Source organism: Lithobates pipiens, unplaced genomic scaffold (assembly GCF_037356315.1).
Source record: "Lithobates pipiens isolate NorthernLeopardFrog02 unplaced genomic scaffold, aLitPip1_a1.2 Scaffold_28, whole genome shotgun sequence".
Taxonomy (NCBI): domain Eukaryota; kingdom Metazoa; phylum Chordata; class Amphibia; order Anura; family Ranidae; genus Lithobates; species Lithobates pipiens.
In genome coordinates, this window is record NW_027507789.1 from 204,033,892 (window position 1) to 204,149,520 (window position 115,629).

General features: G+C 44.3%; 2 protein-coding genes across 2 annotated transcripts; both read left to right on the forward strand.

The window, feature by feature from the left end:
* Positions 1-15,069: 15,069 nt before the first annotated feature.
* On the forward strand, positions 15,070-36,267 carry LOC143936036 (uncharacterized). Its single transcript, XM_077460322.1, has 7 exons — positions 15,070-15,329; positions 23,542-23,631; positions 27,476-27,545; positions 28,136-28,214; positions 30,200-30,266; positions 31,867-32,015; positions 32,108-36,267. The coding sequence occupies exons 1-7, from the start codon at positions 15,222-15,224 to the stop codon at positions 33,312-33,314; spliced, it is 1,770 nt and encodes a 589-aa protein (XP_077316448.1). The 5' UTR covers positions 15,070-15,221; the 3' UTR covers positions 33,315-36,267.
* Positions 36,268-54,379: 18,112 nt separating this feature from the next.
* On the forward strand, positions 54,380-115,356 carry COL9A3 (collagen type IX alpha 3 chain). Its single transcript, XM_077460323.1, has 32 exons — positions 54,380-54,634; positions 61,570-61,638; positions 75,592-75,627; positions 76,849-76,920; positions 78,337-78,390; positions 78,771-78,806; positions 78,907-78,930; positions 80,194-80,247; positions 82,401-82,454; positions 82,669-82,710; positions 82,820-82,876; positions 86,018-86,071; positions 87,414-87,467; positions 89,015-89,068; positions 89,400-89,453; positions 91,884-91,937; positions 92,173-92,226; positions 96,454-96,507; positions 97,462-97,515; positions 98,693-98,737; positions 98,824-98,877; positions 101,092-101,145; positions 101,703-101,756; positions 101,922-101,993; positions 103,058-103,093; positions 104,889-104,933; positions 105,834-105,866; positions 106,595-106,741; positions 107,273-107,327; positions 108,904-109,086; positions 109,338-109,415; positions 114,406-115,356. The coding sequence occupies exons 1-32, from the start codon at positions 54,572-54,574 to the stop codon at positions 114,585-114,587; spliced, it is 2,031 nt and encodes a 676-aa protein (XP_077316449.1). The 5' UTR covers positions 54,380-54,571; the 3' UTR covers positions 114,588-115,356.
* The last annotated feature ends 273 nt before the right edge of the window (positions 115,357-115,629 follow it).

The following is a 115,629-nucleotide window of genomic DNA, read 5'->3' on the forward strand; positions in this document are numbered from 1 at the left end:
GCCAGACATTACATAGTTGTGCGGCGATCTCCCCCCCCCCCCAAGTGGGAGCAGATACCTGGATTTGACAGGTATCGGCTTCCTCCTCCCCCCTGAAAGGTGCCAAATTTTTTGCATTGATACATGTCCCCTGGAGCAGGAGCCGGGTCCCCAAACCCTTTTTATGATAACTTGCATATTAACCTTTAAAATTAGCACTTTTGATTTTTCATGTTTGTGTCCCATAGACTTTAACGGTGTTTCCCGTGTTCGAACAAATTTTTTGCATGTTCTGGATGCAAACTGAACAGGGGGGTGTTCGGCTGATCCCTAATCCAGAGGTTGTCTTTGGGAAATAGACGTATGAGTGCTGTCAGCATTGCTGCAGAAGTTAAAGGGGTAGGGGGTCAGCCTGCCAGTACTCAGACCATACGCCGCACACTGCATCAAATTGGTCTGCATGGCTGTCGTCCCAGAAGGAAGCCTCTTCTAAAGATGATGCACAAGAAAGCCAACAAACAGTTTGCTGAAGACAAGCAAGACTAAGGACATGGATTACTGGAACCATGTCCTGTGGTCTGATGAGACCAAGATAAACTTATTTGGTTCAGATGGTGTGAAGCGTGTGTGGCGGCAACCAGGTGAGGCGCACAAAGACAAGTGTGTCTTGCCTACAGTCAAGCATGGGGGTGGGAGTGTCATGGTCTGGGGCTGCATGAGTGCTGCCGGCACTGGGGAGCTACAGTTCATTGAGGGAACCATGAATGGCAACATGTACTGTGACATACCAAAAAGCAGGGTGTGATCCCCTGCCTTCGGAGACTGGGCCGCAGGGCAGTATTCCAACATGATAACGACCTCAAACACAGCTCCAAGACAGCCACTACCTTGCTAAAGAAACTGAGGGTAAAGGTGATGGACTGGCCAAGCATGTCTCCAGACTTAAACCCTATTGCGGCATCCTCAAACGGAAGGTGGAGGAGCGCAAGGTCTCTAAAATCCACCAGCTCTGTGATGTCATCATGGAGGAGGGGAAGAGGACTCCAGTGGCAACCTGTGAAGCTCTGGTGACCTCCATGCCCAAGAGGGTTAAGGCAGTGCTGGAAAATAATGGTGGCCACACAAAATAATGACACTTTGGGCCCAATTTGGACATTTTCACTCAGGGGTGTACTCAGTTTTGTTGCCAGCGGTTTAGACATTAATGGCTGTGTGTTGAGTTATTTTGAGGGAACAGCAAATTTACACCATTATACAAGCTGTACACTCACTACTTTACATTGTAGACAAGTGTCATTTCTTCAGTGTTGCCACATGAAAAGAAAATATTTACAACAATGTGAGGGGTGTACTCACTTTTGTGAGATACTGTATATAAAATGGATGTAATCATAAAAAAGATTAAGATAATAATTATTATAACAATAATGAATTTAATGCAAACAAACAATCAATGGACATGATTAATACAATTATTACAAATGGATATATACAGTGCCTTGCGAAAGTATTCGGCCCCCTTGAACTTTTCAACCTTTTGCCACATTTCAGGCTTCAAACATAAAGATATAAAATTTTTATTTTTTGTGAAGAATCACCAACAAGTGGGACACAATTGTGAAGTGGAACGAAATCTATTGGATAATTTAAACTTTTTTAGCAAATAAAAAACTGAAAAGTGGTGAGTGCAAAATTATTCGGCCCCTTTACTTTCAGTGCAGCAAACTCACTCCAGAAGTTCAGCGAGGATCTCTGAATGATCCAATGTTGTCCTAAATGACTGATGGTGATAAATAGAATCCACCTGTGTGTAATCAAGTCTCTGTATAAATGCACCTGCTCTGTGATAGTCTCAGGGTTCTGTTGAAAGCGCAGAGAGCATCATGAAGACCAAGGAACACACCAGGCAGGTCCGTAATACTGTTGTGGAGAAGTTTAAAGCCGGATTTGGATACAAAAAGATTTCCCAAGCTTTAAACATCCCAAGGAGCACTGTGCAAGCGATCATTTTGAAATGGAAGGAGTATCAGACCACTGCAAATCTACCAAGACCTGGCTGCCCCTCTAAACTTTCAGCTCAGACAAGGAGAAGACTGATCAGAGATGCAGCCAAGAGGCCCATGATCACTCTGGATGAACTGCAGAGAACTACAGCTGAGGTGGGAGAGCCTGGCCATAGGACAACAATCAGTCATACACTGCACAAATCTGGCCTTTATGGAAGAGTGGCAAGAAGAAAGCCATTTCTCAAAGATATCCATAAAAAGTCTCGTCTAAAGTTTGCCACAAGCCACCTGGGAGACACACCAAACATGTGGAAGAAGGTGCTCTGGTCAGATGAAACCAAAATCCAACTTTTTGCCCACAATGCAATGTTTGGCGTAAAAGCAACACAGCTCATCACCCTCAACACACCATCCCCACTGTCAAACATGGTGGTGGCAGCATCATGGTTTGGGCCTGCTTTTCTTCAGCAGGGACAGGGAAGATGGTTAAAATTGAGGGGAAGATGGATGCAGCCAAATACAGGACCATTCTGGATGAAAACCTGTTGGAGTCTGCAAAAGACCTGAAACTGGGACAGAGATTTATCTTCCAACAAGACAATGATCCCAAACATACAGCAAAATCTACAAAGGAATGGTTCACAAATAAACGTATCCAGGTGTTAGAATGGCCAAGTCAAAGTCCAGACCTGAATCCAATCGAGAATCTGTGGAAAGAGCTGAAAACTGCTGTTCACAAACGCTCTCCATCCAACCTCACTGAGCTCGAGCTGTTTTGCAAGGAAGAATGGGCAAGAATTTCAGTCTCTCGATATGCAAAACTGATAGAGACATACCCCAAGCGACTTGCAGCTGTAATCGCAGAAAAAGGTGGCTCTACAAAGTATTAACGCAAGGGGGCCGAATAATTTTGCACGCCCCACTTTTCATTTTTTTATTAGTTAAAAAAGTTTCAAAAATCCAATAGATTTCGTTCCACTTCACAATTGTGTCCCACTTGTTGGTGATTCTTCACAAAAAATAAAAATTTTATATCTTTATGTTTGAAGCCTGAAATGTGGCAAAAGGTTGAAAAGTTCAAGGGGGCCGAATACTTTCGCAAGGCACTATAAATCAATGAAATTACAAATCATAAATCGCATAATAATCATACAGACAGTATTATTATTATTATTATTATTATTATACAGGATTTATATAGTGCCAACAGTTTGCGCAGTGCTTTACAATATGAGCGCAAACAGTACACTTACAATACAAATCAATACAGGAGGGATCAGAGGGCCCTGCTCATTAGAGCTTACAATTTAGAACACTGTTATTGAAATACATGATTAGGACAGGCTTAACTGGGCACCCATGGTTGTAAAGTCAACGCGTTTCATGGCTTAACGCCAATCATCATGGGTATGATGCACGTGAATAAATGAAGTCACTATTAATGTACAGAATTTTGTGATGGAAAGAAAATATCAGAAACAACCACTTTCTGAGAATACTTACAGAAAAGCCCGTAAGTTAAACCCGGCTCCTGGAATGGGGCTGCATGGTGGCCGGGAACAATCTATATATTTATGCATTATGCTACTTTTTTGTAACTGCTTTATATCTCTACTACAATTGGACATTCTGACAACCAAATCCGTTGGATTTTGTCCAAAACTGTTGCATACACACGGTCAGACAAAGTTGTCAGAAAATGACGACGTTATTTGGTTACGATGGGACTACGTTCAGGCTAGTAGCCAAGAGCTTTGGTCTAGGAATTTGATCTGAGCATGCGTGGCACTTTGTCCGTCGGAGTAGGCTACACACGATCGGAGTATGTCCAATCGGAGCATTTTGTCAGAAAATTTTACGGACAAGTTGGAAAATTTGGTCCATCGGATACTCCGACGGAAACAGTCCGATGGAGACCACACACAGTCGGATTATCCGACAAAACGGTCCGATAGGAGACATTCCGCCGGAATCTCCGACCGTGTGTACAAGGGCTAAGAATTGGTAAGCTGCAATATATTAAACATTTGCTGTTGGGTTTAACCACTTCAATACCGGGCACTTTCACCCCCTTCCTGCCCAGGCCAATTTTCAGCTTTCAGCGCTGTCGCACTTTGACAATTGCACGGTCATGCAACACCGATCTTATTTTTTTTTTGTGTTTGAACTGGATGGACTTGGGCATTTTTATTTTTATATATATATATATACACACACCGTATTTATCAGCGTATAACACGCACTTTTTTCCCCCTAAAATCAGGGGGAAATCAGGGGCGCATGTCATACGCCGATCCCCCGTTATTTTTAACCCTTTCTGCCGCTCTCGGCGGCTTTCGGGTATTTTCGGCTGTAAAACTCGCCCGTTCTCGGCGGCTCTCGCAAAGCCGCCGAGAACGGCCGAGTGTGGCCGAAAATAACCAAAAATAGCCGAGAACGGCCGATAATTACCGAGAGCTGCCGAGATACACAGGACATCCGCTCTGTATCTCGGCTGTGCCATTTTTAAAATGGCTAAGCTACAGACAAGACTACAAATGACTGACAAGGCTGCATTGATGAGCATTTAAATGTAAAAATTTTTCCTTAAACTTCCCTCCTAAAAGTTTTTTTCGTTTAAATTCCCTCCTAAACTTGGGGTGCGTGATTTATATTTTTTTTTAACTAATAATGGAGGCAATTAGGCTGCTTTCACACTGCAGCGGGAGCGGCGTCGGCGGTAAAGTGCCGCTATTTTTAGCTGCGCTTTACCGTCGTTTTAGCGGCGGTGTGCGGGCGCTAGCGGGGTGGTTTTAACCCCCGCTAGCGGCCGAAAAGGGGTTAAACCCGCCCGCAAAGCGCTGCTGCAGCGGCACTTTGCCGGCGGTATTGCCGCGGTGTCCCATTGATTTAAATGGGTAGAAGCGGTTTAGGAGCGGTGAATACACCGCTCCTTCACCGCTGCAAAGATGCGGCTAGCAGGACTTTTTTCACCGTCCTGCCAGCGCATCGCTCCAGTGTGAAAGCCCTCCGGCTTTCACACTGGAGTTAAAGGGGCCGTTTTTTTTCAGGCGTAACACAGGCGCTATTTTTAGCGCTGTAACGCCTGAATACCGCCCCAGTGTGAAAGCAGCCTTAGTGATTTTTAGCGGGATTGTGGCAGACAGATCGGACACCTAATTGACATTTGACACTTTTTGGGGAACCAGTGACATTATTACAGTCATCAGTGCTAAAAATATGCACTGTTACTGTACTAGAGACACGGGCAGGGAAGGGGTTAACAGCGGCAATCAAGGGGTTAAATGTGTTCCCTGCAGGTGTGTTCTAACTGTACGAGGGACTGTGTGATTGGGAAAACACACAGATCCATCTTCCTGCATAGCAGACAGGCAGGATCTGTGTGATCTCCCCTGTCAGAACGGAAATCTTCCATGTTTACACAGGCAGATCCCTGTTCTGTCACTGCAGGGGAAACGATCACTAATTGGCTCCCCCCGCTGGCCCATGGTAGCTTGCGCATGCCCACAAAATTGAATTCACGAGCCGACATACACCTATGGTGATTCGCTGGAATGAGCCAACCTGCCGCAGTATGGTGGCGGCTGGCGGGCAAGCGGTTAATTGATGAACTGCAATGTGTTCTAGTATTGATTGTGGGTTTGGCTACACTTCAATTCATTAGCCAGGCGTATATAGAGTGTAGCTGGGCCCAGCCCCCTCCCTCCACACCTCACTGGCTGGGATTGACAACAGCGGGATCCAATGGCTCTCACTGCTGTGTCTGAGCCAATAAGGAGGGAGAGAGCCAAGACAACAGTTGCTCTTGTGCAGATTGGGATGGGGCTCAGGGAAGTATTGGGGGGGGGAGGGGAGCTTCACACTGAAGGTTTATTACCTCGCTGCATAAAATGCAAAAAGATAAAAAACGGAGTTACGTACCGGTAACATCCTTTTCCGGGAGTCTTTCAGGACAGCCACCTTAGAGACCCTGGCTCCTCCCCTCTCAGGAAACACCGCCTTCAATTTCAAGATTTAAGCTTCGTCCTCCCTCTGCTCCTCAGTTCTTCCAGAGTACCTCCGGCCAACTGGGGAGACACAAGAACACGTCAAACAAACAAACTTTCAATCTTACCTGACGGTCTCGTGTGACGAGTTCCCGACGATCTCCAAAAACCTGGGTGGGAACCGGGGCTGTCCTGAAAGACTCCCGGAAAAGGATGTTACCGGTACGTAACTCCGTTTTTCCCAAGTTCGTCTTTCAGGACAGCCACCTTAGAGAGGATAAGCGAGCACATTACCTTAGGGTGGGACCACTGCTTGCAGCACTTTACGACCAAAGGCCTGGTCTTTGGCTGACAGAAGATCCAGTCTATAGTGTTTCACGAACGTAGCAAAACTGGACCACGTTGCAGCTCTACAGATCTGTTCAGGAGATGCACCAGCCCACTCAGCCTGAGAAGTTGCCACTGCCCTGGTTGAGTGTGCTCTAATCCCAACTGGGGGTTCTAACCCCCCTGCCACATAAGCCTGCCCAATGGCTAACCTTAACCATCTGGCTATCGTACGTCTAGAGGCTCTGGAACCCTTCCTAGCCCCTGAAAATAACACAAAAAGTGAATCAGACTTCCTGAACTGACTTGTGCAATCTAAATAATGAAGGACACATCTTCTAACATCCAATCTATGAAAGATGTGTTCCTGTTCTCTTACTGGATTTGAACAGAAAGTAGGTAGCACAATCTCCTGGGCTCTATGAAAACTAGAGGCTAACTTAGGCAAAAAGGCCGGATCCGTCTTAAAAACCAAACGGTCCGGAAAAGCCTGAAAAAAAGGTGCCCTAACAGAAAGGGCTTCGAGTTCACTCACTCTCCTTGCTGTAGTGATCGCCACCAAAAACACAGTTTTGAGAGTGATCAGTTTTAATGAGCAACATTCCAATGGCTCAAAAGGTTCTCCTGTGAGAAATTGTAAAACTAAAGAAAGATCCCAAACTGGGAAGGGGGAATTTGAAACAGGTCTCTGCCTACTTAGGGCTTTGAAGAATCTCATTATCCAAGGGTCTGAAGCTAGCTGCCTTTCTAAAAACACGCTTAAAGCGGATACCTGACCCTTCAGAGTTCCAAGGGCTAAACCTTTATCTGCCCCAGCCTGTAGGAACTCTAGAACGGCTACAGAGCTGTGCACATTGAAGGAGCTCTCTGAGCACCAGCTATTGAACCGCCTCCATACCTTTAAGTAAATGGTCCTGGTTTCCTTTTTCCTGCAGTTTAGGAGCGTGGCTACTAAGCGATCTGAGAAGCCCTTGCCCTTCAACAGTTCTTCCTAAGAAGCCAAGCTGCAAGGTTCCACCGCTCTACCTGAGGACAGCAGATTGGACCCTGAGAAAGGAGATCCTCCTGGACTGGGAGAATCCAGGGGGGTTCTACAGACAGGCCTTTCAGAATGGAGAACCACGGCCTCCTGGGCCAGTGAGGTGCGATTAGAATAAGGGTAGTGTTCTCCACCTGAAACTTCCTTAACACTGCCGGAATCAGTACGGGAGGGGGGAAAGAATAGCAGCTGGAGAAACCCCAATTCTGTGCTAGTGCGTCCACCGCCAACGCCCCGTCCCCCTTGTTTATAGAAAAGAAGCTGGCTACCTTCGCGTTTTCCCTCGAGGCAAAGAGGTCTATCGAAGGAATCCCCCACCTCTGGGTGATCATTTCGAAAACCTCCTGTTTGAGAACCCAGTTGCCTTCTCTCAATGTTCTCCTGCTGAGGAAATCTGCCACCTGATTTTGCTCCCCCTTCAAGTGGACTGCTGACAGGGACAGGACATTTGCTTCGGCCCACCCGAGGATGGCTTTTGTTAGGGTCCATAAGGATTCGCTCCTGGTGCCCCCCTGTCTGTTGATGTAGGCTACCACTGAGGAATTGTCCGACCTGACTTTTACGTGATGCCCCCTGAGTTCTCTCTGAAAGGTCCTGAGAGCCAGATCTACTGCCCTCAGCTCCCTCCAATTCGAGGATCTCTTCGACTCCCTCCTCTCCCAGGTACCCTGTATCAGGCGGGAGTCTAGGTGTGCACCCCAACCTGAGCTGCTTGCATCGGTTGTGACCACCCTGGATATTGGTAAAACCCACTCTAGGCCCTGGGACAAATTTGCTCCCTTTCTCCACCACCAGAGGGACCTCTTTACCTGGTCCGGAACCGACACCAAAGAATCCAGGGACCCCTGGCTGTGATCCCAAACCTTCAGTATAAATGTAATCCCGCCCACTGGACCGCCGGGAGCGTGGACGTCAGCAAACTCAATGCCGACATGACCCTCCTTACTGAGATCTGGTGGCTGCCCTGGAGAAACAACAGTGCCTTGTCTACCTTTTGAATTTTTTCTGAAGGGAGGAAGACTTTCTGTACTGTTGAGTCCAACACATATCCCAGGAAGGTGACCCTCTGGGAAGGATCTAAGTTGGACTTTTCCAGGTTCAGAAGCCAACCCAAGTTTACTAACAGGTCTCTTGTTGGCTGTAAATCTCGAGTCAACTGTGTCGGAGAAGGGGCAAACAGGAGAAGATCGTCGAGATACGCGATCACCGAGATTCCCCTGAGACGCAGATAAGCCAGAACTTCTGCCATTACTTTGGTGAAGATCCGGGGGGAAGAGGATAGCCCGAAGGGAAGAGCCTTGAACTGTAGGTGTAGCACCCCTACCGAGGTTCTTACTGCCAGTCTGAGGAAACGCTGGTGGGTCTCTGCGATGGGAATATGCAGGTATGCATCTTTTAAATCTATCGATGCCATGAAACAGTTTGGTGGAAGAAGTGCTTTCACCGAGTAAACTGAATCCATCCGAAACCTTTTGTAGGTGACTGAGACATTCAGAGGCTTCAGGTTCAGGATAAGCCTGAACTTTCCCGAAGGCTTGCGAACCGCAAACACGTGGGAATAGAAGCCCCTGCCTGTCTCTCCTGCTGGGACCCGTACTACCACATCTTGCTCCTCTAACTCCTGCAGAGAGGAAAGAAGGGCAGACGATTTTTCTGCACATTGTGGCAGCTCGGTGACAAGGAGTCTCAGAGGGGGGAGTTCTGAAAACTCCAAACGGTAACCTCTTCTGATGACCCCCAACACGAACTGATTGGAGGTGATCATCTCCCACTGTGGGAGGAAGGCCCCCAACCTTCCTCCCACTGTGACCCTGTCACTGAGACTTTTTGGGCTGTTCAGGAGGGCGAAAAATTGCTCCCCCGCGCCCTTTGCCCTTGAGCCCCCAACTTTTCCTCTGCCGACTAGTTCTAGGGGCTTCAAACTTCTTCTGAGGAAGAGTCTTTTTCTTTGACTGCTCCCCAATTTTCCTCTTAACGGGAAAGGCCTTTTTCTTATCCGCCGTGCGATCAAGCACTGCTTCAAGACCTGGCCCAAACAGCAAGTCTCCTGTAAAGGGGATCCCACAAAGCTTTGCTTTTGACACATTGTCCCCCTGCCAGGTCTTCAGCCATAAAGCCCTCCTAGCTGAGTTGGTCAGAGCCGAGGACCTTGCAGACATTCGCACGGATTCAGCTGAAGCATCCGCAATGTATGCTATCCCCTTAAGCAGCATGGGAAAGGAGGATAGAATGGTCTCCTTTGCCGTCCCTGCTTCAATGTGCGCGTTAATTTGGGTAAGCCAATACTCCATATTACGAGCCACCACTGTGGCTACCATGGCCGGTTTAAGATTCCCCTGTGATGAGTCCCAGGCTTTCTTTAGGAGTGAATCCATCCTTTGATCCATAGGGTTTGAAAGTACCCCCATGTCCTCGAAGGCCAGATCAGTGTGTCTGGACACCTGGGAAAAAGCAGCATCTAATCTGGGAGATTTATTCCAGACGAGAGCCTCCTCTTCCGAAAAAAGGAAACCTTCGTTTTAATGCCCCAGAAAAGAAAGGTTTCCTCTCAGGATCCTGCCATTCCTTCTTGATGGCATCGATCAAGATGTCATGCACCGGGAACACCCGTTTTTTCTGTTCCCCCATGCCCTTGTACATCTGATCATGGAGTGACAATGCCTTCTTTTCCTCTTGTATGCCTAAAGTGGTATGAATAGCTCCTAAGAGCTCATCCACTTCCTCCAGGGAAAGCTTATACCGTGAGGTTCTACTGGATTCCCCATCCAACCCCTCATCAGATTCCCCTTGGGAGTCTGAGCCGACACTGTCAACCTCTTCCTCAGCTTCCTCTCTGGGACCCCCTGGATTCTCTCCACCTGCAGGAGGAACATCCACAGGGCTAGATGGTACACTCTGCTGCGCTGGTGTAGGAGTGCTCCGGGGCTGAGGCCACTGTAAACTAGAAAAAAGTGTCTGGAAGGACTGGAAAGTATTAGAGAGTTCCTTCACAGAAGCCGCCAGATCTGCCCCCTGTTCTGCTGCCTGCTCTCTAACCAATCCCTCAATACACTCTCTGCAAAGTGCCTTGGACCAGGAATCCCCCATAGAGGCTCTACATGAAGGACACTTCTTCCTAGAACCATGGGGGGACTTGCTTGTGGCTTTCTGAAAGACAGAAATAAAAGAGAGAGCAGCATAAAATTAAAAAAGAAAAAGAAACACCAGCGCTACATAGAGGACCACCGGGAGTGCCCCCCCCAGGATCAACCACCACCAGGATCCCAGACGCACTGCCCTTCCCCCCGACCACCAAGGGGGAAAAAACACCAGTGGAGCTACTGGTTATAATGTAAGGGAACACCTCCCCAGGGTTCCCCTTACCTTTGAGTGGCTGGTGCTGTTATCTCCAGGAGCTCTTGGAGCCTCTGCTTCAGACATTCTCCTGTTGAGGAAGAGTGGTTCGAACGTGCCTCCTACAGCTGCCTGTACAACTTTAGAAAGAGAGGCTGCACCAGCCGAACGCTTGGTCCCCTTTCACGTGCCGCGTCCGGAACCGGAAGATGCGGATACAACGAAGAAGTCCGCCCCCACCGGAACTGACGTCGCCCGTCATCCGGTCCGGCCTCCAGCTCCAAGCCGACTGCTAACACAGGGGGACCTTGGACGTCTCGTTGCAGCGCCCCCCTGGGCGAACGAAGGGATGGACCGCCCCAAACTTCCTGCTTTCCCCAAGCGAAGTTTAGAGTGCGTGTAAAAAAGGTCAGTACGAGGGTCCAGCTCCCCAGCCGACCGGACTGCCTACCCTGTTGCAGCACCCTCCTGGGCGAACGAACAGGAGAACCTCTAAAACTTCCTGCTTTCCCCAAGCGAAGATTAGGGTACATGTAAAAGACGGTCAGTCAAAAACCAGCTCTCTGGCCGCCCAGACTGCCGAACCCGTCGTAACACCCGCCTGGGTGAACGAACGGATGAACCTCTAAAACTTCCTGCTTTCACCAAGCGAAGATAGAGTACATGTAAGACGGTCAGTACGACAGAGTCGGACTGCCGAACGGAGTCAGAGCTCCGTTTCTGATACGTAGCCTCAGTTTCGCCAACTGATTTAGCTAAGGTTCCTTAGCGGTGTCTCCCCGCCGGAGGAAACACCATAACTGAGGAGCAGAGGGAGGACGAAGCTTAAATCTTGAAATTGAAGGCGGTGTTTCCTGAGAGGGGAGGAGCCAGGGTCTCTAAGGTGGCTGTCCTGAAAGACGAACTTGGGAAAAAAAACTTTCAGCTTTTAGAACCACTTTAGAGTGAACCTGTACATACCCCCGCCATGAACAGGGGTATAAGGATGAGGGTGGAATGATTACTACACATTGCATTGGCGCTCATCGTCCACCCTCATAAATTGACCAGCACACTGGCAAATTATCAGGAAAACCTTAAAGTGGAGGTCCGGCCTGTAAAACAAAATTTTAAGTCAACAGCTACTGTATTTCGGCTGCCGAAATTTCGGTGCATCTCTATTTGTGAAGCAACTAGACAACTCTAAGGCCTCAGGCACACTGGACGCTTTTGGACGTTTTTACAGCTGCTGTTTTTGGCTGTAGACGTTTTTTTTTCTACAGTCATTAAACTCTCCATCATGTTATCCTATGTGTCCATGCACACACAGGCTGTTATCAGCAGTTTTGGGCAGTAACATTTTTGAGCAGTAAAAAAAAAAAATAGGGGTCTGAGAGATGTTTTTCAACTGTAAAAACGTTCTAACGCTGATAAACGCTCAAAAACGTCACTCGCCAGAAGTTTAACGTTTGTTAAAAAATAAAATAAAAAATAAAAACATTGAAAAAAAGTTGAAAAACTCACTGCAAAACTACTGGCGTTTTCATAACGTTATTTAAACCTCTTAACCCCCGGACAATTTTGCAGCTAAAGGTCCAGGCCCCTTTTTGCGATTCGGCACTGCGTCGCTTTAACTGACAATTGTGCGGTCGTGCGACGTGGCTCCCAAACAAAATTTACGTCCTTTTTTTCCCACAAATAGAGCTTCCTTTTGGTGGTATTTGATCACCTCTGCAGTTTTTATTTTTTGCGCTATAAACAAAATTAGAGCGACAATTTTGAAAGAAAATGCTATATTTTTTTACTTTTTGCTATAATAAATATTCCCAAAAATATATTTAAAAAAAACATTTTTTTCCTCAGGGTTAGGCCAATACGTATTCTTCTAGATATTTTTGGTTAAAAAAAATAAAAAAAAAATAAAAATCGCAATAAGCGTATATTGATTGGTTTGCGCAAAAGTTATAGCGTTTACAAAATAGGGGATAGTTTTATAGCATTTTTATAAATAATTTTTTTTTTTTTTACTAGTAATGGCGGCGATCAGCGATTTTTTATTGTGACTGCGACATTATGGCGGACACATCGGACAATTTTGACACATTTTTGGGACCACTGGCATGTATACAGCGATCAGTGGGATTAGAAATGCACTGATTACTGTAAAAATGTCACTGGCAGTGAAGGGGGTTAACCACTAGGGGGCAGTGTAGGGGGTTAAGTGTGTGTGTTTTTTTTACTGTAGGGGGCGTGGCTTGTAGTGTGACATCACTGATTGTCTTTCCCTATGACAGGGAACAGACGATCAGTGATAGACTCATTAGGAAGCACGGGGAGAGGTTTGTTTACACAGACCTCTCCTCGTTCTTCAGCTCTAGGACCCGATCGCGGGACGCCGGCGGTGATCGGGTCAGCGGGTCCCGTGGCTGGGCACTTAAAGGGCAACGTACCTGTACGTGCCATTCTGCCGACATATATCGGCGTGAGGCGGTCCTTAAGTGGATAACGTCCGGTGTACATGAGGCCTTATAAGGAAATATGCAATTTCCCCATCAACACAATGAACCAATCTCTCGAGGTATATGATGTACACAGAAGACACCTGGCTCGCAGTCTCCACTCGACTTCGTCCCAAAGGTGATCTATCAGGTTGAGGTCAGGACTCTGTGCAGGCCGGTCAAGTTCCTCTACCCCAAACTCGCTCATCCATGTCTTTATGGACCTTGCTTTGTGCACTGGTCCAAATCATTTGGTGGAGAGGGGATTATGGTGTGGGGTTGTTTTTCAGGGGTTGGGCTTGGCCCCTTATTTCCAGTGAGGGGAACTGTGAAGGCGTCAGCATACCAAGACATTTTGGGCAATTTCATGCTCCCAAATTTGTGGGAACAGTTTGGGGGTGGTCCCTTCCTGTTCCAACATGACTGCACACCAGTGCACAAAGCAAGGTCCATAAAAACATGGATGAGTGAGTTTGGGGGTGGAGGAACTTGACTTGCCTGCACAGAGTCCTGACCACTGTGGTTCAATATAGAGCTAGTCACCTGTGTGAATGCAGCCTTGTGGGGCCGTACTCAGATAAACACACAGTGTATTCTGCACAGCCCCACCTAAAGGGCGATGCACGTATTACCAAAGCTCATGACCCTTCTTTATAACTCAACTCCACCAAGGGTTGCCCCTTTACCTTCAAGTAAAACCTGAACTCTTTAGCGGCACACAGACATTTTTTTTATAGCATAAACTACACGTATATGTTGCTAGTAAATAATATTTCTAATCATGTGAAGTTAATAACAAGAGTCCCCCTTTACATCAGAGTCCACAGAGTTCCCCTTTACATCAGAGTCCACAGAGTCCCCCTTTTACATCTGAACTCACAGAGTTCTCTTGCACTGTAAGGGGGGACTCAGCAGACTCTGATATAAGGGAGAACTCCGGGGACACCGACATAAGGGATGATCTGGCAGCCCTGATTAAGGGGGAACACTGAGAACGCTGATGTATGGAGAGGACTCTGATTGAAGGGGAAACACTGTGGCATAAAGGGGAACTCTGATGTAAGGTGTGCTCTGAGAACCCTGATTTACCTTAGTGTACTCACTCAGAGGCAGGAGAGAGAAGGGGGAGACTTCAGTCACACACAGGGATGGATGGTGAGCTCACTCACCCCTTGGCAGTCAGGTCCTCTCATCCAGATGTATCTGAGGCTGCTGAACATTACATTAACGGACCTTATTTTCCTTTTCTGAGGCACAGCTCTGGGGATTGGAGTGTGGGCAGACACAGAGGGGTAGGGGTGGGAGAGGAGCAGATCACGCCCGCTCTCCTCTCCCATCTGTGTGGGTTGTTAGTGCTGGCTTTGGTCATTGTGAGAGAGAATGTAACAGACAACTGCAGCCAGCAACCCTGCTGGGAAGCCGTAGTCAGATCTGAATAATGTGTCCGGGTTATCTGAAACCCGGACACATGATTCCAAACCTGAACTGTCCGGGTAAATCCCAGACAGGGGACAACCCTAACTCCACCTTAAACTTCTTATATCCCTTTAATTACAGAGCAGAGAAGGGTTTATCAGATTTTATGGAAATCACTACTAGGGACACATTTTGTATCAGAATGAGGAAAGTTGAGCCGGAGTCAACCACAAAGGTGCCACCTGAACAGGTAATTAAGATAAATATCTCCAATGGGGTCACAGGCAGAAACAAAAACATGACAAGCCGATAACTGTGTTCCTCATTGTATCTAAAGCTAAATAATGGCTGTAGTTGGGTTCTCTTTGAAGACAGCGGCTGTTTACAGCGCTCTCCTCCTCCCGAACAAGCTGTCAGCCATGTTGTTGTAGCCCGGCCTGACCCTCACCATGGCGGAGATAGACCGGTTTCACATTCGGTGACGTCCTTCCTGCGCGCCCTGAGCAGGGCCGTCACTGTCCGGCGCCGGGTTTCAGTTTCGTTCCCTTAGCTGTCAGAGAGCGGAGGCTCCATCTCCGGCCTCCAGACCGACTAACCCGGCACCGTGCTCCCCTGCCTGGTGCTGCCCGGGCCCTGGCTCCGCGGCCCCGCTTCCAGCATGTCCCGGGACCCCGAGGAGGTGTGGAGTCCCGAATATGACTCCACCTGGGAGGAGGAGGGGGAGGAGAAGACTCGGGGCCAAAGAGAGCCAGGGAACCGGCGACAGGTGAGGGGGATGGGGAGAGGCGGAAGGGGATAACAATGGGAGGGGCAGAAATTGTGTAGAGGTGGGAAAATGGGATGCAGGAGAAGAGAGAAGCGGAATGGAGAGGAGAGAGATGCAGAAGAGGAGACAATTGGAAAGAGAAGAGAGATGGAGAAGAGGAGAAAATTGGAAAGAGAGGAGAGATAAAGAGGAGAGAGATGGAGAGGAGGGGTGCAAAAGAGGAGAGAGATGGAGAGGAGGGGTGCAGACGATGAGAGAGATGGAGAGGAGGGGTGCAGAAGAGGAGAGAGATGAAGAGGAGGGGTGCAGAAGAGGAGAGATGGAGAGGAGGGGTGCAGAAGAGGAGAGATGGAGAGGAGGGGTGCAGAGGAGGAGAGAGATGGAGAGGAGGGGTGCAGAAGAGGCGAGAGATGGAGAGGAGGGGTGCAGACGATGAGAGAGATGGAGAGAAGGGGTGCAGAAGAGGAGAGAGATGAAGAGGAGGGGTGCAAACGATGAGAGAGATGGAGAGGAGGGGTGCAGAAGAGGCGAGAGATGGAGAGGAGGGGTGCAGAGGAGGCGAGAGATGGAGAGGAGGGGTGCAGAGGAGGCGAGAGATGGAGAGGAGGGGTGCAGAGGAGGAGAGAGGTGGAGAGGAGGGGTGCAGAAGAAGCGAGAGATGGAGAGGAGGGGTGCAGAGGAGGAGAGAGATGGAGAGGAGGGGTGCAGAAGAGGCGAGAGATGGAGAGGAGGGGTGCAGAAGAGGCGAGAGATGGAGAGGAGGGGTGCAGAGGAGGAGAGAGATGGAGAGGAGGGGTGCAGAAGAGGCGAGAGATGGAGAGGAGGGGTGCAGAAGAGGCGAGAGATGGAGAGGAGGGGCGCAGAAGAGGAGAGATGCAGAAGAGGAGTGAGATGGAGAGGAGAGATGCAGAAGAGGAGTGAGATGGAGAGGAGAGATGCAGAAGAGGAGTGAGATGGAGAGGAGAGATGCAGAAGAGGAGTGAGATGGAGAGGAGAGGTGCAGAAGAGGAGTGAGATGGAGAGGAGAGGTGCAGAAGAGGAGAGAGATGGAGAGGAGGGGTGCAGAAGAGGCGAGAGATGGAGAGGAGGGGTGCAGAAGAGGCGAGAGATGGAGAGGAGGGGTGCAGAAGAGGCGAGAGATGGAGAGGAGGGGTGCAGAAGAGGCGAGAGATGGAGAGGAGGGGTGCATAAGAGGCGAGAGATGGAGAGGAGGGGTGCAGAAGAGGCGAGAGATGGAGAGGAGGGGGTGCAGAAGAGGAGGGAGATGGAGAGGAGAGGTGCAGAAGAGGCGAGAGATGGAGAGGTGCAGAAGAGGCGAGAGATGGAGAGGAGGGGTGCAGAAGAGGCGAGAGATGGAGAGGAGGGGTGCAGAAGAGGCGAGAGATGGAGAGGAGGGGTGCAGGAGGGGTGCAGAAGAGGCGAGAGATGGAGAGGAGGGGTGCAGAGGAGGCGAGAGATGGAGAGGAGGGGTGCAGAGGAGGCGAGAGATGGAGAGGAGGGGCGCAGAAGAGGAGAGAGATGGAGAGGAGGGGTGCAGAAGAGGCGAGAGATGGAGAGGAGGGGCGCAGAAGAGGAGAGATGCAGAAGAGGAGTGAGATGGAGAGGAGAGATGCAGAAGAGGAGTGAGATGGAGAGGAGAGGTGCAGAAGAGGAGTGAGATGGAGAGGAGAGGTGCAGAAGAGGAGTGAGATGGAGAGGAGAGGTGCAGAAGAGGAGAGAGATGGAGAGGAGGGGTGCAGAAGAGGCAAGAGATGGAGAGGAGGGGTGCAGAAGAGGCGAGAGATGGAGAGGAGGGGTGCAGAAGAGGCGAGAGATGGAGAGGAGGGGTGCAGAAGAGGCGAGAGATGGAGAGGAGGGGTGCAGAAAAGGCGAGAGATGGAGAGGAGGGGTGCAGAAGAGGCGAGAGATGGAGAGGAGGGGTGCAGAGGAGGCGAGAGATGGAGAGGAGGGGGTGCAGAAGAGGAGGGAGATGGAGAGGAGAGGTGCAGAAGAGGCGAGAGATGGAGAGGTGCAGAAGAGGCGAGAGATGGAGAGGAGGGGTGCAGAAGAGGCGAGAGATGGAGAGGAGGGGTGCAGAAGAGGCGAGAGATGGAGAGGAGGGGTGCAGAGGAGGCGAGAGATGGAGAGGAGGGGTGCAGAGGAGGCGAGAGATGGAGAGGAGGGGTGCAGAGGAGGCGAGAGATGGAGAGGAGGGGTGCAGAGGAGGCGAGAGATGGAGAGGAGGGGTGCAGAGGAGGCGAGAGATGGAGAGGAGGGGTGCAGAGGAGGCGAGAGATGGAGAGGAGGGGTGCAGAGGAGGCGAGAGATGGAGAGGAGGGGTGCAGAGGAGGCGAGAGATGGAGAGGAGGGGTGCAGAAGAGGAGAGAGATGGAGAGGAGGGGTGCAGAAGAGGAGAGAGATGGAGAGGAGGGGTGCAGAAGAGGAGAGAGGAGGGGTGCAGAAGAGGAGAGAGAAGGAGAGGAGGGGTGCAGAAGAGGAGAGAGAAGGAGAGGAGGGGTGCAGAAGAGGAGAGAGATGGAGAGGAGGGGTGCAGAAGAGGAGAGAGATGGAGAGGAGGGGTGCAGAAGAGGCGAGAGATGGAGAGGAGGGGTGCAGAAGAGGCGAGAGATGGAGAAGAGGGGTGCAGAAGAGGCGAGAGATGGAGAGGAGGGGTGCAGAAGAGGCGAGAGATGGAGAGGAGGGGTGCAGAAGAGGCGAGAGATGGAGAGGAGGGGTGCAGAAGAGGCGAGAGAAGGAGAGGAGGGGTGCAGAAGAGGCGAGAGAAGGAGAGGAGGGGTGCAGAAGAGGCGAGAGATGGAGAGGAGGGGTGCAGAAGAGGCGAGAGATGGAGAGGAGGGGTGCAGAAGAGGCGAGAGATGGAGAGGAGGGGTGCAGAAGAGGCGAGAGATGGAGAGGAGGGGTGCAGAAGAGGCGAGAGATGGAGAGGAGGGGTGCAGAGGAGGCGAGAGATGGAGAGGAGGGGTGCAGAGGAGGCGAGAGATGGAGAGGAGGGGTGCAGAGGAGGCGAGAGATGGAGAGGAGGGGTGCAGAGGAGGCGAGAGAAGGAGAGGAGGGGTGCAGAGGAGGCGAGAGATGGAGAGGAGGGGTGCAGAGGAGGCGAGAGATGGAGAGGAGGGGTGCAGAGGAGGCGAGAGATGGAGAGGAGGGGTGCAGAGGAGGCGAGAGAAGGAGAGGAGGGGTGCAGAGGAGGCGAGAGATGGAGAGGAGGGGTGCAGAAGAGGCGAGAGAAGGAGAGGAAGAGTGCAGGGTTTGAGGAGAGATGGTGAGGGTGGTATGCAGGAGTGAGCTAAGGAGAAGAGCCGGGAATACAGATATCTGGGAGAAGAATAGATAAGATGTAGAGGAGAGACCCACAGGAGAGATAATGCAAATTAACTTGGAAGATGAGGAGAGATGGAGGAAATGGGGAGAAGAGGATGGATGGAGGAATTGGGGAAGGATGAAGAAGAGGAGGGATGGAGGAATTGGGGAAGGATGAAGAAGAGGAGGGATGGAGGAATTGGGTAAGGATGAAGAAAAGGAGGGATGCAGGAATTGGGGAGTGATGAAGAAGAGGAGGGATGGAGGAATTGGGGAGTGATGAAGAAGAGGAGGGATAAAGGAATTGGGGAAGGATGAAGAAGAGGAGGGATGGAGGAAATGGGGAAGGATGAAGAAGAGGAGGGATGGAGGAATCGGGGAAGGATGAGGAAGAGGAGGGATGGAGGAATTGGAAAGGATGAAGAAGAGGAGGGATGGAGGAATTGGGGAGTGATGAAGAAGAGGAGGGATGGAGGAATTGGGGAAGGATGAAGAAAAGGAGGGATGGAGGAATTGGGGAGTGATGAAGAAGAGGAGGGATGGAGGAATTGGGGAAGGATGAAGAAAAGGAGGGATGGAGGAATTGGGGAGAGATGAAGAAGAGGAGGGATGGAGGAATTGGGGAGTGATGAAGAAGAGGAGGGATGGAGGAATTGGGGAGTGATGATGAAGAGGAGGGATAAAGGAATTGGGGAAGGATGAAGAAGAGGAGGGATGGAGGAATCGGGGAAGGATGAAGAAGAGGAGGGATGGAGGAATTGGGGAGTGATGAAGAAGAGGAGGGATGGAGGAATTGGGGAAGGATGAAGAAAAGGAGGGATGGAGGAATTGGGGAGTGATGAAGAAGAGGAGGGATGGAGGAATTGGGGAAGGATGAAGAAAAGGAGGGATGGAGGAATTGGGGAGAGATGAAGAAGAGGAGGGATGGAGGAATTGGGGAGTGATGAAGAAGAGGAGGGATGGAGGAATTGGGGAGTGATGATGAAGAGGAGGGATAAAGGAATTGGGGAGTGATGAAGAAGAGGAGGGATGGAGGAATTGGGGAGTGATGATGAAGAGGAGGGATAAAGGAATTGGGGAAGGATGAAGAAGAGGAGGGATGGAGGAATCGGGGAAGGATGAAGAAGAGGAGGGATGGAGGAATTGGGGAGAGATGAAGAAGAGGGGGGATGGAGGAATTGGGGAGTGATGAAGAAGAGGAGGGATGGAGGAATTGGCGAGAGATGAAGAAGAGGAGGGATGGAGGAATTGGGGAAGGATGAAGAAGAGAAGGAATTGGGGAAGGATGAAGAAGAGGAGGGATGGAGGAATTGGGGAAGGATGAAGAAGAGGAGGGATGGAGGAATTGGAGAAGGATGAAGAAGAGGAGGGATGGAGGAATTGGGGAGAGATGAAGAAGAGGAGGGATGGAGGAATTGGGGAGTGATGAAGAAGAGGAGGGATGGAGGAATTGGGGAAGGATGAAGAAGAGGAGGGATGGAGGAATTGGGGAAGGATGAAGGAGGGATGGAGCAGTTGGGAGGGAAGAGGGATGCAGGTATTGGGGTGAGGATGGTTGAACTGGGAGATGGATGAACAGAAAAGTGAAGAGATGGAGGATATAGGGAATGGAGAGGAGTGTCGCAGGAGATGGAAATGAGAACTAGGGAAGGAGGGGGGGGGGGGGGGGTGATGAGATGGAGGAGGGGTCAAGAGGGGGGGTGCAGGAGATGGAAGAGAGACATAGAACAGTGAAGTTTATAGAAGGCAAGAGATACAGGGAATGGAGAGGAGGGTTGCTGGAGGTAGAACTGAGAAATGAAGGGGTGTGTGTGGGGGGGGGGGTGCAATAATCGGGGCGAGGAAGGATGCAGGCATTGGGGAAGTGCTAAAGAAGGAAGAGAGGAGCACAGGATAGATGGGAAGAAGGATGGACAGGAGACGTGCCGGAGAGGATACAATGGAGAGGAGGGATGAAATAAAAGGGAGAGAATTTGGAAGAAGAGATTGAAGGAAGGGGAGATTTGTGAGAGAAGGAGTATTGGAGAGAGAATGTAGGCTGGGAATGTTATTGATGGGAAGGATTCAGTATAGAAAGTCGGGGTGAAGGCTTCCAGGTACACAGAAGGGAGGGGGAGGGGAATGTGGGTGTTTCTATTATTGGGTGACGCTAGTTTCTTCTTCCTTTGTGGAAATCAAAACTGTAACCCCCCTTACACACGGTCGGACATTCCGACAACAAAATCCGTCTGTGCATACACACGGTCGGTCAAAGTTGACGGAAAATCCGATCGTTCAGAACGTGATGATGTTTGTATGTTAGGACAGGACTATGTTCAGGCTAGTAGCCAATAGCTTTGGTCTCGGAATTTGATCTGAGCATGCGTGGCACTTTGTCCGATCGGAATTCTCTACAAATGATCGGACAAAGTCAGATCGGATCATGTTGTCGGAAAATTTTTGGTCGGACATTCCGACGGAAAAAGTCAGATGGAGCCCACACACAGTTAGATTATCCGACAGCGCGGTCCGATCGGACATTTTCCGTCGGAATTTCTGACTATGTGTACAAGGGCTAAGATCTACATTTCTTTTCTGAAATGCTTTAAAGAAACCTTGTAGTTGGGAAGTATGGAGGCCGCCATTGCTGACCCCTCCTGTAAATGCTGATTGTCAGGCTGACCTTCTTTCTTTAATACTTTGACTGAAAACAAATCTGCAGATAAAGGACCTCTGAGCACATCTACAGTCTTGTTCTGGGTCAGTGACGTTATTGAAACCAAAGGGCTGGTGGGATGGCAACTAACATTTTCAGAGCTCGGCAGTGATATGTCTTATATACAGAATCTCACAATAGTCAGTACACCCCTCACATTTCTGTAAATATTTTCTTCTATCTTTTCATGTGACAACACTGAAGAAATGACACTTTGCTACAATGTAAAGTAGTGAGTGTGCAGCTTGTATAACAGTGTAAATTTGCTGTCCCCTCAAAATAACTCAACACACAGCCATTAATGTCTAAACCGCTGGGAACAAAAGTGAGTACACCCCTAAGTGAAAATGTCCAAATTGGGCCCAAAGTGTCAATATTTTGTGTGGCCACCATTATTTTCCAGCACTGCCTTAACCCTCTTGGGCATGGAGGTCACCAGAGCTTCACAGGTCACCACTGGAGTCCTCTTCCCCTCCTCCATGATGACATCACGGAGCTGGGGGATGTTGGAGACCTTGCGCTCCTCCACCTTCCATTTGAAGATGCCCCACAGATGCCCAATAGGGTTTAGGTCTGGAGACATGCTTGGCCAGTCCATCACCTTTACCCTCAGCTTCTTTAGCAAGGCAATGGTCGTCTTGGAGGTGTGTTTGGAGTTGTTATCATGTTGGAATACTGCCCTGCAGCCCAGTCTCTGAAGGGAGGGGATCATGCTCTGCTTCAGTATGTCACAGTACATGTTGGCATTCATGGTTCCCTCAATGAACTGTAGCTCCCCAGTGCCGGAAGCAATCATGCAGCCCCAGACCATGACACTCCCACCACCATGCTTGACTGTAGGCAAGATACACTTGTCTTTGTACTCCTCACCTGGTTGCTGCCACACACGCTTCACACCATCTGAACCAAATAAGTTTATCTTGGTCTCATCAGATCACAGGACATGAATCCAGTAATCCATGTCCTTAGTCTGCTTGTCTTCAGCAAACTGTTTGTGGGCTTTCTTGTGCATCTCTAGAAGAGGCTTCCTTCTGGGATGACAGCCATGCGGACCAGTTTGATGCAGTGTGTGGCGTATGGTCTGAGCACTGACAGGCTGACCCCCCACCCCTTCAACCTCTGCAGCAATGCTGGCAGCCCTCATACGTCTATTTCCCAAAGACAACCTCTGGATATAACGCTGAGCATGTTCACGCAACTTCTTTGGTCGACCATGGTGAGGCCTGTTCTGAGTGGAACCTGTCCTGTTATACCTCTGTATGGTCTTGGCCACTGTGCTGCAGCTCAGTTTCAGGGTCTTGGCATTCTTTTTATATCCTAGGACAGTGATGGTGAACCTTGGCACCCCAGATGTTTTAGAACTACATTTCCCATGATGCTCATGCACTCTGCAGTGTAGTTGGGCATCATGGGAAATGTAGTTCCAAAACATCTGGGGGTGCCAAGGTTCGCCATCACTGGCCTAGGCTATCTTTATGTAGAACCACAATTCTTTTTTTCAGACCCTCAGAGAGTTCTTTGCCATGAGGTGCCATGTTGAACTTCCAATGGCCAGATGAGAGAGTGAGAGCGATAACACCAAATTTAACACACCTGCTCCCCATTCAGACCTGAGACCTTGTAACACTAACGAGTCACATGACACAGGGGAGGAAAAATGGCTAATTGAGCCCAATTTGGACATTTACACTTAGGGGTGTACTCACTTTTGTTGTCAGCGGTTTAGACATTAATGGCTGTGTGTTGAGTTATTTTGAGGGGACAGCAAATGTACACTGTTATACAAGCTGCACACTCACTACTATACATTGTAGACAAGTGTCATTTCTTCAGTGTTGTCACATGAAAAGGTAGAAGAAAATATTTACAAAAATGTGAGGGGTGTACTGACTTTTGTGAGATACTGTGTGTGTATGTATATGTGTGTGTGTGTGTGTGTGTGTGTGTGTATATATATATAATTATTACAAGTGTTTTGCACAGTGATTGTGCTCTCCTGCTCCTCTTTATCTCAATGCTCCTCTACCCATAACGTCTGACTGATTGAGAACAATGCACTCCCAATGCGGCTGAGTTTGTCAGGAAAGCAAAATTCAGAGCTTCTCCAAATCTTTATTGAGTCATGAAGACATGGTACTTCTTTTTTGCTAAACTTATTCAAATTATTGCAACGTATTTTTTTTTTACTAATATGATTGCTGTTTATTTCCATTTTAGTTTAATTGTCGGAATAGGATGAGAGCTGCCAGGGACCTGCAGAACTACAGACATGGTTACGTAAATGACCGGCGTTATCAGTGTTACGCGGTGAGTCTCTGGCTGCAGCTTTGTTGCTGATCTTTGTTCTAATAGCAGACAGAATAATTGGTTCTGATTTCCCCTGTGATGGGCCGTTGTTCCCTCGGGATCACTCTGGATGCAGAATCATTCAGTCCACTTCCTGTGAGCCCAGGTTGATATGAACAAACCCCCACGGGGTGTAGAATTTTTTATTTGTATTTTTTTTTTTTTAAACTACTTGTCCAAGGAAATAAATCGGAGTCCCAATCTACTTGTTCCTCATGACAATCTACTTGCCCTGATAAAAAATAAATTCCCAGGATGGAGAATATGAAGGGTTGGATTTTTTTTTTTTTATTAGGCAGAGGTGCTTTTAGGAATGTCTGGGGTTTTTAAAAATTAAAAGGAGCTTTATGGCGACTTAAACTTTTTTTTTTTTTTTGCTTGAAAACTTCTTCGAACCCCAAAACAATATATTTTTTTTAAAGCAGAGGCCCTAGAGAATAAATTGGTGAGTGGTGCAATTTTTTTATGTCACACGGTATTTGCACTTTTTAGAATTTTAACCAGTTTAGCTCTTTGGACATACTATGTACATCCAAAGACTGCCCCTTAAATCACAAGCTGATTGGCTCCACACGTGTGACATATTGCACCAATGTCAGAATGCGAACAATAATTCTAGCACTACTAACGTTAAACTGATGCGCTGTAAAGGCTTTTAAAGCGTCACCTTCTGGGATTTTTTCAGCACCATCGTTTTTGGCGATATCGCATGCGCACGCAATTTTAAGACATGGAATGTTTGGTATCTATTTTCTCGATGCAACCGCATCTTTTATATTCTATTAATGGGTGGGGTTTTGCACTAAAATTCATTTTATTATATTGTTTTCCTGAAAATGTGTGTTTTAATAAACAATTGCACAAATATCATGTGAAAGGAAAATTTGCAACTATCACTTTTTTTTTTATTTTTTATTTTTTTTATTCTACAAGGCCTCTGCTTTCAGAAAATATATAATGTTCTGGGGATTTAATTTATTTTATTGGAAAAAAAAATTAAGATTTTTTACATGTATGTAAAAAATAAAACACATTACTCTGAAGCCGAACTGGTTAATGCAAAAAAATAAATAAATAAACAATATATATAAAACCTGATTTTTGTTCAAATATAAAAGATGATGTTGTGCTGAGTAATAAGATACCAAACATGTCACACCTTAAATTGCGTACTCCCGTGCGGTACAGGACCTCCTCGCAATCTTGGTTGAATGAAAAAAAAAAATGATCAGTGTATACTAGGCTTAAGGGCTTGTTCATACGTGTGGCAGCACTTGTTCCCCCTCTGAAATACAAACTGGGGTGGATGGCTTTTCAGAGGCATTTGAAAGTTGGCAATATTGATTCATCTGAAAATGCCAGTTCACTTGAATGGGTCACATTCGGGGGGTGTTAGCTCCCATCCAAATCAGCATGCCGTTTTATTTGTGGTCATAGCAGGTGTACAGCCCTGAGCATTTGCATGCCCTGGTTCAGGTGGCTGTGGAGCAGTAAAACTGCATCTCTACCCTCTGCCCACCTGTGTGAAGGAGCATGGAAAGGGAGATGGAAAAACAGAACCTGGAGTTCCTCTTTAATGCCCGGTTCACACTAGATGTGGTGCGAATCTGCCTCAAAATCACAACCCGTTCATGCAAATCGAGTGTATTGTAAACATTCAATTTAAAAAATGTAAAATAACTTGTCTATACTTGCCTTCTCTGTGTAATGGTTTTACACAGAGCAGCCCTGATCATCTTCTTCTGGAGACCCCCCTGCTGGTGCTCCAGGCCCCTCCCTCTTCATCAGGTGCCCCCGCAGAAAGTCACTTTCCATGGGGGCACTTGTGGGCTCGCTCCTGAGTCCCTCTGCTGCGTCCATTGGATGCCCCCCTCCTTTTCCCTTCTCCCTCCTTTTCCCTTCTCCCTCCTTTTCCCTTCTCCCTCCTTTTCCCTTCTCCCTCCTTTTCCCTTCTCCCTCCTTTTCCCTTCTCCCTCCTTTTCCCTTCTCCCTCCTCTTCCCGTGCCTTCCCCCCCCTTTTTTTTCCCTCTTTCCAACATTTTGAAGGTAACATTCACCCTTCGATGGATCAGGTTATTGGGATTAAGGCACTAAAGTAATAAGGGAAGATAGTTACGTAAATGTGACTTTTTATAGTTATCAAACACCTTTTGGGATATTTATTAAAGGTAGGTTAATTGAAGATTTAGAACACTTGGGTAAGATAGTAAAACGAGAACAGGGTGGAATGGGAGGGTAGGCGTAACATTAAATCCTCCATTGACAGACAGACAGAGGGTCTTGGCACCGCCCCCAGCTCCTTTGTCACAGCTTTTTATTGACAGCAGTGGGAGCCAATGGCTCCTGATGCTATAAACCTATCCAGTGGAGAGAGCCACTGTAGCTGCGCTCATGCACATCGATGGATCGGATCTGGCTCGGGTAAGAAAAAGGGGGGGGGGGGGGTCTGGGGAGGTGCAGCACAGAAGGTTTTTCATCTTAATGCATAGGATGCATTTAAGGGGTTGTAAAGTCTCCAGGTTTTTCACTTTAATGCATTCTATTCATTAAGGGGAAAACCTTCTATGCTGCAGCAGCCCCTCAGAGCCCCTATTTTTCTTACCTGAACCCAATTGTTCCAGCGATGTGCATGAGCCCAGTGACTCTAGCCGCTGTCTGTCCTCATTAGATAGATAACAGCAAGAGCCATTGGCTTCCGCTGCTGTCAATCACATCCAGTGAAGTGGGGGGGGGGGGGGAGCGCGGAACCGAGTCCTGTTGTCTGTGTCAATGGATGCAGCAGCGGGACTCATGAGCGTGCCCGCACGGGTGCCCCCATGGAATGCGGCTCTCCGTGGGGGCACCCCAGAAGAGGAGGGTCGGGGCTGCTCTGTGCAAAACCCTTGCATAGAGCAGGTAAGTGTGACATGTTTGTTATTTAAAAAAAAAAATGAAACTTTACAATCACTTTAAAGCAGAGGTTCACACAAAAATGGAACCTCCGCTTTTCAGAACCCTCCCCCCCTCCGGTGTCACATTTGGCACCTTTCAGGGGGGAGGGGGGTGCAGATACCTGTATAAGACAGGTATTTGCACCCACTTCTGGGCATAGACTCCTGCGGGAGTCACACCCCTTCCCGTACACCCCCGCTGTCTGCTGGGAAACAGACTGAATCCAGAGACAGCAGGGGCCATCCGGATTGCGCAACTCACGCATGCGCAGTAGGGAACCGGGAAGTGAAGCCGCAAGGCTTCATTTCCTGATTATCTTACCGAAGATGGCGGCGGCAGCACCCGAGAGCCCAGCGACAGATCGGCTTTAGGTGCCGACATCGCGGGCGCCCTGGACAGGTAATTGTCCATATTTTAAAAGTCAGCAGCAATTTTGCCGGCCCTCCGCTTTAAGGTTAAAAAAAAAAAAAAAAAACTTAAGGCTTTACAACCACTTTAAGTTAACGACACCGCAAAATCGGTTTGCAAAACGCAGTAGCATTTGCAGAATCGGATCACATTGTGGGAACACCCTTGTGATCCGATTCTGGTACGGACACAAAAAAAAAGGGTCCTACACGAGTTTGTTGCGAATGCGATGTGATTTGAGCTCCAGACAAAATGAATGGCTCAAATCGCACTGCTGCAGAAACACATGTGATTTGAACAGGAATGCGGTACGATTTCTGTTCAAAACACATGTGGTTCCCGCACCGCACCGCACCAGTGTGAACCGAGCCTTCATTTTGGACTTTAGCTTCGTTTTCAGCAGAATCCTCTTCCTCTTTTTTTTTTTTTTTTTTTTTTTTTACGTTTTGAATCTTTTCTCTTCCAGAATCAGCCTCCACAAGCATCCAAACCCAACCTGGAGTTTTATCAGGGCAACAGGCGTTTTGAGCCTGACGGTAAGTATATGTTGGTCTCCTGTGTGAAAATCTAGTGTGTTTGTTACTTGAAAATCCCACATCTGCCTGTCTCTGGGTCTGCGTGGAGCAGGGAACGATTAAATGACATCAGATTGTTATTTTTGCCAATACTTCCCATCCTTGTAGACAATGTAGATCCACCTTCTGCTCTCAAGCTTACATTACCAGCTGTCTCCCAGGGAACGGGTACCGGGCCAAAAAAAGATCCGCCTGCGCTCCGTGCCTACCACGCAAGAAACAAGCAGCTGCGCGCTCTACGACTGCTTGTTTCTTCTTTTCTATTCCTTGCCATGCTGATCTTCTGCAATATTATTATATAGGGGGGGGGGGGGGGGGAGAAGTATCCATCCATCTGCTGTGAGCGTCATGTGACCACATGCCTTGGCATAGGTCACAAGACCCCAGCGTGTCACCTTGTGCTGTGGCTTTGTGGGAGAGATTAGAGAATTTATCTACCAAGGAGACCTCATAATTTTTTGTTTCTTGGAACTGTATGAAGCCAGACTTGTGTTTGGGATGGAATTGATTTGGCCGAGGCAGAGTTCACCTGTTTTTTGTGTTTGTTTCAGGGCTGTACATAATGGACCTGCTGGAGAAATGGAAGGAAAAGTATGAGATTCTAGAGAGGAACCATTCCTATATCCAATGGTATGTGCACCAGACATGTACAGATCCTATAAATGGCCTGAAGGTGGCTGTTGGAAGCCCTAACCTCTTCTGTATTGCCTTTAGCAGCCAGTCAGGTTCTCCTTTTGCGTTCAGCATGTGGAAATATGCAAGGGAGCATCAGCACTGGGAAGTTCTGAGAGCCTTAGTGGGTGTAACCAAACAGAGGTCCACCTAGCCCAGATTTTCATTGTGGAAAACATATGTACAGTAGTACCTTGGATTACGAGCATAATCCGTTCCAGAAGCATGCAAATGCACTCGTATATCAAAGCGAGTTTCCCCATAGGAATCAATGGAAACTCAGATAATTAGTTCTACAGTGACTGCTGGTGTGTGCAGTACTCTATGTGGCCAGAGGCATGGGGGCGCCAGTGTGTGCAGTACCACATGTGGCCAGAAGTGCGTGGGGCACTGGAGACACTCGGGAACTGAGTGTCTCCAGCGCCACCGCACCTTTCTCCAAATGCGGTACTGCACACCCCAGCGGCTTGAATCCTGCAAATCGAGTCAGGATTTATTTATTTTTAAATAGCTCGTATTGCGGAAGACTTGTAAACCGTGTTACTTACAATGCAAGGTTTCACTGTATATTCTTAAATCTGAGGTGGTGCTGTGCCCAAACTGCATGAGTTAAGTGCTCGTTTTGGGCAGTGGTATCCAAACTGTGGCTCTTTGCTTGCCTTTATCTGGCCTTGAGGCACCATTCCATCCATGACGGTGTACTATTCCTCCCCTAAATACTAGCAATACATCACCATTTCTCCCGCTGATAGCAACAATGGGGCACTAATCCTCCTACTGACACCAATGGTAGAGCCTTATGCCGCGTACACGCGATCGGAATTTTGGTCGGAAAAAACTGATGGTTTTTCCCGACAGAATTCCGACGGGATTTCGCTCAAGCTGTCTTGCCTACACACGGTCGCGCCAAATTCCGACTGCCAAGAACACGGTGGCGTACAACACATACGACGGGACTAGATAAAGGAAGTTCAATACCCAGTAGCCAATAGCTTCCATCTTGTAGTTGAATCGATGTGCCTTTTACACATTGAGTGCTGACTGCAGTCCCTATTATGCAGCCTTTGTTTACAAGTGGGGTCAATGTGATTGGTCATAATGATCACATGGTTTGGGGACTGAAGAGAAAACGGGGTGGGCCACTGCACACTTTTGAAGCCACACATGAGCAGCGGCCGATGCAGGCGGGTATATATATACACACATACACATTGAAGAAGCTCCTGTCCAGCCATTTACATACACCTGTCAGGTTTTCCCTTTGAGGGAGAATTGCCTTCACTTCCTGTCCCAACCACAAGAGGAGGAGGAAATTTCTTGGGACATCCCTTTATAAGTCAAAAACACAATGGTAGTAACTGTAAGCGCAAGTACGTAAGTGCACACACTGGCTGAAATGTTTCACTAAATAACAAAAACAATAAGTCTATAAATAGTTCAATGGTTAATCGTGGCAGATCAATGGCGGCTGCTGTGCTCGTAGAGCTGGCTCTGTGTTTAGGCAAGTAGAAGGTAGAGAAGGAAGCGCCACCTGAGTGTAGTATTAGAGACAGCTTTTAATGGCACAGATAAAATCACACTTACAGGAAAAACAAAGGCTCATCTGTGTGTCAGTGGTCTGGATACGTTCTTCCATGCAGAGATGAGAAGCTGCAGTCGTTTTCGCTGCTCAGCCTGGAGCAGATACTGTGGCCGTTGGGAAGAAGCTGGGGCTGAGGTCACGGGATCACTCCGGGGGGAAGACTCCACAGAGTGAGAAGGGTTCCAACCCTTCTCACTCTGTGGAGTCCTCTCCTGGGAGTGATCCCGTGACCTCAGCCCCAGCTTCCTTCTCTACCTTCTTCTTGCCTTTATAAGTCAGTTCTGTCTGGACCAAGTGTCCACATTGAATGATTTGCCCTCTTGCACTTTTTCCCATTACTATGTATATGTTTTATTTGCAGGCTATTTCCTCTGCGGGAACATGGTATGAACTCTTGTGCCAAACCACTGACAGAGGCTGAAATTGAGGTAGAGAACTTCCTTAAATGTTAAACTTGGCATGATTGCAACCATTGAAAAATTATCTACAGTGTCTAGTTACATAGCAAAAGAGAAATACTGCACAAATGTTTGTTTAAATAACTCCCGTGGTAATTATCTCAGAATTGGTATATTCAGTAAAAGAAAAAGAGAACATATATATATATATACCGTATTTATCGGTGTATAACACACACCCCAATTTTAGAAGGGAAGTTTAAGGAAAAAACCTTACATTTTAAATAAAAAACTTCGAAGCAAAATTAGGGTCACAGCTCATCAATGCACCCGGCTCAGTGCCCATCTGCAGCCTCTAAATTTCCAATCAATGCACCCTGCTCAGTACCCATCTGAAGCCTCTAAATTGCCCATCAATACACCCTGTTCAGTGCCCATCTGCAGCCTCTAAATTGCCCATCAATGCACCCTGCTCGGTGCCCATCTGCAGCCTCTAAATTGCCCATCAATGCACCCTGCTCAGTGCCCATCTGCAGCCTCTAAATTGCCCATCAATGCACCCTGCACAATGCCCATCTGCAGCCTCTAAATTGCCCATCAATGCACCCTGCACAATGCCCACCTGCAGCCTCTAAATTGCCCACCAATGCACCCTGCTCAGTGCCCATCTGCAGCCTCACTTTTTCCCCATCATTGCAGCCTCCACAGTGTTGGATTATCCCTGCTGTCTCCGAGGGAAGAGGAGGAGTGAGCACCACTGAATTACACAGAGCCGCGATCTCCTGTGTACCCGGCGCTCCATCACTCACAGACACGTCTCCTGGCCCTGCTCTTATGATAGACAGAACAGTGACCCAATGCGTGGCTGTGAGTGATGGAGCCCCTTCCCTCAGAGACAGCAGGGATCGATGTATAACACACACCCACGATTCACCCCTGATTTTAAGGCTGAAAAAGTGTGTTTATACGCCAATAAATACGGTATATGTTTTGTTTCTTTGTCAGGTGTCATTTTGATGAGAACAAAGGCCTCTTGCCCACAACTCTGGCCAATGGTTGTGGAGGTCTGTGGGTGGGGGCTTTAATCTGAAAGCCTCCTTGTAACAATAAGGGGGCCCCCCCATCCAATGTGAATGCATAAGGGGTACAAGAGAATGTACACATTAAAAAAAAAACATTGTTTTTAACATATCCTGCCGATGAACAAAAACTTGTTGACCATCGACACACCCACTCCCGTCACTTCCCTTTCGTAACATTTCTGGGTCCCCACCACTAAAGAAAACAATAGAACGAGGTCTCCCATGTGCCATCATTGTCCACATATTAATAGGTATCCATGTCCATGAAGGCCAGGGTTCACAGAAAGTGGATTGTATGACTCTGGACGTCATTCAAACCGGATGAGAATTGGACCTGGCTTGGAGACCAGTGAGTCTGCATGGGACAAAGCTGAAAAGTAGGTTAGCAAAGCTGCTTTAAGATTTGGACATTAGGATTCCAGAGTCTTAAGAAGCTGCCAGTGATTTCATCTCACTACAGTCAATCCAGTTTCTTCTGGTGCTACTTTTATTTCTCTTTTGAACTGTTCTGCCACATATACAGCTTACTGCATCTTCTGCTTTTCTAGGAGATGAAAGGAGATAAGCGTTTCCCAGGGAGGTTCCTTGAAGCCTACAAACTCATGTTGGATTTTTATGGCATCCAACTGAAAGACGAGAAGACCGGAGAAGTGACCTTAGCAGATAATTGTGAAAGCAGATTTAGGAATCTGAACGAGTAAGTGGCGAGGCAATGGAGCCATCTTTGATGTACATACAGGTAACATTTATCTCATTCCTAACCATCATCCTCTCGATTCTTGTTCACAGTCACAGTCACAACAACCTGCGGATCACGCGCATACTGAAGTGTTTGGGGGAGCTTGGGTTTGAACACTACCAGGCTCCTCTGGTGAAGTTCTTCCTGGAGGAAACTTTGTGCAATGGCAGACTACAGAATGTAAAAAGAAGTGCTCTGGACTACTTCATGTTCACTGTCAAGAACAAAAATCAGCGCCGAAAATTAGTGCACTTTGCCTGGAAGAATTACAACCAAGATAAGTTCATCTGGGGTCCTGTGGAGAAGCTCAGAACCTACCAACCACCAGCGGAAAATGAGCAAGGAGCTAATAACAAGCAGAAAGAAAAGAACAATGAAAGGGATGAAGAAAGCCAAATAAATGGACAGTTGGACAGCTGTGATGTCATCTCTGTAGAAAAAATGTTAAATTGTTCTGACTCGGATAGTGAAAATGTTGAAAGCCATCGAGACTCTATTAAGCCTGATAAAAAACCCAGTAAAGAGTGCATACCTCTGCAAGAGTCGTATAGGAAAATTCCAGGCGAGGGTTCCAGTAAGAGTTCGGATGCAGTGTATAACAACAAAAGTCTGATCCCCAGTTCTTCAATTCCTAGTATGAATGGAGCGCAGCATCTTACAGAAGATATGGACAAAAAGTCCAATGAAGAGGAACAAAATCAGGTTTCTTATGAAGTCTCACCAAAGCATGACCATAACGTGCCTTCAGCAGTAGGACAAAAAGAAGAAGGCAAGGAAGAGGGGCACGTTCTGGAAGAAGCAGTCTCTACTAATCAAAATGATAATCTCCAGCAAGAAAACACACATAAAGATAATACACCAGTAGGAACCCCAAGGAAACGGAAGAGACAAAACGGGGAAGCGGTATCTGATGGAAGTCCACCAAAGTCTAATGACATCTCTGGGCTGCCCAAGGAAGATGGAGAAGATGATCGAGTGGATGGAGTTAACGACGAAGTGAAAAAACTTAAATTGAGTGAGCAACCAGGTTCAGAGAGAAATGAAAGGATGGCAGACGACTTACCAGGCAGCACTGCTGGCAGAGATCCTCAACAGCCCAATAAGGGTTCTGATATTAACCAAGAAGGAGGGGAATGTAGCCAAATGGAGGACGAGGAAGCCAAAGAGGAAACGGCAAAACCGAATGAGCATTCTAGTTCAGAGGACAATGAAAAAGATGACCCATCAACAAGCAGCGCTAGTGAAGATCCTAAATAGTCTGAAGCTGAATCTGGTCAAAAGCTGAAGTGGATTTGGTAGATTGGAAGCCAACGTGAAAACAACTTAAAAAGCAGGGGTAGCCAAATCCCGAGAATAGTTTAAAGGAGGCAAACATCCAACAGCTTGAGGAGGCGGGTTAGTCAAAGCTTCTCAAATGTTGACTCGCAGAACCTTATCGAAGGTCATTCTATGACAGAGCAGGGAGAATGTAAACCCTCATCTCCACTGAAGTTCTAGGTCAAAATGGGCTTCTTTAATAGCGGCACCGGAAAAAAAAAAGACAACCTGTAAAGATCTTTCATATATGATCCAAAGCTGCGGAAGATACCAATGCTCCGGGTCTTAGATCTTTCACGATCTTCTGTTGGTGTGTAAGTTGGACAACACAGACCGTCCATGCATCAAGCCTGACATCTGTTCCTGCGGCCTTACCCCCACCATAAGCCAGAAAACCCCAGATGCATTTGAATGTATCCAAGAGAAGAGGGAACGACTTCTTTAAAGCTCAGCTGTCACTGGCATGAAGTGACTTTTCCTCTACACTGGTGCTAGTGGACCTTTTTCAGAACCTCTTGTCTTTTCTTTCTTTCCCCCCATGCCATAAAAGTTTCTCCTTAGCCAAATTGTTTCTCTTTATTATTTGAAAACGTTATTTCCAATAGGATAGTTTTGTGACGTGTTACATCGTCCTTGGCTAAGAATATGGTTTGTGATGGCTCCTTTATCTTTTTTTTTTTTCTTTCTTTTTTTCTGAAAAACTTTACAGCTTGTTTGTGAAATTGATGCCTCAATACAACAAGCTTTGGTGTAAAGTAGACGGGCTTCTCGGATGTACTTGAACTAATGTGGGTTGATGCAGGAGGGTTAACCACATATCTCTTGGGACTTCAGGAGCAGGATCTCTTCATTGGAGTTCCCAGGTCTTCCCCTATAGCATGAAGTCTCACTGATCTTGCTGCATTCCGCAACATGCATAACAAAAATAGAAAGGGGAGAGCGGTGAAACCCCCCACTGTCCATGGTAGTGCTGATGTACAGTTGTGCTCAAAAGTTTGCACGCCCTGAGAGAAATCATGAAACGTTGGCATTGATATTGAAAATATGACCGATCATGCCAAAAAACTGTCTTTTATTTAAAGATGGTGATGAGATGAAGCGATATATTATCACATAGTTGTCTGGCTTCTTTTTAAAAATCATAATAAAAGAAATCGCCCAAATGGCCCCAATCAAAAGGTTCCATCCCCTGGAATGTTTGGCCTTGGTACAGTCACACAGGTTAACATGGCAATTAACGATTAAGTTCCCACATCTGTGGCTTTTTAAATTGTAATGAGTGTGTATAAATAGCCAATGAATTTGTTAGCTCTCGCATGGATGTACTAAGCAAGTTAGATACTGAACCACGGGGAGCGGAAAAGAACTCTCAAAAGACCTGCATAACTAGGTAAGGGAATTTTATAAATATGGAAAAGGATATAAAAAAAAATCCAAAGCCTTAAATAGGCCAGTCAGTACTGTTCAATCACTTATCAAGAAGTGGAAATTTCTTGGTGCAATCTTTCTTGGTCCTACCTGACCTTGGCTTAGAATCGAGAGATCCCCGAACTTCCCAATTCTTAATAATTGATTGAACTGTACTGACTGGCATATTCAAGACTTGGGGATCTCTTGATGCCAAGGTCAGGTAGACCAAGAAAATTTGCAGCCACAACTGCCAGTAGAATTGTTTGGGATACAAAGAAAAACCCACAGGTAACCACAGGAGATATACAGGCTACTCTGGAAAAGATGGCGTGGTTGTTTCAAGGAGCACAATACTACGATACTTGAACAATTGTGAGCTGCATGGTCAAGTTGCCAGAAAGAAGCCTTTAGTGCGCCAGTGCCCACCTTGGCTTTTATTGTGATATTGGCGCAGTAAAGGCTTCTTCCTGGCAACTCGACCATGCAGCTCATTTTTGTTCAAGTATCACTGTAGTGTGCTCCTTAAAAACAACCAAAGCAGCCTGTATTTCTCCTGAGGTTACCTGTGGGGTTTTCCTTTGTATCCCGAACAATTCTTCTGCCAGCTATGGCTGTGACCTTTCTTAATCTGCCTGACTTTGGCTTGAAATCGAGAGATCCCCAAACTTTCCATTTCTTAATAATTGATCGAACGGTACTGACTGGCATATTCAAGACCTTGGATATCTTTTTATATCCTTTTCCATCTCTATAAAGTTCCATTTACCTTATTACACAGGTCTTTTGCCAGTTCTTTTCTGCTCCCCGTGGCCCAGTATCTAGCCTGCATAGTGCATCCACAGTAGAGCTACCAAACTCATTGATTATTTATACTTAGAGACTAATTGCAATTCAAAAAGCTACAGATGTGGGAAATTAACCTTTTTATTGCCATTTTAACCTGTGTGAGTCGCCTTGTGTTAGTGGTGGCTTTTTCTTTTGTATCCCAAAGAATTCCTCTAGCAGTTGTTGCTTCAATCAATCTTGAGCTACCTGACTTTGGTTTGAAATCAAGAGATCCCAAGAATTTTCCACTTCTTAATCAGTGATTGAGCGGTACTGACTGGCATATTCAAGGCTTTAGATATCTTTTAATATCCTTTTTCCATCTGTATAAAGTTCTGTTACCTTGTTACGCAGGTTCTTAGTTCTTTTCTGCTCCCCATGGCTCAGTATCTAGCGTGCTCAAGTGCATCTACGTGAGAGCTAACAAACTCATTGACTGTTTATACACAGACACTAATTGCAGTTTAAAAAGCTACAGATGTGGGAAATTAACCTTTTTATTGCGATTTAACCTGCGTGTGTGTCGCCTTGAGTTGTACCAAAGCCAAACATTCCTGGGGATGGAAACTTTTGGTCAGGGCCATTTTAGGTGATTTCTGTTATGATTTAAAAAGGAGCCAACAAACTTTTTCATAATAAATGGCTATCCTTTAAAAAATGATGGCATGATCGGTCATATTTTTAATATCAACGAACGACCGCAACATACAGGGATATACAATGTAATACTGACATATAATCACACACATAGGTTGGACTTGTGTCTTTTTTCATCCTCACCTACTATGTGACTATGTAATGCCAAAATGTCATGGTTTCTGCCTGGGGATGCAAACTTTTGAGCACAGCTGTACAGATATGGGCACTTGGGTGCGGAGACGTCTCCTCTGGGCATCCAGGAGAAGTAAAATGGGTGATAAGTCCTGTTAGCATTTGTGGAAAAGTGAAGTAATAATTTCAGGCAGACTGACCCTTTTAAAGCCTCCGTCCTCTCATAACCTTCCTTGTAAGGGTGGACTGTGGCAACCAGGGCTACTATCTTAAATTACACTGTTAGCAAAAGTATTGGGACGCCTGCCTTTACGCACATGAAGTTTAACGGTATCCCAGTCTTAGTCTGTAGGATTCAATATTGGGTTGGCCCAACTTTTGGAGCTATAACAGCTTCAACTCTTCTGGGAAGGCCGTCCACAAGGTTTCGGACTAGAGTTTGTCTGTGGGAATGTTTGACCATTCTTCCAGAAGCGACTTTGTGAGGTCAAGCACTGATGTTGGATGAGAAGGCCTGGCTTGCAGTCTCCGCTCTAATTCACCCCAAAGGTGCTCTATGGGGTTGAGGTCAGGACTAGGTGGAGTTGAGTTATAAAGAAGGGCCATGAGCTTTGGTAATAAGTGCATCGCCCTCTAGGTGGGGCTGTGCAGAATACACTGTGTGTGTTTATCTGAGTACGGCCCCACAAGGCTACATTCACACAGGTGACTAGCTCCATATTAAATGACAGGCCAGTCATGTTCCTTCACCCCAAACTTGCTCATCCATGTCTTTATGGACCTTGCTTTGTGTACTGGTGTGCAGTCATGTTGGAACAGGAAGGGGCCGTCTCCAGAGTTCTCTTCACTGGAACTAAGAGGCCAAGCCCTAAAAAACAACCCCACACCATAATCCCCCCTCCACCAAATGATTTGCACCAGTGCACAAAGCAGGGTCCATAAAGACATGAGTATATGCGTTTCAGAGTCCACCCCAAACTCGCTCATCCATGTCTTTATGGACCTTGCTTTTTGCACTGATCCAAATCATTTGGTGGAGGGGGGATTATGGTTTGGGGTTGTGTTTCAGGGGTTGGGTTTGGCCCCTTAGTTCCAGTGAAGGGAACTCTTAAGGCGTCAGCATACCAAGACATTTTGGACAATTTCATGCTCCCAACTTTGTGGGAACAGTTTGGGGATGGCCCCTTCCTGTTCCAACATGACTGCACACCAGTGCACAAAGCAAGGTCCACAAAGACATGGGTGAGCGAGTTTGGGGTGGAGGAACTTGCCAGTCCTGACCTCAGCCAGTAGAACACCTTTGGGATGAATTAAAGCAGAGAGTGCGAGCCAGGCCTTCTCGTCCAACATCAGTGCCTGACCTCACAAATGCGCTTTTGGAAGAATGGTCAAACATTCCCATAGACGCACTCCTAAACCTTGTGGACGGCCTTCCCAGAAGAGTTGAAGCTGTAAGGCCTCATGCCCATGGACGTTTTTTAAAAGCGAGCTGTAAAGCTAGTACGGACGCCTGGAAAAAGGCATTAATGCGATTTTTACAGCGTTTTGCATTAGCGTTTATGTGCGTTTTTGCTCGTTATCGCTAAGTAACCACTCGCGGACCAGCCGTCAGTTGTACACCAACTGGGTTTTTTTTTTTTTTCAAACTTAAAAACGCCTATGCCATTTACAGCTCAAAAAACGCCATGGTGGGCATGAGGCCATAGGCTAACATGGAGAGGCGTTTTTAAGCTGCAAAAAAAAAAAAGCGGCTGTAAAAAAAAAAAAAAAAAAAAAAACCGTTGGTAGGCACGAGGCCTTGTAGATGCAAAGGGTGGGCCAGCCCAATATTGAACCCTATGGACTAAGACTGGGAGGCCATTAAAGTTCATGTGCGTGTAAAGGCAGGTGTCCCAATACTTTTGGTAATATAGTGTATCTTGTACTGTAGAATTTCATAGATCCTTCCCAAAAATCAGAGAAATGTTTTCATTGCAAGACAACAAGTCCGGATGCCTTCCACAGCTGAGGACTCCTTGGGGGTGGAGCCTAAAAAAGAATCCCACCAATAGAATGGTGGACGGTCAAAGCAAATCAAGCTGCATTTCTAGCTCAGTCTCCACCTGAATACATGCGATTTGTTGTGATTGGCCGTAGCCTTTCGTTTCGTTTTTAAATATTGTTTTTAACGTTATTGTTTACTCTTTAGTTGGACTCCGCCAGTTAACCCCAATATGTTGTATTTCGCAGTGCCCGGAAAACATGAGGGTTTATTACTCGTATGCTGTATATTGGACGGTTGGTCATTTTTCAGGGGGGGGGGAGGGGTGGGGAAACATTTGACCTTTTTTTTTTTTTTTATATATTTTAATTAAAAAAAGAAAAAAAAATGCTTCTGATAATTGCAGATATTTGTAAAATAAGTTTAAATATGACTTGTTCAAAGTATGTTTTTGTTTATTTGTTTGTAAACTAAAAAAAAAACAAAAAAACGTAAATGGCCGCCCTGTAGTCTTTATTTTATTCATTTGCATTGGACCACCGTTGTACGTTCTGTCTTTTTAGGTAGTAAATGTTGGAATAATGGTGAACCTTTATTTTTCTAGTTTGGGAGGAACAAGGAAGGGCTAAAGAAGTGGACCTTTTTACAGTTCGGTCACAACGAATGCGGCTTTGAAATCGGGCAACGTCACTTGAAAACACGCGATTTCTAAGCTGCATGTCAGTGCGACTTGGAAGGCATCTGTGCGACTTCATGTACCGATGTCTATGCAAATCCCATCTGAATTAGCAAAAAGTAGTGCAAAAAAAGGCCTCCGATGGACCGATTTGCCCTCTTCCAGTGCGGACAACAGGGTGTGACTTGTTATGCGACTTGAAACGATCAAATCGAATGACAAGTCACACCAGTGTGACCGGCCACTCGGTAACACTATGGGGTTGGTTTACTAAACACAAATAGACTGTGCAGTTTGCAGCGGCTCCAAAGCTTAGTAAGGCCGGTTTCACACCTAGGCATTTTTAGTGCATTTTGCAGATCTGCACTGCAGTCCATTTATTATGGTTTCTTATGGAACACGATCTGTAGTGCAAATCTGCAAAATGCACTAAAAATGCATAGGTGTGAATCCAGCCTAAATGAGGTAAAGCTTCACTTTACAAAGATCCAATCGGATGCAAGTAAAATAAAGCATTTTTGCTTGCATGTGATTGGATGATGGAAGTAACAGAGCTTCCCCTCATTTACTAAGCTCTGGAGCAATTGCACCCGCAACGTGCCCGGTCTACTTGTCTATAGTAAAGCAACCCCTATGAGTGTTCATGATTACATTCCTGACATGTCCATGTATGCAACCACAAACATGTTTGTAGGAACGTTATAAGAACTTGAGCTTAACCCCTCACCCCCCTCCTGCCCAGACCAATTTTCAGCTTTCAGCGCTGTCATACTTTGAATGACAATTACGCGGTCATACAACACTGTATCCATATGAAATTCTTATCATTTTTTTCCCACAAATAGAGCTTTCTTTGGTGGTATTTAATCACCACTGGGGTTTTTATTTTTTGCAAAAAAAACAAAATGTTTAATTTATTTTTTATTTTTTTATAGTTTAAATTTTGCACAGGTCATTTCTCTCATTCACTGATGGGCACTGATGAGGCTGCACTGATGAGCACTGGTAGGTGGAGCTGATGAAGCTGCACTGGTGAATCTGCACTGATGGGCACTCATAGGCTGCACTGGTGGGCACCGATGAGGCAACACTGATAAGTGGCACTGATATGCTGCACTGGTGGGCACTGATGAAGCTGCACTGGCGGGCACTGATGAGGCTGCAGTGATGAGCACTGAGGCTGCACTGGTAGGTTACACTGATGAGGCTGCACTGGCGGGCACTGATGAGGCTGCACTGTTAGGTGGCACTGATATGCTGCACTGGTGGGCACTGATGAAGCTGCACTGGCAGGCACTGATGAGGCTGCAGTGATGAGCACTGAGGCTGCACTGGTAGGTTACACTGATGAGGCTGCACTGGCGGGCACTGATGAGGCTGCACTGTTAGGTGGCACTGATATGCTGCACTGATAGGTGGCACTGATGAGGCTGTATTGGTGGGCACTGACAGGGCTGTACTGATGAGCTCTGAGGTGGCACTGATAGGTGGCACTGGTGGTCAGTGCTGATATGCACTGGTGGACACTACTTAGCAGCAGTGGGTCTGAAGTGTGTCCCATTTACTCCAGACGGTTAACAAACTTTTTTTCTTTTCTTTCCTCCTCTCGCTATTGGCGTGAGGGAAAAAAAAAAAGGGAAAAAAAGCAGTTTACATCACGTGATCAGCTGTCATTGGCTGAGAGCTGATCACGTGGTAAGGGGCCGGGATCTCACGGACAGAGCGAGCCGGGTGTTGTTTTTATTACAAATTATGTGAGCAGACCGCAGTCAGTTCCTCTCTAAGCTCACCGCCACCCCCGCCCTCACAATGGTCCCAAAAATGTGTCAAAATTGTTCGATGTGTCCGCCATAATGTCGCAGTCCCGATTAAAAATTGCAGATCACCGCCATTACTAGTAAAAATAAAAATGCCATAAAACTATCCCCTGTTTTCTAGACGCTATAACTTTTGCGCAAACCAATCAATATACACTTATTGCGATTTTTTTATTTTTTACCAAAAATATGTAGAAAAATGCACATCGGCCTGTATATATTTTTGGGGGATATTTATTATAGCAAAAAGTAAAATATATTGCGTTTTTTTTTTTTTTCAAAATTGTCACTTTTTTTGTTTATAGCGCAAAAAATAAAAACCACAGAGGTGATCAAATGCCACCAAAAGAAAGCTCTATTTGTGGGGAAAAAAAAACGTCAGTTTTGTTTGGGTACAAGGTTGCACGACTGCGCGATTGTCAGTTAAAGCGACGCAGTGCCGAATCGCAAAAAGTGCTCTGGTCAGGAAGGGGGTAAAATCTTCTGGGGCTGAAGCGTTTAACTGAGACCAATACACACTATAGAGGGAAATGCTTTACTCCTATATTATGTCTGAGGTTTACAACCACTTTAACAAATCTGCAGTGCTTTCTGGGAAGGGCAGAATTGGATCTATACGTTACTGTAAAGCACTTATATTTCTACAGTACTGCAATGCCCTTTAACACACAGCTATATATGCTGACAGTTATTTTTAAAGCAGAACTCCAGCCAAAAATAAAGAGCATCAAAAGACAAAAGAACAAAACAGTTTTACTGCAATATTCACCTTCAGCCCGGGGTTCACACTTGTACAATTCCAGTGCCGGTTCCCGCATCCCTCCCGCAGGCAGCTCACACTGCCCTCTGCCAACCACTGCAGGTGTCAATACAATGTGAATAACACCCCCTCATCGGCTCACAGATCGCAGTGCGAACTGTGGATTCAGACAGGAATCGGATCGCATGGGTGAGAACCCCCCCCCTTGCGATCCGATTCCAGTACGGGGGAAAAAAAAGTCCCTACGCTTTTTATTTTTTTGCGAATCCAATGTGAGTTCAGTAATACAAACTGTATGTCCGAACTCGCATCACACAGATATCGCATGCAATGTTTGAGATCGCACAAGTGTGAAAAACGGTTTCATGAATTAAATATTGATTCATTTATATTATTATTATTTTTTTGTAGTTGAACTAGATGGACTTGTGTCTTTTTTTCAACCTATGTAAATTACAAAAAAGTAAACTAGCCCAATTTTTTTTTATAATGTGAAAGATGACATAACGCCAAGTAAATAGATACCTAACATGTCACGCTTCAAAATTGCGCACAGTCGTGGAATGGCGCCAAACTTCGGTACTTAAAAATCTCCATAGGTGACGCTTTGAAATTTTTTACAGGTTACCAGTTTAGAGTTACAGAGGAGGTCTAGAGCTAGAATTGTTGCACACGCTCTAACGCACGCAGCGATACCTCACATGTGTGGTTTGAACAACGTTTACATACGTGGGCGTGTTTTAAAAAATATATATATATATATTATTATTTTTATTTTACTTAATTTTTTTTATTTTTACACTTTTTTTTTAAACATTTTTATTTTTCTGATCACTTTCATTGCTATTGCAAGGAATGTAAACATAATTTGTAATAGGAATCTTTTGTGACAGGTCCTCTTTATGGAGAGATGCGGGGTCTGTTAGGTGGCACTGATAGGTGGCATTGATGGGCACTGATAGGCAGCACTGATGGACACTGATGTGCAGCACTGATGGGCACTGTTAGGCAGTATTGGGCACTGATAGTTAGCACTAATTGGCACTGACAGGCAGCACTGGTTGACACTGACAGGCGGCACTGGTTGACACTGATGGCCATTAATAGATGGCACTGATAGGCAGCACTGATGATGAGGTACTGACAGTCATTGCTGATGGGCACTGATTGGCATCTCTGAAGGGCTCTGACAGGCGTTACTGATGGGCACTGATTGGCACTTTGGATACTGACTGGCAGCTGATGGGCAGTGATTGGCAGATGGAGTGGGCGCCTCTGATGAGGGCTGCACTGATAATCAATGCTGATTATCAGAGCAGACTCCAACTCTGCCAGGCGAGCCGCTGATTGGCTCTCCTTGTTAGTGCGAACCGAGGAAAGCCGAATCCCGTTGCACTTCCTGGTTACATGCTGTGATTGGTCACAGCTGATCATGTGGTAAAGACCCTACAACATAGGCTCTTTGCCACAATCAGTGTTGCAGTGTGTCAGAGTGGCTTACCCTGCTTAAGTCACGGGATAACTTAACCACTTTGCACACGTCATTCTGTTATATGGCGGGTATAGGAAAATTAATCTAAAACGAAATGCTTGCATTTTTGGTGCGGGTCCATTGAAATCCATTACATGCAAAATGCAATCTGTGGCAGGAAAAAAAGTCCCCGACCCTTTCCAAAAATGCAAACGCATAGATGTGAACATGTACCATAGAAAACCATGTAAATGGACTGTAGTGAAGTACTACAAAATGCACTAAAAAAACGCACTAAAAAAACGCATAGGTGTGAATCTAGTAACCAAAGTGACACCCCTGATGTTTTGGAACTACATTTCCCATGATGCTCAACAACACTGCAGAGTGCATGAGCATCATGGGAAATGTAGTTCCAAGACATCTGGAGTACCAAGGTTCACCATCACTGCTATAGGGGGTGGGTGCTCAACCTGTGGCCCTCCAGCTGTTGCAGAACTACAATTCCCATCATGCCTCTGCCTTTGGGAGTCATGCTTGTAACTGTCAGCCTTGCAATGCCTCATGGGACTTGTAGTTCTGCAACAGCTGGAGGGCAGCCACTTGATTGACAGCTCTGAGTCTGCTGGGGCTGCGGGCATCGCATCCAAGATGGCGGTGTTCTATCAGATTACCGCTACCCATCATGTGCAATGGAAGTGACGTTACGATCAAAAAATACTTACTGCGCGATGCGTTCCATGGCGCACTATGCGTTCTACACACTATTATGATCTGACAGGTAGCGGTATTCTGATAGAACACAGCCCCTCCTGCATTGAAGACACCTTCTGCTCTCACAGGGGACACTCTCGCCCCCTAGTGGTGGTTTTAGATCTGTACTGTAATATACACGATGCAGACATCATACTACACCCAGCTACGTATTGAATTTCTGAGAAATGTTAGCAATAAAGTGAGCGTATATAAATACATAAAATATAATGATATCTGTGATATTGATTTATATACATTTACTTTATTGCTAAAACTACTCAATTCAGGAAGTAGCTGGGTGTACTAAGGTGTCCGCATGGGTGTTCTATATCCACTTAAGGACTGAGTCTCTTTTTTAGATTTGTTGTTTACAAGTTAAAAACATTTTTTTTTTTTTTGCTAGAAAATTACTTAAAACCCCCAAACATTATAAATTTTTCTTCTAACACCCTAGAGAATAAAATGGCGGTCGTTGCAATACTTTCTACCACACCGTATTTGTGCAGTGGTCTTACAAGCACACTTTTTTGGGGGAAAAAATACACTTTTTAAATTAAAAAATAAGACAACAGTAAAGTTAGCCGAATTCTTTTTTAATATAGTGAAAGATAATGTTACACCCAGTAAATTGATACCCAACATGTCAAAATTGCGCCTGCTGGTGGAATGGTGACAAACTTTAACCCTTAAAAATCTCCACAGGTAACGTTTAAAAAATTCTACAGGTTGCATGTTTTGAGTTACAGAGGATTGTTGTTCTCACTCTACCGATCGCGGCGATACCTCACATGTGTGGTTTGAACACCGTTTTTTTGTGAGGGTGCTACTCACGTATGCGCTGGCTTCTGCACTCTTTTACACTGTTTTTTTTTTTTGTTTTAACCTCCCTGGCGGTACGATTATTTCAGATTTTAGGTGCTGAAAGCGGTACAATTATTTTGCATGAAAATTTGGCGTTTTATATTGTAGTCCTGCAATTCTTAGTGAGTCTAGCAGACATCCCGGGTATGATAAAGTTTGAAAAATGAAAACATAAATTATAATATAATAAATAACTATAAATAATTATACCAAATAATAATATAATAATAATAAAAATTATTCAATAATGTAATCAAATCAAAAACACAGAAATTTGCTCAGTTGCAGAATTGTCGCTGTCATTACTTTTCAGTATTTGATGACGGATCTCCCCACAAATCGCTATCCCTCAATTCTGCGAGTGATTCCAATTTATTATCGCTGTTTTCTAGCTGGTCTAAAATCATTTTTGATGTAAAGTGACAGTTTTGGTTGCTAGGGACAATCTCCAGTTTCCAGGCATAAAGAACAGTTTTTATAATATAAAACTGCATGCAGGACACTGGACAGACCACTAGGGACAAAGGGGATGTGAAATAATTACATACAGCAATGTAATCTGTAAGATTACATTATACTGTATGTATACTGTGTGTTTTACTTTTTGAATTTGGCGCCGTTCTCCGTCCCCGTGCGTCGCAACGCTCGCAGGGAATGGAGATCGGCTCTGTGATAGATCCGGCGGAGGACGAGCCGCTCGTACAGCGCGGGGACATCGCTGGATCCAGGGGACAAGGTAACTAATCTCCTCCTGCATTCAGCGATGCGGTCCCGAGTCTGGCTCGGGGTTACCACTTTTGGTACAAACACTCCACCCCGAGCCAGACTCGGGAATACCGCCAGGAGGGTTAAAAATGGTGTCACTTTTATTCCTATTACAAGGAATGTAAACACATCCCTTGTAATAGAAAAAAAGCATGACAGGACCTCTTAAATATGAGATGTGGGGTCAAAAAGACCTCCGATCTCATATTTACACTAAAATGCAATAAAACATAAATAAATAAATAAAATAAAAAATTGGTCATGTAAAGAAAGAATAAAAAAATGGACCTTTAAGAGCTATGGGCAGAAGTGACATCTTGACGTCGCAATGTCATGGAGACGGGTGCTGGCCATTTTCCCCTCACCCGTCTCCTTGCCATGGAAGGCACAACATCTGATCACCTCCGCCTCTGCCGACAGCTCGGATAAGAGGCAGAGGGCACCGGAGTGCGGTGGGAGGGGGGGCACCGATAAAAGTGATCTCGCAGCGAATCCGCCGCAGAGACCACTTTTATCTTGAAGCGGACCACAGGCCGAGCAAGAGCATACTGCGGTTGCTGCCATAACCATGATATCCTCCTTCAAAGTAAGGACGTATATCGGCATGCAGTGGTCCGGAAGTGGATATGAATACCGCTACCCATCAGATCATCATCGCGCATGCGTAGTAAGTGTTTTAACGTCACTTGCGCTGCACAATCTGATGGGTAGCGGTAATCCGTTAGAACAGCGGCACCTACTGACAGTTGCAGGGCTTTTGGATGCCTACACAAGGGGGGGCTTTAGGCTCGGTTGCAGGTGTAGGAATCGCACCTGTTCCCGCAGCCAAATTGCACTGCTCTTACGAGACACCCATTCATTCTGAGTGGCAGCCCGCAGCACGCTTGCAGGCGTGGGAACCGCAACAAAATTGCATAGTGAAAAAAAAGACTATGCGGTTTCTTTTTTTTTTTCTTTTAAAGGCGCATTCACCTTTTTCCTGCGGGAAACGTGGGCACAGCAGCCCATTCACATGAATGGGGCTACCGCGCCAGAGAAAAACGCAGGTCACGCGGCCTGTACTTGTGTGAACCGAGCCTGGCAGGTATAAAATGAGTTCAATGCTCATATCATCTTATGGGAAGGTTTGCGTTGAAATGAATGGTCTGGTGACAGGGTCTCCAACTACAACTGTGCTGGACTTCCTCATTGGAGGTGACTTGAATGGGCCATTCAGGTAGACAGTAGCACTACACAGGTGTAGGTATAAATAAAAGTTCTACAATCAGATTGTAACATTTGTAGACTGTGAGAGTAAAAACGTATATTCAAGGACCCTAGAAATGTCGGCGGGGAGGGGAGGCATATGTGACCCCGGGGCTGTTGGTCACTTGGTCCAGTAACGGAGAGCTGCCACATTCCTCAGGTCCTGCTTGACAAACATCTTCAACCCAAAGACCAGGAATGTTCAATAAAGGACCTCAAACACCCTTCCCGGGGAGGGAGCGCCCATAGCAAACAGTCAGATGGAAGGCGAGAACTCCGCTTCCTTCTATCCCTGCTCTCTTTTCTTTCTAAGAAAGAGTCCAACTCCAACCAAACCTTTTCAAAAAAATATTCCTCTGGAGTTGGCCTCCTTCATGGCAATCGCTTCATTAGTAGGACATTGAAGGCTCCCTTACATTGTTGCATTTTGTTGCGTTATGGAAGTCCATTTATATTTAACACACCTGCGCCATTTTTTTCTTTCCAGCACTTGGACCCTAATGCCGCGTACACACGCCCGGACTTTTTGACGGGACTTGGTCCGGCAGACTAGAATCCGTCGGACAATTCGATCGTGTGTGGGCTACAGTGGACTTTTTCTTCCCAAAAGTCCGGCGGACCAAGAAATAAAACTTGCTTCAAATCTTTCTGATGGACTCGAGTCCGGTCGAAAAATACGTTCATCTGTGTGATAGTCCGATGGACGAAAACCGATGCTAGGGCAGCTACTGGCTATGAACGGGTGGGGTTTATTCTACGTCATCATGTCCGTCTGACTTTTGGAGTGTTCGTGTGTGGCCAAGTCCGTTCATTTGAAAGTCCGGCGGACCTCAGCTGTAAAGTCCGTCGGATTGTCCGCCAGACCATGTCCGGTCGTGTGTAGGTGGCATAAGGCCCCTTTCACACTGCCGCCACTTGAAAGTCGTGTGATTTTTACCACAATTTTGCCATGATTTCAGGGAGCAACTGTGTAAACTTGAGGTCTATGGACCTCAACTTGCATCAAAGTTGGACCAAGGTAGTAAAGGGACTACTTTGAAGTCTGTGCGACGAATGGTTATCATTGGGAATCATGGGGTATGACTTGTCATGCGACTCTGATGTCCAAAGTCACCGGAAAAGTGTGAAAGGGGCCTAAAGGAAAGATGTGCCAGTGTACACCTCCTAGTTGGCTGGCTGGAGTTATAGACCAGGAGCTTCAACCGCAATAATCACCGGTTCACACCAGTGCAGCTTTGAAATTGCGCTACTTCAGCACAATTTCAAAGCCAGTGTGACTTTGATGTGCCATTTCATTGTGTCTTGCAACTTCATTAAACAGAAGTCATTGTAAGATAAAGCAAACAATAAGCTGTGCTAGGTATAGATAGTAAACCTGCAATAGCTGCTGGCACAAAATTGCTAAAAAACAAATAAAATTATGAGTGCAGCGCTATAAAATCACCAGATTTTGATATCCGGTATATAAAAAAAGTCCCAAGTGAGTCCAATCCCATCCAAGTTTATTACACCGAAACGCGAGAGATATAGCTGGAACTATAGAGCCAAGTGCTTCAGAGGGAAAGATAAAGCCATCACCCGATCACACCGCCTCTTATCGTCAGGCTTGGATCCCCACACAAGGAGGTCAAAAATGCAGTTACAGTCTGATCCCGGACGGGTGTCTTATGGGGATGATCCACCACACTCCTCTTACAGCACGCTCTGCAAAAAGGCTCCATCGGAGTATAAACTAATTTTATTGAATAAAAGTAATACACTCATTTCAATGTAGATATAAAACTGCATGTCAACATATCAGTGATTCCAACCAGAAAGATGGCCGCTGTGTCCCGATGACGATACAGCTCCTTCCTGCGCGTTTCGTCAACAGTGACGTCAGGAGCGTGGCTTCCATATGACATCACGCTATATAAAGGGAACCACATCAATCCATGCAATGGACAGTAGTTGCGCTCCAAATACCAGAAACGTGCTGGAGGCGATTACCATATAATGGCAATTGTCCTCCAAGTACCGGACATAAACCGGGAGCACTTTAGAAAGTACATGTAATCATTCCAAACCGTTTGTCCGAAACTTGTGTTGCATACACACGGTTGCACAAAGTTGTCGGAAAATCCGATCGTTCTGAACGAGGTGACGTCAAACACGTACGCCGGGACTATAAACGGGCCAGTAGCCAATATCTTTCATCTCTTTGTTTATTCTGAGCATGCGTGGCACTTTGTCTACACACGATCGGAATTTATGCGATCGGATTTTGTTGTCGGAAAATTTTAGATCCTGCTCTCAAACTTTGTGCATCAGAAAATCCGACGGAAAAAGTCAGATGGAGCCCACACACGATCCAATTTTCCGATAACATTATCCAATTGCACGTTGCACGGAAAGTCCGACCGTGTGTATGGGGCATACCAGTCACCAAGATGGCAGGGCAGCGCTTCCTCCCATGGCGCTGGTCCTGACGGCTGCTTCGATAACCTGGGACTAAGCTGTCACAGGCTGTGGGAGATTTTAAGAAGGCTTCTATTAAATGTGGCTTTGGACTGTATGAAACGGAAAGAGAGCCCTGGCTGGAAGGGAGGTGTAGCACGTTATGCTGTGATTTCCAAATGGGACAACATAGTGTGCTTTTTGGTAAAGGTGCACAAACACCTTATACAAACCCAGATATTAATTTGTAAAAGTAGCAGTGACATCATCACTGGGCTGTACATAGCCTGTGCAGAGAGCATTGCTGTGGGAGGGACCCAGTAGGCTTCACCCACTACAAGCTGCCTGCAGAACACGACAGGAGGAGGCGGCGACAAGACCAGTCACCCCGCAGAAGGAGAGAGAGCAGCAGTGAGCGGTCTTTATTACAGAAGTAAAGTCTCACACTGGATTACTGCACAGATCTGGAAGAAATACACAAAGCACACCGAGGTCCACAGAAGAATGCACATGACAATATCTGCTTAGTTCAGCTTTAAATCTCAGCAACAAGAGAATAAAGTCATCTATTCAGGCCTGGTCTTCCTCACTCATCTATTCAGGCCTGGTCTTCCTCACTCACTGATTCAGGCCTGGTCTTCCTCACTCACCTATTCAGGCCTGGTCTTCCTCACTCACCTATTCAGGCCTGGTCTTCCTCACTCATCTATTCAGGCCTGGTCTTACTCACCTATTCAGGCCTGGTCTTACTCACCTATTCAGGCCTGGTCTTCGTCACTCACCTATTCAGGCCTGGTCTTACTCACCTATTCAGGTCTGGTCTTCCTCACTCACCTATTCAGGCCTGGTCTTCGTCACTCACCTATTCAGGCCTGGTCTTCATCACTCACCTATTCAGACCTGGTCTTCGTCACTCACCTATTCATGCCTGGTCTTCCTCACTCACCTATTCAGGCCTGGTCTTCCTCACTCACCTATTCAGGCCTGGTCTTCCTCACTCACCTATTCAGGCCTGGTCTTCCTCACAAAAGTTATAGTGTCTACAAGATAGGGGATAGTTTTATGGCATTTTTATTACTATTTTTTCTGATTTGTATCATGGCTGTGACATTATGGCGGACACACACGACACTTTTGACACATTTTTGGGACCATTGTCATTTATACAGCGATCAGTGCTATAAAAATGAAGTGATTACTGTGTACATGACACTGGCAGGGAAGGGGTTAAACACTAGGGGGGCGATGAAGGGGTTAAGTGTGTCCTGGGGAGTGATTCTAACTGTGGGGGAGGGGGGGTGGGCTACCACTGACATGACAGCGATCACTGCTCTTGATTACAGGGAGCAGTGATCTCTGTCATGTCACAAGGCAGAACAGGGAAAAGCCTTGTTTACATAGGCATCTGCCCGTTCAGCGGCTCCGTGACACGATCGCGGGACACCGGCGAGCATCAGAGTCCCATGGGCGCGGTCACGCTGTACACGACGTTCGTGCGCCCGCTAACCCTGCCAATTAAAGGGGACATACAGATACACCCATTTGCCCACCTCTGCCATTGTGCCGATGTATATCGGCGTACAGCGGTTGGCAAGTGGTTAAAGTTGGTTGTACAAAGATATATGTATGGTCAGATTGTGACCTGTATGGTGACCATAAGACATAAAATGATAAAATTCAACTGCAATGAAATGAGATATAAATCCAATTTCTAAATTGCTGCATTTGTAAATGTTAAAATCCTATATAAAGGAATAGTAGTGGTAAAAATAAAAGCCCTTGTGGGTTTTAATAATCATTTTTCTTTGTATAATTCTCCTTTAAGGGGGCGTGGCAAGTGGGAGTGTCATATGCCTACATACTTTTGCTAATACCCTGTTTCCCCGAAAATAAGACCTAGCGTGATTGTCGGTGATGGCTGCAATATAAGCCCTACCCTGTTTCCCTGAAAATGAGACCTAGCGTGACTGTCGGTGATGGCTGCGATATAAGCCCAACCCCCCAAATAAGCCCTACCCTGTTTCCCCGAAAAAAAGCCCTACCTTGAAAATAAGACCTACAAGGACTTTAACTAGGGCTTATTTGGGGGGTTGGGCTTATATCGCAGCCATCACCGACAGTCAAGTTAGGTCTTATTTTCAGGGAAACAGGGTAGGTGTCCCTCAAAAAAGCAATCCACCAAATCGTGGTTGGTCACTAGAGCTTGTGGGTGGACGACTGCTTTGTCTCTGGCGATTACTTTGTGATTCCTGGTGGATGGCATCGGGTGGCAATACTTTTTGCTCACATCTGGGGCAGCTATTTATCCACCAGAGTTCTTGAATTTAGAATGTAGCAGTGGAGTTTGGACGAGCCATTGCACTTGCATGTACTGGAGCATAAACACTGCACTGTGTCCCCTTTGGGTGGATTCCCCTTACTTCCTCAGCTGGTGACCACATACAGGAAGTGAGGGGAACTCTGTCCATTGAGGCCAGAGAGATTCAGAGATGCGATTTTTTTTTCATTGTCTTTTTTTAATACAAATTACGCATTTTCCTTTGGATTAAACTCAAAAATTGTTTCCCAGCGCTAAACCTTTCATCTTATTTTTAAATTGCTGCATTTGTAAATTCCAAAAGCCAATATAAAGGAGTAGTAATGGTAAAAGAAAAAAAAAAAAAAAGCACTTGTGGGTTAAACTAATCATATTTTTTTGTATTGTCCTTTAAGAGGGGGTGGTAGTGGGTGTGTCCTATGCCAATATATTTTTGATAATAGGTGCCCCTCGTTCTCAACTCAAAAGGTTGGGGGTGTGGCCTAGGCGCTGGTGATAGCTGTGTATCTGCAGTGTGAGATCACCTAAGGCAATGCTGCCTCTGACTGCTAGTCTGATGTCACTGCTGTGCAGCTCACTGTTCTCCTTGCCGGAGGCTCTGAAATGAGGAAGCAAAGCCTCGCCTCTACCAGCCAGAGACACAATGCATGGTAAGTCAGTGATGGGATGATCAGTGGCAGAGAGACCACTGGCAATACCGGTCATTGCCCCCTGCCTTCCTTTTTTTGGGCACAGCTTCCAGAGTTCCTCTTCGCATAGTTGTGTCCACTTAAAGTATAACTAAAGGCAAAACCCCTTTTTTTAGTTTTGGATGGAGTGGAGAGGGATTGGAACCCCTGTCGGTTTTTATTTCTGTCTGTGCCCCATTAAGGAGAATCACCCTCTCTATTTGTCCTATTTACCATTATCAATAAAAGTGAGAGTAGAAGAAAGTACCAAGTTTTGGGTTGTCCCCAGAAAAGTAATAGTGGGGGAATCTTCCATGGGGACACTAATTCTGGTGACATGAGGGCCATAAGGCATTTCCCTAATTTGCTGGGATTTCTTCTCCTTACCTCACCTTACAGGGGTTATAACCCTCCCTTATTCTACCCAAAATGAAAAAAAGTTTTGCCTATAGTTCTCCTTTAATCCAGGGGTGAGCAAACTCTAACCCTCCCTCTGTTGTGGAACTATAAGTCCCATCATGTCTCTCGGGAGTCATGCTTGTAACTGTCAGAATCTTGCAATGCCTCGTGGGATTTGTAGTTCCATAATAGGCAATGAGCCGATGGTTGCCCACCCTTGCCCACCAATCCTACAATTTTTTTGCAGATTGCCGCAGAATTATTTAATACACCTGGAGCCTCCTACAGAACAAAATAGCCACTGGAGTCACCCAAGCTGGCCGTTGTGCCCTGTGCAGCTCATGGCATCCTCCGAGGACTAGTGTTGTTGCATGCTGCTGTAGTGGCAATAACAGTGGCGCAAATGTTGGTGCAGTGACAGAAGAGTAGCAGTGTATACACCGTTGGCATTATATAAATCCTATCTAATAATAATAATAATAATGTATAATAATAACAATAATAATTATTATTATTATTATGTAATATAATTAATATTACAATGAATGTAACAAAATAAATGTAATAATATTATTATTATTAATTAATAGTAATGTATAATGGTAATAATAATGTATAACAATTATAATAATAAATATTATTATTGTTATGTAATATAATTATTATTATTACAATAAATGTAACAAAATAAGCATAATATTATTATTATTATTATTATTATTAATAATAATAATAATAATAATAATAAGTATGTATAATTATAATAATAATAATGTATAACAATATTAATAATAGTATATAATAATAATAATAATAAATATTATTATGTAATGTAATTATTATTACAATAAATGTAACAAAATAAACGTATTATTATTATTATTATTATTATTATTATTATTAATAAGAATGTATAAAGATAATAATAGGAATGTATAAAGATAATAATAAATATTATTATGTAATATAATTATTATTACAAAAAATGTATCAAAATAAACATGTTATTATTATTATTATTATTATTATTATTATTATTATTATTATTATTATTAATAATAATAATAATAATAATAATAGTGTATAACAATATTAATAATAGTATATAATAATAATAATAAATATTATTATGTAATGTAATTATTATTACAATAAATGTAACAAAATAAGCGTATTATTATTATTATTATTATTATTATTATTATTATTTTTAATAAGAATGTATAAAGATAATAATAGGAATGTATAAAGATAATAATAAATATTATTATGTAATATAATTATTATTACAAAAAATGTATCAAAATAAACATATTATTATTATTATTATTATTATTATTAATAATAATAATAATAATAATAAGAGTGTATAACGATAATAATAAATATTATCAGTATGATTCATATTATTAATAATCATAATAATAATACTTTTACTTTGTTTAATTTATTGTCATATTTTTTAAAGTGACCTGACAACTTGTGGGATACACCTATCATTATTTTTTTAGGTGTGGAGATAAATGGCTAAATAATACATTTTGGCTTGCAATGCCCTAATCCGTCAAAGTGAAATTAGGAGATAAACGACCAATCTAAGATTGTGAGAGTTTCTGTAGGTTGAAGGTTGTATCCTTCTTATAAATCTAACCCTTTGTCTGCCAGGAGGACCTTCGGGAGATCTGTACTTTCTGGTAGGAGGATGGGTTGAGGCTGAGCTAGGACTGGGTTTTCCAGGTTGCCACCTCTCCCGTGTCCTTGTTTTTCCTTGCATTCCAGGGACTCCAGCTGCCAATCAGCAATGCCCCCACTCATAGGTGGGTTTTTAGCTTGTCTTCCCTCCCTTCGCTCAGTCTCTCTCTCTTCCTCCTCCTCCACTGCTCTTGAAGCCCCCTACCTCTCCACATCCCAGGACCAGCAGAGAGAACTCAATCAGGAGTCAGACACCCCTCACTCAGGGGCTGCAATCCAGGAGGAGCGAGGGGGACACAGGGACCGTAGGCAGCCAGCAGAGGGGTTGAAGGATCCAGGGAAAAAAGATGGTCTGGTTCCCAGCTCTTGGGTTCCTTTTATTGGTCCACTTGGTGGCACCCCAAGCGCCGGTAAGTCACACTGCCTTCTACTTGCCTCCTCTGTATTGGCTCTAATGTGGCATCTCCTGTATCTCCAGCTATCCTCCAACCTGCCCAATTCCACAAAAAATCGAATTTTCTTTATCCTACGGAAAAGGGAAACCCTTTGGCTACACAAAAATTTCCCAAACTTTTTGTCTACGGTGCTTGATCACATTTGTCATCTCCGGCTAATTAACCCTTTACATTCCGGAAGCGGCGCTCAAGACTTTCGCCAGTCATTTTAATCACACTGTGTATGGCGCTGCCAAATCTGTCGTGCTTGTTACCTGCCCATTGCACCGTAGTCACTGATTGCACGCAGCGGTAGAATTGGACATACACGAGATACTTTGCTTTCCCTTTCCTAAAAGTGGTATGTTCCTGGAAACCTTATTTGATCTCTGAGTAAAGATCAGCGTAAAGGAGTCTTTGAGCCATCTTTACATGGTCTGCGCTGTGATCTGATTGGCTGATATTCGCAGCACATCATAACTTTTTTTTCTGCCCACTCTGCTACTTTAGGTTATTTATCTAAATAGAAAATTATACTTAAACAATTTTGTGTAATTATATTCCCCCATCTTCAGTAAATACTTAAGGTCTCCAGATGGTATCCTATTCTCAGCAACAGCCTACTCCTTAAAAGATTGGCTGTTCATCTGTCCAGAAACCTCCTCTGCCACTTACTGCTATGGTACCCCAGACTATAAACCAGTTAACAACTTCAGATGGAAGCTGCAGGGCCCCTGAATGCAATGCATCTTGTCTGGGCTGTATTTTCCCATTGATGTCCACAGTATGCCATGAGCTACAACACAATTTAGAAGAAGAATTTGCTTCCTTATAACGGTGCAAGTAACCCCTATTAGTACAGGTAACTCCAAGTGGTATCCTACTCTCAGCAACAGCCTGTTCCTAACTAGATTGGCTTTCATTGTTAATTGTTCAATGTCCCCTGCCACTTACTACCATGGCATCCCAAACTATGGAACCTGTGGGGCCCCTGAATGCAATGCACCTTGCTTGGGCTGTGTTGTCAAGTGATGTCCACCGTATGTCAGAAACTACCAGGAGGTAGTGTTTCCTTACAGCAGGGATATGCAATTAGCAGACCTCCAGCTGTTGCAAAACTACAAGTCCCATCATGCCTCTGGGTGTCATGCTTGTGGTTGTCAGAGTCTTGCTATGCCTCATGGGAGTTGTAGTTCTGCAACAGCTGGAGGTCCGCTAATTGCATATCCTTGCCTTACAGCTTTGCAAGTAATTCCTACTAGTACAGGTAACTCCAGATGGTATCCTACACTCAGCAACAGCCAATCTTGGTAGACTGGCTTGCAGTGTTCTGTTCATTGTTCAGAACCCCCTATGATTTACTACTATGGCATCCCAGACTATGCAATCTCAATGCAATGCAATGCATCTTGTCTGGACTGTATTTGTCAGTTGATGTCCACTGTGTGCCATGAGCTACAACACAATTTAGAGAAAGAATTTGCTTCCTTATAATGGTGTAAGTAACCCCTATTAGTACAGGTAACTCCAAATGGCATTTCTCAGCAACAGCCCACTTCTTCATTGATTTGCTTGCAGTGTTCTGTTCCTTGTTCAGCACCACTACCATTCATCGCCATGGCATCCCAGACTAATCTGTGACCTCAGATGGAAGCTATAGGGCCCCTGAATGCAATGCACCTTGACAGACGTTGTCCTCCATATGCCATAACTTCAACATATTATCAATCATGCTATTTGGAAAAACTTGCTTCCTTAAGACAGTAGAGGGAACCTTCCTCCGCCAGCGTCCACCATTCACCAAGACTGAGACACCAGTTAATGTGACTTTGTGCATTGCTTTTTAAAGGGGCCACCAAGAATTAGTACAAACTTTACTAAAAAAAAAAATGTGCACCTATTATTTTCTATATAGGGCTAATTTCCCTTTTTTTTTTTTTTTTTTTTTTTTTAATTTGCATACTTTTTGTAATAATAAATGTCTTATTATTCTCCATGTTTAGACATGTTCTACGATATGCCCCCAAAGGGACGGATCTCCTTTTCCTTTACTTGACCTAGTTTAAAATAATTAAAAAAAAATGAAGCTGCAACAATTACGGTTTATTTAAGCAGTGCAGTAACCCACAGCAACCAGTACAATTCTAGATCCGAACAAGAAACGTAATTGTTGATTGGTCAATATGGATTTCCCAAATGTGTTCCCCGAAGTGTTCTAATGTAACTGATCCTCGTATGGTTCTGATCAATCCTCAGGATCAGTCGATGTTAATGAATTTTGATTTATTTATTTTTAATCTTCTTTATTTTACTTATATTTTTAAGTTTATTATACTGTCTGTTACTAGTTCCTTCGCCTTAATGTATTCTGTAATGGAATGTCAGCAAGGGGAGTATTACACCCCCCCCCCCCCCCCCAAAACAAAGACCCTCTTGTCTTGGGTTCCACGTATGGTGCCCACTTCCCCTCTGAGGTCTCTGATGTTTAGTTGTGCTGTATAAACATGCTACACATGCGTTTTGTTCTTTCCTGTCTGCTGGAACACTGTAAGGCTTGTGTCTTATGTTCTGTGATGACTCTTTATGGCCTCATTTCGTTTACAACTCGCCCCTCCTGCACCATCCTTTAAAATATACTAGTACAAGTACTAGTACTGCATCTACGGCAGGGGAAGGAAGGGTTCCATTATTTTTTCACTCAGTCATCCTTCATGGGTGATGTGGACAAGACAAGACAATAAGATGCTGGCCAATTAGGTCTGGCATTGCCCATCTTTGGTAAGGGCTTGTAGGTGTCTACAAAGTCTACTTACCCCAATTGTTGGCCATTAAGATTTCAGCCCCAAATTGAGCAAACCAGCAACCAGCGTATGAGAGGTGGAAGTCAAAGGCTGTTATTAATTCTACTGAAGAAGTTGAAGGCCAATTGATCAGATTTTGGATACGTGACATCAGGATGGGAAATATGTGCAACCAACAGTTATCAATGGCCTGAATGGCAAGCATCAATAGTGAGACTAGGCCATCTAGGTTGTGTCCATTGGTGGTATTAGGGCAAATACCAGGGCAAGCAGTGGACTTTGGTCAAACAGGTTAACCTGCCCAGATTGGGGCACTAAAAGAACAAACCTGCTATATACCTTGATTGAATGGGAGAAGATAGGGCCATAAACCCAGCCAATGTGGTCCTCAAATAACTGTATCTTCACACTGGTCTGCTACCAACCAGTTACTCAATAGCTTATCGACCCACTGCTAATATTTGGAAGTCTAAAATGATCTTTCTTATCAATAATTGACTAATGTATATTTTATTTGATATAAGACCATTGCATCCAATATATTATTGACAGAAACTCAATCTTGCCATAGCTTCAGCTGAAATGCTTTTGATTATCAGGCAATTTTGGCTTAAAGGAGCCTTCCATCTTAAGCTAGTCACATACCTATAGATTATCTGCAGATTTTATTTGGTTAGATGGAAAAAGTGCAACAGATTTCTCCATCTACTCTGAACTGTGTGGATGGAAGAATCTCCCACTGGGCCAAGCTTCGATATCTTGCTAGCCAGCCCCGCTGGCTCTCAACCTAAACAATGCCTGCACCCAATCAGAATGTTCAGGTATTGTGAGAGCCAGCGGGACTAACTAGCAAGATATGGAAGCTTGGGCCAGTGGGAGATTCTTCCATCCACACAGTTCAGTGTAGATGGAGGAATCTGTTCCACGTTTTCCATCTGACCATAGAAAATCTGCATATAATCTATAGGTGTATGGCCAGTCTTACAGACACCAGTCATAGTGGTAGTGGTCTTATAATATAAAACGATGTGATGAGTTTTTCTTTCATATCACAAAAGCTGCCTCTGCTGTGAGATGACTCTATGTATCTACTACTCCTTCAGAAATAACTTATAATCTACCTCCATGTTCAGCCAGTGCTCCCCTCACCCCTTACATTTTTTTCAGCTTTATTGTGGACTAGATGAACCATTCTCAACATTCCATGTCTCAATGCATTCTTCAGAGTATGTTTTAAAGCAATATATATATATATATATATATATATATATATATATATATATACACGATGGAATGTGACAACATAATGCGGTTCAGTGATGGGCAGTGTACACAGAGATGTGTAATATAAGTGGAAGGAATTAGGGCGGCGCTTTCCTAGGTAAATAATTACCTTATGTGCCAGATGATTTGGCAGCATTTGTGGTGCCCTTTGCTTGTCTCCCTTTATGACTTCTGTGCTGTCCCCTGGCCTATACAACTTGTGTTCTGCCCCCTGCCTAAAAGACTTGTGTACTACACCTTGTCTGTAAGACTTGTGTGCTGCCCCCTGCCTACTGATTTTTGTACTGCCCCCTCCCTTTAAGGCTTGTGTTCTGCCCCCTGCCTAAATGATTTGTGTACTGCCCCATTCCTATAAGGCTTGTTTCCTGCCCCCTGCCTATAAGACTTGTGTACTACCCCTTCCCTATACATCTTGTGTGTCACCCCCTACCTATATGACTGGTGTACTGCCCCTTGCATATATGACTTGTGTACTGCCCCCCAAGCCCCCTCCCCCACCAATACCCCCTAGCTATACAATTTGTGTGTTGCCTTCTGTCTTTTTGACTGGTGTACTGCCCGTTGGCTTTAAAACTTGTGTGCTGCCCCCTTTCTATACAACTGGTGTACTGCCCCTTCTGTGGTGCCCCCTGCCTAGACAATTTGTGTGCTGCCCCTGCTTATACAATTTATGTGTTGGCCCCTGTATATACAATTGGTGTACTGCCCTTCGGCCTATACAACTTGTACCCTGCCTATCCGACGTGTGTGCGGCCCCCTGCCTAAACAATGATATTATATATTTAATGTGACAACATAATGTAGTTCAGCCATAGGCAGTATACACAGAGATGTGTAATATAAGTGGAAGGAATAAGAAAGATGCTGTCCTAGGATAGGCAAAAAATGGCCCTGTGCCAGATGATTTGGTGGGTTGTGTGCTGCCCCCTGCCTATATGGCTTGTTTGCTGCCCCCTGCCTATATGGCTTGTGTACTGCCCCCTGCCTATATGGCTTGTGTACTGCCCCCTGCCTATATGGCTTGTGTACTGCCCCCTGCCTATATGGCTTTTGTACTGCCCCCTGCCTATAGGGCTTGTGTATTGCTTATTGCCTATATGGTTCGTGTACTGCCCCCTGCTTATATGGCTTGTCTACTGCCCCCTGCCTATAAGGCTTGTGTGCAGCCCCCTGCCTTTAAAACTTGTGTACTACCCCTTCCCTATACAACCTGTGTGTCGCCCCCTACCTATATGACTGGTGTACTGCCCCTTGCATATATGATGTGTAATGCTCTCTACCTATGATTGGTGTATTGCCTCCTGCCTATACAATTTGTGTGTTGCTGTCTGCCTATTTGACAAGTTCACTGCCCCTTGCATTTAAAACATGTGTGTTGCCCCCTTTTTATATGACTGGTGTACTATCCCTTGCATATTAGACTTTTGTGCTGCCACCTGCCTATACAATGTGTGTGTTGCCCCTACCTATACAATTGGTTTACTGCCCCCGCCCTATACAATTTGTGTGCTGCTCTCTGCCTGTTGAATTTGTCTAAGGTCCCCTACCTATACAACTTGTGTGTTGCCCCCTACATATACGACTTTTATTCTACCCCCTACCTATAAGACTTGTGTGCTGCCCCCCGCCAATGCGACTTTCGTGCTGCCCCCTGCCTATATGGTTTATGTTTTGCCCCGTACCTATGTGATTGGGGCACCGATCCATTGCCTATAAGACTTTTCTGCTGCCCCCTGCCAATGCGACTTTCGTGCTGCCCCCTACCTATGTGATTGGGGCACTGATCCCTTGCCTATAAGACTTGTGTGCTGCCCCCTGCAGAGAGGATTCTGGTACATTAGCCCGACTCAAATTATCATCTGTGGAGGAGGGTTTCAAACTCATCACAAAGGTGAGGAATGTCACATTAGAGGGCTTCCCAAATAATTGTCACCTTAGTGTCCGAGAAGGTCATGTGACCTCGCGCCATCACCATAATGGACAAGCAAAGTGATCTCCATCTCAACAATGGAGATTTAATTTACGTCTGACAATAACTGACGTTACCCTTTCCCATTTCCCTTTCCCATTTAAAAATTTATCACAGGACTAAATATTAAATTTTTACCACGTAATGGATTGCGCTTTTCAAAATGTATAAAAGTGCTTTAACTCTTTTAACTTTTAGGTGATTTCTAATTGGTCAATGAGAGATACATGAGCATTGCATTATCCCCATTACTAGGCATTACACCAACAATAGAGATCAGTCTAGTCCATATAAGATATGGCCTCTAAGAGGCTTATTGCGAAGGGCAATAATAATTTGGAGCATCTAACTGTATCCAATTAAATGTAATATATCATTTGTTAACAGCAGTCCCCTCAAGGTAAGCCTAATTCTGATTGGTCGTAAAGCAAGATCTAAATGTTTTACCCTCTCTTAGTACTCAGTATTTTTTGGCCCAGCCTCGGTCAATATAACTAGCCATGTTGGATCACCTGGATACCTCTTGGTTCTGATCATTAGTTCTTGTAAATTGTTGTCCCTGGAAATATTTTGCAAAAAATGTTTAAACATTGGGGCTGTAGGTCTCATAAGTGTTCTTTTATAATCTAAACAAAATGGCTTATTGGGGTATATTAGGTATCAGGTGTCACAGACTGGGTTTCTCACCATTGGAGGGTCCTGGAAATTATTTTTCTTGGGACATATTTTTTTTTTTAAATACTGGAACTGATGACTCCTTAGCAATATTTGCCATAATATAAGCTTTCTGACCACATGTGATCTTGCCATTGTGATTATCTGCTAGTGACAATGTCTCCTTGTCTGTCTTTCCGCAGAGAGCGGGACCTCCAGGACCACCTGGCCCACCTGGACCTCCTGGAATACCGGGCAAGGATGGAATAGATGTGAGTAGCTCTGATTGGCTGAGGGGTGGACACAGTGGCTGGGGTAAGAGTTGTGTGCATAGTGGGCTGTGGAGGTTAACCCCTTCTCTGCTGGAGGTGCCAGGGCACTGATCGATGTGTGCCTCTTCGCTCTGTGATTGGTTGGGGTGGCGTGTCACTGGTTAAAGGAATTCCTGTGTGCAGGAGAAGCAGTGAGTTTATTCAGTGGGGTACAAAGGATGCTCTGTGTATTGCTCTCAGCAGCTCCCCCCCTCCCCTGCCAGACTCCAGCCAGGAGGGACCAGACTGTGCACAGAGGTCCTTGTGTGCTGCCGCCACATATGTGTGCATTGCCTGCCCCTATCAAAGGCTCAGAGTCTCCATCCATCTGAGGAGCTCAGACTTCTCTGGACAGGACTCGTCCTTATTCACTTACCCATCTTTAAATAGCACAGATTATTTCTGTATTAAAGGATCAGTGAGTGTGAAATACAATTTATCTTTGTGTACAAGAAATATTAATGCTGTTCTGACATATGAAATGCTACTTGTATAGAAGAGCCTTGTTGTGCAATGGTGACTTTTGCTTCTGAACGTAGCGCTGTTCAATGAATGCGGTCAAACCCCAAAGGCTGCATTTTGTCTGCTTTGCCTGCAATGTGTACAGTTCTTCATAAGATCGGCTTTAAGAAATTTAAAGTGAAACGTTGCACCCCCCCCCCCCCCCCCCAAAAAAAGGCGCTTTTTTTTGTTTTGCAGAAGAAATGTACTATACGCCCGCTGCGATACAAGATTGTTACCTGCTTGCTTGCAAACCTTTTTTAAATGTAAATTGAGCTGCACATGTGTACATTCCCTGCATGCCTCGGTGCTGGGATGAATTAACTCTTGCGAGCATACACAGGAGTTACACCAGTCTGGCACGGCCAATCAAAATGACCAAAAAGATGCCAACAGGTGGTAGTTGGCTGCCAAGCCGTCTCCCCTTCCCATCATTCAGTGAAGATATTTATTATATGGATGGGCCAATAGACACGTTTCTGGGCATCCAGCCAGCCAATAAACATTATTATTATTATAGAGGATTTATATAGCACCAACAGTTTACGCAGCGCTTTACAATATAAAAAGGAAGACAATACAGTTATAATACAATAAAATACAAGAGGATTAGGTGGGCCCTGCTCAGAAAAGCTTACAATCTAATAGAGTGGGGCAGGTGGTACAAAAGGTTGTAACTGTGGGGAATGAGCTGATGGAAGTGGTAGGAGATTAGTTGGAGACATGATAGGCTTTCCTGAAGAGATGAGTATTCAGGGATCACCTGAAGGTAGCAAGAGTAGCAAGAGTAGGGGATAGCCGGACCGGTGGAGGTAGCGAGTTCCAGAGGATGGGAGAGGCTCTGGAGAAATCCTGGAGACGAGAATGGGTGGAGGAGATGAGAGAGCTTGAGAGTAGGAGGACTTTGGGCATCTGACTGACCAAAACACATGTCTCTGGGTATCTGGCTGGCCAATAGACATGTCTCTGGGTATCTGGCTGTCAATAGACATGTCTCTGGGCATCTGGCTGTCAATAGACATGTCTCTGGGCATCTGGCTGTCAATAGACATGTCTCTGGGTATCTGGCTGGCTAATAGACATGTCTTTGGGTATTTGCCTGACCAATACACATGTCCCTGTGCATCTGGATGACCAAAAGACATGTCTCTGGGCATCTGGTAGTCCTTCAGACAGATCTCTGGGTATCTGGCCAATCAATAGACATGTCTCTGGGTATCTGCTCAGCCAATAGACATGTCTTTGGGTATCTGCTCAGCTAATAGACATGTCTCTGTGTATCTGTCCAGCCAGTAGACTTGTCTCTGTGCCACTGGCCAGCCAATAAAAATGTCTCTGGGTATTCCTCCAGTCAGTAGACATGTCTCAGGGTATCTGGTAGTCCATCAGACAGAACTCCAGGTATCTGGCCTGCCAGTAGACATGTCTCTGGGTATCTGGCTTACCCATAGAGATGTCCCTGGGCATCTGGATGAACAAAAAGACATGTCTCTGGGCATTTAGTAGTCCATCAGACAGATCTCTGGGTATCTGGCCAGCCAGTAGACATGTCTGAGTAGCTGGCCGACCAATAGATATGTCTCTGGGTATCTGCTCAGAAAAATAGACATGTCTCTGTGTATCTGTCTAGCCAGTAGATATGTCTCTGTGCCACTGGCCAGCCAATTAAAAATGTCTCTGGGTATTCCTCCAGCCAATAGACATGTCTCTGGGTATCTGCTCTGCCAATAGACATGTCTCTAGGTATTTGGCTGACCAATAGACATGTCCCTGGGCATCTGGATGACCAAAATACATGTCTGGGCATCTGGTAGTCCATCAGACAGAAATCTGAGTATCTGGCCTGCCAATAAACATGTCTCTGTGTATCTGTCTATCCAGTAGATATGTCTCTGTGCCACTGGCCAGCCAATTAAAAATGTCTCCAGGTATCTGGTAGGCAGGCCTTTTTTTCAGGGGGAACTTGGTGGAACTCAGTTCCACCACCTCTGGCTCAGACCCTTTGGGGTCTGCTCACCACAATCACTTGTAAACACAGAAGTCTGGTTTCTGTGTTTACAAGTGATAGCTCTGCACTCTGTGTGTAACCCCCCTGAACTCTGCACTCTATATGTAATGCAATCCTGGTATTTAATGCCCCTTGAAGACCCTCCTACCGTTCGTGAAATTTGACTGACCGCACCCACTATTTGATGTGATTTGGAGGGTATATATGGGTGGAGGGGTTTTGGGGGCTCGTGGTTGAGTTCCAGCACCTATTGTTTGAGAAAAAAAGCCCTGCTGGTAGGACAAAAAACATCTATCTTTCCAGCTGGTAGACATGTCTCCGGTTATCTGGCCAGCCAATAGACATTTCTGTGTGTATCTGGCTGGCCAATACACATGTCTCTGAGTATCCGGCTGGCCAATAGACATGTCTCGAGGAATCTGCCCAGCCAATAGTCATGTCTCTGGGTATCTGTCTAGCCAATAGACATGTCTCTGGGTATCTTGCCAGCCAATGAACATGTCTCTGAGAATCTGGTTGGCCAATAGACATGTCTCTTAGCATGTGGCCAGCCAATTGACATGTCTGTGAGTGTCAACACCCTTTGGTGACAGTTGCTTCACTTGCAACACTGATTAAACCGTGTTGATCTTGCCAGCAAGAGGTTACCATTTGTCACTGTATCTACAGGCTGATATATTTAAAAAGAACCTCTGCAGGCAGGAAACCTTTTCTGGAAACCTTTCACTGTTAATCAGCTTCTGAAAATTCTAATTACCTAGCTGTGTGTTTCCCTATGGCTTTGGTACTTCATGTGTCACCAACCTACACCAAATAGGCAAATCAGGAGCTCTGGACCAGAAGTGTGTTGCAATAGGTGTGACCAGGTGAAAATAAAGGAAATAAGGCCTGAAAAATCAAAACTACTACAGACACCACATTTAAAGTAGAACTATAGACAACACCTTTTTTTCTATTTTGGATAGAGTAAGAGGGTTATAACTCTTTTTTTTTTTTTTTGGCAATCTGTGTTCCATTGCAGAGATTTCCCTTCACTTACTGTCCCATAACCAAACAGGAAGTGAGAGGAAATCCCTGCAAATTAAGGAAATTCTTGGGGCTCCCCATGTCGCCAGTACTAGTGCCCCCATTGGAAGATTTCCCCTTTTCTGGGGACAACCCAAACTGTGGGATTTTCTTTTACTTATGCTTTCAGTGATAATCCCTCTCCACTATCCAAAACTAAAAAAAAGTTTTGCCTTTAGTTATACTTTAAAGACTGATAAGCTGCAATATATTACATGTTTGTTTTGGGGTGTAGATGTGCTTTATGCTGTTAAAAATGTTGCCAGTTGTTATCAGTGGGGTATCTGGATGATTAGCATATGTCACAGGGCATTCTGGCATGTTGTCAGTGAAAGTCTGTGAACCGTTAGAAGGTTTCTGGAAGTTTGCACAGTTGGCCCATAAAGATTGACCTGCTTTCCATCTTGTCATGCTATAAATAAAGATTATGTTTTTTTACAAATATTTATATTTGCAATGTAACTTTATCAACCAATGGTTTAATTAGGCTGGATTTGCAATGTTGTGCTGCATTAGCGCCTGTGCGTTATGCCGCAATTGAAAATACCTTACATTAAAGGCAGCCCACTCATTTGAGCAAGGGTGTATTCAATATCTGGTGCTGCTTGCTAGTAAGGTGCATTGAGGTTTAATTTATAATGAATGGTACTGTTTTGCACCAATGTGCATAACGCACCTTAATGTCTGTTGGGGAAACACGTACACTACCACACTGCAATGATGTAAGCAGGGGCCTTAAGGTCATTGATGGGAAAAGTGGCCCCCCTTTCCCCAAAGCACTCCCCCATGTTGAGGGCACTCGGCCTGGTACGGCTCGGGAGGGGGGGGCACTCGCTTGTCCCCACCCCCTTCCTGACTGGCCAGGTAGCGTGCTCAGATAAGGGTCTGATATGGATCTAGGGGGGACCCCCACGCCATTTTTTCGGCATAGGGCTTCCCCTTTAAGTCCATACCAGGTGACGGGGCCAGCAACATGTCAATTTCGCTGCCGAAGGCGGCGACATTGACTTCCTTTGCTAGTCCCGTCTACCTGGAGCTGCGTTCAAAATGAACGGACTTTCCTCCGTGTGTGGGCAAGTCCGTTCATTTAAAAAGTACGGCAGGCTCCCGCCATAGTCCGCCGGAAAAGTCCGGTCGTGTGTTGGCAGGTCCGCTCGTTTGGAAAGTCTGGCGGACTTTCCGGCAGTTTGTCAGCCAGACTAAGTCCGCCGGATAGTCTGATCGTGTGTACGCGGCATAAGAGGACTAGTACTCCGTTATTACTGTCAGTGGGAGGAATAGTGCCCCACTGTTGGTGTCAGTGGCAGGAATTATGCCCCATTGTTATTTTCAGTGGGAGGCATAGTGCCCCAAGGGGTGGATAAAGACAAGCAAATAGCCGCATCTGACCCCCCCCCGCACCGCATTTTGCTTAGACAGATGGCGGAGACCCCAAGGGTGACAAATACGGTCCTGCAGGGATCTGTTACACTGTTCTCCAACAAAAATATTGCTGCTTGTCAAGTCAACCTGGCTCTTTGTGCAGGCCAGGGTGTCCTCCCAGGAGCACATACCTTTCTTTTGCCCCCCCCCCCCCCACATTTCCACCAATTATAGAAATACCCAGTACGGTTGAGTGGATGGGCATGTGTCTCATGCCCTGTAAGCTGGTACTTAGTGATTGATTCAGCACTGAGGGGGGTGGTGGGGGTGTTCCTCAGTACTGCGAAAGCCAGCCATGGCAAAACAGCAGAAAGTACGTGAAGCTTGGTCAAGGACGGCCGTTTTGTTGGCTCTCAGTGGCTAAATGGAGCAGGGAGAGTAAAGGAAAGTTGGGAGAGTGGGTAACAAAGCACAGGTTCACTTTAAACCCACCTGGATGTTCCACAGCATTATAGAACAATATAGGCAAATAGGACCAATGGATACATTTTTTAAGTATATGTTGCAGAAAACAAAACACCAAAATGTTATACCAATGTTGAGCCATGAAGGGTGGAAGTTGTTGGTATCTACTGCTCTGCTGCCTTGGGGTTTGGATGTCTAGTGAATGAGAGACCAGGAAATTCCAGACTGTATCAGGAAATTCCACAGTTTAATATAAGTGTCTGTCTAAAACACAAAAGTTTGTTTATGGAACATACTGATGGTCTAAAACAAAAAAATGCAACAAAAAAGTGGCTTATGCAGAAGAAAGTTCTGTATTTTACATACAGCAAGTCAGGGTCTTGACCATAAACCCGTTTAAAGGCTCCGATGTGACCTTTATGTTCGAACAAGACCTTCCAAACATTCCTGATCTGAAAGGGTTTGGTTGAGGTTATTACCCGTGCAGGAAGGTTGAACTATCTGCTGAACGTTAGGGTTCACTATTTCATCAACGACTTTGTTTAAATTTTGTATTCACTGCATACATGAGAAAGACAAATATTAGGTGTGTCTATAAAATAAGAACCAATATAGAATTTCCCAAGTGTCGGAGGATCAAGGGCACCACATCCCATTTTTAAGGTACTGAACTCAAGTACTACAGAAAAAATATATATGATAAAATATCTATAAATTGTATTATAGTATAAATGTTAAAAAGACAATCGTTTTAACATTAATTATAATAAAACCATCAAAGTTGGTCCATGTGGCTTGAATATATTGGCAGTAAAATCAGCTCTACATGTTTCACAAAAAACCTTGGCTTCCTCAGGAGACTCACGCCGCGTACACACGATCAAACTTTCCAGCAGAAAAGGTCAGACGGAATCATTCCGTCGATATTACAATCATGTGTGGGCTTCATCTGACTTTTTTCTTCAAAAATTCAGACGGACCTAGAAATAGAACATGTTTCAAATCTGTCCGACGGAATCAATTTCTGTCGGGAAAACCATTCGCCTGTATGCTGTATGCTGGTCTGACGGACCAAATATGACGCAAGGGCAGCTATTGGCTACTGAACTTCCTTTTCTAGTCCCATCGTACGTCATCACGTTCAAAGCGTACGGTCCATTGTTGTGTGGGTAAGTCCGTTCGGTCCGAAGTCCGTCGTAACTCTGTTGAAAGTCCGTCGGAACTCAGTCGGGAAGACCGCCAGACCTTTTCTGGCGTAAAGTCCGGCCGTGTGTACGCGGCATTAGAAATACTGCATATAATACCACTAGGGATAAAGCATAAAATTTGTACCTGAACCAGCAGTTTGAATATAACAGTATTCTTTAAAATACAATAACAGAAAACATGTTCATAGGTCATCTGTGGGGGGGTCTCCCATCTTACCAAGGACGCACACGATCACTGGGTAGCAGGTAAAACAAGGAAAATTCATGCACCAAATCAGATCACCCGCAAGGACATTAGCGGCCATAGGAAGAATAAAGCCCAAGCCTGTCTACCTATGAATAATGAACATAAAAGGATTACAACCCATATTAGGCCCCAATCATATAGAAAATAAGCATGCCATTATTATTATGGCTTATATACTCATATAATGATGGTGCAAAGTGCAAAAACAGTCCTATTTGAAATCTTTGTCGTTCTTATGTTTAACTTGTATTCATTTGTCTATGATCATATTTACTCATTACACATGCATGGTGTTTGGCCTTTGCTATTTCCTCCCCTTAACCTAAATATGCTGTAGAATCTAGAAGACTTGAGTCGCTGAATTGGCCTTGAGCAACTGCTTGTGTTTAAGTCTATCTGTCCTATTGCTCCTTCCCCCATTTCCCCATTTCGGACCTCAGTCCCCTGCGCATGGAGATTTTTCCAGATTCCTGGAATCTTTTGTTGATATGTACTGTAGATGATGATATATATACCCACTTCACCCCCGGAAGGATTTGCCCCCTTACCAGAGCACTTTTTGCGATTCAGCACTGCGTTGCTTTAACTGACAATTGCGCGGCCGTGCAACGTTGCACCAACACAAAATTGGTGTCCTTTTTTTCGCACAAATAGAGCTTTCTTTTGCTGGTATTTGATCGCCTTTGTGGTTTTTATTTTTTGCACTATAAACAAAAATAGAGCGACAATTTTGGAAAAAAAGCAAAATTTTTCACTTTTTGCTATAATAAATACCCCCCCCCCCCAAAAATGTATATAACATTTTTTTTTCCTCAGTTTAGGCCGATATGTATTCTACATATTTTTGGTAAAAAAAAAAAATTGCAATAAGCGTATATTGATTGGTTTGCGCAAAAGTTATAGCGTTTACAAAATAGGGAATAGTTTTATGCCATTTTTATTATTCATTTATTTTTATTAGTAATGGCGGCGATCTGCGATTTTTATCGGGACTGCGACATAATGGTGGACACATCGGACACTTTTGACACATTTTTGGGACCATTGTCATTTATACAGCAATCGGTGCTATAAAAATTCATTGATTACTGTGTAAATGACACTGGCAGTGAAAGGGGTTAACCACTAGAGGGCGATCAAGGGGTTAAGTGTGTCCTAGGGAGTGATTCTAACTGTGAGGGGGATGGGCTTCAACACACATGACAGCGATCACTGCTCTCAATTAAAGAGAGCAGTGATCTCTGTCATGACACAAGGCAGAATGGGGAAATGCACTCAGCGGACATCGAGTCTGCGGGACCCATGGTCACGGTCACGGAGGACACGGCGAGCGCTGGTGGGGAAGCGGTTAAAGTATTTGGAGTTTTTTACGTTGAGGAATATTATTCTGAAATTGTTCAGTGATTTTTAGATGCAGCTTTTTACGGACTGGTGAACTTCTGCCCATCTTTACTCTGACTCTATAAGATGCCAATTTGTACCCAATCATATTACTGGCCTGTTACCAATTACCCTAATTACTCACAAAATGATCTTCCAGCTCTTCCTTGTTAGTACCAATTACTTTGCCAGCATTTTGTTGCCTTGTCCCCACTTTTTTGAGACGTGTTGCTGCCATCATTTATAAAATGACCTTATTTTTTCTTAAAATGGTACATTTTCTCAGTTTAAACATTTTTTATTTAAAAACAACAAAATCCTGCGCTTAGTGTTTTAAAAAAAAAAAATATGACAGCTGCACACAAACAATATCTGAATATAAAAATAAGTAATACAACTCCCAATAAAGGTGCGCTATCTCTTTAAAAATAATACATACCAAACAGTCCACAAATTAGTAAATAAGAAAAATTCTTCTTTTCCTGGCGATGACAGTGGTGTAGAAACACATTGGGTGGAGCTTGTGGCTAGTGACGTCATTGCGCACACAGTTTCTACCGATGTGAGTTACTGCTGTTTACATGTGAGCGCAAGAACACAATACATTTTTACTTATGTTTTTATGGGTTGCACTAAGAGTATCTGTTCTTCCTCTCTCCTATTCAACACTTGCCCTATGTAATGCTGATGTGGAGTGACACTGGAACCAGTTTGGAGGAGTCATAGAGTAGATGTGATGATGCTGTAGGAGTTCCACTGATTAAAGTTATGTCTTATGGTGTATGGCTACAGTATCTCACAAAAATGAGTACACCCCTCACATTTTTGTAAATATTTTCTTCTATATTTTCATGTGACAACACTGAAGAAATGACACTTGTCTACAATGTAAAGTAGTGAGTGTACAGCTTGTATAACAGTGTAAATTTGCTGCTCCCTCAAAATAACTCAACACACAGCCATTAATGTCTAAACCGCTGGTAACAAAAGTGAGTACACCCCTAAGTGAAAATATCTAAATTGTGCACAATTAGCCATTTTCCCTCCCTGATGTCATGTGACTCGTTAGTGTTACAAGGTCTCAGATGTGAATGGGGAGCAGGTGTGTTAAATGTGGTGTTATCGCTCTCACTCTCTCATACTGGTCACTGGAAGTTCAACATGGCACCTCATGGCAAAGAACTCTCTGAGGATCCGAGAAAAAAAATTGTTGCTCTACATAAAGATGGCCTAGACCAGGGGTAGGCAACCTCGGCCTTCCAGCTGTTTTGAAGCTACAAGTGCCATGAGACATTGCAAGACCCTTACAATCACAGGCATGACTCCTAGAGGCAGACGTATGATGGGATTCGTAGTTTGTAGGAGTGCCGAGGTTGCCTAGCCCTGGCCTAGGCTATAAGAAGATTGCCAAGACCCTAAAACTGAGCTGCAGCACGGTGGCCAAGATCATATAGAGGTTTAACAGGACAGGTTCCACTCAGAACAGGCCTCGCCATGGTCGACCAAAGAAGTTGGATGCATGTGCTCAGCATCATATCCAGAGGTTGTCTTTGGGAAATAGACGTATGAGTGCTGCCAGCTTAGCTGCAGAGGTTGAAGGGGTGGGGGGTCAGCCTGTTAGTGCTCAGACCATACGCTGCACACTGCATCAAATTGATCTGCATGGCTGTCATCCCAGAAGGAAGCCTCTTCTAAAGATGATGCACAAGAAAGTCCACAAACAGTTTGCTGAAGACAAGCAGACTAAGGACATGGATTATTGGAACCATGTCCTGTGGTCTGATGAGACCAAGATAAACTTATTAGGTTCAGATGGTGTCAAGCGTATGTGGTGGCAACCAGGAGAAGAGTACAAAGACAAGTGTGTCCTGCCTACAGTTAGGCATAGTGGTGGGAGTGTCATTGTCTGGGGCTGCATGAGTGCTGCCGGCACTGGAGAGCTACAGATCATTGAGGGAACCATGAATTCCAACATGTAATGTGACATACTGAAGCAGAGCATGATCCCCTCCCTTCAGAAACTGAGCTGCAGGGTAGTATTCCAACATGGTAACGACCTCAAACACACCTCCAAGACGACCACTGCCTTGCTAAAGAAGCTGAGGGTAAAGGTGATGGACTAGCCAAGCATGTCTCCAGACCTAAACCCTATTGATCATCTGTGGGGCATCCTCAAACGGAAGGTGGAGGAGCGCAAGGTCTCTAACATCCACCAGCTCTGTGATGTCATCATGGAGGAGTGGAAGAGGACTCCAGTGGTGACCTGTGAAGCTCTGGTGAACTCCATGCCCAAGAGGGTTAAGGCAGTGCTGGAAAATAATGGTGGCCACACAAAATATTGACGCTTTGGGCCCAATTTGGACATTTTCACTTAGGCGTGTACTTACTTTTGTTGCAAGTGGTTTAGACATTAAAGAGGAAGTAAACCCTGATGGGTTTACTTCCTCTTTTTTTCCCTGCAAAGGTAAAGCATAATGGACTACTATGCATCGCATAGTAGCTCATTATGTGTCACTTACCTGACACAGGAGCCAGCGAAGTCGCCGCTGTCCCCTGTAGTCCGCCGCATCCATGTTGCTTGTGGCGTCTCGCAGCTCCGACGAATCACAGCGGCGCAACCGCGATGACGTCACTCCCGCGCATGCGCACGGGAGTCGCGCCTCGCAGCTCCGCCGCTGTCATACGGCGAAGCCGCGATGACGTCACTCCCGCGCATGCGCACGGGAGTCGACAAATTTGGCAAATCCATTCTTGGATTTGCCGCATTTAGTGCGCATGCGCGCCGCTGTCTACGGCGCATGCGCCGTAGACAGCGGTGCCCATTTTCGGGCAAATATCTCCTAAACCATATAGGTTTAGGAGATATTGCTTGGACCTACAGGTAAGCCTTAATCTAGGCTTACCTATAGGTCCAAGTTGTTTGGAAGGGTTTACTTCCTCTTTAATAGCTGTGTGTTGAGTTATTTTGAGGGGGCAGCAAATTTACACTTTTATACAAGCTGTACACTCACTACTTTACATTGTAGAAAAGTGTCATTTCTTCAGTGTTGTTACATGAAAAGATAGAATAAAATACTTACAAAAATGTGAGGGGTGTACTGACTTTTGTGAGATACTGTGTGTGTCAGCAGAGCTCATATGACCTTGTTTGCTTGAGGTCCAATTTTTCTGCTAAGAAGTGTGTGTGTCTTGGTGGCGTTTGGCTCTTCTTGGGATTTACACTGGATTGTGATTACTTGTAATTACACGCATAGACTTTCTTTCACCTTGGTGGACTTTATTTTATACTTTTTCTTATTCACTTATTTGTGGACTGCTTGATATTTATTATTATTTTTAAAGCAATAGCGGCCCTTTTTTTGAGAGTTATAAACACTTGTTTTCTATTTTCTATTGTGAAGAAAATATGGGTTCATGAGGTTTGCAAATCACTGAATTCTGGTTTTATGTAGATTTCACACAGCGTTCCAACTTTTTGGGGATTGGGGTTGTATATTTTTATAACTATCTCTACATCAGACCAAAAAGAGGGTCAACTGATTCCAAAAACGGGACAGTCCTTCCACGTGAGGGACAGTTGGGAGGCATGATGCCACCAGGGCAGCAAGGAAAAAACTTACAAAAGTTCTGACCTTTCCATGAGCAACTGAAGCACCTCGATTAGATTGTAAGCTCTTACGAGCAGGGCCCTCTGATTCCTCCTGTATTGAATTGTATTGTAACTGTACTGTGTGCCCTCACGTTGTAACACGTTGCGCAAACTGTTGGCACTGTATAAATCCTGTATAATAATAATAAAAATTAGCATTTTCTTTAGTGGCATACCCAAGTACATCCTCCCTTGAAGGCAACTAAGTGAAGGCACTAAGGCTGGCCATAGATGGTTTGAATCCTGCTGAACCGGCTGAGATTCGAACCATTAATGGGCAGGCTAAATGTACAAAGTTGATCGATCAATCAACCAGCCAATCGGATTTGCTTGCAATTATTGCAAGTGGCTGCTATAGCCACTAGCTATAGTCTTCCCCCTGCCCCCTGCGAGAAGACAATGGCCCAGCAGGAGGGATTCCTGCATCAACACTGCCATTGTTGATAGGAGAATCAAGAAAAAGTATTTCCTGTAAACTGTGGCTGCAGGAAAGAAGTTTGCTCCATGTATGGCTGGTCTTCGTTACTTAATTTTTATCTGACAAATTGAAAGTCACAAGGAAAGCCACTGTGTTTCAGGGGCTCACCAATCCCCCTTCATCAGGACTCAGTTACAAGTTTAAGCATTTCATTCAGATCCAGTGTGCTACTTAGTCTTTTACGCTGCAACTACAAGCCCTGATGGAGGCGGATTGCCGGGCACCTGAAATGTGTCGGCTACTCTTGTGACTCTAACTAAAAGTCAACTGGACCTATTCAAGTTAGTTGGTGCCAGGGCCGGGACAAGGGGTGGGCAGAAGGGACAGCTGCCCTGAGCGCAGTGTGTATCGTGGGGATGGGGACGCCTCAAGTTCCTTCTACTATAAGTCAGTAGTGACAGCGACATCACTACGTCTGTCTGGCCAGCGCTGGAAGCGGCAAGAAGAGGAGGAAAGTTCCTGGGGGAGGTGCAGGCTGTGCTCCCTCTCCCCCTTCCTCCTCATAAGCTTGCATATAATGAAGGGGGTGGGGGGGCACAATTTGGCATCCTTGCCCTGGGCATTGGATGATCTTGTCCTGTCACTGGTTGGCGCACTCACTTCCTTACCATCTTTCTTGCGTCACTACTACAGTGATTATACTTTACAGGTAGAGAGCGATAGGTATCCCGGGAGCCACACAAAGCCTGCTGTGTGATAGTGAATGTCAGTCTCAGCCTGGGCCCCCACCAGGCCATGCCCCCCAACGTGTTTCACTCCTCCCACTGGAGCTTACTCATGAGGATGGAGTCTCCAGGTGGAAGGGGGAGGTTAAATGTGTCATCGGACACCACTCAGTGAGTCCACCAACACTTCAATCTCTGTAATCTATCAAACCCTAGGCTCCTGTGTAGGTTGCCTTTTGGATAACCCCTTTTTGGAAAGCTAGGCGTGTTCACAGGGTTTGTCGGATGTGCCTGGGCACACCCTAATCACCTAGTGCGCATTAGCATTATCGCTGTGTGTAGCAACAGAGATGGGAAAGATCTCCCTCTTACCGACTCTGCTATAAGAGAAATACTTACGCACTCCTCTTTCACTATACCAGCAGGGAGGTCAATGTGCCAGAGCCATATATATATATACATATGTATATGTATATATATATATATATATATATATATATATATATATATATATATATATATAGACACACACATGTGTTGTTTGAGCTTTGGAGTGCACACCCTAATGTATTAGGCTGCGCACCTCTATGGCAGATCATATTGCTTTGTACCTCGATCACGCTACAACGTCAGGTTGAATTTATCATAATGAATTTAAGGGCAGAACTCTACCAAATGCAGACAGATCACGCATTAGTAAACTGAAAAGATAATTTCCTTCCTTCAAATGACTTTGTTTTTTATTTGTATTGGGGTTTCCTTGTGTAAAGCAATGAGTTGTTCCTTTTATTGCCTGATCTCTACATTTTCAAACAATGATTACAAACACTCTACCCAAAGAGAACAGCCAAAATTAAACTTGTACTGTCCATTTTCTCTCTTTCAGGGTGAACTCGGACCCGCTGGTTTACCTGGACCTGTAGTAAGTAGAAAAATTAAATCTCAGAAGCGGAACTTTATTTCAGTTAAAGCTGAATTTCAGGCAAACTGCTAAATGCATAAATAAGAAGCTCTTTTATCTGCAAATGGATTTTTATTTTGTCCATCCAGTTCTGAGATTTGCACATCTCTGCTACACAGCGCAGCCTTGTCTGGCTGGGCAGGAGACCTGATTTTTATCTGATGCAGTTAAGTAACACCTAAAGGTCTTGCCCTTCCCTCACTTGGTAACTAGACGGTGAAAGGAAAAGGAGCAGACTGATCAGCTTATTTTTTCTGATGCTCCGCTCTTTCCTCCTATCAGCATGTACCTTTAGCACATGAGTATTGCAGCTTAACCCTCTGGCTCCTTTTACTGCTTCTCCCTCTGAGCTTTGCTGTATAGGAACTACAAGAGCTCATATTCAGGTACTTACACCCAGGGCCGTTTTTAAGGCAGGGCAAAAGGGGCAGCTGCCCTGGGTCCTGTCGTTGTTGTGGGGCCCAAAGCAGCTGCTTCATACTTGCCAACTATCCTGGTTTAAATTTCCTCACCCCTTGAGGTTTTAGTCCCGTGCTGTGTCCCGATATCACAGTGTGAAGTGCTGCTACTAATGCTGCCCAGCTCTGCCCTATTGTTCTGTACAGATGACTCACCTACAGACCTGTATTTACATGTAAATTACCTGCAGTCATATGTAAATAGAGGTGGCTGGCAGCATTGATATGTATATCATGCCCCCCTGAAGTCATATCCACTGTAATCTCTAGCAAGCAATCAACAAGCAGAAATCATGTGATGTAACCTCTAGCAACTAACCAGTGAGCTGTAATGTGTTCTGTAACCTCTAGCAACCAGTCAGTGAGCGGTAATGATACACTGTAACCTCTGGCAATCAATCGCAATAGCTGCCTGATCTGATTCAGTAAACTGATTTTGAGTCTAGCTGCTATTTATTGTATGTCTGGGAGCAGGCGGAGAGCAAAACTGCATGGGGGGGGGCCCCCAGAAAAGTTTTGCCCAGGGTCCAATCAATATTAAAGACGGCCCTGCTTACACCTCTTGCATTTAAATAAATACATTTATTGGTGTATTGATAAATATAGAGCTGCATAAATGTGTATCTGTTATATCTGCCTGAAGTTCTGCTTTAATTTCTATGTACACATTTATTGGTGTATGAGTAATCAAAGGATTCATTTGTATTGGATTCTACTCTTATAGGGCCCAAAAGGAGCCCCAGGAAAACCAGGAGAAGCTGGAAATGCTGGCCTGCCTGGCCTTCCAGGAATTGACGTAAGTAGAAAATGTATTATTAATGTACCTGTAATGTGTGGGTGCTCAACCTGTGGCCCTCCACTTGTTGCAGAACTACAAGTCTCATTATGCCTTTGCCTTTGGGAGTCGTGCTTGTATGTCAGCCTTGCAATGCCTCATGAGACTTCCACAACAGCTGGGGGGCTAATTGGTTGAGCACCACAGGTTGAGAATCCATATACATGGAAAAGGTGAAAACGTGCAGTGTGATATGTTGGAGGTACCTAGTCCGAACATGCAGTGTCGGGAGAAGGTCATCCAGTGCCCAGGGCAAAGACGCCAAATTGTGCCCCCCTTTCCCTTAGGGTTAGGGTCAGGGTGCCCCCTACCCCTGCAATAAACCATTGCGCCAGGGGCAACCGTCCCTCCTGCCCACCCCTTGTCCCGGCCCTGCGAACATGTTATACGGGTCCTATGTGATCTCAGAAGTAAGATATACCTGTGCTCAAATCCCAATAACTGGTACATGTATATCATCCATCAGGTGCTAAAGGGGTGTGTGACCACATGTTAACACTAGAAATTCTGGCTGAACCCTCTGCACACTGCCATATACCTTTTTCTAGCAAACTTTGCAAGGAAAAAAAAAACAGGAGTTTTTAGTTCACACATATTGCAATACATGTATAAGCCGGCCAACTGCAGCAAATCTATCCCTCTTTGGCCAGTCCCTACTCTACTCTGCAAAATGCAAATACTCTAGAGGATATAGTGCCAATATGGGGCAAAAGACACAAGTTGGAGGAGAGCTGCTAGGTTCAGGTCTGGCCACTGACCTGCAATGCAATAGAAATAAGATACAGTATACCTGTGCTCATTGCAAAGTTTGCTAGAAAGGGTATATGGCAGTGTGCAGGGTTTCTATGTGACCTCTGCAGACATTCGATTGGTGATGTCCTCTATTATTTCTGGTAGTGATTTTCCTTTAATTAAGCTAAAACAGATTTAGATTTTGGGAGTTTTGGTGATTAAAAACGGCTAATCGTTTTAGCCCTTCCGACAACAAAATCCGTCGGATTTTTTCCGACGGATTTTGTCCGAAACTGGTGTTGCATACACACGGTCGGACAAAGTTGTCGGAAAATCCGATCGTTCAGAACGTGATGACGTTTGTTCATTATGACCGGACTACGTTCAGATGAGTAGCCAATAGCTTTGGTCTCGTAATTTGATCTGAGCATGCGTAGAACTTTGTCCGATTGTAATTCTCTACAAACGATCAGACAAGGTCCGATCGGTTCATGTTGTCGGAAAATTTTATATCCAGCTCTCAAACTTTGTTGGTCGGATTATCCAACAACATTTTCCATCGGATTTTCCGACCGTGTGTACAAGGGCTAAGGGCTAATCTGAATTTATTTGTAGTATGATTATTAATTTTGATGTTTTTTCTAGGGCCTGACTGGACCTGATGGGAAAGCCGGACCTGATGGACCTCCAGGAGAAAGGGTACGTTGTTCCTACCGTGTCTAAAATGAGCTCAGCCGTAGATGTTATGGCATACAGTAAAGTGATGAGTGTAATGGTGATGGGTTTACAGGCTGTTTGAGAAGTGTAAAACTAAATAGGTAATCAGGACTTTCTGTTGGATGGTAATTTGTAGCCTTTCCTGATGTTTCTCTGTATCTAATTCTGCTGATGTTTGCCACCAATCGCATTTGCATGTGATTTTTTCACCTTCGGAAACATGGCAAGTTTGTTACAGTTACAGGAATATGCTAAGAGTTGGAATAGAGCACATAAATGTTATTCTACATTACTGTGTTTGGGGCAATATTATAACATTGTATAGTATAGATTATAAAATAATGTGATATTTTTTGTTACAGGGAGATATTGGACCACCTGGGCCTGATGGACCTTCAGTGAGTACAGATCCAAAACCCACACATAATCATTATAGTCATGTGGCTTTCAGATTGTTCAATGACGGTTCTTTAATTGTTTTTACTTCCGTCTTTATAGGGAAGAGGACCACCAGGACCTCCTGTAAGTGACTGCTAAACTTTATTTGAACATCAATACTAAATGTTTCTAATCTGACTCAAAGCCCCCTGCATTAGTCCATGAACTACCTGAAGTTGCATTTGGTTCATTCCAATCTACCTGGCTTTGTCTATTGAACCACCCCTTCTTAAGTGTACCCAAATCATTTCCTAACTTATTGCAACAGCTAGGCCTTACCTCCATTCAGTTTTCGTTCCTCACTAGCCAAAATTGTTCCTTGATATCAATCTTCCTGTTTGATCTGTCCTCCCTGTTATAAAACCTGCCATCCTCTTCTGTATCCTGCCTGTATCTCCTCCATCCCTCACACCACCCATCCCCTATATCCTGTTGTATCTCCCCCTCCCTCATACCACCCATCCCCTACATCCTGTTGTATCTCCCCCCTCCCTCCTACCACCCATCCTCTATATCCTGTTGTATCCCCCCCTCCCTCATACCACCCATCCCCTATATCCTGTTGTATCTCCCCCCTCCCTCATACCACCCATCCCCTATATCCTGTTGTATCTCCCCCCTCCCTCATACCACCCATCCCCTATATCCTGTTGTATCTTCCTCCTCCCTCATACCTCCCATCCTCTATATTCCGTTGTATCTTCCCCCTCCCTCATACCACCCATCCCCTATATCCTGTTGTATCCCCCCTCCCTCATACCACCCATCCCCTATATCCTGTTGTATCTTCCTCCTCCCTCATACCTCCCATCCTCTATATTCCGTTGTATCTTCCCCCTCCCTCATACCTCCCATCCTCTATATCCTATTGTATCTTCCCCCTCTCTCATACCACCCATCCCCTATATCCTGTTGTATCTCCCCCCTCCCTCATACCACCCATCCCCTATATCCTGTTGTATCTTCCCCCTCCCTCATACCACCCATCCTCTATATCCTGTTGTAGGCGTCCTGGCTTGGGTACCAATATATTTTCATCAATATTTGAATCAGTGTACCAGCAGCAGTATACATTTAAGGATTCTGACATTTGTCTCACCTTCCCACCTATATATCTTGTTCCTCCTCAAAAACCCGGAGCATATAAAAACCAATAGGTCTGCAATCAAACAGATACGTAGTATTTTTAGAGAGCAGCCCCAAGAATTTGTCAGGTTTAATTTAACAGCCAGTTGTAGATGTTATTTTGTTTCAGATCTTGGTAATGTTGAGCCAGGTCACATTTTATTTATCAGCAACATCTTTTGTGCGACTACAGATTGTGTCTGATCTGTGTCCTCCTTCCAGGGTCTGGCTGGACCGAGTGGCTTACCAGGCGGTAAAGGACCCCAGGGACCAGCGGTATGTTATTTTTTGTTTGCTAATCTGTAAGGGTATCCTTAACCAAGGCTTAACAATATCATTTCATGGCTTAATATAAATGCAAATTTACTGCAGCAAACTGGACCCTGACTCTCAAATATATTATTAACTAAATATTCCCAGTGGAGGCCCTATTGTAATGCATATGCCCCCATTGTTGAGATTTTCTGTTACTTTCTGTCCTGGTGTAGTGCTCCCCCTCAAAGGGGTTGCTGAAGATGAACAGGTTTCCCCATATAGTACAGAGGCTGCCAGTTGCCCAAGCACAGTCCTACTCACAGGGACAATTATGGTTCAGTCCTAGGGGATGTCTTTATATTCTTGAAGAACTTTAACAGGAGAGGGGTTTAGGGTTACGGGATACTCCACTCATGGTAGAAGGATGAACTTCTGTCTAACTGCAGCTTTTGTGGAGGCAGCAGGGTATGGCTAGGATGTTGACAGGTCTGCAATAGCAGTCCACCAGCCCATAAAGCAGCCTATGAAAGCTGGTTCCCCTCTGACACTTGCCCAACTATCAGTCCCAGTGAAGCTCTCCGCCAGCCAACATCCTCAGGCAAATCCTCTGTGAGGGTAATAAGGATCCCTCTTTAAGTCCAGGGATCAAAGACGCTGTTTTTCAGCAAGGTTATTTCCTTGACAATACTTTTCAGGCCTTCAGCCCAACAACTACTGAGGCCCAAGCAGCAATCTATTGTCTCTCTGGTAATCTCCCAGGGGCAATAGCCCCCCAGAAGACTGGAACCCTCCCTAACAAGGAAAGAACAATCTGCTCAGGCTTCCTGCACATATATCACCACCCCAACCACCTTCTGGATGCCCCCTTCCAGGGATTGGCCAGTGCATGATAAATATTCAGCTGATCATTTTGAAAACTTCTTCCAGAGGAGGAGGAAGCAATTAAATTCTCAGCTCAGTAACCCTGATCAGATTCCATGGAAGTTATATTTAGGTCTTGGAGGTTAGTGGAAAAAATGCCTCTTACATCGGCAGCTTATGGGAAAAATGTTTCCCTTACAGTGGTGGTTAGAAAGCCCCCCTTCCAGACAGCTTAAAAGATCACTGGTGCCCTGGCGCTGGCAAGCAGCACTAGACTTGTACCTATCCAGGCACCATCAGATGGAAGTTCAATCAACCACAGCTCGAGGAACCCCCAATAACCTCTGGAGGAACCCTAGGGTTTCAAAGAACCCTGGTCGACAATGACTGCTCTAAACCATTTCTAAGTTATAAAAAAAACTGTTTTTATTGCTGTATGTCTCCCCATTAGAGAGATTTTTCTCAGCTTCTTGCCCTTATGACCACTCACTGGAGTGGGAAGTGAGGAAAAGGACAAATACAACAGTAAAAACCCGATAGAGGTTATAAGTTGTTCCACCAGTGGAAACAATATTTATACTTCAATTCTGGAACTTCTTATGTTTTTTCTGAAAATCAACATTTAAAGTCCAATTGAACCTTAATGTTTTATTACCCTGATGGCGAAATGCCAAAAAACTCCAGTATGAGTCAGTATATATTTTTTGAATATGAAAAGTATATCAAACTCCCCTATGGCAGCACATATGAGATCTCTCATACAGAACACAGCAGTCCAGAACTTCTGGGGTCCAATACACCAACCTGTACACTGCTCCAATCAACAACGCTGCTTCAGAAGAGTGAGCATTGTTAATTACAGCACAGCGGTTGTGGCTGTGCAATGGACATGTCGGACTGGTTCAGCTGGGCTTTAAAGGGAGTCTATTGGCTACATATTCCTTTTAAAGTATTAAATAAAACAGCATTGAATCATAAAACCATTGACGAATTCTGCACATTCATTTAGTCAAAAGACCCTATACTTTATATTTCCATCTCACTGTATACTTTACTTTTCCATCTTCAAGCCCAGATGAAGGGTCTTTGCCTCCTAAATGTATCAGCGCTGTTATAAAATCTTTCATTTTATGCTACTGAATATACTTTTTTCTGGACGACTGACCAGCTTCAAACTCACATTCTTTTAGTTACTCTAGTCTTTAATATGACAGCACTAATAATAAATCCATTGTTAGACTTTTTAGAAGAGTCTTGAAACTTTTGTTTGTCAGTAGTCATTATTAAGTTCTTGTTTGAATGTTATTATACAGGGACCTGCAGGTCAACCTGGCCTTCCTGGCCCACCAGGACCACCAGGCCCTCCGGTAAGCTGCTCTAATTATGTCTGATTGGTTAGAATGGTGTTGTGTCTACAGCAACCAAAAGTATTGTTTCATTTAGTTTATTGTTCTCTGTCTTTCCACATAAGACCTTGTACCCAGTACGTTTATTTTACCATGCTATAAGACAGCAGAAATATTAGTGATAGGATCCTGCAGCTTTCTCTGCTCTCATGCTTTCTTGGATATTTTATTATAGGGTCTTCCAGGAGTTGTTCCTGACAGCAATGGAGATTTGCAGGTAGGTTTTTAGATGTTCTTGCCCCATTAGCCTAGGCCATTTTAAGGACACATGAACAAGTATCCATAACTGAATGAGTATTAATGACAGTCCTTTTTCTTCAATGCAGTGTCCAGCTGTTTGCCCACCTGGCCCACCCGGTCCTCCTGGCATGCCAGGATTTAAGGTAAGATTATCAAAGGGCACCTCTCAGTCATGGATCTGAGGTTAGTTTGGTGTATTGTTCTGGTGATGGCCAAGACTTCTGCCCATTTCAGACCATTGAGATGGTGGATGGGGTGCTGCCTTTTTTTGGTTGGATAGGAGTATATCATAGGAACCTGTCAGTCATAAATCTGAGGCTGGCTTGGGGTATCATTAAGGTGCTGCTCAAGGGTACAAACCCTCTCAGACCAATAAGATGGGGGAGGGGGGCACTACCTTTTTTGGTTGCATGGGAGTCTACCATAGGACTATCGTAGGCACCTGTCAGTCATGGATCTGAGGTTGGTTTGGGGTATCGTTAAGCTGCTGACCAAGGGTTCTATTCATTACAGACCATTAAGATGGGGCACTGCCTTTTGTGGCTGCATAGGGACTATTGTGGGACTATTGTGGGACTACCATAGGACTACCATACCATAGGACTACCATAGGCACCTGTCAGTCATGGGTCTGAAGTTAGTTTGGGGTATCGTTAAGGTGCTGTTAAAGAGTACAACCCCTCTAAGTCCATTAAGATGGGGGAGAGGGGCACTACCTTTTTTGGTTGCATAGGAGTCTATCGTAAGCCTATGGTAGGCACCTGTCAGTCATGGATCTAAGGTTGGTTTGGGGTATCGTTAAGGTGCTGGCCAAGGGTATTACTCATCACAGACAATTAAGATAGGGGCACTGCCTTTTGTGGCTGCATGGGGATTATCATGGGACTATCGTAGGCACCTGTCAGTCATGGATCTGAGGTTGGTTTGGGGTGCTGGTCAAGTATTCTACCCATCTCAGACCAGTAAGATGGGTAAGGGGGGCACTGCCCTTTGTGGTTGCATATTCAGTCTAACTAACCTCCTGTAATAGTATTTGATAAACAGTCCTGGAGAAAATAAATTTATATAATGTCTTTATGAGATTTCTATGAAAATTAGAGAGAGTTATGTTTTAGAGTGGTGGCGGTCTCTGTAGTCAGATTGCCTTTAAGATGGAGAGCCAGATAGCTCTTTATAGTAGAACTATCATTAAAAATCACACCTGGAATGACTCAATTTAGCACATGTCAATATCATTCTACCAGAGCAGCATCATCATATAAGCTTTGCCGTGTCACTTATAGCCTAAGTAAAGATGACATTTCCTCTGGCTGCATTGTGGTTGTTTGACATCATTAGAATCTGTAGTACATTGTTTTTAATCAGACCGTTTTATCTATTACATAAGATGATCAAAAGGAAGCAGAGCCTGCTTATGTAATGAACAAATATGGCTGTTGATTGAAACACAGACATACTTTGATAAGAAAAACTATACATTTAAAGGGCTATAGGTTCTGGACTTTTCTGTTTGCTTGGCTGTCTTATGTAAATACACCTTTGGGTAGCTGTGACTTCAAAATGGTGGCCATTTGAGGTTCTGAGATACATCGGGATTTGTCGTTTTAGTAGAACCATCTGTCTTGGCTTCAGTATAGTGGTCATGTGTGCTTATGAGATAGTAGGACCGTAAATCGTGGCTTGAATATGGTAGTCACTTATAGTTCTGAGAGATATTGGGACTGTAGCCCCAGTTTGATCATCATTCATCTTTTCAGTATATTGGTCATGTGTGGTTCTGAGATAAACATGGATTTTGGGACTCTAGTAGGACCATCAATTGTGGCTTGAATATGGTAGTCACTTATAGTTCTAAGAAATATTGGGACTGTAGCTCCAGTAGGATCATCAATCATGGTTTCAGTATAGTGGTCATTTGTGGTTCTGAGATAAACTTGGATTTGAGATTCTGGTAGGACTATCAACTGTGGCTTGAATATGGTGGCCACCTGTAGATCCAAGATATATCATCACTTATCCATTTAGTATATTAGTCACTTCTTGGTACTTTGATCACTTTAGCTCCAAGAGGGGTTGGTCATTTTGTCAGCTGTAGTTGGTCTTGCTTGTTTTGGAGATGTGCTTGTAGAATGATGTGTTCAGTTGATTTCTTAGATGACTCTACATTTTGTGAGGCTGGAATTGGTTTATTATAGGTGCAGGCTTCCTAATTGTATCTTGAGCAATTTTAGGTAAAAGTAGAGAATTAAAAAGTAATTTTACAACTTACTCTTTTAAAGTGGGCCTATGATACAAATGAATTTGCACCTAAATGTAACGTATTAGCTTCCTACTATCCCCTAAATAGCAGAGAGAGATAAGTGCAAGATTTGCAGCCAATCAAGTGTGCTTCCTGCAAATACGCTGACAAGGAGGAAAGAGTAGGGTGAGCAGAGGGGTGACCTCATCAGTCTCCTGCTGCTCCTTCACTTTCCAATCATTTGACTAGGGGCGGAGAGAGAGGGCACCATCCTATCTTTTCTACAGTCTATAACTATAACAGGGAAAGTGGTGCCATCCACTTGGATATGATGTCTAGCGGGGCTGAGTAAACCCCAGGTCTGGACAGACAAAAATAAAACTCTTTTGGCAGGTAAGACAGCTCCCATATGTTTATTTAGACTGTCCAAAGCTGAGATTTAAACGCTTGTGCTTTCACATTTATGTTATGGCATTCAATATAAAGATTGTAAATTAGTCACTAGAGGGAGCACTCAGTGATGTAGTTCAATTACTTTGTCTCTCTCTCTCTCTTCACAACCTTTAAGATGAAATATCAGTAATGGATCAGCCAACTTTAGACTTGCAATATGAGAAGGAGCAGTAAAGTATGACCCTTGGATAGTGCTGCAAAGAATAAAGCAAAGGCTGCATGTGTATTGGTTGGCTATGGCTGCCTCCACGCACATATATGATACATACTATACATTGAAGGAGCTAATCTCTTATATATGTTTATATAAAACATTGTAAAGACTTTACATTCCCTTTAAGAAGTGCTTACTGCCCACCTCTATGTCTGACTGTATTTTCCATGGAGAAAATAGAACACCAATCACAGGCCACGATGGGAAGATTCCGGTGCAGTGATTTCAATATGGTCTGAGAAACCTCCAACTAGCGATTTCACTGCTAGATCTTCCTGTATGTGGTCCACATATTCCATTCCAAGACTGTATTTTTTATGAATGGCCTTATTTATGTATTTTGTATTTAATCCTAGTCTTTTTTTCTTTTTATTACAGGGTCACACAGGGTACAAAGGAGAGAGAGGGGAGTCTGGAAAGGATGGACAGAAGGTAATATTGGGGTTTAACTGTCAATAGCAGCCTTTCTCGACACAGAGGAACCCTTGAAATAACCTTCCAGTCTCAGGGAACCCCTGCTAAAAAATCCTATATCTACAACTCATGATACATTAGTGTGATGGTCAGTGGGAAGAATGCTCCTCACACTTGTGGACATTCTGAAGAATTGCTCATTGCTCAAGGAACCCTTAGCAATCTCTGAAGTAACCTTAAGATTCCATGGAAATCTGGTTGAGAAACCCTGCTCTAGGAATACTGAGAGATATACACATTTGTTCCACCTACAAAAAAATCATACCATATTTGGACTGTCTATGTGACATGTATGACCTCAGCAGTTAGTTTGCAGGAAAGACTTATGCCGTGTACACACGACCTGACTTTTTGACAGCAAAGATCAGAGGGAACGAATCCGCCGGACAATTCGATCATGTGTGGGCTTCATCGGACCTTTGCTGTCGAAAAATCAGACGGACTTTAGATTTAATACATGTTTCATATATTTCCGACGGGCTCTAGTCTGGTCGAAAAATCAGTTTGTCTGTATGCTAGTCCAACGGATGAAACCTGACGCTACGGCAGCTATTATTGGCTACTAGCTGTGAACTTCCTTATTCTAGTCCGGTCGTACGTCATCACGTTCAAATCCGTTGGACTTTGGTGTGATAGTGTGTGGCCAAGTCCATTAGTTCGGAAGGTCCATCGGAACTCCGCTGAAAAGTCAGTCGGGAAGACCGTCGGACTAGTCTTCCGGAAAGTCCGGTCGCGTGTGCGCGGCATTAGAATTTTCCAGCTGATAGTCTACTGATCTTCAAAATGGGTCTGACATTCAGATATGGAGGTCTACCCACTGCAGGTCATAGTCACCAAAAGGCTCATATACAAGACCCATTGGACCTATCCAATAAATTACTGGCCAAGTAAACACTTTGTCACTGTATATCAGTTGATGGCTAGGTAGAAGCGGGCCATGGCTAGGTCTGTTAGACAGTGGAAGGGGTCCCAGCACTCATCAGACCTGCATCTAGTGTAAATATACCCCTTAGTCCCAAAGAGCCCATGTGCAGTTACACCGTTTGTACAAATGACATGGCCGCCCCTGGGCTCACCATGGATGAACATGTGTATTGAGCAGGATTTCTACTTTTGGTTGAGCCCAACTTTCACATCTGCCATCGTTAATTGTTTGTGGCTCACTGTAGGCAACGATATCTAATTACCGCTAATGATTCAGCCTGGAAGTTTGTTTATTTTTCAATTGCATTCCATTATAGCATTAAGATGATGTGTACATGTTGTCCAGATGTTTTGATTGCGTCTTTCTTCTCTGCAGGGAGATCCAGGACCACCGGGACCAGCAGGAATCCCTGGCAGTGTGGGCTTACAGGTAAACCAATCCCCCTTTCACAATTCTCTTTGAGATCCGATGGTATTCCGGGTCGGCAGCGCTTTGTGCACACGACGCATTGGCTGAGTCCTCCCTCACATCAGGGTCTGCATCAGAGTCCCTTTTACATTACAGCCCCAATTAGAGTGCTCTATACATCAGGATCCCCATCAGAGTCGCCTGATGTAGGGGAGATTCTGATGGGGGGAGGGGGGCTATGATTGGGGCCTAAAGTAAGATGCAGACCCTGATGTAAGAGGGTCCCCACCAGAGTCCCTCCATATATCAGGGTCCCTATTAGAGTCCCCACTTACATCAAGGTCCTGATCAGAGTCCCCCTAACATCAGGCTCCAGATCGGAGCTCCCCTTAAATTAGAGCCCCAGTAAAATTCCCCCCTTACTTTGGGTTCCCTATCAGAATCCCCCAGTATATCAGGGTCCCCATCAGAGTCCCCGTTTACATGAGAATCCAGATCACAATCTCCTTACATCTGAGTCCCCATTAAAGTCCCCCTTACATCAAAGCTCCCTTAGAATAGAGCCCCCCTTACATCAGAATCCCTCCATACATGAGAGTTCCCATCAGAGTCCCCCTTCATATTAAGGTCTGCATCGGAGTCCCCCTATATATCAGGGTCCCCAACAAAGTCCCCCATACTTCAGGGTCCCGAACAGAGTCCACCCTTACATCAGGGTCCCGAGCAGATTCCTCGCTCACATCATTGTTCAGATCGGAGCCCCCATTACATCAGAGCTCCAGTCAAACTCACCCCTTACATTAGGGTCCCCATCAGAATCCAATCATATATCAGGGTCTCCCTCATCAGAATCTCCCCCATACATCAAGGTCCCCATCAGAGTCCCCATTTACATCAGAATCCCCATCACAACCCCCTTTGCATCTGAGTCCCCATTAAAGTCCCCCTTACATCAAAGCTCCCTTAGATTAGAGACCCTCTTATATCAGAGTCTCTCTATACATGAGAGTTCCCATCAGAGTCCCCCCTCACCAGAGAGTCTACATCAGAATCATCCTTTCATTAGAGACCCAATCAAAGTCCCCCTTACATTGGGGCTCCATCAGAGTCCTCCCTTACTTCAGGGTCCCCATCAAAGTCTCCCTATACATTGAGGTCCCCTTCAAAGTTCCCCCATACATCGGGGTCCCCATCAGAGTCCCCCATACATCAGGGTCCCCATCAGAGTCCCCCCATACATCAGGGTACCTATTGGATTCCCCCTCACATCAGGGTCTAGATCGGAGGCCCCTTACATCAGAGCCCCAGTCAAACTCACCCCTTACATTAGGGTCCCCATCAGAATCCCCCTGTTTATCAGGATCCCCATCAAAGTCCCCTCATACATTAGGGTCCCAATCAGATCAGAGTCTCCACTTACATCAGAGTCCCCATCAGAGTCCCATTTTCATCAGAAGGCCTGATAAAATCTTGAGGTGGGCGGATTTTGGCCCACAGGTCATAGTTTGGAGACCCCTAGTTTAAAATATAGATGATATCATTTACAAATCTGTTGTTTCTTATTTCAGGGCCCAAGAGGTCCAAGGGGCTCAGTCGGACCCCAAGGAGGAGCAGGAGACAGGGTGAGTGCTCATTTACAGTACCTTCCCTGTGCTGCATGTCGATGTTCAAATTATATTACACTTTTAAAGTAAAACTCCACTTTGCAAGAGTCCTATGTGTGTGGTCAAATCCAGAACACGTATGATTGTCTAATCTCAGGTCGACCAGGGGGTGTGGCTCATTACCCGGCCACTCCCCATTTTGCTGTAGCACCTGTTAATGTCCAAACCATTGCGGAGTGCTCAGCTGATTCGAAATTTCAGCCAAGTTGGAGTTATGCTTTAAAACAACGTCTCGCAGTTTTCTTACCCTTTGGCTATCATGTATTAATTGGTCATCTCTTCTTTGTAGGGAGACAACGGATTTAGGGGACCTTCTGGTCCTCCAGGACCTCCTGGGAAAGCTGTACGTATGAGCTTGAGGCATGTTTCCTCTCTTATAACTGAGTATTCACTTGATGACATGTGTGTCTCTGAAACATCACAGTGTTGTTAATAATAGGAGACAATTATGGCAAAAGGTTGGTTAATGCACCACATACACTGCTAAACACACAACACACTAGACATGTGTACCGTCAATTAATTTGTTTTGTTCCGTTCTGTTTCTTATTAGCCGTTAATTTGCATTTCATAATTCGTGTCCGAAATTCAATTTGGATTCGTACGAAATACAAATTTTCGTTAGGTTCGTTAACTTTTCGTAACAATTATGAACGTTTGTTATGATTAATTTAAAAAGCAAAAAAAACCTTTCTCAATATGGCAGTCGTCAGACTCATTATGCTCATTATGAGGGTCTCCCACCATCCCTGTGCTGTGCCCATTATGAGGGGCTCCTACCATCCCTGTGCTCATTATGAGGGGCTCCCACCATCCCTGTGCTGTGCTCATTATGAAGGGCTCCCACCATCCCTGTGCTGTGCTCATTATGAGGGTCTCCCACCATCCCTGTGCTGTAGCCATTATGAGGGGCTCCCACCATCCCTGTGCTCATTATGAGGGACTCCCACCATCCCTGAGCTCATTATGAGGGGCTCCCACCATCCCTGTGCTCATTATGAGGGGTTCCCACCATCCCTGTGCTCATTATGAGGGGCTCCCACCATCCCTGTGCTGTGCTCATTATGAGGGGCTCCCACCATCCCTGTGCTCATTATGAGGGGCTCCCACCATCCCTGTGCTCATTATGAGGGGCTCCCACCATCCCTGTGCTCATTATGAGGGGTTCCCACCATCCCTGTGCTCATAATGAGGGGCTCCCACCATCCCTGTGCTGTGCTCATTATGAGGGGCTCCCACCATCCCTGTGATGTGCTCATTATGAGGGGCTCCCCCTATCCCTGTGCTCATTATGAGGGGCTCCCACCATCCCTGTGCTCATTATGAGGGGCTCCCACCATCCCTGTGCTGTGCTCATTATGAGGGGTTCCCACCATCCCTGTGCTCATTATGAGGGGCTCCCACCATCCCTGTGCTGTGCTCATTATGAGGGGCTCCCACCATCCCTGTGCTGTGCTCATTATGAGGGGCTCCCACCATCCCTGTGCTCATTATGAGGGGCTCCCACCATCCCTGTGCTGTGCTCATTATGAGGGGCTCCCACCATCCCTGTGCTCATTATGAGGGGCTCCCACCATCCCTGTGCTCATTATGAGGGGTTCCCACCATCCCTGTGCTCATAATGAGGGGCTCCCACCATCCCTGTGCTGTGCTCATTATGAGGGGCTCCCACCATCCCTGTGATGTGCTCATTATGAGGGGCTCCCCCTATCCCTGTGCTCATTATGAGGGGCTCCCACCATCCCTGTGCTCATTATGAGGGGCTCCCACCATCCCTGTGCTGTGCTCATTATGAGGGGTTCCCACCATCCCTGTGCTCATTATGAGGGGCTCCCACCATCCCTGTGCTGTGCTCATTATGAGGGGCTCCCACCATCCCTGTGCTGTGCTCATTATGAGGGGCTCCCACCATCCCTGTGCTCATTATGAGGGGCTCCCACCATCCCTGTGCTCATTATGAGGGGCTCCCACCATGCCTGTGCTGTGCTGACTTCCTGGGTTTTTAACTTCATCATAACAAATAATCGTAATTATTATGACAATAATAATACAATATCAACAAACATTCTTATTTTGTCCGATTCTGAATCTCCCATCGACTACCAGTCCAGTCTCCCACTCCCATACTAAAAAAAGGTCATTTTCTCAACCCTCACTCAGCAGCAGAAGAAAACCTCTGACCCCTCAAGCAACTAGGGCAGACTATGAGAGATGGGCAACAAGGATTTGACAAAAGTGCAGGCATGTGGGGAAGTGTTGCCCGGTGCTGCTCTCCACGCCACAGGTAACAGGTGGAGCCTTTGCACCCACTACTTGGCCTTATCTTCTACCATGCTATGGTAGTGACATCAAATGCCAAAGGCATATATAAAGGTGGAGGGCCTTTACAGCAGTCCAAGTTTCTAATGTGGCCCTAGGGTTGTCACCTCATCCCTTTAAACCCGAATATTAATTATACAGGTTCTGTGGCTGATAAAGGTGGTAATTAAACTCACTTGGTGCCTTATCGGCATTAAATTATCCTCAGAACCCGTGTAGTAACTATGTGTTTGGGTTTTAAGGGATGAGGTGGCAACTCTCTGGAAAAATAAATGCCCACCCCTGCCCTCTCTCCGGTACAACAGACATCAATGAAAACATAACAAAGGATCTAACCCAAAAAAGTTTTGGTTGGAGTTGGACTTGAACTATAGAATCCAAGCCTATGCTGATCATTATAGAGGAGCAGAGAGCAATGGCAAGAGCCTTCATTTTATTTGTCTGTTGTTTTTAGGGGGATCAAGGTGTGAGGGGTCCCCAGGGATACCCAGGACCAAAGGGAGACACGGTAAGTGACTAATATCACCATTTTGAATCTTCTTTTTCCAATAGTAGACATTACAGCTTCATCCTGGGTAACGGAATAACGGAAAATCCATAGAGGTCAGAAGTTTGTTGGTGGAACATTCCAAGACTTTTATAACTCTTTTATTTTATTTATAAAGACAAAAAACAAAAATGTCACTAATATATGAATGTCATTTGTCTGAGCTGGATAATTATTTATGTTACTTCTGCTTTAGGGCAAATCAGGTCCAAAAGGAATGCCAGGAGGTCCGGGCCCCTTAGGAGAGCTGGTAAGAGATCTTAACATTACAATGAAAGCTTCAGAGATGGTTATACTATACTAAGAGATACACTACATCACTTGTTTAAATGGTGATGACATAGTACATCGTCATGGTAACATCAGAACCGCTACATATTAGTCTCCGCCCCCGAGCTGCTTTTAACCACTTGACATCCAAAAGATTTACCCCTCCCCCCTCATGACCAGGCCAGTTTTTTGAGATACGAAACTGCGTTACTTTAACTAACAGTTGCGTGGAAATGCGAAGACGTGCCCAAATAATATTTATGTAATTTTTTTTTCTCAGGAATATAGCTTTCTTTTGGTGGTATTTGATCACCTCTGCATTTTTTATTTTGTGCGCAAAAAAAAAAGACAATTAAAAAAAAATATATTTTTTTTTTACTTTCTCCTATAAAACATATACAATAAAAAAAATTTTTTAAATCAAATTTCTTCATAAATTTAGGCCAATATATATTCTTCTACATGATTTTGATAAAGAAAATCCCAATAAGTGTATATTGATTGATTTACGCAAACGTTATAGCCTCTACAAACTATGAGATATACTTATGGATTTATTTATTTATTTATTTTTACCAGTAATGGCGGCGATCAGCGAATTATAGTGGGACTGTGATATTGCAGCGAACAAGCTGACACAAACTGACACTTTGCAGGAACCAGTGACACTAATACAGTGATCAGTGCTAAAAATATTCACTGTCACTGTACTAATGACACTGGCTGGGAAAGGGTTAAACATCTAGGCCAGTGATGTCGAACCTTGGCACCCCAGTTGTTTTGGAACTACATTTCCCATGATGCTCAACTACACTGCAGAGTGCATGAGCATCATGGGGAAATGTAGTTCCAAAATATCTGGGGTGCCAAGGTTCGCCATCACTGATCTAGGCCAATCAAAGGGTTGACTTTGTGCCTAACCAGTGTTTGTGTACACAGTGTGCTGCTTTAATTAAGGGAAGTGATCGATTCTAGTCCCTGCTCTGCATGAACACAGAATCCATCCCTTCCTCCCTGTCAGAGCGGCGTCCTGCCTTGTTTACATAGGCAGATCTCCGTTCTGTGTTGTTTACTGATGATCAGCAGGTACCGGAGGAATCGGGTGCCTAGCACTCACAGATCGGCTTCTGCCAAGAAGAGTCACAGCAGAAGCGGCCTGCCGGCGGTGCACACTCGCCCCCTGCAGGTGGCAATGCAGAATCACAGATATATACGTGATCTGGTGCACAGCTGCCACCCTGTAGCAGTGAAACTGGTATAGGGTGGTCAGCAAGTGGTTAAGGATAATAATAATAATAAAAAATAAAAGTTGTATTCTGGCTTAATAATACAATAGTTACTTTTGCATAATCTTTAGTTAACCACTTAAGGACCAGGCCTATTTTTGACACCTGTTGTTTACAAGTTGAAATATTTATTTTTTTTGCTAGTAAATTACTTGGAACACCCAAACATTTATGTATATATTTTTTTCAGACACCAAATGGCGGTCATTGCAATACTTTATGTCACACCATATTTGCGCAGCGGTCTTACAAGCGCAACTTCTTTGGAAAAAATACAGTTTTTCTGAATAAAAAAAATAAGAGCACAGTAAAGTTAGCCCAATTTTTTCCTATATCGTGAAAGATAATGTTATGCCGAGTAAATTCATACCCAATGTGTCACGCTTCAAAATTGTGCCCGCTCGTGGAATTTGCGACAAACTTTGGCACTTAAAAATCTCCATAGGTGATGCTTAAAGATTTCTACAGGTTGCATATTTTGAGTTACAGAGGAGGTCTAGGGCTAGAATTATTGCTCTCGATCTAAAGCCGCGTACACACGGGCGGATTGTCTGACCAACTTAGTCTGCCGAAACACATTTCAGCGGACAGTCCGCTCGTGTGTGGGCGTGTGTTCAGCGGACTTTTTCAGCGTGCAGTCTGGCGGACTAAGTATTTCGGAATTTCCGTAATATTGTCCGTCCAACTTTGGTTTCAGTGGACAGTCCGCTCGTGAGTAGGCTAGTTGGACGAACTAAGTATGGCGCATGCTCAGAAAGGATTTACACGGCGGAAGGTTGCATTGCTGTGTATTGGACGTCCTATTTCTAGTCCCGTCGTACGTGCTGTACACGTCATCGCGCAAGCTTTCAATGGACTGTCTGTTCATCGTGTGTGGTCAAGTCCGTTCATTCGAAAGTAGGACGGACTGTCCGTCAGATTGTCTGACGGACTTAGTTGGCCAGACAGTCCGCCCGTGTGTACGCGGCTTAACAATCGCGGCGATACCTCACATGTATGGTTTGAACACCGTTTTCATATGCGGGCGCGACTTACATTTGCGTTCGCTTCTGCGCGCGAGCAAGGAACGGAGCGCTTTAAAAAACAAAATTCTTATATATTTTACTTCTTTTTTAAATTTTTCCACTGTCTTTTAAAAAAAAAAAAAATTGGATCACTTTTATTCCTACTACATGGAATGTAAACATCCCTTGTAATAGAAAAAAAGCATGACAGGTCCTCTTCAATATGAGATATGGGGTCAAAAAGACCTCAGATCTCATATTTACACTTACAAGCAATAAAAAAATATATATTTATTTTTTCATTAATAAAAAAAAAATTGTCTTTTTAAGGCTGTTGGGTGGAAGCGACGTTTGACGTTACTCTCGTCATCCAAAGGAATAGAGCAGGGGCCATCATTCCCACACTCGACTGAGATGACGGGGATGTGGTGGGAGGGGATTGGGCACTTCTTCCGCCGCTGATAAAAGGGATCTTGCGGTAAAACCGCCACAGTGACCACTTTTATCCTAAAGCAAACCGCCCGCCGTTGAAGAAAATCCCAAGGTTATGGCAGCTATCTGCTGCCATAACAACGGTATTTAACGTCAAAGGACCGACCTATATTCTAATATTATACAGGATTTATATAGCTCCGACAGTTTACGCAGCGCTTTACAACATTAGGGCAAACAGTACAATTACAATTCAATTCAATACAGGGGTGAATCAGAGAGCCCTGCTCGTTAGAGGTATATTGACGGTGGGAGGTCCGGAAGTGGTTAAACAATTTTTTATTTTTATTTTATTTTTTATGTGCTTGCTTAACCTTAGTTTTATTATTATATTACAGTGACAGATTTATAGATTCCCCTTCTAATGGTCATCTGTATATTAGACATGGGAAATTATTACCCAAGTCTCAGCTACATAAAGTGCTATGCTTTTAAAGAGGAAGTAAACTCTCCCACTCTGATGCTTCTTTTCATTTAGTCCATTATAATAAGTCATTATCAGACTATAGCCACTGTAATCCAGCCCAAATCGCATATTACTAACTGTTTAAAGAAACTTTAAAAAACTTGTTTCCAAGGGTTAGGCAGCGCCATCTTAAGTATTGTTTTTTGAGTCCACAGTGGAGTGTATTTCCTCCCTTACATTGAGCACTTCCTGTACTGTTAACCAAGCCTCCTTCTCAATCCAACGTTTCTATGGCAACACTGCTTCCCTGTTCATAGCTTACTTGTTTATTTCATAGTATTTACTTGTGCCGATGTCTAATGTTTGCCTTTATCAGACTTATCAGCTTCAGCTGATAAGACTGCAGTAATGGCCAAGTTTAGACTGTATGTGAGGTCACATGGTGTGTAGGAGGAAGCTCTGAGTGATTAGCAGAGTTCAGTGTTGTGCTGTAGGAAGTCCTGATAACAGATAGATAAGACATAGAGAGTGTGCCTTAAATCAGGGGAGATCTGGGCATGCTCAGTGACTTCATTCTACAGAACAACAAGGATTACAACAATACTAAGCAAGTAAGGAGATATCTACAAGCAGTGTTCATTAGGGATTTTTATGCTGATTTACATGGGACAAAGTTGTGGGGGAGGGTTTACAACCACTTTAATTAGGCACAACTAACAGAGAAGCACAAGCACTGTTCAGTACTACTAAGCAGGAAGCAGAGCCTGCTTATGTAATGAACCAATATGGATGCTTCCTCTCCTTGTGTTATAAGTAAGGTATAAATGCAAATCTATTACATAGAAGAAACGGATGGACCCGTGTTTTTAATCAACCTTATGATCTATACGGATATGTAACTTTGAATATAACACACTTATGTTACCCAGTTATGATATAATGAAAGTTTTTTGATATAAGCCATGTATACCATTATTTGGTTCAGTAGTAATTTTTTGTTCAATCTTGTCTCCTGGCAGGGAATGCCCGGAAAGGATGGACGGGATGGGACCAATGGCCAGGACGGCGAGAAGGTTTGTACTGATTCGAAGGGAGCGACGTGGTGTTTCTTCAATAAGACAAATACATGAAACTCAAGAAGAACCAAGATCTGTCATAGATTTTTTTGCCCCTACTGAGCGGGATTTATAAATCTGATCCTTGTATTGCCTCTCCTATCCCAGGCACCTGGGCAGATTTAAAGTAGAGCTCTGGGCAACAAAATATTACACATATGAGATGGTTTGTCAGTACTATTAACACAGCAGTTCTCCCGCGACATTGTTTTATTACCAGCTTCAGCTAGCACTTATTAAAGAAGAACTGAGCTCTGGAAACTGGTGCCAAATAAAGTCAGGGGACAAAAGACTAGTCACAAGTACCGCCCCACTGTCTCCATGCAGTTGATCTTTTCTCCATTGCTGACTTATCAAGCCTTGTTTTGCAGGGATTTTCTTCCTCATTTCAGAGCGTTCAGAATTGAGCAGCACAGTAGTGATATCATCAAATCTCGCGCCAAATCTTCTGAGACTAGCATTGTCTTAGATTCCACACTGCAGATATACAGCTATGATGCTGTGTACATGGATGTGCCTAGGCACACTCACATACCAAGAAGTGATCTGCAGGAGAGATTCCAGATAGGTTTTTCAAGGTACTGATTAGGCACAATTACCATTTGTAGATGTTCCCCATAACATAGAAATAACACCTATCATTTTCAGATTAGGTATACCTACCAAAAAGAGTCTACTGGACAATGAGCAGCCAAATAATTACTCTTTTAAACGATCGTCATTCTAACATACATATTTGCAAGCAGGCAAGGATGGAGAGAGGGGGAGCTGTGTCAGGGGAAAACGGATGTGACTGCCAAAGATGATCCACCTAGTTCAATTGGGTGGGAGGCATAAAACCACTATATGGAGCTGGGCTTGCTAACCCTGTGTATGATCATTAGATCATTTCTGTCTTTCTGTGTGTTTCAGGGAGACCAGGGACGTATAGGAGTTCCTGGAGAGAAGGGACCCAATGGGCTACCTGTAAGTATCACAACTTTCTGTACAACAGAATAAGTAAATTGTTTCTTGACAAATGTTTTAATTTACCTAAGAAATGTAGCCTATTCACTAGTGATCCAAGTCATCAAAGAAAATGCAACTTATCCCTTCAATAGAGACAGATGACATCAAAGGAAATGCAGCCAATCCACTTATTGGAGATCGGTCATTCACTAGAGACCAGTGACATCACTGAGAATGCAGCCTATCCATTCACTAGAGACCAGTGACATCACTAGGAATGCAGCCTATACATTCACTAGAGACCGGTGACATCACTGAGAATGCAGCCAATCCATTCACTAGAGACCGATGACATCACTGAGAATGCAACCTATCCATTCACTAGAGACCAGTGACATCACTGAAAATGCAGCCTATCCATTCAGTAGAGACCAGTGACATCACTGAGAATGCAGCCTATCCATTTAATAGAGACCAGTGACATCACCGAGAATACAGCCTATCCATTCACTAGAGACCAGTGACATCACTGAGAATACAGCCTATCCATTCACTAGAGACCAGTGACATCACTGAAAATGCAGCCTACCCATTCACTTGAGACCAGTGACATCACTGAGAATGCAGCCTATCCATTCACAAGAGACCGGTGACATCACTGAGAATACAGCCTATCCATTCACTAGAGACCGGTGACATCACTAAGAATACAGCCTATCCATTCACTAGAGACCGGTGACATCACTGAGAATGAAGCCTATCCATTCACTAGAGACCGATGACATCACTGAGAATGCAGTCTATCCATTCACTAGAGACCAGTGACATCACTGAAAATGCAGCCTACCCATTCACTAGAGACCGGTGACATCACTGAGAATGCAGTCTATCCATTCACTAGAGACCAGTGACATCACTGAAAATGCAGCCTACCCATTCACTAGAGACCGGTGACATCACTGAGAATACAGCCTATCCATTCACTAGAGACCGGTGACATCACTGAGAATGCAGCCTATCCATTCACAAGAGACCCGTGATATCACTGAGAATGCAGCCTATCCATTTACTTGAGACCAGTGACATCACTGAGAATGCAGCTTATTCATTCACTGTATACCGTAAAGACAATAAAAATGGATTGCTTAAATGATAGTTTCCAATATTATATTAAGCACCATATTTTTTTCATCAGGGGCTTGGTGGTAAAGCTGGAACAAAGGGAGAAAAAGGTCAACTGGTAAGTGATCTGCAGATAACTGAAGATCTCACACGCCAATATATAGTTTAGGTTTATTAAATAATGAACAATGTTTCCTCTTCCAGGGCAAAAGCGGAGAGCAGGGAGAAAGTGGACCTTCTGGAGAGCCAGGTATTCCCGTATGTATCCCACAGCACCCAAAAGGGGTGGAGCAGGAGGGGTTTGGTTAAAGATGCAATCTCCTTTAAGCTGTATATATGGAAATCACAAAGTTTTCTTTAGGGTATGCAAAGGTTAATCGTCATTCTTCCCAGAGAGTTTAACAGTAGAAAACTGTACTGGTAATAATGTTATCTCTCACATCCAAGCAAAAAATTCAGTATGTCTTGTCTGGTATTCACTTTACATGTGTAGGGAGGCCCATGTTGAGAGATAGTGGTTTTCTACCTCAAGTAATAATAATAATACTAATAATAATATTAATGGTTTACAATAAGTAATTGGTCCTATTTCTTCTTACAATTTTAATTAAATATACATTAGACGGTAGCAGAACTTCTCATATGATTTGAAAACATCATGTTGTAAGCTAGAATTTCCCTTTAAGAAGTAATTGAAACATCTTGAAAAGTAACCCTACCCAAAATGCATTGTTTAGTTATGGGGTGACATCAACATTTTAAATCAACTATGAAATTCTATTATCCCCTGGCGACCGTGGAAGGAAGGTTTTCCAATGTTTGCATGGCTACAACCTCCATTGTGATCTCACTCAGTCCAAGCAAGGTCATATTTCCCCATTGGAGGGTTATAATATTTTAGGTGGTCTAACTTCATGGTTGACCTGCTTGAAATAAGGACTACAGTAGAAAGGAGAATGGACTGATCCTCCCAACAGAGTCCCAGAAAGACAAAATCAGTCAGCTAGTATGTTATCTCATTGGGAGCCGTCTGAACTTAAATATGTTTTAGGTTGAATCCTTAAATATGTTTTAGGTTGAACTTGTCAATAGTTAAATGAAATCAGTGTTTCCTAAAGTCTGTTGGTATTCACCTTCACTCTAGGTCAGTAGTCATCCAACATACTAGATTTAGGGGGTCTCAAGTGCGGCCCATGAGACCATTGGGGGGCTTTATGTAATATTTTGTATATGTAATGCTACATTATATGTAGAGAGACTGATGAATTACTACAAGAGAGTGTAAAATGACTAAAAGAGGCAGTCAGAGACTGAGGAATTACTATGGGAAATTTTCAAAGGCTGTGGAATTCCTTCAGGAAACTGCAAAGGACTGCCAAATACTACAGGAGAAGGTCAAAACTGCAGGTAGATGGTCAGAGATTTTGGAATGACTACAGGAGGCAGTCGGGGACTACAGTCTACAGATTAGTACAAGGGAAGGTCAAAGATTTCGGAATTACTACAGGAGAGAGTTTCAGAGACTGCTGAGATGGTCAGACACTGAGATGGTCAGACACTGTGGACATACTACAGATATGGTTGGATACTATGGATATGTTTGTAAAAGGCAGTCAGAGATTGGGGACATGTTAAAAGAGACTGCTAATGATCACTGTCAATACAGCTGTTTACTGTACAAAACAATGCTCCCAGTTTGGACTACTGGGTCCAAGGATTGCATGTGGTCCTGGTCAATAAAAAACCTTGGAACCTATTTTTGGAAACATTTTGGTAGAACATCAGCTCTTACTGTCTGCCCACTCTAGTCAGAAACTGGTTTCTTCAGGCAATCAATTCGATCTTTCTTCAGCTGGCATGAGGATTTGTATTTGGTGAAGGCTTTGGGCATTAGCTAGGCAGAATGTTGGCTTTGAAGACATGTATGCTTGCCAGGAGCCCTCAGAAGAACTTTGTGGATGGGTTTCTGGCAAAGTTGTGGCCATATTTAGGCACTTTTCTGCCTTAAGTACCACCAAAATATTACTCCATTTTATAACTCCTCCACTTGTGTCACGGGATTGTTTCTAATGCTAGAATGTGCTTGCTGCCCTATTTAACTGTAGGGATCACTAAGCACGTAGAACTTCTTACTCCACTTCCACATCACACACTTTCGCTAGAGTTCATTTTTTTTAAATTTAGACACAAGTATGGCGTCCAGAAGTGGTAAACAAAAAAAATTCTAAAAGGATATGCAGTAATGTCACACAGCAAAGGATTTCATAGTGGCTATACAGCTGGAATGATCAAGCTTTGTATAAACTACAACAGATGGTAAAGGAAAGCAACACCTCACAGCTTCAGTTTAGTTTGGAATAAGTTGGGGGATTGTCAGGTGTCTAAATCTCACTTCAGGTTAGAATGTATTAGTTGCATCATATATAAGAAGTGTATACTGTGTGTCTAAAGCATGAGGTTTACTTCTTCCAGGGTGAAGCCGGCCCCCCAGGAGAGCGAGGAGAAGCCGGCCCCAGAGGAGGAGCTGTAAGTAGAATGCCTAACAGAGACACCTACTGAAACACACTGAGCCTCCTGCTTAAATATGTCTGAAAGATCTGTCCATGAAGCACAAGAAAATTCTCCCAATTAAGTTTCTTCTGTTAGCTACATTCATATAAGCCACCATTCCAAAACTGAAACTAATTTGACTCGTTCATTATGCCACTCCAAATGAATTGAAATTGAATGAAAGCCTATTAGGTCTTCCCTTCACATGTGGTGACCCTGCCCATGTTCTGGTAATGTCCAGGCCCTCAGCCACCCAAACCCAGAAGAGTCATTATAAGTTTCCTATTATAGGCAACTATAGCCAAAGATTGCTCATATGGGGCCACATACTGTTCAGTCCATGACCATGAACAGCTAGGTACAAACAAATTCTGCAAGTGAAGGATTATCCATCTTGTTGAATATCCACTTATCCATACTGGCTTTTTGATCCAGTGAATGAGTGCAGACAATGATCCATGAGAATTAACCAACTGTTTATGGCCAGCTAGAGTCCTCAGGAAAATATTTACTTTGCTTTATGGCTTCTACAGGGTGGCGTTGGACTACAAGGACCCATTGGAGTTCCTGGAGTAAGAGGCTTCCAGGTACATATTTATTTGCTTTGTTACAAACAGTAGAGTGTGCACATGCTCAGTTGCCAGGTGTGCACAGCAGCAGTCTTTGAAGAAATATATTTTATTGGTGCTTTTAGTTTTATCATGTAACTAGCATGGGGGAAATTATCAGTTTTATTCTTATTTCCTTTGTAGGGACCAAAAGGCAACATTGGTGACCCTGGTTTACCAGGACCTACCGGCATCCGTGGTGGATTTGGTGAGCGGGTAAGACATGGGTACTTGCCTGTAGGACCGAATATAATAGATTTTTTGGCAGCACACAGAACATGGCATATGAAAGTATATAATATATTTATTGGCTGCATACAATAAATGATGAAGCCTGTCACTAATAGAATCCCAGCTAATAGTATACTATTTCTTGTAACAGAATCGGGCAACACGGGGAAGGTTGTTGAGGGGTAAAAGAGCATGTTGTAAACTATATAAACAGTTACAGTATATTGGTAATATTTTTATGTTTGTGGAAAGTGGTATTTATTGGCCAAATAAGCCCATTGTGGCCAGCCGATTCTTCCCCTGTGCAAGCCTGGCCTTTGGACATTGCTTGGATCAGGACCAGATAATTCTTCCCCTGAGCGTGACTGACATTTTGATCGTGACCAGTCTAATGGTCCCCTAGGCAGGCCTGGCCTTTGGACATTGCCTGGATCATGATCAGTCGATTTTTTTTCCCTAGGCCGGCCTGGCCTGGCCTTTGGACATTGTCTAGATTGTGACCAATCAATTTCTCCCCTGGGCAGGCCTGGCCTTTGGACTATGTCTGGATCCTGACCAGTCCATTCTTCCCCTGAGCAGGCCTTGCCTTTGGATGTTGGCTGGATCATGACCAGTCGATTTTTCCCCTTACTGGATTGTAGCCAGTCAATTCTCTCTGTGCAGGCCTTGCCTTTGGACATTGTCAGGATCAACAGAACATGCTCTACTGTGTGCAGGCCTCTTCATGTCTGGTTGGACCCTTAGCAAGTCCCTTAGTGAATATTAAATCTCTAGATGTCAAGGGAACTTTGCTAACGGATGTCAGCCAGCCATCTGGAAATAACACCATTAGGACTCAACAGTCTTTGTTTATCACACTGTCAGATCTGCTGAGCGTTCCCCTGTACACAACAGAGGGGCCACTAATCCCAAATAAACTTGCCCAATTAGTCAGCAATTAGTGCTAGTTCTCTGGATTTTAATTTAGGAACACCTGCTGGTTAGGAATGTTTTACATGTTACGTGCATGCAAGATCATAACCTTAACCCAATGTTCTCTTCTCCAACAGGGTCCTGTAGGAGCTTCAGGCCCCAAGGGTAGCGAGGTAAGGGCTAGAGGCATTGAAACACATAACATAAGATGATCTCTAGTTTTACTTTATGTATGTTAACTTGTCCCTATTTTTTTTATTTTGGCTGTGTTTGGAAAACTTTGAATGTGTTTGGAAACAGCTGTGCAGTATAAAGTTCTCCTGGAATTATGAAATGAATTATTTGCTGCAAAGGAGAAGGATAGGCTAGATAGACATGCCCCTTCTTATTAATGCATGACGTCTTCGTGTATTTTGAAAATAAAATATAATTTAGATCCCAGCTCTTGCATGAATAGATATGTACAAAGCCAGACACATGTGTTACCAAACCTGTTCAGTGCCTTGAAATTGGCATGTATATTAGGAGAATAGGTGCTTTCATTGGAACATAATCACTAATGATTTGCTATCACTTAAGGCCTCAGAACCGTAGTATATACAAGCAACCATGAGAGACGTTAGGCTGTGGAAAAGTTACATGTCACTGTGTGGAAACAAGATGAACTATACCGTTACTTCGCTAGCCCTACCATTGGAGGCAAAAAACTGTAAAGGCATGGAGGAGTTACACCTCCTAAGACTTTATATGGCTTTATTAAAGCCTCTTATACACCAGCTTTAATTGGAACATAATCATACGAGTGTTTTGATGCTTTGTAAAGGCAGACAACTTATGTTCTCAAGAAAGCTGGAATGTGGAAGAGTTTGGTGTTACCTAAAGTGGTGTATCAAAATAAATTGAACTCTTCCAATCCCTATCCTGTAACCAGTACCATGGTAAGAGGTAGAAATTATGAAGGCATACACAATTAGTGTAGACTAGGTAAAGCCCAAACCTTTCAATTCTTCCGTTTTAGAAAGAGCAGTGAGGGACAACCCTTGTGTTTTCATTGCTATCTCCCTGTTGGGGAAATGCATGCCTTTATTTGTCTTGGTGGCCCTTAATCCTGGTATACAAAGAGTTGGGAATTCCAGAATTAAGGGGAATGCTTCCATTGTTAGCAACTGTTCCAGTGACATCTGTCTAACATGGGATTTTCCCAGGACCAGATAGGAAGTCATTGGAAATATTCCTAATGGGACACAAATGGCAACCCCCCCATATCAACAAAAAAAATAAAATAAAAATACATTGGGGCAGATTTAGTAACACTGGAGCATTCCGAATCTTAATGCACCTGTGCATTGTAGCCAATCAACTTCTAACTTCAGCTTGTTCAATTAAGCTTGACAATAAAACCTGGAAGCTGACTGGATTCAATGCAGAACTGCTCCAGATTTTGCTTGTTCCAGGTTTAGTAAATCTCCTCCATTGGCTTTAACTATCCCCTACTCTATCCATAAATCAAAATAAAAAGTTCGGCTTAAGTCTTTATAGTCTTTTTTAATCTTTAATCTTTTTTTTAATTCTTTTTTTTTTTGGAAGAACACAGCACAGTGCCTACTACCTGCCCTGGTTATTTAGGGAATTATATTCCCTACTGTATAAATATTGTAGATGTTCTTGAAAGTAATGCTTTGACATTTATCCATCTAGTAGATGGGTTGTGTTGTTTAGTTGGTTACAGCTTCTTTCATGTTGCTAAAGTAGCTCAGATTTGTAACAAAAAATAAAAGTTGCCTGGAGCAACCGATGAAAAGCTAGCATTTGGTTTTCAACTGTTCTAGAGCCATGATGGCTGGAACTTGGTTGCTGTGAGCAGCTTTTCCACTTTAATGCAATTTCACATATTCTGCATGGAACTGTCACTTTCTTCATTTGCTCTCTACTCTGTGGTCCCGTGTTTATTCTTCTCTCTTTCTTCAGGGTATTGCTGGCTCTGATGGACTTCCAGGAGAGAAAGGAGAGATGGTATGTTATGTACACCTTCATGTAGACATCATTATTTGGCTAACACATGGCTCTACAAACTTTTCAGTATGAGGGCCACATTGTATAGTTTACAATTTTTTGTAATCGGTATGATATGAAGTAGAACAACAGAGAAAGAACCTCAGTAAAACAAAGCAAAGAAATTCAAGCCCATCAGAAGCCCATCAGAGGCCCCCCTTATATTGAAGTCCCCATCAGAGTCCACATCAAAGTCCCCCTTATATCAGAGCACCCCCCCCCCCCCCATCAGCGTCTTCCTTACATGAGATTTCCCTCTTACATCAGGGTCGTCATCACAGTCCTATTTCACATCACCCACCCATCTTTGGCCTACATGCCATAGTTTGGAGATCTCTGGTCTTAGAAGACATCATTGTATACACACATACAATATTACTCCATCTGTATTTGAAAACTATTCTGAGGCAGGATTAAGAAAATCATGCCCAGGGGTACAGCTAGTCTACCACTGCCAAATACGATACCTGTATTTGCACTTTATCAATAACCATATGCACAAATGTATTAAATAATATTTTAAACTCCTCAGAACTGATTTAACAAATACATCTTCTGTTTGTTGATTTTATGAGTGGACCTCCGCTTTAAGGTCATAGGCCAAAGTAAAGTAGATAGCTATATACAGTAGTGCCCAGCAGCTGTCATTCCCATTCTGATCAATGTCTGATGGGGAAGTATCTCCACTCAGGGTCACCAGCCCATCATATGTTATCAACACTAGGCCCAGGGGGCAAATGCCCCCAGCGTGCCCCCCTTGCCTAAACTTCCCCTGTTCCCTAGCATGGCTGGGTGTGGGAAATACAGTTATTTTTTTTCCCAGATAAGAGAGTCAATTTTTTCTTGTGTTTTGTCTTTTAGGGACCATTTGGACCAGTTGGACAGAAAGGAGAGGTAAGAATGACTATTAGTAATTTTATAAACAGGATCCTTGTTTACAAGACCTTTTGGATGGGTATGGGCAACATCAACCAAGAAGTTATAGCAAGGTTGTTATACACAAAGTGACAACTGTACTGTGTGGAGTTCTCTGTGGGATTGTGTTGGGCATTTGTGAAATGGCTGTGAGTGCCAGTATGATACCAGGAAAGAATATGGAGTAACAAAGTGCTTAGTAGAAATAGAAGATAATTTTTTACTTTCTTTTCTACATGTACCCAATTTATTTTATGGACACTGCTGAAAAGAGCACAAAACTATATATATAATATTAACAACTAGGTCTAGTTCACTCAAGTATAGACTTGTAAATACTATTATGAACAACGATGTGTGCAACAAGTGTTTACAAAGCATTAGCAAAGCTAATCATGGTATTATTGTGAGTGTTGGATGTAGCATTAAAAGCTTGTTTAAAATTGTAGCCTACACTAGCAATAAATATGCGTTCAACATGTGAGGACTGTAGTCAAATTACTCTTTCAAGTTTTCAAAAAGCAGTTTGAAGCTTGCTAAAAGTGTGTAAGTCATTGGTGTAGTACTCTTCATTCAAGCATATAAAAGTGGAAACCCTTGGAAACATTTAATAGTAAATGTATTTGTTTTACTGCTCAGCCACTACTGGACCACTTGACTGAAAGTACAGTTGTATGTTCTTCATGACTCTTCTGTGTCTCTACCAGCCAGGAGTGAGAGGTGAACCTGGTCCTAAAGGTATCTCTGGACCCAATGGTACAGCTGGAGTACTAGGCGTTCCCGGTCCACCAGGAGCAATGGGGTTACAAGGAGAACAAGGCGTTCCAGGATTAACCGGCAAACCTGGAGTCCCAGTAAGTATCTCTTTGTTGGTGCTTCTAGCTTGTTCCCAACTTGGAGAAGGGTCAAGGCCATCTATGCAGTGAGGGTCTTGGATGTTGGGTCCTTCCTGTGCACACGGATTACTTTCACTTTCTAAGCTCATCATACAATTGCCAATTTACAGTATAAGTTGTGAAAAATTGGCATTTTCTGGCACCTTTTAATTAAGTCTTGGACCACATGTTCTGCATCTGAACACTACCTACTCCAACAGGACTTTGCCCAAAATGGAATTAATAATACACTGTAATATTACTTTGAAAATTGCTTAGTTAGGGAAAACATGTTACCCTGACCATACAGGGCAAAGCAACAGGTTCAACGTAATTATGGGCCCACCAGCAGATCCTGGAGGGCAAGCAGAGTTGCAGAATAGAGAAGGAGAGATAAGTATAAGCTGCTGGTAGGGCCATTATTAAAGGGAACCTGTATAGGCAAAGCACATGTTCTGCTTAAGCTGCGCAAATCGTAGCACATTACTAATGATATGCTTTGGTTTCTAGGGCAAGCTGGCAAGTGAGCAGCGCATCCGGGAGTTGTGTGGTGGAATGATTAGTGGTGAGTCATGGTCACGCAAAAGTTTGTTTTTGGGGTTTTATTCGAAATGTGCAAAGATAAATCACACAAACACTTGTAGGTATAACATTTGAGTATTGATAGATACAGATAACAAATATAATAATATTGGAAATTATAACAGGAATACCTAACCATAGATGCCTTTTCACCAAGAAGTCCCGTCCGCTTCTATTGCGGCTTGGCACAGATGATCAAAACCAGGCTTGTGTATTTAAAGCGGAGGTTCACCCTAAAAAAAAAAAAAAAAAAAAATAAAAAAATCACATAACAATGCTCCTAAAAATCTGAAAAAAATAAAAATGGATTCATTTATCAGAAATGGTTGTTGCTAGGCAGATCGTCCTAATCTGCCACTTCCTACTCCGTGGTGATCTTCATTTTTCTCCTCCTCGCATTGTCTTCTGGGGAATGGGTTGCGCTGTGTTCTGGGAACTGTGTGTCACAAAACACAGCCGGCCATTCACAAAGCGTCACACGACTCACGCATGCCCAGTTGGAAACGGGCAGTGAAGCCACAGGGCTCCACTGCCTGTTTCCCTTAGTTCGAATGGCGGCGCTGGGTCCCAATCTGATGGACGGATCAGCCATGGGTGGCCAACATTGTTGGCACCCTGGACAGGTAAGTGTGCTAATAAAAAGTCAGCAGCTACAGTGTTTGTAGCTGCTGACCTTTAAAAATATTTTTTTTCAGCTGGGCCTCTACTTTAAGCAACCCTGAGATGAGACTGCCTAGTACAAGTTTTAGCTGTAGTATATACAGAACTAGTGGAAAAAAAACAACCAAATATAACTCAGATTACCTTTTAAGGAAGATAGCATATTCCTGACATTCCTTTAATATGAAGTCAGCTAAACTAACCATCCTATATGTCTATGGCCCCTTAACCAGGTTTAGAATTCATTCTTAGATATTGTGAGACAATATTAATAAGGAAATATGAAATGTCCCCATCAGAGTCATTCTGCATTCAATATACTTATATTATTGGCCATATAGGTGGCAGGTTCAAAGCTCTGAAGCTTTTAGAAATGTTAAAAATAATCAGGAAAAGGGGGCCCTGAAATGGGGCCCTCTGTAGCTCCTGCATAGTCAAGCAGGACAATTTGCCAGATAGTCACAAACAATGTGGCTAGTGTATATGCCTCTAGTTTGAGTTCAGCAGATTTTCTTTTCTACAAACCCATTTGGTCACTAGCAACCCATGTTCCTTGTTCACCTGCAAGCTTGAAATTCAAAAACATATAAGGTTCATGTTCCTGAGTCCACACGTAAGGTTTCACAATGCCTTCATTTTCACGATGGTTCTAATATTGCAAACCTCAAGTCCATCCTGTTCTTAGCATAAATCAGTCCTCATATTTCATATTTTTCCCCATCACTGCTGTCTGACTTCAAAAACATTTGTATGCGTAGAGGCTACATATCAAATATCAATTTGCTGGGCAAACTGTATAATATTCTGCATTAGTAGTGGACTGATTGTATTGATTTTTGATGTTGTGTTCTGTTTTGGATAATAACGGTTTACATTTTGTCTTCTCTATGTCTTCCTAGATCAAATTGCACAGCTAGCTGCTAATCTCAGAAGGCCTTTGGCTCCAGGGGCAGTTGGTCGACCAGGTTCTCCTGGACCACCTGGACCTCAAGGTGCCATGGGACGTGTTGGACATACTGGTTCTCGTGGACCTCCAGGATTTAGAGGACCACCTGGAGAACTGGGTGATCCTGGTCCCAGAGGTGAGGGCATGCTGCTCATACACCTGTGTTTATTTTTACGTCGATTGGCCACATGAACAACACAACTGTCCCCATTTGTCAGTACCACCTGTTATTATACCATACATAGTTTGGAGGGAGTATGTGTACCATAAAAGATGCCCATGTTACACTATTAAAGTAGAACTACTGCCCACTAAATACTCTGTAAACCTGTAAGGCAATTTTACACAGAGTTCCCAGTTAATTGTAACTGTCTGCTACTATTTTAGGTAACCTGGGTGACAAAGGAGACAAAGGACCTGTTGGAAGAGGCATCGATGGTCCACATGGAGATCAAGGAGAACAAGGTATAGCCATTATATTTAATGGGACACATGCATCAGTCTTTATTCCATCTTTATCATGACTGGCACATCTCCTGCAGTCTGCTTCGTAGGGCACTTTCTTTATATATATATATATATATATATATATATATATATATATATATATATATATAAATATAAATATAAATATATATATATATAATTTCTATACACATACGATATTTCACAAAAGTTAGTACATCCCTCGCATTTGTAAATTTATTATATATTTTCATGTGACAACGCTGAAGAAATTACACTTTGCTACAATGTAATATAGGGAGTGTAAGCGCTACCTACTGAGGTTGTAGAACGATTGTTTGACTGTAAGATCATACAGCGGTTTAACAGGACAGGTTTCACTCAGAACAGGCCTTGCCATGGTCAACCAAAGAAGTTGAGTGCACGTGCTCAGTGTAATATCCAGAGGTTGTCTTTGGGAAATAGACGTATGAGTGATGCCAGCATTGCTGCAGAGGTTGAAGGGGTGGAGGGTCAGCCTGTCAGTGCTCAGACCATACGCCGCACGCTGCATCAAATTGGTCTGCATGGCTGTCCTCCCAGAAGGAAGCCTCTTCTAAAGATGATGCACAAGAAAGCCCGCAAACAGTTTGCTGAAGACAAGCAGACCAAGGACATGGATTATTGGAACCATGTCCTGTGGTCTGATGAGACCAAGATAAACATATTTAGTTCAGATGGTATCAAGCGTTTGTGGTGGCAACCAGGTGAGGAGTACAAAGACAAGTGTGTCTTGCCTACAGTCAAGCATGGTGGTGGGAGTGTCATGATCTGGGGCTGCATAAGTGCTGCTGGCACTGGGGAGCTACAGTTCATTGAGGGAACCATGAATGCCAACATGTACTGTGACATACCAAAAAGCAGGGTATGATCCCCTCCCTTCAGAGACTGGGCCGTAGGGCAGTATTCCACCATGATAATGACCCCAAACACACCTCCAAGATGACCACTGCCTTGCTAAAGAACCTGAGGGTAAAGGTGATGGACTGCCCAAGCATGTCTTCAGAACTAAACCCTATTGAGCATCTGTGGGGCATCCTCAAATGGAAAGTGGAGGAGCGCAAGGTCTCAAACATTCGCCAGCTCCGTGATGTCGTCATGGGGGAATGGAAGAGGACTCCAGTGGTAACCTGTGAAGCTCTGGTGAACTCCATGCCCAAGAGGGTTATTGCAGTGCTGCAGAATAATGGTGGCCACACAAAATATTGACACTTTGGGCCCAATTTGGAAATTTTCACTTAGGGGTGTACTCACTTTTGTTGACAGGGGTTTAGACATTAATGGCTGTGTGGTGAGTTATTTTGAGGGGACAGCAAATGTACACTGTTATACAAGCTGTGCACTCACTACTTTACATTGTAGCAAAGTGATATTTCTTCAGTGTTGTCACGTGAAAAGATATAAAATATTTACAAAAATATGAGGGGTGTACTCACTTTTGTGAGATACTATATATACATATAAATACACACACGCACACACACACGCCAATCTCTGCGCAAATTCAGAGCCAATGCTCCCATTGCTTCACTAGAAAAATCTTCTAAAGCCCCTTTTTTTTTTTTTATTAGTTTTTATTAATGAAAAGAAGCATATACAACTCATCACAAACAAATTATCAGAGGAGTAGTACAAACAATCATGACATAAACAAAAGTAGAGGAAACAGCAGATAAGGTATCGAGGGCTCTCCTCCGAGAGGGGGTCTATAACCACAGATTACCAAGTAACTCAATGAGTCCCCCTGGCATCAGCAGTAACCTCACGTGTTGCACTGAGACTCCAAAGGTAACATTTCAAAAGATGCATATCCCTCCTTCCGGTTTTATCTATAGAGGTCTGGTGAGCTCCGAGAGGGAGACAAGCTCAGAAGAGGAGAGGAGAAAAGTTCAGAATGTAGAGAGAAAGAGGGGGGGGGGGAGGTTGTCCGTTCGTAGGGATCTTCCTCTGCTTCCAGTATCGTGGGATAAGAGTTTTCGCAGCATTGAGGAGATGGGGTGTGATAGAGCGTTTATATGAGCCTGCTGGTTCACCCGAACAATGAAACAAAACATACCAAGGGTCATTAGGGACCTCCCGACCCTGAATGTGCTTAATCCAATACAGAACTGCGAGCCAGAACGGGCGGATCCGTGGACAGAACCACCAGATGTGAGCATGAATGGCTCGCTCGCCACATTCCCTCCAGCAGAGCGGTGAGGTCTGGGGGAAAAACTGATGTAGTGTCACAGGCGTGTAGTGCCAATTGTAAGCCATCTCAGATGTTTTAGATGAGCCTGAAGCGGTGTGTGCCATGGTAAGAATGTTGGACACTTGGGTAGGGGTGAGTTCCTTATCAAGGTCCAGCTCCCAATTTCGGATGAAAGTAGGGATCTTGTGGGACTTCTAAAGCCCTTTTTAACCTCTCCCATAAACCTGCAAGCATTGACATCCTGAGCTTCACATAGAGCAATATGTAAAAAAAACATTCTCAAGGAGCAACTCATTTTTATATGGTAACTGTTTTGGTACATCATAAGAGATTGTTATCCGTTGCATTGATATCAAAAATCATGGAATGAAGGCGGTAGGTTAACAACTTAATGTGAAGTCCACAGGCATTAAAAGGGGCTTGGGACTTAAGAAAACTGGTGGGTTGTCCATAACATCCCCCATAACAGCTAATTTAAAAAAAATAATAATAAAATAATAACAACTGATATAAGCAGTTAAATACATGCTTATATGAGGCCTGTAATATGTATGATTTGCAAAAGAAATACATTTTGAAGTGAGAGCTTGAACTAATGTGGTGAGTTTTCAGGGTGCAGACCCCAGTTTTTCCATACACGCTCAACTCGACGTCAATACTGACCACCAGCATGGAACAGTAACATGTGGATGTGTTGGCTCAGGCGGTAATAGGTCTTCTCCTTTTGGTGGAGAACTTAAATTAGATCTCCAAAGGTCAATTATCACTGAACTCTTTTGTAACATAAAATGTTCTACACATGGGATTTTCCTAAATGTGAAAAAGTGAGACTCTTTACTTTAGCTGTATTATATAAATTAGAATTTAAGGCACTGGTAGTATGTTCCCACGCAACATCTACTACCCTGGTTACTAAATCGCTGAGTTGGTGCACAAAATAAACATATCTTACTTTCATTATCATTTCTACCTAACCTGTATGTCCAAACTGGAGCTTAACAGCCCATTTGACCTCATACAAAAAGCTGCAAAATAATATCACAATTCATCCTGAAGAACCCTATTGACCACAGGGGTAATAAGTTACAAATAAGATTCTAGTCCTCCAAAGCCATAGGAACACACTGATCAGACATGCAAATTCAGTGGGTCAGCAAGCAATGGGTCTGATATATTCCCTTGAATCCCTGTATCAGTTATAATGGCCTACACCAAGGATGGAAAACAACTGCAACATCTTTTGCTGTCTGCTAACACCATGAGCTAAATCAATAATGACTATTAGGAGTCAGTGATCAGTTTATTTCCTAATCCTTGATTTACATTTTATGTACTAAGTTTGAAGCTGAAAGGGATGGATACTAAAGCTAGGTCAGAGCTGGGCTCTGGCTCAGGGGTTTAGAAGCCAGTCCACAGACCGGCTGAGATTTTGTAGTTGTTGGTTTGAATCTCGGTTTAGGTTTTTGATTGCTAAAGTTTACTCCTGAAGTAGGAGAACAAACACCCAAACACCCAAACACCCAAGCACCCAAACACCCAAACACCCAAACACCCAAGCAGAGGCAAATAGCTCAGAGGATAAGAGTGTTGACCAGGGCACCATAGACACGAGTTCAAATCCATAAATTGCTGTATCCCCCAATAACCTATTCATGAAAGCACTGTAGACCCGAGCTCAAATCTCTGAGTGAAAGTCTGGAGGCAATGGACAACCCACCAGTCTGCTCCAGTCCCAGGCCCCCACAGGCCTGTAACATGTGTGGGCATCACATTAGGTTGAGGACTGCCTCCTTTGGTCCAAGATCTGTAATATCAATGCAACAACCACATTTGGAATGGGCTGCCTTACTTGGGCAGCCCAGAAAAAAAATTGTACTTCGCAATTTTTTTTTGTCTTTCTTCCCACCACAACATATTTCACCCAGGCACTGCTTGACTCCCATGTCAGGGACTGGAGAATGTCCCACCAATATGCAGTACCTGGAACACCAAAGCAGCTTTTACAACACCACAAGGCTCAACCTCTCAGGGATTTGAACTCAGGCCTTCAGAAGACCAGTCAGAGGCCTTTACCCACTGAGCTACACCTATGCTCAAACATCAAGACAGACAAATAACAGATTTAAATTCGGGTCTCCAGCACACCAGGGAAAGCTCTTGCATCAAAGGGACAACTTCATAAAACGAGAATTAACATCTCCAACAAGCAGCTCCCATGTTTCTTAAGTTGGATTTATGGAGTATATTAGCAGTTAAATCAGAACAGTTACCCTCAAAGCTATCACCTGCTTTCAAAAAATATATGGCATTCACTAACTAGAAACGACAAAGTGAATCAAAGCCAAGTCTCCATCACAATGATCATAGACTATACCCACCAAGCTTACATGACTACTCAGTCACATTGTATTTCAGAAAGCACATTGAGGCCACAAATGAAAATCTCACAAGCTAGTTATGGAAGGTTTCAGATTTAGGTCTTGGAACTATGAAACAGCCTTTGTTCTATTTCAGAAGAATCCACAAAAAATAAAGCACCATTGGCATGTCAAACCTTGTCACTGGTTATGTATGTAGTGATTGTTAGCTCATGAGCTATTACTACCTCTAAAAACATCCTTTTTCTGAAGCACAAGAGTATTGTAAGTGCTACCTACTGAGGTTGTAGGAAGATTGTTTGACTGTAAACAGAATCCTTCAACAGTATCATGAGTGTATGAGATATAAATGTAATGGATAACACTCTTCTTTTATTTCCAGGTGCCCAAGGAGCTCCTGGTGTAAGTGTAGATGGTCGGGATGGTTCCCACGGTGAGGCTGGTTATCCTGGAGAGCCTGGAAGACCCGGTGCTGTAGGAGCCCACGGTACCCCTGGGATATGTGACACCTCCGCTTGTCAAGGTGCCATGGCTGCAGAAAAATCAGGTTCCAGAAAGTCATAAACATGACAGTGAACTAAGAAAAGGAACTGTCTTTAATACAGCCCTCTTTCGTAAGCAAGACCTTCCCAAGCATTCAGAGAGGGTGGGTTTGTATCATATCCCCAAAACGAATGGTGGAGGACCGACATCAATACATCAACTCCATAAAACAGGAGAATATTCGATTAAAGTACCTTAGGTGATGATTTTATTTTGTTTATACATTAACTATACCCCCCCCCTTTCCCCTGAAACCCACATTTATTTGTTACCTCTTGGAAACCCCCTCATCTTTAGCGTTCTTTTTTGCCTTCTGTGCTTGGTTTGCTCATCCCAAGTTCACAGGCCCGTGACAATAAGCCTACCATCCAGACTAGCCAGGCCAAGCACATCCAATCCTCTCACAGCCTTGCCTTGCTAGAGGTAAGTGTACATAGAAAACTTTCCACAGAAGACAATCCGGATATTCCACTCTTATTTTTTTTCACCTCCGTCAACATTCGGTGAAATCAGACACTCTGGTGTGACTGCCGTGTTGTAATAACTGTTCCCGAAAACCTAGATGCGTACTGTAAAAAAATGTCTTGTAAAAAATAAAGAATTGTTTTTTTAAAACCATGATTTTTAAACACGTCCTGTTTTAGCGTACCGCGGACAAATAAACGGCTGCAAACAATGTGAATATCGGTGATTGAAATTTAGTATTTATTTTGGTGACTTTTGTGTACAATGAAAGCTGTTGCACCGTCTGTTGTAAGAATGAAATAAAGCCACTTTCACCACACGGAAATCCATCAAGACATCTTTGCAATTTATTGACAACTGAAAACTTTACTACAGGGGTACAGGCTTGTGAAGTGCGGCGGAAAACTGCCCTATACAACAAAAGGGCACCGTAGCTTAAAAGATAAATATGTAATATAATAAATAATATAATAAAATATGTCTTTGAAAAACACTGCTGTTCTTTCATTAAGAAGATATAGCTTAGATGTAGTCTCTGAAATGTCAGTTCCTGGATGGTGGATCCAATCCAGCACTAGTCAGTGCAGAGCGAAACACC

Excerpts from the sequence above, each read along its gene's own strand:
- LOC143936036 (XM_077460322.1), top strand. The coding sequence starts at position 15,222 with ATGTCCCGGGACCCCGAGGAGGTGTGGAGTCCCGAATATGACTCCACC. Across the intron at positions 15,330-23,541 it reads AGCCAGGGAACCGGCGACAG|TTTAATTGTCGGAATAGGAT; the intron begins GTGAGGGGGATG and ends TTTCCATTTTAG. Across the intron at positions 30,267-31,866 it reads TGACAGAGGCTGAAATTGAG|GAGATGAAAGGAGATAAGCG; the intron begins GTAGAGAACTTC and ends CTGCTTTTCTAG.
- COL9A3 (XM_077460323.1), top strand. The coding sequence starts at position 54,572 with ATGGTCTGGTTCCCAGCTCTTGGGTTCCTTTTATTGGTCCACTTGGTG. Across the intron at positions 82,711-82,819 it reads ACAGCAATGGAGATTTGCAG|TGTCCAGCTGTTTGCCCACC; the intron begins GTAGGTTTTTAG and ends TCTTCAATGCAG. Across the intron at positions 98,878-101,091 it reads CTGGAGAGCCAGGTATTCCC|GGTGAAGCCGGCCCCCCAGG; the intron begins GTATGTATCCCA and ends TACTTCTTCCAG.